General features: G+C 39.8%; 3 protein-coding genes across 10 annotated transcripts; 2 read left to right on the forward strand and 1 right to left on the reverse strand.

Moving 5' to 3' along the window:
* Positions 1 to 10719: 10719 nt before the first annotated feature.
* pde4a (phosphodiesterase 4A, cAMP-specific) lies at positions 10720 to 80538 on the forward strand. The gene is made up of 15 exons (XM_039685972.2): positions 10720 to 11904; positions 55783 to 55968; positions 56343 to 56379; positions 56517 to 56587; positions 56962 to 57011; positions 58817 to 58929; positions 66490 to 66583; positions 66775 to 66938; positions 67033 to 67131; positions 67530 to 67694; positions 67837 to 67936; positions 76300 to 76454; positions 76557 to 76679; positions 76798 to 76980; positions 77075 to 80538. The coding sequence occupies exons 1-15, from the start codon at positions 11609 to 11611 to the stop codon at positions 77555 to 77557; spliced, it is 2319 nt and encodes a 772-aa protein (XP_039541906.2). The 5' UTR covers positions 10720 to 11608; the 3' UTR covers positions 77558 to 80538.
* A 1227-nt stretch (positions 80539 to 81765) lies between these two features.
* On the forward strand, positions 81766 to 97186 carry prkcsh (PRKCSH beta subunit of glucosidase II). 2 transcript variants are annotated; one of them, XM_039685992.2, is made up of 18 exons: positions 81766 to 81855; positions 82271 to 82369; positions 82452 to 82568; positions 83100 to 83195; positions 83293 to 83350; positions 86503 to 86620; positions 86780 to 86909; positions 87084 to 87168; positions 87253 to 87331; positions 89421 to 89504; positions 89987 to 90139; positions 90387 to 90477; positions 90577 to 90646; positions 90923 to 91012; positions 93173 to 93247; positions 95698 to 95797; positions 95878 to 96051; positions 96951 to 97186. In XM_039685992.2, the coding sequence occupies exons 2-17, from the start codon at positions 82276 to 82278 to the stop codon at positions 96022 to 96024; spliced, it is 1587 nt and encodes a 528-aa protein (XP_039541926.2). In that variant the 5' UTR covers positions 81766 to 81855; positions 82271 to 82275; the 3' UTR covers positions 96025 to 96051; positions 96951 to 97186. The 2 variants fall into 2 exon arrangements, with proteins under 2 accessions (XP_039541926.2, XP_039541927.2); XM_039685993.2 differs by having other exon boundaries at positions 81813 to 81855; positions 82218 to 82369.
* A 5376-nt stretch (positions 97187 to 102562) lies between these two features.
* Positions 102563 to 116333, reverse strand: elavl3 (ELAV like RNA binding protein 3). 7 transcript variants are annotated; one of them, XM_039686003.2, is made up of 7 exons: positions 115952 to 116333; positions 110248 to 110464; positions 109755 to 109858; positions 106681 to 106834; positions 104072 to 104297; positions 103622 to 103660; positions 102563 to 102978 (listed from the first exon to the last, which is right to left on the reverse strand). In XM_039686003.2, the coding sequence occupies exons 1-7, from the start codon at positions 115958 to 115960 to the stop codon at positions 102651 to 102653; spliced, it is 1077 nt and encodes a 358-aa protein (XP_039541937.1). In that variant the 5' UTR covers positions 115961 to 116333; the 3' UTR covers positions 102563 to 102650. The 7 variants fall into 7 exon arrangements, with proteins under 7 accessions (XP_039541937.1, XP_039541935.1, XP_039541936.1 ...); XM_039686001.2 differs by having other exon boundaries at positions 102563 to 102999; XM_039686002.2 differs by having other exon boundaries at positions 104072 to 104300; positions 115952 to 116328.
* Positions 116334 to 116734: the final 401 nt, after the last annotated feature.

Below are 116734 nucleotides of genomic sequence, written 5' to 3' on the forward strand. Positions count from 1 at the left end.
TGAATGCCGCCGCAGATGTTAATAGAAAACGCCACTACAACCGATCCTTGTTATTATGTTCTGACGTGCATGCACTCATGCTCTGATTTCCATTTTCTACAAAGGTCTGTAATTCTTCCTGGACGGACAAGCTCTGCTAGTTACCTTCGAGCGCTCTAAAGGGAAGCATAGCGGCGGAGTGGACGACATGTCAGACGCATTTAGAATTCTGCCTTTCATTTTTCCACCCACACAGTCCCCCATGCACTGTTGGTGTTGACTCTGCTGTAGAAACCTGTGATTTCCCAAAATGCTGAACAGAAGAAAGGCGAGGATAATAAAACATGCAGGAGGTGATTTAGCATTAACTCTCACTGCACCAGAATATTCTGGAACATTATCTTGAGGGGGGGGTTAGCAGTGTCTGGTTCATGTATGAGTCATCGTCTTGTGGGGCTTGACATGTCATCGTCTTCTTCCAACAGCTGGAATGGAAATCATATCTTGCGGGTAACGGAAATGCTGCCGATATTGCTGGCATCTTAGATAATGGGCACTAGGAAATGAGAGTGGATGGTGGGTTAGGGTTAATGGTGCTTGGTGAACTACAAGCGTGAGGTCACCGTGGCCGGCTGTCTGCTCTAAATGACACTCAACCCTGTCTCCGGGCCCATCTTGACACTCCCCATCCTCGGCTTTCACAAGTTCTGCAACTCACTTAAAGTGCTATTATGCGGTTGGAGAGTACTTAGTTGATTCTTCCAGAAAACCACATTGTTCTCATGTGTTTGCCTTTTCCAGAAGCTCATCGTTAATGTCTTTGAATTATCTGCTGCTGAGTGCTTTCTCAATCATTGCTTTTTGTCAGTGTTACTTTTACACAGTTGGTAAAAAGTGATCAGTTGACTTAACTTAAAGAAAAAAAGGTAAAAATTATTAAGTAAATAAACGTCATGCTTAAAGCTAGGGTATACGATTTCAAAGATTGTTCATTATTAATATCCTCGTTTAGATGCTGTTTATGGTTATATAGTATAATCCTAACAATATAAATAGAAAAAAGAACGAAAAAAATCCATTCACTCTATTGGCTGTAAAGCCACATAAAAGTTGACCAATGGAAGCTTTGCGAGCGCAAAGCTACATTGGTCAACTGCTCTCATCCAATCACCAGCTACACTTGAAACTCCGCCTGGAGCTCGCGTCTCCACCCCGACCGCGCCCAACCACGCCCCCCTTCTGCGTCATGAGAATCGCGCACGTTAGCAGGTGACCGCACATGGTAGCTAGCTAAGTAGCACATCAGACAGCAATGGATAACAACGAAAAATACATCAGCAAGCGTCCCCTGCTTGCCCCTACAAGAAAGTTAGGACGGAAGAGAAAGTCGTTTGAGGAAAAAGCAGAGACGAAAAGAAAATGTGAAGAACGCCGAAAGTTGAGTAGGATAAATATAGGGTTCACCATTGACCGATGGAGGAAACTTCAGCGGGATCTGGGACTGAAGACCGACGCTGACACGGCTGACTTTTTGTTGAGCACGTAAACATTTATTTGTACTCTTATATGGTGTGACGTGATACATAAATAGCTTTTTATCAGTCTGAAAACTTGCTAATGCTGCCGGTCGGCATTGGAATGTTAGCTGTTTAGCATCACCTGTATCACGGTTCAAAGTAAATATATTTCTTGAAGTGCTTGAATATATTGCAGTATGCCTAGCGGGTTTCTGTTCGAGCCGATCGGAATTTGAAAAAGATGCGCTGTATGCTGCTATAACAATTACTCAAAACCTTAGCAATACTATTGATATCATACTTATGGTGGTGGGTAGTGTAGAACATTTCATGTGTTGCTAATCTTGCGTTGGCGTGATCTCAAACGTGTCATTCCGATGATGACAACTTGATTGAGTGACGTTGTTCAATTCGTTTCCCTGTGGGAGGGATCAGGTAGCAGAGGGGAGGGGGGTGTGTGTGGAGAGGCGGGGTGAGTTTTTCAAAACTTCCCTCCCGTTTCAGGCTCTCTCGACCGATTTTCAACATCGTATACTACAGCTTTAATCAAAAAAATAAAGTAATGGGGATTTTTTTTTTCAATTAAGCATTAAGTTTACATACTTGATAATTTTAAGGCAATGGGTTTACAAAGCAAATATAAGTAAGTGAACTGAACTTAGCAAATGTTGAAATTGACATTAATATTAATAAATGCTGTAGAAGTATTGTTCATTCTTAGTTCATGTTAACTAAGGTAGTTAACTAACGTTAACTAATAAACCTTATTGTAAAGTGTTAAAAATATCTGTTACATTTTGTCAATATTTTGTATTCAACACCATTCAAAAGTTTGGGGTCAGTAATATTTTTGTTTTTCAAAGAAGACTATTATTCAGTAAGGATGCATTAATTAATGTTACGAAAGATTTCTATTTCAAATGCTGTTCTTTCTACAAAAAAATTGCAGAAAGAAGATTGGTTTCACTTTATTTTGATGGTCCCTTTAACACTCTTGACTGTAAATAACCTTGCACCTACAAGTCAACTAACTCTCATTAGAGTGTTAGTAGATTATTAGTAGACTGGTACACTGTTTGACCTTACCAGGTTGTTTTTTTAAAGTAATTAACTGTTAACTGTACAGTTCTTTACTGTAATCTACAGTATGTATGCAACTGTTAAAATGCACTAAATTACAACTAATTTTGAGTTAACTAATTTCACTTGTAAAAACCGAGTGCCTTAAATTGACCAACTGTCATTTAAATGTATTACCTAACATGTATAATGTATTAATAAGTTGAGCAAAATATTACTGTGAACTTATTTCATTTACCAAAAAAAATAAAATATTCTCCTGGACTGAAGCACACAGGCTCTACTCTTCACCCCAATGTTGACCCAAAAAACAAGATTTTACAGTAAACTGGCTCTACTCTTTCACCCCAATGTTGACCCCAAAAAACAAGATTTTACAGTAAACTACTGGCAACAGTGTTGCCAGTATGTTTTATAACTTGCCAGTATATACCTGTTTTTTAATAATGGGTGCGTATTTTTATTTTACACTGTTAACAACCCCACCGGAAAATCTACTCTACAAAGAGTAAAAGGGAAGGAAAGAGGAACACACAACCAGAAAATAGAGAAACAAAATAACTGACTTCCAGCCATTTCACATTATTACACTTATTATTCACCAGTATGACTTTATTTCTGTCATACATCCACAGAAGTTGTTATTGAGATGTTTAATTGAAAATGTTTGGTTTTAAGTTACCATTATAGAGATCAGTATTTGCTTAAGTTCTTAACTTTTTAACATTAGTTTATCTTTAGCTGCTTGAACTGTTTTAGCTTATATCAAAAGTGTCACTTTCTCACTACTGTGAAACTACAGCAATGAGTTACATAGACTACTTGTTTTAACACATCATGCACAACCAAAATAAACAGAACAATTGTGTCTGGTAGAAACAGAGATATCAAAAATTACCGTATGAATCTCAACAATGGTGACAAAAATGCTTTAATTTTTTTATTCATGCAGCAGTGCATGATGGGAGTTTTATACTATCCTGGAACCAAGTATCTATTGCTACATTAATGTTTTTATTGTTGAGATTAATATGATGATTGTTGATGTATGTCTCTCAGTCAAGCAGGAGTTAAAAATGTTTTAATACACAATATGATTTCAATATCCTTTAGAAAAACTGGTTACAGAAATATTGCTGGATTTTATGTTATAGATTAACACAGTGTTTCCCAACCTTGTTCCTGGCGGCACACCAACACTGCACGTATTCTTTGTCTCCCTAATCTAAAACACACCTGATTCAACTCATCAGCTCATTAACCCATCTGATTATGAGCTGATGAGTTGAATCAGGTGTGTTTGATAAGGGAGACAAAGAATACGCGCAGTGTTGGTGTGCCGCCAGGAACAGGGTTGGGAAACACTGGATTAACAGATATATGATAATTTCATATTCAAAGCTTGTACAGAGAATCAGAGAATAAAACATGTCCAGGATGATTATGCTATCATCTCAACAGCCATAAACACTTGATCTTCTTCCTCTTGGCTTTTTCTTGCCATAAAAAATGTGGTTTATAAACTCAAGGCACCCAGAGTAAACTGAATGTTATACAGTCAAGGGTCAACAGCCCAACTAAAGTAAATACTGATCTTCATCATGGTGACTACAAACTTTATTATTTTCAATAAAACATCAACTGCTAAATATCTGTTGACCCTCAACAATGACTGTTGTACATGCATGAAATAAAATAATGTTAAACTGGCTTGTAAACTGTTCTCACACTCAGTGTGGCTGGAAGTCAGTTGTAGTCCTTGTGTTTCTCTTTTTTCTGTTGCTGTTTCTCTGTCCTTCTGTGATTCTGCTTATCAGGTGTTCATCACTGTCTGAATTCACTCACTTCTTTTCATTCACTCTGTCAAGTGGACTATATTAGTGAACTAGTGTCAGAAACAGTGAATGAGGGTAGTGATGCACCGATGTGAAAATTTGTGGCCGATACCGATAACCGATATTAACATTGCTGTTATGGCCGATACCGATATTTACCGATGTCGATATCCCTGTATAGAAAACACATAGCGAGGATTAGGGCTGCACGATATTGGTAAAAAATAACTTTGTGATATTTTATTTTTCTGCGATATATATTGTGATATAAAAACAATTTCACCAGATTACTTGAATTGCTCTATTTGGAAAGAATGAATCATTCTAGAATGACTGGGGTAGTTTTGTCATGGAGTAAATCCGCAGAAACTAATATTAATAGAATGTTAACAAAATTTGTTAACATTCTATTAATCTATTAACCTTACACTTTACAATAAGGTTCCATTTATTAAAGTGTACATTTAATGTACACTTTAATAAATGGAACCTTATTGTAAAGTGTTTCCGATTTATGTCTCTTGAGCTCAGTGTTGGACAGATCAGTTGTTTTAACCATTCATTAAAGTGAATCGGTTCAAAGGAGTCATTAGTTCGTGAATCGGACGTGTCATTAACGGAACCACGGCACACGTTGTGTGATATCCAGGCAGTTTAGAACATCGCACGAGATTTGTCTCGACCTATTTTTACAGTCTATGGTCTCGACAGTCGACACAGAAAACATTTCAACACAATAGATTTTTTTTTTTTTGGTTTATTGAAAGTGTGGTTTCACAATTCACAACCAGTAGTTCAGAAGAAAAAAACTTCGGTCTTCCAACCTTTTACCATCGTGTATTCTCAAAGATATTCAGTCAACTCAATTCATAAACATGCGCTAGGGGAAGAGAGAGCAAGACATTTTAAAGACGGCGGGCGTGACCGGTGCTTTGCTTTCACTCTTGTTCCCTCCGTTAAACAAGCGAAAGACATTTTGAAGACGGCGCGCGGGACCGGTGCTTTCACTCTTGTTCCCTCAGTTAAACAAGCGCAGCAGTCACTCATCTACATCACTTACCGGTTTAAATATGGCTTTGGCGGGACAAAAATACGCATTAGGAAGGCTGGCAGAAAACAGCTCACCAGACAGTCTTCGTGCGCTTGATGTTTAAACGCACTTGCGATTTTAATAGGCGTGCAAAAACAAACATCCCCGCCCCCACGCACGTCAAATACACAGGGAATGATCATCGGCCTGTTCACATCGGCCCTATTTTGACATCGGAACGATACCGATGTGTAAAAAATTGACCAAATCGGCCGATGTTATATCGTGCACCACTAAATGAGGGTATAGGGTGTGATTGGGAAAACAGCCTCTGAGCCTCTTGAGCACTGTTAGTTTACAGTATATTGCAGCCCATTCTCATCCCAAGGCGTCACCTAACTGACGCCTTGGGAAGCATTTTGACCATGATTCAATATCTGACAGGCACCCTTTAACGTCAGTTAGATGACGCCCTAGGATCGCTTGTAACCCTACCCCAGACCTAAACCTACCCGTGTCATCTAACTGACGCTTTTCCTTTAGCGTCAGTTAGATGACGCCATAGGATCGCGTCATGTAACTGACGCTAAAGGGTGCCTAAAGCGTCGAATATTGAAGCAAGGTCAAAAGGTGACACCTTGGGGTGAGAATGCATTGCATATTGTTGTATACTATTTTTGTTTTCTACAGTATATTACTGTTTTAATGAAAAATGGTATGATATTATCAAAATTTGGGCTTTTTTTACCTAAAAGGTTAACAGTGTAGGGTTAGGTTTAGAATAAATTGTAATTGCAAAATTACTTATAGTCAACATAATGTTCAAAAGGGATTATCAAAATAAAGTTTTACCAGAAAATTTCAACATTGATAATTATAAGAAATGTCTCTGGAGTAATAAATCAGGATTAATAAAGCATGATTTCTGAAGGATCATGTGAAACTGACGACTGGAGCAATGATGCTGAAAATTCACCTTTGATGTTAGAAATAACTGACAATTTATTATATTATTATAAACTGTAAAAATATTTCACAATGTTACTATTTTTACTTTATTTTTTAGCAAATAAATGCAGCGTAAGATACTTTTAAAAACTTGGACACTTGTTCATTCACTAATCTCATTCAGAATTTAATCTTATATCAAAAGTGTCACTTTCCCACCACTGTGAAACTACAGCAATGAGTTACATGGACTACTTGTTCTAACACATCATGCCCAACCAAAATAAACAGAACAATTGTGTCTAGTAAAAACAGAGATATCAAAAATTACCATATGAATCTCAACAATGGTGACAAAAATTGCTTTAATTATTAAAATTATTAAAATATTTCACAATGTTACTATTTTTACTGTATTTTTTATCAAATAAATGCAGCATAAGATACTTCAACTTTGTTGATGAGAGTAACATTGTTCTCTGGCCCTCACACCATGCACACGCAGTCGATCTATTAGTGTTTAAGGAAGTGGACAGTACCAGGTAATAGACTAGTAAAAAGGATGAACAAATTGCTCCTTCAAATTGGGCAGAGCTGCAGAAGAGCTGAAAATAGACATGCCTCGTTCTAGACTAATATTCGGATTCTTCAGTAGCCAAGCGACACCACATATCCTAGTGTAGGAGGCGGATACACATCATTTAAACCCGAGTGCTTTTCATATTTTCTGTTCTGTGATACAGGTGCTGGATGCATGACCGCACTTACAGAACTGCACTTACACTGCATTCATTAGTCCATTCCTCAGAGGATCAAATTAATATTTAATGGCCTTCTCCCAAAAGCCACGAGCTTCATATACCCTCATGCTAAGACTATGTTTGTGACATCGGCCAGACAAAAAGCTTCTCTTGGCATTACATTGAGAAATCACCTTTCATGTTTCAGCACTCATCTATACTTGTGTTCTTCTGAGGGGGCTGAGAAGTAGCATGCGAAACTTTTCACTTTTCATGAAGTGAAAAGTGAAAATAGGAGCAGTCAAACTGCTCTCTGAAATGCTCCGTACTTGATGCACTCTGCACACTGGCCTTATTATTTGAACCAAGACACATTTCTGCCCCCGAATCAGAGTGTTAGCCGTGATATTTCAGTCTAACTTATGGGGTGAAAGGGATAAGATGAGTAAGTGAACTGTAAATTTGTCTATTCTGAGCCAGAATATGCAGAATAAATTGAAAGTGCCTGACATTTCCATTAAGGTGCACATTGGGAATGTGAATGCCTGGAGGCTTTTGTTTAAGCTGTCCGGAGTCATTCAGTTTTCAGCAGCATTTGTCATCAGCGGTGAAGTCAGTGTGATGAAAACCAATATTATATAAAAGTCCAACAGACACACACTTGAATATTTCCCCGTCTGGATACGCTAACATATACATACAACTAATGCTGTGCTTCGTTTACCCAGCGGTACAGAGATGCGTGACCTAAAGAAGCCCAACTAAAAGAAACCTCCATTATCACAGCAGTGAGTTAATGTAAACGGGATCAATGCCGACAAAAGCAAAAGGCTTTCGTCACAGCGATACATGAGTGAGTGCAATCTAATTATGAGTGAAGTATTAATATCGCCGCTGTCAAATATACGGCGGAAATGAGAGACAGATGAGACAGGCGCATAAGATATCTTGAAGAGCAACATATATTTAAGGGTATTTGATTATTGTGTGCATACAGTCAAAGGTTGCTCAGTAACTCGAGATAACTTGAGATTAACTCAACCCAACCCTGTTCCTGTTCGTTTTATGTCTGCTACAGACTGTGTAATTTCAGAAATCCTATTAGATCATGATAAATCACACTGTATCTAATAAACTTGGGTACGACATGTTTGCAGACTGCACGATGATGAAACCTATTGGATCAAAGGCTACGACGCAAGTCAGTAAAACGTCATCAGCATACGCTAGTGGTAAACAAGAGCATTTGGCCAATTATGGTTTTTATGTGCGGTGAAAAAAAAAGAGGAAAAGGCGAATGAGGAGATTATGGATGTGGTCATGGCTAAGGAAAAGAGGCCACCTTGGCATGGCAATTTTGCAAATGGAGCTTGAGTTAAGTAGTTTTGAGTTTTAGCGTCATGTCCTGTTGATCAATACGCCATTTCATGATGCAATTTTTTGGGGTAGACAGTAGGTCGTAGCAGCAAAAACACTGAGATTATCGTGCAAAATGTCTGATGCTGTCAGATAATTATCGCGCTGTAAAAATGAAAATGCTTTATCTAAGCAATAAAATTGTGGCAACAGATCACAAGCAATATTATTAATTAAATTTAACAAATTACAATTGAGTAATAATTTATCAAATATATTCCTTAAAAGTTAACCAGTCAAATGATTGTGAAAAAAATGTTACGTTAAAACATAACACCATCAGATAACCTTTCTATTTGTTCATCTGACTGTTATAACTCGTTGATTGATGACATTGATCACCATAATGGTGACTTAAAATGACGGTTTTCTCCTTCAGTGATTCTGCTTGTTAACATCAGGTGTCTATGGCAATATAAAATAAAGAGTTTTTCATTCATCTTTGACGTCTATCTGTTATTCAGATTTTTTGTTTATTTTTTTGGTGTAAATTTTACTCATTTTAAATGGTTAACTTTTAAGGACTTAATTTGTTAAATTTAATTAATAATATTGCTTGTAATCTGTTGTCACAATTTTATTGATTAGATATTCATTTTTACATTGAGCTATCTTTGGTCGCAAGACCGTGAAAATGGCCGTCTTTGAAAGTCTCTCACTGTAAGACGTACGACCATCGTTTAGGAGCCACAATAGTCATTTTTTGTCTACAGTGCAAAATCATATACCAGGGATTAGATGTTTCCCTAAATCTAATTAAACTAATTAATTTACTCACTTATGACGGAATTTTTTGTAGGGTGGCCTCCAGGACTCGGAATGGGAATCACTGGATTAGCTAAATATTAACTAGAGATTCTATCTTTAGGCCAGAAAATGTGACTGATTTGAAACCCAAAGGGTGGGCATGAAAGGGAGGGTTGAATATGTAATCATGAAAAATTGCCCTGCAACAAAAGATTAAAGAGGCCTCTTTAATATTTTTAATTTAAAAAACAACAACTTCCTCCTCCAAAACATTGCAATGCCATTAGCCTGATGTTTTACAACACATTCTCACTCCAAGGCGTCACCTTTTGACCTTGCTTCAATATTTGATGCTTTAGGAGCCCTTTAGCGTCAGTTACATGACGCGATCCTACGGCGTCATTTCACTGACGCTAAAAGAAAGCGTCAGTTAGATGACGCGGGTAGGTTTAGGTCTGGGGTAGGGGTAGGGTTTCACGCGATCCTAGGGCGTCATCTAACTGACGCTAAAGGGCGCCTAAAGCGTCAGATATTGAAGCATGGTCAAATGCTTCCTAAGGCGTCAGTAGGTGAAAACATGAATTCAGTTATTTAATTGTGCTAATGAAGAAGCTGACCATTTGTGTTTTTTAAGCGCTCAAGGTTTAGCTGATTAGCATTTCCATTTAAAAGTAGCCATGTATTCTGATCAAATAAATTTTATATTTTCAAGACATTTCAAAATGTAATTTTATTACACATTTCGCTAGTAATTTTTGGAGGACCCTTATACACAACGTTTTTCCTTGTCTGCAGCTGTAATTAGTCACATCATGGCATTTAGGATCGGATGGTTGGCTCAAAGTAACCTGGCAGCGCAAATGAGAAGAAAATGGTGTATAAAATATTTAATAATCTGCACCAGTTGAGCAACTGTCATTGAGATGAGATTGGGAATGCTGATAGATTTCTACAGGCATGTAATGTAGTCTTCTTATAGGGGTTTTAGCAGACATCCTTTGAGAACAATGTGCTCTGCAGGTTTTGTTGTTGAAAACATCAAGAGAAATATTGCCACACGTAGGTTAAGTGATAAAAATGCAAATATAAATGGTTATCACTTTAGATGAGACTTCAGTTAGGCCTATTGTACCAGTACTCTGTTCAGGTTCTAATCATTAGCCAACCACAGCATTATATATTTATTTCAAGTAAAATGGATGAGCATAATTATGGTGATTTGTCCTTTCCAAATGCTGCATATTGCTGGTAAAATCGATATGTTTACTTAATGGATTAAACGCGAAATCTATTCATAGGGGAAAACTAGTGACGACTGGAGCTGTATGGGTCCATTTCGCTTAATTGAACGAGAAAACTGCATCGAGGCGCGGGCTCTTAAATGGGGGGAGTGTGTGAGAGAGAGAGAGAGAGAGAGAGAGAGAGAGAGAGAGAGCGTAGTGTTTCTCAAATGCCATTCAACATCTGTCGACAACTGAAAGACACGAGCGAGATAAGACGGCAAAACTAACTAAAGTACATCACGAATATCGGTGAACTTTGACTTACAATCATGATTTCGCAGAATTGAACGAATGCTTCAAGAAAGAAGAAAGCGGGGACGCGAAAAAGCCGCGTGCATGGATCTCACATACATCCATCATCCCACGCGCGCTGTTCTCCAGGCAAAATCCAACATGATTCGCGTAATGAAACTGTTCGCGGCGAGGTTTTAATGGAGGTGGAAGGTGAATCTCCTGACAGCGAGCTTGAGTTTTAGTCGCCGTTAGTTACAGATGTACAACATTTCTCCTCATCGCAGAGTTCGCATGGCTCCAGTTGGAGACACCAGAGCTTGGAGAGACATGTGCGGTCTTTAGCAGCAATAATCGCGGGCAGGGAACCAGTCTGAACGGTTGATAAAAGCAATAAATCCACACTGAACATAAGTGACCCGTCGCGCTATGAGAAACTTCAGGGAAAGCGCTTCACCGGCGACCGCGCGGATAATACGACGCCTCGTACTGTTTTAAAGTGGAGCCTTTCTGACAAACAGGAACTTTTGGGGATTTAACCTCGACACAGTCGCGGAGATGACAAGAAAACAGGACGACATTGCGCCATCACCTGTTATCTGAACACTGTGATTAGTTCTCACAAAAGCACTGAATCTTTATTGCCTTTGGACCTGCTTTCTATACATTCCGGCGTTGGACATGGAGACTAGTCAGTTACGGACAGTAGACGGGTTGATTTCTTAATGTGCGAGAATACATAGCCATATCGTTTTTATTCCTCTCAACACATTGCGTTCGGTACATCTGTTAATTTTGCACTATGATGGAACCGCCACCGTGCTCTAAAAAGAGCCTGTCTCTTTCGCTGCCGGTTCCCCGGGAGGGACAGGCGACCCTTAAGCCACCCCAGCATTTGTGGAGACAGCCACGGACCCCCATCAAAATCAAACATCGCGGTTACTCTGACACCGACCGACATCACCACCGACAGATAGAGCGCTCGAATGCCATGGACACGAGTGACCGGCCGGGGCTCAAGAAGTCCCGCATGTCCTGGCCATCGTCGTTCCACGGAACCACCAGCGCGTCCATTAGCAACTGCGCTGGGAGTAAGCGGTAAGAAAGCCGAGTGACTAATTACGTGTGAACAAACGAGCTATTTCTGTGTGATGGACGCCCAAAACTGATAATAATGATGCTGGAAGGGTTAATAGTGCTTTGTGTGGAGACTGGAGAGGCGGGACGCGTGGGCATCCTTGATGATGCGTTGTGCGTAACGGCTCCAGCAGCTCTCAGAGAGCTCGATGCCTCGAACGTGACCCCCAGAAGTAACCTCAAATCAGTTATGAGCAGCTGATGGCATACTTACAGATAATGCTAATGAGCTGGATAAAAAAAGTGGAAGACGCGCATATAATGGGGTTTTGGAGAGCCCTAGCCCTGCTTAAAGTCTAGAGCGACTGATCTGAAAGTATTACAATCATTTAGGATCATGGCATATGCGCTTTCGCTCTTGGCACGTGCAGACACCATATGCGCACGCCAAAAAAATTAGCATGATCTAATCAAGCTCTTCAGTATCATGTTAGTGACATAATTGGGTTTGAAGACAATGCATAACATGTTCATTTGTGTACAGGTTTGTGATACAGTCTCCTCTGGCTTTTATGATAATAATTATTATAAACCTATATTTTTTATTACATAATACAATTCAATACAAATTATAATTTCATCCATTGTTTCTATGAAGAAACTTTAACATCCATCAGACCGTTTCCTTTCCAAGGTTGTTTTATAGAGCATAAAGGATTGAAATGTTCGTCACATCAAGGAAAAAATGGTTCTTTTAAGAACTGTTCAAGGTCCCTCGAGGAAACAAAAGTGGTTCTTCTGTCATCACAGAAGTGGAACCAGCTATAGTGGAAAAAGGTGCTTTAGCCCTGCAAACATTTGGACGTTTAATGACCATTGAAAAGACGATGTCCAGTGATGGTTTAAAAATAATTCCAAAATCAAAGTTGAATGGGCCATCTATTTGTCGTTATTCGATTTCTGCCATCCTACCGTGCTATTTTTGGCCAGGGACGTGTTGTTACTGCAGTCAGACAAATGTTTGCTGGGAGAATATTAAAATGTTCTTCACACTAAGAAAAAAAAAACGGCTTTCAGATCTGTTCACCGAATTCAGAGTTCAACTTTTTATTTACATTTAAATTACACAATAAAAGCAACAGTAGTTGGCAATTGTGCTGTACAACAGTTTAAATATCCCGAAAGACCGCAAAACAAACGACCAGATCAGAAAAATCCAACAAAACAAATCAAGTTGTAAGCCTGTAAAAAGAGATTTAGATTTAAAACAGACTCTGTGGATACAAGTTTTAGGGATAGAGGAAGACTTTTCCACAATTTTGGACCCACAATAGAAAAAGCACGGTCACCTTTCGTCTTAAGTCTAGATCTCGAAGTTGAATATGGTGTTTGGCAGAAAAGCCGACGCATGCACCGAAAGAACAGAAACACTTTAGGAATTTGACTTGCACTGCCACAGCACTGTTGTAAATAATCAACTTGAATCAGTTTTATACAGAGAAACACATTTGTCAGCCTGACATTGATGTCGATTTTGTGGGTTTGCATGATTCGGTGTAGCGTACAATACACTGCTTTTACCCTCAAGGATGTGTGTGGGTGTACGTGGATGCGCATACAGACTGATGTTAGTGCTGGAAGAGGTGAAATGTGACGTCCCTTTGAGTGGCGCCTTACCAAATTGGGTGATTATTACAGTAATAATCTGCTTCTGTGAGGGCTGTGAGCCCCAGGGGAGGCAGAGAACCTTCCTTCCTGTCAACTTTTTTTGCCTAGGCCACAGACGGTCTTCACCGTAGGCTCCTGGGAGACAGGCCAGCTCGGACTGACTGTATAGTAAAGCCTGATTTGTATTCCCTTCCCCAGGACACGCTCACAGGCAGTCCAAGAATTAGTGCAGCAGCGATGGCTTGGACTGTCCTGTTTCTACTGTGGGCGGGCGGCACAGTGCGAGAAATAGAGAGCGAGAGACAGAGAAAGCTGGCTGTGTGTACGTGTGGCTCTGGTGATGTCACAAGACGCAGAGTGAGATGTCCATGCCTATCTGGTCACTTTCTCTTCTCACTCATCAGTGTGTAACATGATCTGCCATGCAAAGGCATAGGTCTTAACAGGCCTTTCAGTATGTGAGTGTTTAACCCTCTGATGGTCTTCCTTTATGAGTCACGTCCTGGGCCTTCCCGGTCAGAAGTGACCGGAGGCCTAAAAATGAACCTTCTTCCATTCCAGTAAAACCAATGCAATTTATTTTTGTTCTATAATATTTATTCTTTTTAATTTAGTATTTTGAGACAATTTGATTGAATTTATTAATATTTATGCAATATTTATTGTCTATTTTTTCAATGGATATATATATATATATATATATATATTTTTTTTTTTTATTAATGCAATATTTTAGTTTAATATAGAGTCTAGGCCTTCAGAAAAAAATATTTTTTTGAAGAAAATTTGCACCATCTGGTTACAGTATAGAGAAAAAGCGTAGAATCATGGTGTAACCACTAGATTGTATGTACAGCTCTCTATGGAGAGCCATGTGAATACCCCAGCTGTTTATGAACACTTTTTTGGGGGGATTTGAATATATAGTTGAAACAATCTCAAAAACGATTTCTTATTAAAAAAAATAAATAAATAAATTGTGAATTTTTGTATTTTTGTCATTTTCCCATTCATTCCTATGGGGGTCATTTTTGACCGAAGACCAAAATCGTGACTAATTTTTTTTACGACCACTTACCATGCTCGGATCATGAACTAAATTTTTTTTGTGTGTTCACATCCCTAAAGCCAGAAATGTCACCAAGTTTTGTAACCAAGAAATGTCACCAAGAATTTTTTTTTTTTTTTTTTTGTAAATTTCCCATTCATTTCCTATGGGTCGGTCATTTCTGACCGAAGACGACGAGTGTGACTATTTTTTTTTACGACCACTTAGCATGCTCATGACCTCTTTTTTTTTTTTTTTTTTTTGTATTCACATACCAAATGCCAAAAAAGTCACCAAGTATCATAACCTCCCGATGAAGCTGTGATTTTTAATAATTCAAAACAGAAAATTATTCGGTCAGAAGTGACCGAGGACCATCAGAGGGTTAAATGGATTATGCTCAATAACTTGACAAAGAACGGTCAACCTATACAGTGTTATTTTATTGGCTAAAGGTTATAGTCAGTGTAAGCTAAACACCAATTTTTGTTTTAATGTAAATACATTCACTGACATTTTGTTGGCTTATTCTTGCCCGCGTTGACATGTCAAAAACCGAATGTCACGTGAATGTGTTTTCTTATGTTGTGTGGTTTTTATAATAAGTCGATTTTGTCTAACGTATATGTGCGGGTGTGTTGGGGCATGTGTTGCTGCAGGCTTTAGAGAGAGACATGGATGATAATTAGCAATTTGTACGGTCACATCACAGAGGTGGTGGTGGTGGAAGTCTTCATCACAGGGACACATTTTTATTTTCATTCTTTTTATTGAGATGTCCCTGGCAGACCTTTAATGGGAGCTCTAAGCCGTCTTGCCTCCAATGCACATTTATTGAGCTTAAGTAATATACTGCCTAGCCCTTGAGGACCCCCCTCCATGTCATCTGTTCCTCTGAGCCTGCGGCTAAACTCAGATCAACCTCGTACTCAGCTGCATGCCCAATGACACACTGATGTCACGGTTTGCCGTGTGATGCTCTTGAGAAAGATGAAGTTCACTTACAGATTGACTGCAATATACTATTTTAAATATGATGTCTGTGTGTCTCTGTGTCGCATAGACTCTCAAGTCAAGAACGCATGATGTTTTCAGCATCTGCCATCTGAACACATGCACTTCGCCCCCAGAGCCGCTCTCGAGTAACTTCACCAGCATTTCAATATTTCATAAAAAAACAACAAAAATATTGTCATATCATATACACAGCTGGACATGAACACCCACTATATTAAAGGAGTAGTTCACTTTTAAAAAAAACTTTTCCAAGATCATCCAAGATATCCATTTCATTCTTTCTTCAGTCGAAAAGAAATTAAGGTTTTTGATGAAAACATTCCAGGATTTTTCTCCATATAACGGACTTCAATGGGAACCAAACGGCTCAAGGTCCAAAAGACAGTTTCAGTGCAAACTTCAATCTGTTCAAAGGGCTTTAAACGATTCCAGACGATGAATAAGGGTCTTATCAAGCGAAACGATCGCTCATTTAAAAAATAAATAACAAAGTTTAAGTTTTATAAGCACAAATGCTCGCCTTGCTCTGTTCTGACTCTCTTATTCAAACTCGTTCATCAAAATGAACAAATCTTTTTCCGAGTCAAATCGTTAATTTCGTTCGTTGAATGAACCAAGTGACACGAAAAAAGATTCGGTTATTTTGATGAACGAGTTCGAACAGGAGAGTCGTGAACGTGCGTCACAGAACAGAGCAAGACGACCATTTGAGCTTATAAAACTTAAACTTTGTTATTTATTTTTTAAATGAGCGATCGTTTCGCTTGATAAGACCCTTATTCATCGTCTGGTGTCGTTTAAAGCCCTTTGAACAGTCTTTTGGACCTTGAACCGTTTGGTTCCCATTGAAGTCCATTATATGGAGAAAAATGCTGGAATGTTTTCACCAAAAATCTTAATTTCTTTTTGACTGAAGAAAGAAAGACATGGACATCTTGGATGACATGGGGGTGAGTAAATTATCAGCAAAAGTTTTTTTTTTAATTGAACTACCCCTTTAATGTAGCGCATATAATAGAGCGCATATAATATAATTTTTTCAATTGTAGTCTTTTAAAAAGGCATCTGAAATAATAAACTAAGAGCAATTTAGTGTTGTCAAAAACACATATTTTTCAACACATATTGATACTGAAATATTTGAAACTCTTCCGCAGGATACACAATACCAGCTGTGCGTTCTCGCTCTCTAATCTCTCCGACAGCAAGTTGACACACAAACTCCTGTCCCTTTTACTCGCCTGTTTCATTTGCTCCAGATGAATATTGTTGGTGTTACAGGGCTTGAATTTTGGCTAGGGATACATGTCTGTGATCGGCTACATGTGCATCACTGCAACCTTTCAAGCCACCTTCTAAATATAATGCTATAATCAACACTTTTCATGATTAGTAAACCTTGAGAGCTGTGAGAGTAAAAACATGTTAAAATTTTTCGAGAGAATTCCACATATCATACTTATCTATTTCATATGCTAATGCAAAGCTGCAGCCAATCACAGCAGTGGGCGTTTACACTGAAGTCTCACAGCAGACACACATCGCCCCTTAAAACAGAGCGTTCAAATCAGAGGCTAAAAAGTGTATTTCATTGGACTGTAATTATGCTAATTTTTCATAGGACTCTAAGTGCTGTCAACTGAGCTCAAATTATATTAAACCTGGAATTTTCCAATAAACACTGTTGGAGCAAATGGTCCAATCCATTTCCTGGTAGATGTTCATAAGGAACAGTCTTATCTTATATGAGTTTCCAGGAGACGTTAAGTAAAATCTGCTCTCTGTTCAATCATCAGAGGCGATGCCGATGTGTCTGAGCACACCAACTAAAGGTATTTCTTAGACCTATATACACTTTTTTACACACTAGTTTTTAGAAGAAGCATGGTGGCTGATTTATTAGAAACTCCAGAACAGAACACATTTGGTGTTGATGATTGATCATTCAGCTTTTCTCACGTTTTCTTTTTAGTCTGTGGCAGTATTTTTGATTTACTATCCTGTGTAATCACATCCTTCTATTTACTCCCTCCCAATCGTAGCTTGTTGTACTTTTTTTATTGCCTTTTAACCATAACTCCCACTGAAATGTTCAACTGTCACCCGTATTCCCAAATTCACCACCTCTGCTTCAGTCATTAAAACTTGATAGGACGCCGTGGAGTACCGTTTCTCAGATGACTAAGGCAGTTTGGCAGCTTTTATTTCTTTCGCATTAAAAATGCATTTGGGAAACTTACAGCAGCCTTACTTGTGGCGTTATTGAACGTGTCTCCTACCCTTGTGCACTTTGGGAAGTTACCACTGAGGAAAGAATAACCGACACTGAACAGAGTATCAGTTTATCCTGCAGTTCTGTTGCCATGGTTACGTTTTGTGCTTGTGTAAAATAGATACATTTTGCCCAAAAAGGCAAAAGGAAGTTTCATTCCCAGATGCACAGTACGTCATTTTAATATTATAGGCAAATATGCTGCTGCTTACTTAGGCCCATCGCTTAGGCCATCGGCAACAGTTCTCCAGTGGGCACAGTCTTGGGCTGTCTTTCTATTTTGGCTGTGTTTATCAAGCAGATTTGATCATTAGCCAATCAGGACGCGGTGCATTTACACCTGTCCACATCAAGTGGCTTCTGTATCTAGATAACAGATCAGATCTCGCATTCCCCCTATAAAAAAAAAAAAACTGCTGAACTGGTGGGTTTTCTTTAAAGGGGTGGTTTACTGCTTTTTTCTTTGCATGATTGTGTTTATGGGGTGCAATATAACATGTATTCGTGGTTTTTCTTTTTTAAAGTCTTATTTTTCATAAATTTCACCTTTATTGTAAGCCGCTTTGATGGACCGCTTGACTTCCTGAGTCTATGAAACCACTCTCTCAGAAACCGGCAGTGGGCTCAGATTGATTGATTGGCTAAACTATAGCGCACGTTGTCCGGAAACTTCACGCCCATTACCTTTACGGGTGAATGTTGCATGTGTGTTCCTGTCAAATGTAAATAATGGTGTCGACACTGCAGTATCAGTATGAGCCAGAGCCAGACCCAGAAAGCGGCGATGAAGAGACGGCTCTTACTAAACGTTTCTGAATGGTAATTTGCCTATATTAATTTAAACTTTATACACGTTTGTTTTACAAAACAGCATCGAACTGACTGGCTACTGAACAAACAGCATTTCCATTGGTTTACATTCTTGTTTAAATCGAAAATAACGTCATACATGAAAAATACATTTACAACATTAGTACATATACAAAATTCAGGTCCAAAATGTTTGTACACATTTGTCGTAGACACAAAATAGCATAACTAAGTGGCTATAAAGCCAGCGCTGGCATTTGATAAAACTAAAACATTACGTCTGAAATTATACATGCAAATACATTTAAAATGATGAAGTCTTAGCCTACTTACAGGTTGTGTCCCAACAACTGCTGCCTCTGGTTTTAAAGTTGGAACTGCTTCAAGTTTTAGTAACAGTTTCTTGTTGAATCCGGTGTTGAATTCGTGGAGATTGTGGAAGCTGTCTTCCGTAAAATGCGCGGCACAGAGAGCTAGATTACGATCGTCATTTTCAGGAACATAATCAAACATAAATTGTATCCATTGTTGACAAAGTACAGCGTCCGTGGGAAGCCTGAACACAGAAGACCTGACAGCTAGTGAACACAACACACTTTCGACGAGGGTTGATGTAAATGTATGGGTTAGTGACGTCTAAAACCCAGCTGTAGTCCCAATCGAGTCGTTTTTGTAGGCATTAAACTTCCTGATTTTTAAAAGACGATATCTCTGCTTACATTGAACTTTCAGCGTTGCAACTTTGTAGATACTATTCATGCACCAACAGCAACATTACACACTATTTAAAATTTAAAAAGTGAAATCGCAATCAACCACCCCTTTAAAAAACAGTTTTCAGTCAGGTACATTTTACAAATCTCGCAAAATGAGGAGGATGAAGAGGCTGCAAGTACTAATAATCTGGATAGATGCTGTAATGGAAACGGTACAGAAAAAAGTATCTGAGAACGTTGCACGCCGTGGTGGGAAAAAATGCGTGTTCCTTACAGAAAATGAATGGTTCTGCAACTTTAGCGTGCGAAAACAAACATTTCAGAATATTTGCGATGTACTTCGCACTCGAATATCCACAAAAACCACACAGCTATGTGTAGAAATTTGTGGAGAGAGGAAAATAATGACAGTGGCAGGTTTTGTGTGTCATCCACCTGTGAATGCAGACACGATGGCAGGATTGCGTTTATATTACACTGATAACATTCTGATCAGAAGCACGTTCACACTTGTATTTTCAATGTGTATGTGGACAACATTCGGATACAGGTTGCATGTTAATGCCAAGTGTAAACGCAACTTTTGAGTCCAGGTGAGTCCAGGTGATACCACTCTCTGTCTTGCCTCCAGTTGTTCTTGGGCCGTCCCCTCTTTCGTCTTCCTTGAGGGTTCCAAGTGAGGGACTGGCGTGTCTGGTTGGTTTATGTAATGTGTGTCCAATCCACCCCCACTTTCCCACCAAACTAGACAGTAGCTTGGTTTTCATCTAAACGTAAAGCGAATATTTTAAACAAACAAAAGGCGAATTAGGTGCATTTCCATCAAGTTCTTCGACCGGATGACGATGATATTGGTAACCTAGTAACCAACAATAAATAAAACACCATTAGCAGAAACAGCCGATTTGACACGTGGGATTGATGTTCGCTATACGTCAGAATTTATTCAAAATATATTTATTTATTTATTTCCATCTCCCATTATTCGCATGGACTCTTTTTCGTCAAAAACCACCTTAAGCGCGCGTCTTTTTTGTGAATTAAGGGATACTTTCTTTTCGAAATTTGCCATTTACATCACTTGTTTATGATGCGATACTTTAAAATGTGCATAACTAAAACTAAGACTTCTGTTTATTTGACAGTCTGTTGTTTGAGAGCTGCCAAGCTTGTTGAATTGCTTATTTAGATACACCTGCAATTAATTATCTTGGTGTTTCAGATGTTACACATTGTGTAAATTTGGACCAGTCCACATATACATACTAAGTGGCATTATTATTGTCTCAAGGCATGTGCTTTTTCTTCCTTGTCGCAAATTGGTTGTTGAAATTCGTCCCTAACCTAGGGTCCATATTTATTTGTCTTTGCTTCCCTTTATTCTCTGAATTTCCATTTACTTCAAAACACTCAACATGCTCCGCATCCTGTGTTTGAGTGTTTTTTTTTCTTTCAAATGTCATCTTTGTTGCCCCGACGATCTCTCACTGATTTATTGAAACCCACCGACAACGTCTCTGATATCGTCTGGTGTCTCTGGCCCCTCCTTCCTCTTTCAACAGATGAGTGTCTCTCACTCATATCTCTGGCACTGAGCATATGTGTGTGATCACCAGCCTGTGTTTCCTCGTTTTTTCAATGTCCTCCTTCCACATCACGCAGTCCGTATGATTCTTTGTGCGTGGTAATTACTGACTTCGAACTCAGCCATTCGCTCGCATACTGCTTTTCTCTTTCTCTCTCTCTCCTCCTTATCATCTTATTTGTCTGGTTTTCGCTCCATATCCCTTGCTTTCTCTTTTCTCCAGTCGACTTTTGTGCTCCCTATTGTGCTTCTCTCTTCTCAGGGCCTCGTATGCCACTTACATTGTCTTTCATGCACTTTGCTCATGCTCACCACTGAGTTAATCACACCACTGGCCTATCTTGAAATCTATAATTTATTCCCACTCCCGTGCATGTCCACAAAGATCATGAACTCATCTGTAGGATAATCTATGTAGTGGAACTACATAACAATATGTTACATGGAGTGATGCACCAATATTAAAATTTTGGCTAATACCGATAACCAATATTAATTTTGCTGTTATGGCCAATACCGATGTTTACCGATGTCGATATCTCTGTATAGAAAACACATAGCGAGGATTAGGGCTGCACGATATTGGTAAAAAATGCCATTGCAATATATTATTTTTCTGCGATATAAAAACCATTTCACCAGATGACTTGAACACCATAAAAATAATCATGTAAAAAACGGTAAACTACTGGCAGCTGTGGTTGCCAGCATCATACCGTAACTATACAGTGTGTTACTGTTTTTGTGTTAGAGCATATAGCTGTTAAATGAAAGGTTTATACTGTAGCTGACAATACGGTATTTAGCTGTTAACTTCAAAAACAGTAACACACCGTATTTTTACGGTATGATGCTGGCAACCACAGCTGCCAGTTTACAGTTTTTTTACAGAATTATTTTTTTTAAAGTGAAGCTATTTTTGGAAAGAATGAATCATTCTAGTAAGATTGTGGTGGTTTTGTCATGGAGTAAATCCGCATCGAAACTAATATTTATACATTGTTAACTAATGTAGTAAACTAGACTTAAATAAATGGAATCTTATTGTAAGGTGTTTCCGATTTATGTCTCTTGAGTACAGTGTTGGACAGATCAGTTTTCTTTCACCATTCATTAAAGTGAATCGGTTCAAAGGAGTCATTAGTTCGCACAAGGTTTGTCTCAACACAGAAAACATTTTATCACTTGATCACTTGATTGATTGAAAGTGTGGTTTATGTGATCTGAATGTGTGGAAAGCTTTTCAGAGAAGATAAGGCAACGTTATTTTAGCACAATTCACAACCAGCGTTAGTTCAGAAAAAAACTTTCGTCTTCTGACCTTTTACCATCGCGTATTCTCAAAGATATTCAGTAAACTCAGTTCATTAATATGCGCAAGGGAGGGAGGGAAAGACAGTTTGAGACAGCAAGACAGTTTGAAGACGGTGAGAGTGTGTGCGCGCAAGCATGCAAGTTCCTGTCTTCTTGCTCTTGATGTTTAAACTGACAGGACTGGCCTTCGTAATATGCGCTCATGCAAAAATGCCCCCAGCAGACACACACACTCACTCACATCTACACACACGTCAAATACACAGGAATGATTATCGGCATGTTCACATCGGCCCTATTTTGACATCGGAAAGATTTGATGTATAAAAATTGACCATATCGGCTGATATTATATCGGCGGCCAATATATCGTGCACCACTAGTTACGTGGTTTAGGCCCTGTGTATTGTTTCTGCCCGGGAGTGGCCATTGTTGGGGTGATAAAGACGAGGCTTCGAAGAGCACTCAACGAGTGAGTGTGTGTGTGTGTGTTTGTACTCACGGAGTAAACTAGATAATACGACATGGTGTCAGAAGTGGGATCCTCTAACAAGCTTAGTCGTTGGTTTAAACGATTTACGTCTGTCAGAGCGAATGCAGTTAGATAAAGATCTAATGTTGGAGAAGGCCATTGACATGGCAAGATAGACTGAGGCAGTGAAGCAGCAGCAGAGTAACTTGCGTGGTGAATGCTTTAATGCCAAAACGTCTGACTCTGTAGATAGTGTCATAAGTAAAAGCAAGTCATTTCAAAGCAGGCAGAGAGTCAAAAGTGCTCATGGAGCAAAAGACAAATTTAAACAGTCAACAATCAAGATGTCAGAAGTGTGGAAAAAGCCCATTTTATCCAAAAGCACACTGCCCTGCAAATACGGTACTCTGTCATGCCTTTGGGAAGAGGGGACATTACCAAAAGGTGTGTGCTTCATCTAGAAAGGTGAATGAGATGCAAGAACAAGACCCTGGCATATTTTTAGACACTGTGGTTGCCGGGGGTGACCCCTGGCTGATCGATATTAAAATAAAGGTCCGTGAAGTACAGTTAAAAATCGACACAGGTGCTGATATCACTGTTATTCCAGACCATGTGTTTCATAAAATATTTAAAGAGGGCAACAAACCAGCAATCCAGAGAGTGACCAAGCCTTTACTTGGACCTGGCTGCTTACCACTTAGTGTGATTGGAGTTTCAAACATGCTGCTTCTGAAAGGAGACAAGCATATATTGGAGGATGTGTATGTTGTTAAGAGTCTTCATTCGCCACTGCTAGGAAGACCCGCCATCACCAAATTGGGTCTTGTCACACGTGTTGATGGTGTAAGCATTCACACACTACAGGAACGCTACCCAAAGCTGTTCAGTGGGCAAGGACTGTTACAGATGCCTTACACCATTGAACTGAGCCCAGGAGCAGTTCCATTTTCCCTCAAAACTCCACGACGCATGGAGCGGATGGGGGTCATGAGCTGGGTGGAAGAACGAACCCACAGAGTGGTGTGTAGGCATTGTCGTGGTGCCCATAAAGTCTGGTGATCCACGCGGTTGTGTTGACTTAACAAAGATCAATGAATCAGTGCGAAGGGTGAAATTCATACTTCCTTCAGTTGAACAGACTCTTGGATTGTCTGCAGGAGCTTGTGTTTTTAGCAAGCTAGATGCAAACATGGGATTTTGGCAAATACATCTAGCAGAAAAGTCCACCAAGCTTTTTTCACACAGTATTTCTTCAATAGTTTTCTCTTCGGTCTCGCATTGGCACCCGAGCACTTCCAAAATCGTATGGTAAGTGAAGTCACAGAAGCCTGGATGGTGTGGTCTGTCACATGGACGACGTTCTGGTGTGGGGGCGTTCTCAAGAAGAGGATGATGTGTGCCTTCACGAAGTGCTCCAAAAGATGGAAAATGCTGGTGTCACCCTTAAAGGTTAGTTCACCCAAAAATGAAAATTCTGTCAGTATTTTCTCACCCTCATGTTGTTCCAACCCCGTAAGACCTTCGTTCATCTTCGGAACACAAATTAAGATATTTAAGATATTAAGATCACTCCTGTATATTAGTCCATAGGCTTCTTGAGGGAATGACTTGCTGGCCTCGAAAAGTCATTAAAGGACATTGTTAAAATAGTCCAAGTGACTACAGGGGCTCAGAAGGGCATCAAGGAGTTGTTAAATGCAGAGCACGTGTACGGCAAAGTGTTAGCCAGCAGTTGAACAAGCTGGTTTTGAAATGCCAGGCTTGCATTAAAGAGCGCACTAATTACAATGAACCGTTGATCACTTCGGATCTTCCTGAGAGGCCCTGGCGAAGAGGGACAGATCTGTTATCTTTTAGTTGTGGATTATTATTCACATTATGTTGAGGTGGCAAATCTTTCACTCACCAGCTCTGGAGATGTCACTACACACCTTAAGTCTATCTTTGCATGCCACGGCATCCCAGAGACATTAGTTGAATGATAATGGACCACAGTTCTCATCCAGCGCTTTCGCCGATTTCGCAGGTTCTTATGGATCCAGTAGCCCAAAGCATCCATGCAGCAACAGAGAAGCTGAGCGGGCTGTACAGACTTCTCAAAAAAGAGCAAGGTCCTTACCTAGCCTTACTAGGTCAACTCCACTTCACAATGGGTACAGCCCAGCCCAGTTGCTCATGGGACACCGTCTTCGTACTTTGGTGCCAACCCTCCCAAGACTACTGGACCCTTTGTTACCTGATGGCACCGTCATAAGTGATCAAGAGAGAGAAAAGAAGTGCAGATATGAGATATTCAACAAACGGCATAGAGTACATGACCTGAACAAGATCTCACCTGGCGATCAGGTGTGGGTTACAGATCTAAAGGTGACTGGAACTGTGGTAGAGAAACATCCAACAACCCATTCTTACCGGGTGGATGTGCCTCAAGGAACTGTTCGTAGGAAGCAACATTTCCTCTCTCCTATTGATGTAAAGGATGGTGGTGGTTCCCAGTTGTCTGAGAACAGTACAGAGACACAAAATGCACTGGCATCCCAAACATACAGTATTCTGTCAGTCCAACGGGAGCAGTAAGCAGAACCAGATCTGGGAGGCCAGTCGTAAAAACTAAAAACTGGATTCATAGTCACTCTTCTATAGCCTTTCACAGTAGTCAGGCTGTTTATCCCCCTCCCTGAAAAAAGAAAAAGAAAAGGGGAAATGTTGCTAAAAATGTGAAATATATATATATACACGTGTTTCTGTCGATAGTGGGTCTCATTCATGAAACATTCATAAATATGAGAGTGATTTGCGCGTAAAGAGAACTTCCCGAAAACTCTTCTCCTGATTCACAAATACGTCAGATGTGATAGTGAAATGTGTGTGTGTTAATGAATTCCAATCAGTTGTAAATGGGATGCACGTGCACGTTCATTCTCAATTACCATAAAACCCCCCCATTATACCCGACTGAAATCTATATGCATATAATAACATGAATGCGAATGAAAAAGAAAGATTTCTCGGATGCAGAAATTGCATTTTAATTATCAGAAGTTCATTCAAAAAAACACATTTTATTTTACTAGTGGCCTATCAGGTCCTAAAAAAGGAAGCAACATTACTGATGCAGTTAATGGAGTTTCATCTGTTAATCGAACAGTCCCAGAAGTGAGAAGAAAATGGTTCGACATTAAGCTTGACAGCAAAAACGAATTAGTTCACTTCGGAAAAATCGTATTCAAACTGGAGAAGGACCGCCATCGATCACCAGATCTGCTATCTCTGGCTCTCATAATAAATGTAAAAAGAAAAAACGTAAGTAACCACTATAAAAAAAAATTTCAAAATGCTGTTTAAATATGTACCCATGCCTTATTAATGAGCAAAACGTTCAGATGTTAAACGCACCATTTACGCATGGCTGGGTGCAGGTGTAGAATTCCTGCGTACCAACTAACATTTGGAAAATACAAATATTTAATGAATCCGGAAATTTACGCCAGAACCACTTTACACACGATTTACACACAAATTCGTTCTGCTCGTGTTTCATGAATGAGACCCAATGTGTTTTCATACCTTAAATGAACAGTTTTCAGGTAATGTTATCTATCATTGTTGAGTTGTTTTTTAAGCAATGCCAAGTAAGGAAAATATGTAATTGTTTTTTTTATTGTTGCTTCTGTTAAAAGAGGAGTTGTAGGATCTATGTAGTGGACCTGTTACATGGTTTAGGCCCTGTGTATTGTTTCTGCCCGGGAGTGGGCGTTGTTGGGGTGTTGAATAAAGACGAGGCTTCGAAGAGCACACAACAAGTGAGTGCGCGTGTTTGTACTCACACACTAAACTAGATAATACGACATCATCTAATTCTCCCTCTCTCTCTCCCATTCCCCCAGTGTCTGAAAGAAATGCCCGCCATTAGACTTTCTGCCGTCACTTATTACTTCTCCCATTGCCTGCGGGTACAACCCTGTAAATGATACTGCTGCCTTTCACAAACCCCTTGATTCTCGTTGCCATCCATCACTTCCCTACAACACTTATACAGTAGAGCACCAGCCTTTTATTTCACACCCAGACATGTCCGCCTGCTCTCAAGATACCAGCGGTTTCCTTCTGCTCCATCTCTGCTCTGTGCAATTAGTGTGGCTGAAATCTGAAACTTGAAATCTACACGATCATTAACAAGTTAAAACCCCTGCAAATGTGTAATGGCATTAATAATGTCAAATGCCCCTGCTCCACTCCAGATGTGGAGAAATGGGGCAAAACTAAGAAGCTAATAGGCTGATAATACCTGGAGGAAACTAGCCATTTGCATTGCTATTTATCTCACATCTGACACTGGTAAAAAAGTCTACTATTATACAGGGGTTGGACAATGAAACTGAAACACTGGCCAATGTTGGACATTTGGCGGCCAATCTTCAGAGTGAAGCACGGGTGGATCAGTGATGGTTTGAGCTCCAATATCATGACAATCCTGATTGTATTTGATGGACACGACACTGCCGAGGACTACCAAACCCTTCTGGAGGATCATGAGCACCTGATGCTCAAACCGTGTATCAGCATGATCATGCACCAACACACACAGCAAGACTTGTGACAGAAGGGTTTGATGAAGATGAAAGTGACGTTAAACATCTCCCATGGTCTGACAGTCACCAGATCTGAATATTATTGAGGTGTTTTGGAGGAGTGAGTCCACCAGCATCATATAGTGACCTGGACACTGTTCTGGAAGAGGAACGGCTCATAATCCCTCTGGTCACTGTGAAGGACTTCTAGCTGTCATTCCCAAGATGAATTGGTGCTGTATTTGGATGCAAAATGAGGCCCTCACCATACTAACAAATTATTGTGTTGTAAAACCAGGTGTTTCAGTTTCATTGTCCAACCTCTGTAGAATATTGCTTGCAATTTTGGAAAATTAGTTTGAATATGCTGCTACTTTTATATCCCTTCATCTGAGAGAAAAAATGCACGTTTGGTAATCTATGTGGAAATCATACTTGAGGGTATGAAGTTGGTGGTTTTCTGTTTACGTAAACAGTGCTTTATAGATTGTCACATCCCTTTATGGTATCCTTGTCTGGACATAATTTGAAAGTTATCTCTGGCTTTACACGATGGGTGGTTATGATTATGGTTATGACTGCATACTGAAGTGTCAAGCTAATGTATAAACTTTTGAAAGGGTGTGACTATTATATAATTTTAATGCTGTAGAATTTCACCATTTGCATTTTGTCAGGGACAATTCAATATTATTTGCTGTGGAAACCAATTTGATGCCATATGCTGTAGGTTTATGCTAATAGTTGAGCGAAAATTCAATTTAATTCACTCACCCTTGTGTGGTTCCAAATCCGTATGAATTCTTTCCATGGAACATACAATTTTGAAATCTCCATTCCACGTTATTTTAAATTATAATCAGCAGAAATGGTTTGGAACGACGGCATGAGGGTGAGTGGCAAGATTTTCATTATGTTGCATTCAGCCTGGAGTGTTCCTTTAAGTCTTTTGTTTCCCATATGAGAGACATGACGTGCTCCCAGCTCATCTAACCTTCACATTAATGTAGCTCTGTCGAGTGCTTCAATGAGCAAATATTAAGCATCCAGCTTCACAGATAATGTTGGCCCTCAGGTTTGGGCACGTGATCTCGTGGTTAGTGACATCTGTTTTTCTTCGTGCATCAACAGGCCAAGCTGCACCATGCTCACCCTTTTTTAACCTGCCCATCTCTCTCCTCCTAAAGCCTAGAGAAGTGAAACCAGGAGCTTTTCCACAGTACACAGCAGAAACTGTAACAGATATGATTAGAGGATTGAATTCAACATTATTGAGGTCTGAAGTTAATGTGCTAGATGCTGATGGGGTGAATTCACACAGCTGCTGAACACCTGCTTTTGCGTTGAGGCGGACTGACTTTATTTACATACATAAGTATACTTATAAGTTTACTACTTATATATATATTTATACATACATTATACTGTACATACATATTTTTTAGAATCAGTGCAAAAAAAGCTGCTTTGAAATTACTGACACTTGGGTAAAAAGCGAAAAATTCTAAATAGTAACGCAAATCGTATCGCAAAACCTTGCCAAAAGATTAACTGCTCTCTCTGATGGAGACAGTGGGCCCTATTTTGATGATGCACTTAGGGCGTGTCCAAATCTTTTGCTGTAACAACGGGGAAAATGGTCTGCGTGCCCAGTGCATGGTCTAAAAGGGTTGTCACTATTCTCTTAATGAGTAAAGGGTGTGTTTTGGGTGTAATGTGCAATAAAGTAATCAGAGTATCATTTCCCATTCCCATTAAAAACCAGATGCGCTCGTGCCATGGCAGATTGCTATTTACATGGCGGAATTTGCAAGGAAATAGATCTGGATCTGGATTTCACCAAATCTGTATGTACACAATATTAAAGGGGGGGGGGGTTGATTGCGATTTCCCTTTATTCATTTTAAATAGTGTGTAATGTTGCTGTTGGTGCATGAATAGTATCTACAAAGTTGCAACGCTGAAAGTTCAATGTAAGCAGAGATATCGTCTTTTAAAAATAAGGAAGTTTAATACCTACAAAAACGACTCGATTGGGACTACAGCTGGGTTTTAGACGTCACTAACCCATACATTTACATCAACCCTCGTCGAAAGTGTGTTGTGTTCACCAGCTGTCAGGTCTTCTGTGTTCAGGCTTCCCATGGACGCTGTACTTTGTCAACAATGGATACAATTTATGTTTGATTATGTTCCTGAAAATGACGATCGTAATCTAGCTCTCTGTGCCGCGCATTTTACGGAAGACAGCTTCCAGAATCTCTACAAATTCAACACCGGATTCAACAAGAAACTGTTACTAAAACATGAAGCAGTTCCAACTTTAAAACCAGAGGCAGCAGTTGTTGGGACACAACCTGTAAGTAGGCTAAGACTTCATCATTTTAAATGTATTTGCATGTATAATTTCAGACGTAATGTTTTAGTTTTATCAAATGCCAGCGCTGGCTTTATAGCCACTTGGTTATGCTATTTTGTGTCTACGACAAACGCGTATGAACATTTTGGACCTGAATTTGTATATATACTAATGTTGTAAATGTATTTTTCCTGTATACATACTTTATGACGTTATATGGTGAGGTTCTGCTTGCCTCTCTTCATCGCCCCTTTCTGGGTCTGATTCTGGCTCATACTGATACTCCAGTATCGACACCATCATTTACATTTAACATTAACACACATGGGCGTGAATTTTCCGGACAACATGCGCTACAGTTTAACCAATCACAACACACCGGCCCAAACTAACTAATCTGAGCCCATTGCCTGCTTCTGAGGGAGTGGTTTCATAGACTCAGGATGCAAAACGGTCGTTCAAATGACAGAGGAGAAAGCGGCTGACAATAAAAGTGAAATTTATGAAAAATAAGACTGTTAAAAAATGAAAAACCATGACTACATGTTATAATGCACCTATAAACACAATCATGCAAAGAAAAAAGCAGTAAACCACCCCTTTAATCTTGTACATTGTAATCCTTTTATTTTTAATATTTGACTAGTTTGTCTGCTGCTGTGCGTGGTGTGTCCCTGTGTGTGTGATAAGCAGTGTGCACCACCCTACAGGCACATGTTACTAAGGCACTTTAAATAGCAAAAAAAAAAAAATATTGCGAGACCAGGTTTCAGTTGGTCAATGGCGCAATCTATTTCAGTTGCCTCAAAATAGCAACGAGCCAACAATGCATCTGAACACCCCTCGATTTTAGACCAGCATGCCCATGGGTTGCACAAATGGACGCAAATGCATTTGCTATTTTGTGCAGGACGTGTTAAAGATTACAAAGATTTTTTGCTGAAACTAGCAAAAAAACAACAACAACTTGCGTCTCGCATGGCACCACATTGCACAGGGTGTATGATAGGGCCCAGTGACGTTATTTTGGGCATTTTTGCTCATTTAAATACTCTTTTCTTTTTATTTATAGTCCGTGCTGAAATAATTTCAGTTCTTCTTTCTAGATTGAGGTTAGTGGTGATCAGTAAAAGTTTATTGTCGTGTAAAAAAATGGATCTCTATTCTTTGACTGTGATAGTTGTGCAAAAACATTTGCATGTGTGTACATTTGTATATCCTATATCTGCATCTGTCAAGCAGCTTCAATGCCAAGTAAAATAGTCAAGTCTAACCATATTATAATTGGCTCAAATACGCCCCCTCCCCCATCCTCACTTTCATATGCTAATATGAACAAAAAAAAACAATGTTTAATTGAGTAATTTGTCATTTAAAGAGCCATTTTTGGTTCCCATGGTCGTCTGCAAAAGGGTCAGTTCGCACATCCCTCTTTGCGTCAAGGACTATTCCGCAAGGAGCGTATCGGATATATGCGGAGGTGTGAGGAGTCCTGAATTTTGCCTGTTATCAGACAGACATTCTGAACAAACCTGCTCCACAGCGGCAGTCTTCATTCCCATTCTCACATTTTGATGATAAGCCCTGTAGTGACATCCGTCAAGGGATCTGGGACCCTCTCTGAGTATGTTAGCATGGACTCTCGTCTCAACGGGTGGCAGTTCTGAGAGAGATGCTTGTGTCACTGAGGTGTCAGCTGCACAGATCCTCGTATATGCGTTTACACAATCTCTCGTTCGCACGCGCGCACACAACTACAGCAGAGACATCAAAAGACAGTTGTCAGAGCAATAGACGGGTGAGATCATGTAGGTTGGGCAGCAAAAAGCACACCGGGGAGAGACTAGTTCAAATCGCGGACGGCAAACAAATCAAAGCCGAGCCGAGTGCATTACCACACCTGGTGTTTGAGAGATATGAAGAGCGTCCAGGCTCAGTTAATATGTATGCGATCCACCTGTTATGTTTGAGGCAGGGTTTCCTGTTGCCCTACCTCATGTGTCACCAGGGATTTGTAACCCATAGATAGTCTGGCTTCAACCCACTGGATAATTATGAGAAAGTGGCAATCCTACTCACTGGGGAAGGACAGATGGCTGCGGTATCAGCAGAATATGGCTTTGACTGTCACGCTGAACCATGATCCAAGGCAATATTGCATTCGCTTGTACTAACCTGTAATGAATTAGCTTGCAAATACATGCTAAACATTAGTCATTTAGACAACATCATTGCCTGGTCCAACAAATCAACTCACAGATAAACACAATTAATGCTTCCTCCTCTGTGAATTTATTATGCAGTGTTTTCATGTTTGCTGGTTTGGTACGTCGTGATTGTGAGGATGCTCTCGGTTTTGCTTAAAACATGAATATCCTTTGAGGGAAAGAAAGGATCGGCCTGCTCGGTCGGAGTCAGCTGTGGTCTGGTCATGTGTGAAATCAACTGGAAACTGCTGTTTCTGAGTCACTCGCATTATGTAACCTGTAGAGAACCAACATTTTGTTCAAAAAAAATTTATATATAGATTCAGGGTGGGACAAGGGGGACTGGCTGTGATTGTTTAAAATATCTCTCAGCTTCAGTCAAAACACTTTTGTGCTGTGGACTGGAGCATCAGCGCTCAGCTGTATTTAACACGCTGTAATTGTTTCTTACGGTAACCGCAGCAGGTAATTCACGGCAAACTTGGAACGGGCTCTTGCATTATTGATGCCAGTCCACTGCAGCTATTGACAAATGTCCCATATGGTTATTACATCCTGCTGAGTTACTGTAATGGATACTGCTTTGGTCCTTTGAGACCACCTTTTGACCTCTGTGAGACTGATTCAGGAAGCCCTGTCTATAAGCGGAACAGTTATGGGATGAAACTCCCGCCTCTCGTGGCATTTAAAGCATTAGTTCACTTTTGAAAAAACTTTTGCTGATAATTTACTCACCCCCATGTCATCCAAGATGTCCATGTCTTTCTTTCCTCAGTCGAAAAGAAATTAAGGTTTTTGATGAAAACATTCCAGGATTTTTCTACATATAATGCACTTTACTGGTAACCAAACGGTTCAAGGTCCAAAAGACAGTTAATAACTGTTTCAGATGCAGCTTCAAATGTCTTTAAACGACACCGGACGATGAATAAGGGTCTTATCATGCAAAACGATCGGTTATTTCAAAACTTATTCCAAAAATGTAACTTTTCTAAGGACAAATGCTAGCCTAGCTCTATTCTGTGAGGCGCGTTTGTAACGTCACGTAGTACGTAATTACGTTCAAAAGGTCACGGGCGACGTAGCCGGAAGTACAGAATCAACATCGTCCGACATCGTTGTTTTACCTTTTAATTCCTTTTTTGTAAACGGCGTTTGAGTTAGTTTTCACGTTCAACCTATGCGTTCAACTTGTAAACACTCTGACTCTGTACTTCTGGCTACGTCGCCCGTGACCTTTTGAACGTAATTACGTATTACATGACGTTGCAAACGCGCCTCACAGAATGGAGAAAGGCTAGCATTTGTCCTTAGAAAAGTTACATTTTTGGAATAAGCATTGAAATAACCGATCGTTTCGCATGATAAGACCCTTATTCATCGTCTGGTGTCGTTTAAAGACATTTGAAGCTGCATCTGAAACTGTTATTAACACTGTCTTTTGGACCTGAACCATCCGGTTCCCATTGAAGTCCATTATATGGAGAAAAATCCTGGAATGTTTTCATCAAAAACCTACATTTCTTTTCGACTGAGGAAAGAAAGACATGGACATCTTGGATGACATGGGGGTGAGTAAATTATCAGCAAACGTTTTTTCAAAAGTGAACTAATCCTTTAAAGACCTGAGGTTCGCCATGTGCCCATGCTGGGCCTGAATCTATTATCCTCAGACCCGAGACCTCGGTGTGTCGATTCTGAATGGGCTCTAGGGGTAGAGATTTCCCCGGCATTGCCACGCTCTGCTGCTCTGTGATTGGCAGCAGGGGTCTGGACATCTGTAAAGGAGCAGGAACTGAAATTTCCTGTGATGCAGGGAGCGGGCCGAGAGCCAGTGATAACTCCAACTAGGGTAATTCATTACCATCAACACTGAGCACAGCAAGACCTTGTTTCTCCCTCTTAAATTCAGATTATCGCAGTTGGCTCTTTCACTTGCCCTATTTTTCAAGCTTCTCCTGTCCCCTCTACACATGTTTACGCGTCTGCCTCTGTTTGTGCGTGATCCGATTGCTAAGTCAGGCCTTATACGGTCTGCAAAGGCTATCGTACACATTTTTTCAGCTGTATTTTCCTGTATCCCATGTTGTTCTCTCACAAAACACGGAACGCCATGCAAACGGTAAACAGCGTAAATGAACGGAAAGCAGTGGAATGTGATGTTGACACACACATCGCTGGCTCACCCCGCCCCCTCTCCTTCTGCTCTTGAGATGCTTATCGCCCGTGACAGATTAGGGCACTCGTCGTCTATGTTTAAATGCGGTCGTCGTGATGGGAGTCGACGCTGAAGTCTGGGCGTTCTGTGGAGAGAGACAGGTGTACGGGGGAAAGAGAGTGAAGTGGAAGGATAGATGAGAGGGATGGCCGCTGTCATAAAGAATTCACGGCAATCTTCCATTTAGCCAAATCAAATTCTAGGCTGGCTCCAGCTGTGATTGGCCCATGTTGTATCACTCATGAGGCCACAGCAGCATGACCTTGTGGGTCGAGCCCGCCTCTTTGGGAGGGCTATAAATAGGACAGGAGGCCTCAGGCTCTCACTTTAATGAGATTAAATCAAATCAGCCTCAACATTGAGTGTGAATTAAGCATAATTTCTGTATCTTGCTTTGGAAAAAAAAAGAGTAGTTTGCATGGTAAGTGCAGTTTGAAAAATGAAAAAGAGTTTGCATGTTTTTACGTTCAATTCATCTGTTTTGTTTTTTTTAAGTTAGATTTGAGATGATTTGAGTGAACGTAAAATGGCAAATTGCTGTTACTTAAGCCTTGTTCACACTACATGATTTTAAAACGTCGGGCTGAACTGCTCTCAGTGAAATCAGGAGTGTTCAAGTTGTTTTGCTGATCACACCACACAACACAACGTGATTGATCCACAACAGGAGGTAACTTACTACACGAGTTGACAACACACTACATAGAGATACAACCACGATCGGATGATAAGAGCATATCATTTGTGACTCAATGAGAGCTGTTTCAGTACTATGTTATGGTCTAAATCCTGAAAATAATCAAATAAATAACGAGTTGACAACAACTCTGTCACCCAACGATTCTATCTTGTCTACAAACCACGTTTTGTCACGAAAAAACACGCAATAGATAAATAAATATTGCGCCAATACTAGGGTTGGGTATCGAGAATTGAGTATCGGTTGGAACCGAGACTAACTTTTCGTTTTTCCCGGAATCGTTCAAAAGTTCAAATTTCGATTCCTAGTTTCGATATTCACAGTCCGCCGAGCTGAAGAAGAAACCGCTGAACAACACCAACGAAGAAGCGTCTACCGGAAGTGTTGGTATAACCGCGCGAGTCGAACATGAGTACCTTACGTCAGCGGTCCAAAGTGTGGCTTCACTTTTCTAAAAATAACGAAATCTCGGCAAAATGCTAAATTTGTGACAAAAGGAGTATTTGTGACAGGAGTATTTCCTTCAGAAAGGATTATTTCCTTCAGAAAGACCATTGGTTAGCATGGTTAGCTAAACTTTTTTGACCCTGCCTCTTAAAAGATTCGGAATCGAGAATCGTTAGGAACCGGAATCGAAACAAGGAATCGGAATCGGAATCAGAATCGTTCAAATTCAAACGATACCCAACCCTAGCCAATACCCAGCGAAGAAGAGAACACAACACGTGAATATGGACGTCAGACAGAAACTAGTGCTGCACACTGTTTGCGCGACGATCTGCTCTGAGAAAAAAAAGAAGAAAAAAAAAGAAAAACAAAGATTTACCTGGTGTCCTCAACCCATGCGTTGCTATGATTGGCTGTACTCATGACATCACTGAGGTTGAGTCGCGCGACGGCTCTGGATATCTAGCAGGCTAGATATTTTTCTGGGCTCGGCGATGCGTATGCGAGCGTTTTCGCTGCGTTGTTGGCTCTTTCATACTAACAGATTGGCAAGCGTTCATCGCCCGCTAATCCCCCACGATTTGCACGCGATAACACCCTGACCTGTCGGCGAGCTCAACGATTTGCAAATCGGGCATAAATCGGGCTTAAAATCCTGTAGTGTGAACTTGGCTTTAAAAGTTGTGCCCATTGTAGCAGTTACCAGTTTAGATAAAGTTCATTTTAACACGATTACCTCCAATTATTCATATGGTTTTAAATTATATCATATTATCTATTAAACTAATCATAAATAAATAAGTACAACTCTTTGGTACATTGTTTTACTTAAAAACGTCACGAAAATTCATTTAATTTCATATCTTTTTGTGCTCGTGATTTTCAATCAAAATGTCAAAACTCAATCTTTTGATGAGAGATGAGAGACTGCTATTTTGCATGACTTCTACAATCATTTCATCTTTATAAACAATCCTTGCAAGTTTGAATTCAGATCTGATCCTATTTTTTAAATAAGTTTTTCAGTAATATTTTCGTTCAGAGAACACAAGCCACGTGCGCTCCACATTACGCATGCCCCCACCATATTGTTTTGTAGTATCGATGTTTATGGATTTGATAAGGTGTTTTACTTGTCCTGAAATCTCACCACACCTCCGCTCAGGGTGTGCCGCTTATTCCTTGTGATCTGTTCGTTATCTGGGCAATGTGCTTTACATCAATTCTTCAGCAACCTGTGTTTAACTCGAATGGCTCCAATCAGCTTGTCAGGCTATGTTTTATGCCAGACGTTGTTGTTTTTTTTTTTAGTACTAAAAGGTCCAACCAAAATTACCCAGGTCTTATGACAATAGCAAGACGAATTCTGGTGCTGCAAGCATGTGTTAGCGTATGTGTTGGTGAGTATGTGCCTGTATGCACGAGTGTCATTGACTATTTGCATGTGTCTGGGGACAGAGTGGGAGACGACCAGTCTGTTTGGCCATACTGCTGGTCGCCAGCCCATACATGCTCTCTGCCATACGCTGTAAGATCCTCCAAGAGCAGACGCTCTTAAAGCACGGCGGCAGCTCACTAGGGGTGCTCGCTGTTTGTGCTCTACTACAGGCTTTTAACCCGTTTACTGCTAAAGGCTAGGCGATATGAACAAAATCTTATAACATGATAAATAGAAAAGGACTATATTTATATCACTGAATGAGTTTTGTCTCATGTATAGGCTTATATGATATGATATAGTTAAGCAACATCACACGAGTGTTGTCTTTATACTGAATAGCACGAGCGCATGTGATATTGATTTTATACAACAGTTCGATAAATAAGAAGTTAATATTGTGATATATTTTACACACAATATTGTCTGTTTTTGCTAAGTTTTTCCAACAAAAATATTACCTATAAAGGCAGAGCACAACTGTTGTTCCTCTCTGAGCAACACTCATCAGTGTTTAGTTTCTGAAAGAATAAGCGTTTTGACAGATTCAATCCGGCAAACCAATGATTCAATGGTCCATTCATAAGGAGATACATAAAGAGAGCCATTAGGTGTGTTCGACTTGAAGCTTCGCTGCGCAAAACCGATTAGTTTACAGCACGATCGATTAAAGCATGATTAATTTGAACAAGTACAGCATGGTCGATTAAAGGGGTGATGAACTGAGAAATCAAATTTTCCTTGAGCTTTTGACATCTAAGAGGTCATCATATTATAAGAATATCCTGTTTTTTTTTTTTTTTCCTACTTCAACACGGCCGGTTTAGGCCCACCCACCGATTCGCGCATTACACGCAATATTGCGTATTAAGCATTACACTGGATATTGTTCAGTGCCTGGTTGTGGAAGAAGACAGTCGCTGCATAAGCTTCCTCTGGATTTCAACAGGACTGCATGGATAAATTTATTTTTAATGACGTTCACTCCAGCTGATTAGGGTAAAACCGTCTGTTCGCTTCATTTCACTGAGGATTGTTTTGTAAAAAAGAATGGATTTACAGACCGATTAAGAGTAAAGAACGGTGCTCTGCCGTCTATATTGGATCTGACAGGAATTGTGCAACACACGGACTCTGGGTCGAACATGTATGGGCGAATCATTCCTGTTGCCATTTTACAACATTGGACATTTTTAAAACAATTTTCCCCACGTACACCGACGAGGTGAGTTGAAAACTCATTGTAATATGCAAAACTGTTATCCACTCACAGCAGTGGGCGTTTACTTCCAAGTCTTCAGTGCGAAACGCCCATAAAAACCGAGCGTTTTTCAGTTAGGCTCAAAACTAGGGTGCAAAATAGTCTATTACTTATTCATGTTGATGTTTTTGAATGCAAAAACCAAGCAAACGTCCAAAGTTCACCTCAGAAAACAATATAATAAAATTTAAAAAGCCAGTTCATGACCCCTTTAAATAGTGTAAAGTGTTTCTTTCATTGCATGTAAAGCTTTTCTACTGGCCTATTTTTCTGCCCTGTCCACTCAATCCACCGCCAATAACGACTCCCAGTGCACAGTCAGTAACCACAATGCTTCCTATATGTCTCGCCTCCAATTACCGTCATAAATATCAGTTGAAACATGATGTCTACGTGCATTAATGTATCGCTTGAGTGAGCACTGATTGAAGTCCATTCATCAGAGGGTGATCAGATGTGGACAGAAAAAAAGAGCGAGAGAGAGAGATTTACTTTCTGTGTACCGAAGAGTGACAGAATAGCTTGTGAAAGATGGAGTGCTAAGAGATACACATGAGAAGAGGCAAGAGAAGCTGAAAGAGAATGATTTTGCTCATGAGAGAGCGAGAGAGAGGACCAGATAAGACAAATGCAGCTGCAGAAACAAAGAAGCTGTCTATGAATAGCCCTTTTTTTTTTTTTTGTGCAAAAGTCTAGATGCACAACCTAAATGGAAATGGATCGTTCAGCATTACCAGCCTTGGACCCAAGTGTCTAAAATAATCCAGGCACTTTTCTTATTGAAGATAAAATGACAAACTCTCACATAAAGCTCTCTCTCACTGTGATGCAGGCCATTGCCTTAAAGTAACCCGACGTCAAGCACAATCAAATCACAGGAACTATAAAAGTGAATGAAAACACTATAAATAAAACCCAGTGAGATTCGATAAAAAAAACATAACGTCTCTGAGCCAGAGTCTGAGCTGTTCTTTCTAGTGAAAGGAAGTCAGTGTCAACCACGGTTGATGCCCGTTTTCTGATATAGGTCAAGGCTGGAAACTTTCAGAGAAAATTGATTTTAGAGGGGCTTCACAGCTGGAGTGACATGGCATATTCACAGATAGACAGACGTCAGATGCCATCGGCATTGTGAAAACAAAATCCGGACACTTCCTCCAGTCTAACCTAATATATTATTTTTCTGTCTCAACTCTCAAATCTTTTACAGACAGTCTCCAAAAACGACACGATGTGAGTACCATGCAGCCTCGGGGTGAATGCGGTTCATGCGGTTTAAACAAAATGCGCCATGGAATAGATTTCTCTTCTCTCCCCCTAATGACTGTTTTTGCCTTTTCTATCAATGAGCATAATTATTATCCTCTCAGGATAACTTAATTAATCCAAAGAAATATAGGTGTAATACCTTTGTTGGAGTGAATGTACCCTCGTAAGCTTCTGTTTGAATCTTTTATTGCTTTCCACTGTTGGTAATTCGATGCCACTCATCTGTCTATCAGGGCTGTTTTGCAAGGTCAACCACTGTAACCTGAAGGTTGATTTTAAAAATGCATCAGTGAATAATCCAACACAATTGCCAAATGAAAACAATACTCGCATTCTTATCCTGTTTCATACAATTCAACCTGTCACTTCATTTCCCCTCATTATATCAGTCAGCATTCATGATATGTTTTTCATACATATCATATCAGTGTGTCTTTATAAATTTTGTGTGACAAATCGATTGTGAAGGTTGCCATATAAGATTAAATCTCATTAATACATTTCCTGGGATTAGCTTGAGATTTACACCTGGGAAAGAACACAAAGCGAAATCAGATGGATGGATGGATGGATGGATGGATGGATGGATGGATGATGGATGGATGGATGGATGGATGGATGGATGGATGGATGGATGGATGGATGGATGGATGGATGGATTACAAAATTATCATACGTAGAGCTAGATTTTTAAATGGAAATATGCAAAAATAAGATTATGAACTAAAGTAAATGCCACATGTGCCCATCCATTATTACTCAGCAGTGGTTACAAATGAGTTGAATTTGGTGTGACTGATTAGGGAGGCATCCAAATTGTGCAGTCATTCCTTATCCTTTCAATTAGTGCCCATGTGTTACATGTGAGAAGCAGAGCTTTTAGGCAAGATAAAAATACAGTGATTGAAAGCCCAGTGTCCAATAAAAAATCGTTTCCCCCCAATGCAAAACAAGGCTTGTGATGCACTCGTAGACACCTACATACGCACAATGTCCTGGGAGGATCCAAAATGACGTGTTTAGAGCCTCTTGTCCAATGAACAGCGATCTTTGCTCCATTAAAATCAATATAACAGGTATCTGCCATTGACTCCCAATGAAGCACGGCTTCAATGGGGTTCTCCGGGCCATCTGTTCATGAAATCCTGTGCAGATAGATAGATAGATAGATAGATAGATAGATAGATAGATAGATAGATAGATAGATAGATAGATAGATAGATAGATAGATAGATAGATAGATAGATAGATAGATAGATAGATAGATAGATAGATAGATAGATAGATAGATAGATAGATAGATAGATAGATAGATAGATAGATAGATAGATAGATAGATAGATAGATAGATAGATAGATAGATAGATATGAATCTGAAATGTAACAGATAGATCGCTGCAGATGGAGAGATGAGGGTGGCGGAGAAGACAACTCTACAGTGACACAAAGGTAGCTCTTGATGACTCACTCCCTCCTTCTTTTTCTGTATCTCTCTTTCTCTCTCTCTAGTCTGGATTAAAATAACAGAACCCCAGCAGCCCCAGCCTGCAGAGGGGGAGTTATGCTTTCCATCTCAGAGACAGGGTGATACGCTAAAAATACCCCTCTGTGTGTGGGCTGCACTAGAAGATCAGGGCGGGGGTGCAGCTCTGGAAGCCGGTTTGTACATTACAGATTTGGTGTATGCAGCATGAGAGTCTATATGCCGTTCAAACGCACAGGTTAAATGCTCTTACTGGATCCGAGTCAGTGAAAATATCCCCGATTGGCTCATTACAAGGATTAGGGTGTTCATTGTATTTCCAGTTCAGTTGCGATGTCTCTGATGGTGTCTCTGAAGGGCCCTTGTTAGACAGACAACTGACCACGGCTCTTTCGATTATGGAATTTTTTCTTCCCTCAGTAACTTCTTTGTTTTGATCATTACACCAGGAAATTATGTTCGATTGGTGCTATTAACAAATCAATATGTCGTCATGCAGTGAAATGGAGCGTCGCAGGGTCTATTTTTGCTGGCATAAGATGTAAACAAAGCCCAGGACAACATATTTTTCTGATCAGCTGTTGTGTCTGAGAATGAAACCGTTTTAACTGGACATTGATGATTGTCCTTCATGTATCTTCCTCCCCAGTCCATTCAAATATTTAGCCTATGATGTGGCATCTTGCACCTGAAACCAGTGAGGTTGGAAGTGCTCAAGTATTGAAAGCAGACGGAAGCAATCCTCATTAAACCAAACACTTGTTCGGGGCTTCCCCCTGATATTTCAGCTCACTAAAGCTTGTTAAAAGATGTGCGTGCTTTTTAATAGTTTCCCATTACTCCACATGGCCCCTAGATTCACATGGACGATTTCCATTTAAAAGGTTATCGAGTTGAGCCGCTCTAGGGAATGAGAGGAGTGAACGTAGCGGGGGGTAGAGAGAGCCTTTGGGGTGCTGATGGCGGTACTCAGTAGGAATTAGTCAGATCTGAGTATTTGAGCAGGGAGCCGGCAGGTTTGGCCAGTGCCAACACCACTGAGTAATGTTGGTCAATGCGGGTTACTGTAGCATGGCAGTGGGATTCACTGGGTGATCTTTTGCTGTTATGAGGTCACAGCTGGGTGACACTGCAGGATGGGATTGAGAGGAGGGTGCTGTTCGCTGTTCACTGTTCACTGTTTACTGTTCACAGCAAGGATTATATTTTAGGCATTATTTTGAAAGATTGAAATATTTAAAGGAAACTTATATGACTTTCTTTTTTTCCCAGAGCACACGTATGACATTGCGGGACTTCAAAAAGATATGCAAAATCACCGTAAAATGAGAAGTTGCATGAGATACAGTTTGAAATTTATATGTTTATTCACTAATAATCTTCAGTAAAGTAAATCTGTTTTTTTTTTAACCAGATCAACCGATTCATTTAAAGACCCCCTGTGTTGAAAATCAAGCTTTTACAGTTGTTTATATGTCTATGTGGTGTTTTTAGTATGCTTTATGACAAACCATGTATGTGCAAATTCATAAGTTAACACTGAGTATATATAGCCATTGCTGAATATTTTCTCCTTAAAGGGATACTCCACCATTTTTTCATATTAAACCATGTCATTCTCTTAACTAAGACGAGTTGATAGATACCTCTCTCGTCTCAGTGCGTACACTCAATCGCTCTGTCTTGCAGAGAAACTTTGCCTACGTGCAATGGTTTATTTTGTGTCACTATTCTTGGTCGAGTTGTGTAACTGTAGCCTTGGGAAAACCCAGACAACTTCCGGCAAATTTAGATTTGCTCTGAAAGTTAGTCTGGCAAAGAGCTCATTCAAGCCCATTTCCAATCCGTCGAAATCGCGGCACCAATCAGAAACGTTGGGGCGGGGTTTACACGATGATGAAAGTGTTGGGATTTTGAAGCATATTTTTTCCTACATTACAAAGATGGACGCCGCCGTCGAACATCACTCGCTCGAATCAGCAATCGCGTCTGTTTTAAGGGATTTGAACGTTTCCTTTTTGTTAAAACCGAGCAAAGAACAACACTCGGAGATGTTTCTCCACCGGCCGCCGCTCTGCATACGTCATCTCATCTCCTTCATCGCTCTGATTGGTTTTAGGTCTACCCCTTTTTATAGTCTATGGTCTATCCGCGACGTCCGTTGGTGACGCCCCTCTGGAAATGATTTGTCTATGACGATTTGCCAGACCATAACTCAGTTACAACTGAGAATGGTCTGGTTTCAACCAGGCTAGTGTAACTGTTTTTAAATAGGGAAAACATGGAGGTGTTCGGCCGCTTCTCTGCTTGGATCCTAATGAATGAACTGGGCTAAGCTAAGTGCTATCAATGTGTCTCGCGCGCCAAAGTGCACGCATTGAGACGAGAGAGGTATGCATCAACTCGTCTTGGTTAAGTGAATAACATAGTTTAATGGGAAAAAACGGTGGAGTATCCCTTTAAAACTTGAATTTGCTGGTGATTCTGACGTCACAAAACTACATTATAACCAATCAGGGGTGCGTTTCCCGAAAGCATCGTTAGCCAACTATGGTCGCAAGCTCCGTCGTTCCCAATAGAGTTCAATGGAAATTGCGACCAACTTGCGACCATAGTTGGCTAACGATGCTTTCGGGAAACGCATCCCAGGTCAACGTGTGGATCTCTGAGGTGGTATGAGTGAGTGGAGGTGGGGCTAATTTGCATATTCATAGAAACCGCATATACTAAATGAGGCAAGGGTGAAGAGTTACATTCAAGCTATTTTGAGGCATGAAGAAATTTGTTTTTTTTTTGGCGATCAAAGATTCGTTTTAATACAATTATTGACTAAAGGGGGACTTTAAATGGTCTGACTTAAACAATTAGTTTATGAAACGCACCAAGGAGAGTTGGAGGGATGTCAGGATTTTCAGTGGACCCAATTAAGCAAATTAAGACTTTTGTTTATCACACAAAACTATATTTGGTATATTACTGTACCTCAAAAGCCTTGGACTACACTGCACAACTGTTATGTGTCCTTATTAAAGCTTCAAAGCTCCAGTCTTTAAGTCTTCTCTTTTTGTTTTCTGTGGAAGAAAGAAAGTGACACATGGATCGACATGAGGGTGTGTAAATGTTGACAGATTTTTCTGGGGTGTATTTATAGCAAAGACGGGGTACTGTTCTTGAAGCTAGGAGTGTGCTGATATCATTTGGCTAATATGAACTGATAGGTATCCCATGAGGATTTGCATGAAAATAGAGAAATCAAGCCAAAGACAAATAAGAGAATGAATAACTGATGCAGTGTTGCTCAGGGAAATCAGAAATAGACACTGAGCGGGATGGTAGTAAAACAAGTTTGCGGCAGCCTATCATGACTCTTCAGGACTCTTGACTTAGCACACCACAGAAGAGTCCCTCCATGTGCAAAGCTCAGGTTAATGTGGAATTTGGAAAGGCATCCAGGCATAATATAGATAGTAAAAGCAATCTTCTCTATGGCTCTCACAGAAATTACTGTACAGTTGAATCAATGGTATCAAGGCTTTAAAGCCTCTTCCTGAGGGCAGATGCCTGGCTTGTCTGTAATGGTTGAGCTCTCACTGTTGGGACACTTTCAATAGGGTGCTTCTGATCCTGTCTGTCAGATAATCTGCTGTAATCCCCTGCTCTCTTATCTGACTGGAGCACGGTGTCCTGCAAGATGACTTCACGCCAGGAAGCGCAACGTGGCCAGCCTGTCTCTTTCAGCCCTGCCTGCGTGTTTGTGCAGGACTGTGACACAGGTCACATCCTCCGGTGCCGATCACAGCCGGCTTTCAGCTTCCATGTTTACCTGCCCTCAGGGAGACGGTCACTCGCCTGTCTCAAGGGAAGAGGTGAAACGTCGCACAGGGGAACATCAGGAGCCTTGTCGGTTTCACCAAGACTCTGGCGGCTGGAGGAGAGTGTTCCACGCGCTCCCTTAAACACCTCTGTGAGACAGAGTGGGGACTGATGAGACACAGTTGGCTGTAATGCACTGCCAAAGGAACAGAGCGCCACAATAAAAGCTCTATCACAAGGCATCAGCTGCTGATTAAAGAGCCAGCGAAGTGAAAGCATCATATACAGTCACCACTGATTTTATGATTGTCCCCCACTCCCCAACATCTCGCCCCTCTTCTGACCCCCTTTCGGCATGCAGCAATCAACCAGGTGCTAAATGCCCAGGAGAGGGGGTGGCAGTCGTCGGGGGTGCACAGGCAACAAGCATCTGTGCTTGGCAGCAGAGAAAGTGGAGGCAGGAAATAACTGTCACTCTCCATTCAGGCTGGGAACGGGCGAGTGGTGGAGGTTGGGGGTCGGGGGAGGCGTTAATCATTAACTGAAAGGGAGAGAATTAAGGGGTTTTTTTTTAAATGGCTCTTCCCACTTAAAAGGACAACTCTGGCGCAAAATGAACCTTTGGTCTAATTACACAGTGGTACATAGTCAACTGTTCTCTGAGATTATTGAATGTAAAGAGTTTTATCTCTAAAAACTGTTTAGCGTATAACGCTAGTATATGGGAGATAGAGTAATGAAAGAAATCGCTAGTTTATACCACTAACAAGGCTCAAAATAGCCCCACACTAACACTGTAGCATAATGAGGGTCCCTACATGCAAAATGAAGCATTGAGAACTTTGTAAGTGTACAGACCGTTTAATAAGAAGATACTTAACAAAGACAGTCCACTTCGCGAAAACAGACAGGAGCCATCTTTGGAAAACAGTCTCGAGCAGGTCGAACCAAGAACGCCGAGCCAAGTGCGCTGGTGAGATGTGAAGGAGCCAGAACTTGGCTCGGCGTTCGTGGTTCGACTGCGTGGTTTCGCAAAGTGGACTGTCTTTATAAAGTATCTTCTTATTAAACGGTCTGTACACTTACAACGTTCTCAATTCTTCGGTTTGCATGTAGGGACCCTGATTATGCTACCATGTTAGGGTTGGCCTATTTTGAGCCTTGTTGGTGGTATTAAAGGGATAGTTCACTTTGAAGTTAATTTTTGATATGTTTTAGCTTATCTCAAGGGCATCCAAGATGTAGGTGTCTTTGTTTCCACAGTATTTTCAATTTTGACATTTTTCAGTCAAACCATTGTTGTCTATCAGTCATAAACTGGAGGCTAAGGGGGTCCACCAAAAAGAGCATGCACAGAGAAGTCCAAATTAAACATGATTTAATGACTCGTAAATGTAAGTACACACTGATGGCCTAAGACACGAAACGAGCGGTTTGTGTGAGAAAACGAACAGTATTTATATCGTTTTAACCTCTTGTAATCGACACGGGCGCTTCGGTCTGTGCATGCGCCGGAAGTGATCGCTTGCGCGCCTACGTCACTCTTTGTTTATGCAGAGATTTCGGAAGTTTTACCTTTCACTAAACATATTTAGATATATGGGAAACCGCAATGGAAGATGATTTCGGTATATCTAAATATGTTTAGTAAAAGGTAAAACTTCCGAAATCTCCGTGTAAATATTGAGTGACGTCACACGCAAGCGATCACTTCCGGCGTAACATTGACCTGATTCAGTTCGGTTCAGTTGGACATTGCACAACTGATTCAAATCACTTGGACGTCACTGTGAATACACGAGGTAAAAACGATATAAATACTGTTCGTTTTCTCACACAAACCGCTCGTTTCGTGTCTTAGGCCATCAATGTGTACTTACATTTATGAGTCATTAAATCGTGTTTAATTTGGACTTCTCTGTGCATGATCTTTGGTGGACCCCCTTAGCCTCCAGTGTATGACTGATAGACAACAACGGTTTGACTGAAAAGTATCAAAACTGAAAATACTGTGGAAACAAAGACACCTACATCTTGGATGCCCTCGAGGTAAGCTAAAACATATCAAAAATTTATTTCAAAGTGAACTATCCCTTTAACTAGCGATTTTTATTTTCATGACTCTATTAGAGATATAACTCTTTACATTCGATAATCATTAAAAAAACAAATCTCAGAGAACGGTTGACTATGTACCAATGTGTAATTTGACCAAAGGTTCATTTTGCGCCGGAGTTCTCCTTTAAAGAATTCACTCTGCTCCACTGATGGACTGTAGCGGTGTGTGCTGGGAGCTTGTAGATCAGAGTTTCCAGGGCCCCAGGTTTAGTGTTTACTGGTAGTAAGGAATCAATAAGAGGGCCATTGGGTGGAGTGAGCCTGTAAATCCTCCATGCTATCACTTACATATTTTACAGAAAGTTTTAATTAATTCAATCAGCTCCTTAACTCAAACTTCAAAGCCTTTTAAAACCCAGAGTATTAATGGAACATAATCGAATTCCTTTATTATTGCGCCGTTAGTGAGAATGTTCGGGATAGCTACCGGAACACTTTGTGTCCGCAAATGGGGAGTAAGTGCCACAGTTTGTACTCGAAACGAGCTCTTCAAACGAAGGGGTTGATGGTTCACATATGAATTTGCGATTAAGTTACGATTATGCCTACTATTGTGATCTTAGGAGGGAAAATGGGGGTAGTTTTGGTGTATGCGTTTATTTTGTAAGTCGTTTTAGTCCTTGTGACTCAAAGCTACGTCTTTTAGAGCATTACACGCTCCATTACTCATAGGCCCAGATTTATATTCAATTAATTTCAAATCTGACACCCCGAAAAGCTGTGAATAGGAAGAATCATGCCTCCACTCATCCTATCCTGGACCGCATAGAGGACGGTACAACATTTATCAAATTACTTTAATTGTGCTGTCACGTTCAGGCAGCCTCTTGGACGTTAGTAAGACATCCTCATTGTGTGAAGCCTTCGGGGGGCACACGTGTGAGCTATTATGCATTTGAATTTTTCCCTCTGGACTTGTACAATAACCTTTTCCTTTATTTTTAGACTTTAGGTCCACATCAGCAGTAATTGTCTCCTGGAATTATTGTCAGGTTGCAGCTTGTTACAGTTAGTCCAATGTCATTTAGTAGATACACAAACAGCCCAACCAATGCGCTAGGTTTGGTTTTCAGAAGCATGTGGATGTGCTGACATTAATGCGTTATCTTTTATAGGAAAGACTCACCCAGCTGGCACAAATCCTTTCCTCTGTGCCCCCTATGATGATCATGTTGTTGTCCAGAGTGCTACTCTTCAGGGGTTCTGTTATCACCTAATGAAAGTGAGAGCTGCCAATGGCATATCCCGCAATCACTGCGCGCAAAGAGAAAAAAAGTGTTGTGTGTGTATTTTGCGAGTGCATTATCTATGATGAAAGCTTAAAGGGTTAGTTCACCCAAACATGAAAATTAAGTCATTAATTACTCGCCCCCATGCTGTACCAACCCCGTAAAACCTTCGTTCGTCTTCGGAACACAAATGAAGATATTTTTGATTAAATTTGAGAGCTGTATAACTACCACATTGGCTCCTAAGGGACTGCCTCTTGACGGCCCAGAAAGCCAATGAAGAAAATGTTTAAATTCCTTGTAGGCCAGAAACGAGACTTCCTTAGATTTCCACGACGCATGCGCGAGAATTGCGATCTCCTTACACTACTTCAGTTCAGTTCTCGCGCATGCGTCGTGGAAATCTAAGGAAGTCTCGTTTCTGGCCTACAAGGAAGAAAAGGAATAGTCGAATAAACTCGTTATTTTTGTTTGTTTTTTCGCACAAAAAGTATTCGCGTCGCTTGATAAACATATAGTTGAGCCACGGTAGTCACTTGGGATATTTAAACATTTTCTTCATTGACTTTCTGGGCCGTCAAGAGGCAGTCCCTTAGGAGCCAATGTGGTAGTTATACAGCTCTCAAATTTAATCAAAAATATCTTCATTTGTGTTCCGAAGACGAACGAAGGTCTTACGGGGTTGGTACAGCATGGGGGTGAGTAATTAATGACTTAATTTTCATTTTTGGGTGAACTAACCCTTTAATACATTTAGACCCTTATAGCTTGTTTTCACGTGACGTCACGCCACTGCGTTGCCATGGCGCGAAATGCAGACGGAGGGCAGGAAGTTATTTTCTGTATTTAGGAAGCACTATAACACACTCAAAATGCCGATGTTTTGCGTCGCTTATGGTTGCTCAAATCGATCAAACCACGAGGAGTTTTTATCGTGTGCCCAAAGTTGTTGTTCATAAGGGTGGAAAATACAAGAAATTGACAGAAAAACACCGGGAAAAATGCCTTGCAAACCTACGTCTGCGGTCGGGAGGAGCCGAATGGGAAAATGCCTGTGTGTGTGTGTGTGCAGTGATCACTTCGTCAATTGTGAGTTAATACATTATTTATGTGGCTTATAATTACATTATTCAGGTGTTTAAATACACTTATGTGTAACGTACCAGTTTCCGAACTTTGTAAAGTCAAAGTATGTCTGTAAAACGAGTTAGTTGCTGATATCCAGAGCCTCGATGGCAGGCAAATCTCTCAATTCAGTTGAAAATCGGTCCTCTTCATAACGTAAGGATCACGTCCAACATATGTTTAGATTTTCTGTTAATATATTTTTGTAAAGTAGTACAGTACGGATTTTCCATCTGCATTCCGCGCGTCAACACAATCACGTGACTGCAAACCACCGATTGATTACTGAAGCAAGATAATTGCGGCTGCTTCATCCACAATTAATGTATAGACATTAATACACTGCATTTGCACATTTTCACACATAATTGTGCAACTCAATGTAAGTGCTATTTATAATCATTTAAAAAAAATCGGGATCCTTCAATTCTTGGAGCTCAGTTTTGACGAGGTGTTTGACACGACAGTTCCACACACACACACACACACAAAAAAACGGCCTTTGATTGTGTGTCTATGAGGGTATGGTGAGTGTGTGCCTTATAAACAAATGAGAACTCCAATATCCCAGCATGCATTCTGCTTGCTTTTTTATTCTGGGCTGAGTCACAGCCATAGACACAAATTACAGAGAAGGAGGCAGTGAAAGGCAGAGATCTTTGAGAGACAGAAGACAGAGACTGGTAAAAAGCCGGAGAAGGAGATAGAATGAGGGTGAAGGGCTCGAATCGCAACACAAGAAAGGGGAGGAGAAGGGGAAAGTGGTTGACAAGGCTTCTCATTTCTTATTGTTCACTCCTTTGTGGATAGTCTCTGAGTAGCACATATGTCACATGACTACAGGAGGCATTAAAGTGAAGCACAGACAGAAAAGCAGGAGCATTCGTGTGCGCCCACACATTCACTCACTCTCTCTCTCTCGCACACACACACAACAACCTTCTACAGGCATGAATACAGTGCAAGAAAAAGCAACACACTCTGAGCGAAAGGCGCCGTGTTAATGCTTAAAAAAAAAGAGCTCGTTCTCCATAAAAATCGGAAATGGGTTTACAGAGAGCTGCGCAGTAAAGCCGGGCTGATGTAGTTATGCAGATAGTGACAGAAGTCTTTAAGGTCAACCGTGTGGAAATGGTGTTGCTGGAAAAATAAAATCGTTTTGGAAGAAGCTGTACATGCACCTAGGGCAAGTAAATATTTAGATAGGCCATGAGTCACCGCCCTCCCTCTTGCTCTTCCTCTTCTCCTTTATGTTTTTGCTCTCCTCGCTCCCTTTTTCAAGTACTCGTGCACTCGCTTGGTTTTCCCATCGCTGCGAGAGGAATTGTGTGAGCTGCGAGATAAGGAGTGTGAGAACGGGAAGCAACTGTAAAAAGGATGGGAGAAAGAGAGAGAGAGAGAGAGATGTAGAGGAAAGATGAGGTGTAGGTCAAGAGCCCGAGGCGGTGTTTGTCTCGAGGGACATGTAGAGAGGACAGGTAGGGATTCACATCCCTCACGATCTCTAGAGAGAGGGGACCGCAGCAGCTCAGGCACGTTTCGAGTGCTGTTGCACTTGACGTCTGTGTGATACAGAAAAGTAAACAGCCGGAACAAAGGACCTAGCCGCAGTCCAGAACAGCAGCACAGAGACGGGAGCCCTTCATAGCCACTGGCTAAAACTACCTTCAGTTCTGCAGTTAGGGGCAGGAGACGAGCTTGGATGCCTTATGCGCTGTGTGTGGGAAGAGGGGTTTTAGTATTTTGTCTGTGAAAAAGCGAGGGAGTGAGGGGGAGGAAGAGTGACTGACAGCGCGAGAGAGAGACTGAAGTCTTGGCAGGCACCGAGTTCTGACGCTTCACTTCTGAAGTGTAGGCTTTGGTTTGAGGTTTCTCTGGTGTGGTGTACCCATAATTCCCGGCATGAGTCAGAGGAGGCTGGAACCTGAGGAATTAGGAACCATGCAAAAGCCTTCCCTTTCTTCTGCTTGGGTCCTATCGCACCATGCCCATGACCCCTGTTGCTTTTTTTTTAGACGTTTGAGGCTCCATCATTGAGTGCAGGAGCACACACTCTTAGAAAAAAGGGTTCATTGGGGTTCTATATATATGAAGCATAGTGTTCTTTACTCAACTCCAAAGGAACTTTTATGCTAAAAAAAGGTTCTATAATGACAAGAAGGAACCCTTTTGGCACAATGGTTGTTTATAGGCTATTATTTATTCATATATTACATAATTCTGCAACATTTTAAGTTATTGTTTATTAAACTGTTTTAGTAAGTTAATGTCACATTTTAATCATGCTGATTTTTTGAGGATAAAACCTGTGATATTGATTGATTAATGACATTTTTAACCCCAATATCTTGAATTTTGAGGGGTTCCAAATACGTAGCGCTTTAGAACCTTTTAAGGTTCTATATAGACCATTTCACAAGATGTAAACAACACTGGTTCAGAAACACGTCCTGTTTCAGTTTGTAACTGTTTTCTTTATTTCACATGTAAAGAAGACATCTTAAAGATGTTTGTTTAACTTTTTGATTCAGTTTTATATGTTCTGTTGGTTGTATTTTATCCCAGCTTTTATGTAGTGTTTAAAAACTGAAACAGGAAGTGTTTCTGGACCAGTGTTGTTTACATCTTGTGAAATGGTCTATAGAACCTTTTCTTCTAAGAATGCGGGGGCCTTATGTATCAACACTGCGTACGTACAAAAACACGGCGTACGTCAGTTTTCACGTTCATGGCCAGATGCACTAACAGTGAAATTAACGTAAAAGAATTAGAGCCCAACCGATAAAGGATTTTGTAGGCCGATACCGATACAAATATTTTTGGGTTTTAAAATCCGATATTCCGATATATCGGCCGATAATTTCATTTATTTTTTTAATTTATTTTTTTAAACTGGACATGATAGTCACAAATTTTGTCATGCTTATTTGAGTTAAGAGAATGGATGGGGATGATCTTTTAATTGTTATTCAAGCAATGTATGTATCGTGAACAATTCAACGAGTGTTGCCAACAGGGACGGTGTAGAGTGCCCTCTGGTGGACAAACTATACAACTCCAACACTCATGGCATGGTTCAAGCGTGTTTCGTCTGTTTTTATGTTATTTTTGACATATTAATTTATCGGCCATTATAACTGCCGATACCGATAGATTGGAAAATGCCTAATATCGCCCGATAATATCGGTCTGCCGATATATCAGTCTGGCTCTAGTAAGAATGTGCGTTCCTCCAAGTAAACTTCATGTCTGGCGTACGTACATTTGCCTTGATGTTTGTCCGTTGGCAACTCGTAGAGGCAATAAAGTTTAGTGGCAAACATTACACTACGAATTGTTCTGTCGCACGACCAGCTGTCAGATATTGCTTAATAATATGTCAAATAACGTATCAATTACAAATTATGTCACGCGAGTCTTCAATATTCTAGGCCTATTATGCAAACCCGTTTGAAATGGCAGCGTTGGCTAAACTAGGAATAAAAAATAAACTTCATTCATTCGGTCAGTAAAGATAAAAAAAAAAAGAAAGTAATATTTTTATTCAGCAAGGACACATCGACACATTTGTTTAAAAGTGCCAGTAAATGCATTTATAATGTTACAAAGATTAAAAGATTTCTATATGTGTTTGATTTAAGTTTTTACTCATTAAATAATCCTGAAAATACTATATCAAGGTTTCCATGGAAATATGAAGCACAGTTGTTTTCAACACTGATAATATTCATAAATGTTTCTCGATCATCAAATCATCCTATTAGAGTGATTTCTGAAGGATCATGTGACACTGAAGACGAGTAATGATGCTGAACATTCAGCTTTGATCACAAGGAATAAATTACACTTTCACATATATTCACAGAAGACATTTTCAGTGAAATTTCGTTTCTTGCAGGTTTCTTTAGCCATGTTCTTGCGGGTTTCTTTTGCCAAATTGGACTAATTACCATATTTAAATTAATTTAATTGAGGGAGGAGAGTGGGTGGGGCTTTGTGCTCGTGCGTGTGCGCTCAATTTTACGTTATTTGGGATGTACAAAGAGAATATGCGTGGGATCATTCATACATCTGTTTTTTTTTTTTTTTTTTTTTTTTTTTTTGTGCGTACGCAATATTTTACAATATTTTAGTATGAATTCAACGCAAGTCTTCGTACATGAGGCCCCTAGTAAACCCAGTCAAATGGCTCCTGGTCTTCAGCTCAAGGATGAGCTGTTCTTGGCATATTCTATTGCAAGTTCCTACTTCCTACTTTGGTGGCATTATATGTCTTGTTTACAACTGGCGAATGACCTGCAATAGGTTCCAGGTTCACTTTCAGCTCTGCAGTCATTAGGCTCTCCAGATGACTAGTTTTCATTCGTTATCACTGAGCCATGATAACTAAACAAATACAGTATATATTATAACCCCAGATGGGGTCAGACACCGTATCCGGTACTTTTCCACTAGTCACGTTTAATGCCAAAAACTGTGCGGATTAGTCCGTCCACAGATGTCGACGTTAAGTGATAAGCTTAAAGGAGTGGTTTGCCCAAAATTAAAATCATAGATTTATTTACTCACCCTCATGTTGTTGTTGTTTTTTTTGTGTGTAACATAAAGGACAAAAAAAAGCAATAAAAGAAGTCCACCATTTTTCATATGAATTAAGTACTGAATTTCTCAATTTTGCATATTTGTACTGCCATATCACAACCAACTTATGCATTATTCAATACCACTTATATATTTTTTTATCATTTCAGTCACTCGCTTGGAATAAAAGCAGTGAGCTTACTGTTTGAGCTACAGGAATGCAATTTTATTTTTGTGTCAGTGACATTAAACCCTTTTGTGAAGGGGAAGATAAGAATTTTTTATATTTGTTCCCAAGTCCTTTGGGCTATTTTATGGTGTTTTTGTCCTTTTTTGGAGCTTGACAGCTTATCTTTCTCCTTGTGTAAAAAAAAAAAGATACCTGAGTAGGGTAAGCAGGTAATAACTAGCCTGACTTCATCATACTCATATTCTAGTCAGAATATGAGTCTGAAACTGCTCCGTAGGGCTTTGATGAGGCGTGTCTTAACCGAACCAGGAAAAAAAACGTCTGCACTCAATTAGATAGTTGGTAGACCTACAACCAATCAAAGCAACGCAGTCAACTACTTTGCATAGCGCAGTTTTCAACAATACAACTTACTTATTTTAGAAGTAAAATAATGAGTGTTGCTTCTTTTACTTACTTCTCCATGAGTGCCACCAAAGGAGAAACCACAACGACCACAGGCTTTTCATTACGTCCCATCTTCTTAACGACCGTCAGAGCCAGCTGATAAGTTACATTTTTCCCGAATCATGTAGGAAGGACGGCAAAAATATCTTTCCGACAAATGCCTTAATTGCAGTTCTCTGTTTGTCTATTAAAATTAATGGGCTTTCGATTTATTTCACAACAGACTTGACAGCGAAATCTATAGACCCCTTTTGCGCCGACGTCTCAGTTACGTCACGGCACTAGCTAGAGGCAAAACAAAGTGAAAACTGGAGGCGGCCAATGCAAAACAGCAGAGATTCGGCTACATAATAAGGAGCTTAAATAATTGTTACTATTATTAAATGTCATCTTGTTGTGTTGTTTGGTGCAAGAATTGATGAAAAATGAATATGCTGTATCTGGAACTTTTATTTCTAGAAAATATTCACATCATTAAAATCGCACTGTAATGTCACTCTTTACATTGTCGTGGTCTCGGCGCTGGCTCGGCAGAACTGCGGATCATACACACAAGTCTTGTACAGGACCATATAGGCATCTAAAGATTTATATGCCTCAGTTTCTCTTTACGATTGGTTTCTCTATAAGGTAGGTGTAGAAGTCCGGCCACTCAACCGAGGTAACGTACGTTAATCCTGTCAGATCGTCCATGCATTGAGTGAGCGTGTAGGCGGCTACGGGTCGGCCAATCTGGTTCTGTCCGTTAAAAATAACTTTAGGAAATAACAATCGCGGTCCTGGACACTGAGTGACCTTACTCATTAAGATAATATCGGATTTTCTCCAGTCATTGTTAAAAAACAAGCTAACAATCCTTGCTAACTAGCGTTAGTGAAGCGGCCAGATGGATCTTTCTTGCCTCCACCTAAGCTCCGCCCACAAAAAAACGTCACCATGTTTACCAACTGTAAAAGGGTCTATACATCTCAATTCTCCAGCTGCAGTCATCTCTGAGGGAAACCAGTTAAGCGCTCTTTGATAACGTGATGATTACGTCCATCATCGTATAAAGCCCGCCCTGGCAATCTGATTGGCCCGTTCATTTTTTGACTGATCATAATTTCTCCTCAATGGATCGAGTCCAGACCGAACTTCCCGACCAAAAAATGTTGGGCTGGCATCCAGGCTAGGTAATAACAGCTTTTTTTTAAAATTTTTGCGTGAACTGTTCCTTTAAACCACAAAGTGCCTAAAGAATATAAATTGTAAAGTGGCGGCTTAAGATTCTCCTCTGATTAGGCTGGTGATTTCCTTTAATGGTTCTTCAGGGTGACGCAGTCTTCATCAGCTCTTTATACATTCAGAGAGCGTTTGCTTTCTCTGGAGTAAGTGGCAATCATGATTGTTTGTGCTCCACATCTCTATCTGTGCTGTGTTGGCCAGAGACTGGAAATCTAATGCGGCCACTTGCAAATCATCGTTCCGTTCGAGCTAAATAACAAGACATTTGCTTTAACTTTCTCCTCCATGTCTTTTTGGTTGATCTGTCTCCACAGCTATGATGGGGAGAATGGGCCCTCTCCTGGCCGCAGCCCTATGGATTCGCAGGCGAGTCCTGGGCTGGTGCTCCATCCCCCCTTCCCTCAGAGCCAGAGAAGGGAATCTTTTCTCTACCGCTCTGACTCTGACTACGACATGTCCCCGAAGACCATGTCACGAAACTCCTCAATCAACAGCGAGGGGTAAGCCGTCTCCCTCAACAAACGGCACACTTTCACTGTTTACTGTCTTCACGTTTCATTTCTAAAAGGCCTCGGAGGAAGTTCCTTTATCCCAGAATCACCATGCAGCATTAAGCACATCAACTAAATCCCTCTTTACCCGTCTCACTATAATGCTGTTACGCCCTCAGAAATGCTCACGCTCTCAGTGGCCACCGTGACTGCCACCTCTGGATGGCATTTTTTGATGTTTGCTTAATCAATTTCCTCACAACTGGGGATGATTCCTTGCATCATCTTAATACTATAAAAGACCATTTGTGTTCATTTACCAAAATGTGTAGTGTTTTTTTTTCCTCCCCATTTACTGGGACTGCTCTTTCCTCTTTCTGTAGTCATGCTGAAGATCTCATAGTCACCCCTTTCGCTCAGGTAAGCCTCTGTTGTGTCTGGCAAATAGTATATAATGAGTGCTAATTGCTTGTCATGACTTGCTGAGTTGGAGTTGAGTGATATCCTGCTGTTCACTTGCTCTCGCGCTTTTTCTCCTCTCTGCCCCTTTAACGCAGGTGTTGGCTAGTCTACGAACTGTCAGAAGCAACTTCACCATTCTCGCCAACGTCACGACTCCCACTAACAAGTCAGTTTTTAGCTTTGATGCAACAATTTCTACATTTCTGCTCTGCCCCCTTATGGCCGTCAGTGTTTCCTTTCCAACACAGAATTTATTTTTATTTTTTATGATGAATAAATAAAAACACTGTACAAAAATAATGCAATTCACACAGCTTAACTCTTAATCTTGACTTAATTTTTTTTATGTGAAAATAAATATTTTAAAATTTGACATTTGTATTAGATAATGTGCAACTATATATAAATAGATAATTTTTGCCATGTAATATTTTACTTTATTTTCTCGATCCATAACAAGTGAGCAAGTCTAATTGAATTTATACCAGTAGAGGGCGACCTCTACCACTATCACTGATGTAATTATCTTTTTGTCCACAGGAGGTCACCAGTGACCAGCCAACCAACGGTTCCCCCAGCAACGCTCTCAGGTATGTTTACTGTACTGTAACTTAGTCACTGGTGAGCTTTCTATCTCCCACACCAGCACTCTCCCACACAGTGTCTCTCACATTACGCATACACTTCCTCTTGTAGACACTGTTGCCAGAAAAATACATTACAGCATCAGAAATAGTGGAGCCATATGGGAAACAGGGGCTGGAATCTAACCAGATGCTTTAACTAGCCAAATAACAGCCCTCAGCCGCTAGTTTAAAAAATAAACTCTGAGGCATATAAGCAGTGAACGTTCTGAACATGTTGAGAAAATCAAATAAAATTGAATTCTATAGAATATAACTTTTATCAGATATTTTAATGTACATTATATGACTAAGTAAGTATGTGGACTGGACAGTTTTCTAAATTGCTAGCTTTTAACTCTTTTTTAGGGACCACAATGGAAATAAGTCTTCGGGCTTTATTGTGTTTATCCCTGACTACTTTTGTATTTGTTTTTAATGTATGCAACAGTTTCTTACTGTTCTTCACATTTTTATATTTAAGTGGTCAAATAAATCTAATCTAATCTAATTTTGCAGGAGCATTCAACAGAAATGGTTTAATTAGTCAATATGTTAGTTAAATGCAATATGTATGCTGTATGCTTTTTTTTTTTTTTTTAAATTTGGGTATCAAGTGGAATTGTAATGGCAATCCAGGCCCCATTACCAAGAGCCAGTCGCATAAACAAAGCCTGTATGCTAAGAATGTGTCTTAAGACCTAGATTGACCAACTAGCATTTAGATAAGAAATCAGTCTTGCTTTTCCGATTCCAATTAGACCAATGCACCTTTTTATGCAACTGACTGTCATCTTTTTTAAAGTCAATTGCATAAAAAGGTAGGTCTAATTTGAATCCAAAAAGAATGATGATGCAGACTCACACATCTATAGGCGAACAACTTCTTAGAAGAGTGTAAGCTGCAAAAGGAGAGGTTAATGCTTTTGAAATGAATGTTCAACAAAAGCATTAATGAGGTCAGACACTGAAGCTTTGCCTTAGCTTTGTGCAGGCCAGTCCAGTCCCTCCATGCCAGACTTCATCAAATAAATATTTGTATTTATAAAGGGGTGTCCACATACTTCTTGCCTTATATTTTGGCTGTTTGAATTAGACCCACACTCTTAGAAGTAAAGGTTCTATATAGAACCTTAAAAGGTTCTATCAGCGCTACGTATTTGGAATCCCTAAAAGGTTCCTCTGGGTTCTATATAGAACCCTGGGGTTCCATACTTGGCCAATAGAACCTTTTACCCAAAAAAAAAATGGTTCTATATAGAACCATTTTGGAGTTCCATATATGAAGCGGGTGATGGAACCATTTCTGGTTCTAAATAGAACCGTTTTGATCTAAGAGTGTATGAGCAATGACTATGCTTATTTTTCTACACACTGAATACATTTGTTGTAGTTGTAGTGTAACAGTTCCTTTTTGTTGATATTTTTATACATTTATAAATTGGTTTATGTTTCATGATTTCCGAAATTTAAACTTATTCCTATTTGTTTTTTTAAAGATTATTAATTCTTACGAGTAAAAAGATGAATTATTTATGAGACATTTGATCTCTCCATACGAAGCTCTTGAAATATTCATGATTGGAAGTTTGTTTTTTTTAATTTTTTTTTTTGTTTTTTTATTGAAGACATCACTCTGACAATTCTTTATGTCCTCCTGTCAGGAAACAACATCCCCACTGTTCACAAACGAAGTTCTCACAGCGAGTGTTCAATGAATGCATCAGTGCTGTTGTGACGTGATGCTGATGGCTATCTTATGTCCTGTGCAGATGAGACATACCAGCAGCTGGCTCGGGAGACTCTGGAGGAACTTGACTGGTGTTTGGACCAGCTGGAGACCATTCAGACCCACCGCTCTGTTAGCGAGATGGCTTCCAACAAGGTGTTTCTTCAATCACTACCTTCTCAAAGACCAATTAGTTTGTGGCCTATCACATTTTTTTCCATTTCAAGTATCCATTCATGGTTTATAATTTCCATCCTGTACATTTTTACGAAACATGTTACATGATTTCCTCAAGGAGAGGTTTCAAGATCTGCCATTCTGTGAATCATCACACATGAAGGACTACATCTATGCGCACTGTATGCGGAGAAAGATTCTTGAGCAGGTTGTGTGTGCCGGATCTGATACGGTCCCTTCTGAGCGATGTTCCTTTCTTTAATGTATTTTTAATCATCATCCGTAAACACGGAAGCAAATAGCTTTTGTGTGCCAGCCTTGTCATACACGCTGCTCTGGGTTGAGAGTTGTAGAAGAGGAGGAGAGAGAGAGAGAGGGAGAAAAACCAGGGTTTGGACATGAGGGAGGAAGGAGGGGGCTGCAGTTTGGTCCTGATGCCAGTGTTTCTGCTGTAACCTTGGTTGCTATCGAGCTGCAACAAGGTCTACCCTGCCAGTTTATCCATTGGCTCTTCACTGTGGCCATGAGGCATGTGATTTAGATGCTGGCCAATGAAAAATCGGTTGCTCTCTTCCATACCTCGCCTGCTTAAAGAGACAGTACGGTGACTTTGAATGTGAAGCTTTTTTGTATGGTTGTTTCCATGCAACATATCACTGATGCTTCAAGTAAGCAGTGTTTGTTTGTGTGTATTACAACATATCTCTCTCACATAATCACACATTCACTCCCATAATTCATATTGGCAGAATCATTCATGCAGAGATGTAGTCTCTTTGTCAGACTTTACATACACACGTTTGCCCAGTTTCTACGCTCTTACATGCCGTCTGCCGCACATGCGCTCTTAGGTTGCGTGTACACGCACACACACACACCCAAGCACGCGCCTCCTGCCACAGCGGCTGATTAGCTTGCGAGATCTGTCTACAGCATCCAGGGAAACAGAGCGAGAGGCAGAGCTGCATCGCCGCGTGTGGATTAAACTGGAGAGAGTTGCGTTGTGACAGGACTGGTATTGTGCTTCATGGACTGTGCGCTCTGAGCAAAACTCGCTGGGAACGCTGGGCCCGGGTCCTGGAGCTCTGCGGTGGGGGAGGGGCGTCGACGCAGGGAGAGAGAAAAAGGATGTTTTTCCAAGCCACCGCTCTCTTGTGTAGTTTGGCTTTTGACTAAAGGCCCCCCGTCTCGTCTTGTGTTTCTGTCCGCTTGTTTCCGTTGTCCTCTGTCTCCTGTCACCTGTGTTGTTGTTGTTGTTGTTGTTGTTTTCCTTCCTCGTCCTGTCATCCCTCAGTCAGCTATTCGCTCCATCTCCTTCCCTCCTGCAATCATCTGTTCTCCTTCCCTCGGCATCCTCGGTGTCCTTCAGACGGTTGCGTCTCTTTGTCCGTTCCACCCCTCGTCACTTTCGGGGTCAGCTCCACTTAGCTGCTGGGATGAGATGTAGTTCCTTCGGCCTGTGGATTCGGGCGGCTCCTGGCGGGCCGTTTGCAGGGGACACTCGCCTGCGGATTGCGGTGGGGCCCACTCAGTGGTTTTCAGGAGGGCCCGGTTGTCACACTGCTTGCTGCATGTAGAGAGACAGCCTTGCCGCTGGACTTTTACCCCTTTGCTCCCCGCCTCTTGGGGGCAGCCGTCACTCTGGAGCACCCTGGCCGGCTAGGCTGCGGCCTCTCTGCCCACGCCCTGAGCGCACCCACATGCCGCTGGAGCACCCGCCGCGCTTCGGCCCCCGTGCACTTCCGCGCCTCTTGCCTCTGTCAGCGGTCCGCGCCGTCCGTCACCCTGAGCATGGGCGTGGTGGAGGCCATTGACCCAACGCCCTCACCTGTGCCCCGAGGCTACCGGCTGGCCCACTCCTCCAGCTACAGCCCCCTGCAGGGGAGAAGAGGGTCAGAGCTGGAGCTTGAGGCAGCTGGGGATGGGGTGCTGGATGGGGGTGGTCAGGCCACCGAGCGTCGGACCCCCTTCATGGATCTGTTCTGTGATACCTGCTCCAAACCCTGGCTGATTGGTTGGTGGGACCAGGTAGGGCCAGCATGAATGGAAAAAGGTGGCTAAATATCTGTTAACAAACTTGATGATAAACAGAAATGTGGGGGTAGAGAAAAGTTGCTTAGGTGATTCTGGGACAGACGACATGTGATGAGACCAATGTGTGTTGCACGCTTGTGTTTTTAAATGTGTACCAGTCTCCAGACCTCGAGTGTGATTTCGAACCTGAGCTCTAACTTAGGCACTTATTCGGTGACACTCTGAGAGCTTGGGAACAAATGGCTGCCGTTGTTTTAGTGTCTAGAGTTGGTTCTCAGGATACCTCAACTTCCCATTTCCTCTATCATTCCCTCACAGGCTGGGAACAGGCTTTATCTGCTCAATATTTGGTAGCTTTCTTCTGCATAGTTCTTTCATCCAAGACTTGTTTACCGTTTGGCACAGATCATGAGGATGTTGAAATGTGGCAGAGTTAGTGTTTGTGTTTTAATTCTATCCAGCAAATCACATCTTAAAGGGATAGTTCACTTTGACATTAGTTTTTGGTATGTTTTAGCTTACCTCAAGGGCATCCAAGATGTAGGTGTCTTTGTTTCCACAGTATTTTCAATTTTGATATTTTTAGGTCAAACCGTTCTTGTCTGTCTATGGTCACCACCTCAAAGAGCATGCACAGAGAAGTCCAAGTTAAGCATGATTTAATGACTCGTAAATGTAAGTACACATTGATGGCCTAAGACACGAAACGAGCGCTTTGTGTGAGGAAACTAACAGTATTTATATCGTTTTTACCTCACAAAGCGCCGTGCCCTCGAATCACTTGGACATGGCTGTGGTTACAAAATACTGTTCGTTTTCTCACACAAACCGCTCGTTTCGTGTCTTAGGCCATCAATGTGTACTTACATTTACGAGTCATTAAATCATGTTTAATTTGGACTTCTCAGTGCATGCTCTTTGAGGTGGTGACCATAGACCTCCATTATATGACTGACAGACACGAACGGTTTGACCTAAAAATAGCAAAATCGTAAATACTGCGGAAACAAAGACACCTACATCTTGGATGCCCTTGAGGTAAGCTAAAACATATCAAAAATTAATTTCAAAGTGAACTTTCCCTTTAAATCAATCACAGGTAAAACTTAAGGTTTGTTCTTGCCAGGTATAATTAAAAACATTTGGACACAATCTGTGCCACATTTCAACAAGGAAAGGGATGCTCTCTGTGGTTTCAGGGAACTGTTTTCTATTGTTGAATGTTTGCTGAATAGACCTGTAGATATTAGCTCATTGAAATGCACAAGCACAGCATTTTAGATTAGCATAATCCAAGACCTACCACACAGTATTCTTTGTTATTAATGCTATTTTTTTATTTTATTAATAATTAACTCAAAACATATACATTTAATATAATTATTATACAATTCCTATATATAAATTGGTACGACTATAATACAATCACAATGTAATTTACCTTTAAAGATTTAAATGAATATGTTGCTGCCACGTTTTTTCCCGTTTCACCCTTTCATCAAACTCAACCATCAAGCTTAGTCTTAATGAAAAATAAAGGCAACAGATAGTATCAGACTCCCCCAGTAACACATATTTATATTAATTTGGTTTGATTTCCTTTCCACATGATCTGGTATCATCTTGGTCCTCTAGAGGATGCATGCATGCTAAAAACAGTTGGCACGCTGTGAATGTTTAAATAATGACTCAGCACAGTACAAACAGATCCTTGGTACAGTATGTAATATGCACTTGCACAGGGAAGAGAGTTTTGTAAATGAAGATTTGTATAAACTCTGTGTGAGATAGACATTGTGTACTGGTCCCTAAGAGAACATTCAGGAAGATTCTGGTTTATAGTGTGGCTGTGAAAGGAAAATGACTCGGACTCCATTAAAAATTAGATTTAACATAGATTTGCGTTGTTGATTAGATATTGTGAATTAATTTAAGGCATTCGGCCAGTCTTCAAACCTGATGTCAGGGACAATGTCATCCAAACACGTTATATTTTGCAAGCTATAGAAGATTTAACAACAACGATAATGATGCATATAAATTATACATTTGCATACGTCTAATACACAGTACACACACGTGACGTCCATATAATCTAGGAAGGGAATTAGATGCACACCATGAAAGAGAATGAATAGAAACACAATCAATGGAAAAAATATGACTGCAGAGAAAAAAAGGATAGAATTATGGAGGACAGAGATGAAAAGAGACAGGAAACAAAAAGGAGGGCTTAAAGACAGAATGGAGAAGAACAGAATAGATGGAGAGTGATACAGAGAGTGTTGACCTTGGAGGAGGTCAGAGACAGACACCTGCCTACTCTCTCAGATTGTCACCCAACCCATCGCCTCACTCCCATCATGCTGCAGGAGGGACTGTGAGGAGACAGTTGCTAAGGAAACCTGCTGGTTTCCATGGAGATTGTAATGTGTGAAGGACCAGTCAGTGGGACAGACCAGGGGTCTCATCGGAGTCGTGCTGTGCGACTGTGTAGTTGTCTTGTGTAATCTGCTGAAGTTGCACAATTTCAGTCATTTGAGACACACGTATTTAGTTTCTTATATTTTGCTACAAAACTGTTATCTTTTTTTGTGTTGGAGCAATGGTTTGTGGAGATGCGAGTTCATTCAACAATGTTCACCTCCCATGGCAATTACTTAATTAGATTTTAATTAAATACAGGCCCTTCCTCTAACCACACTATGTTACAGCTACAACATTAGAAATGCCGTAGGTTTATTTGCATGTAAATTTCTGCACGCTTTAAGCAGAAGCTCTATATAACCGGGCAGTACCACATACACGGCATGTTTAGGTAACATAATTCAGATATTTCCAACATGTATTATGCCTATGCTTTGTTATTATGCATTATTATTAGAGGAGAATATAAGCCGTAATGTATGGAAGCTTGTTTCCGCCACTGAATAAAAAATAAATAAATAAATAATTGCTTTTTATCTCACAATTGCGAGATATGAAGTCAGAATTGTGAGAAATAAAGTCGCAATTGTGAGATATAAAGCAAGAATTGCGAGATGTAAAGTCGCAATTGTGAGATATAAAGTCAGAATTGAGAAATATAAAGTCAGAATTGCGAGATATAAAGTCAAAATTGCGAGATATAGTCACAATTCTGGGAAAAAAAAGAGAAGTGTGACTTTTAATCTCACAATTCTGACTTTATAACATGCAATTGCAACTTTATATAACGCAATTCTGATTTAATATCTCGCAATTCTGACTTTATAACACGCAATTCTGATTTAATATCTCGCAATTCTGACTTTATAACACGCAATTCTGATTTAATATCTCGCAATTCTGACTTTATAACACGCAATTGCGACTTTACAGTATATCTCGCAATTCTGACTTTATATCTCGTAATTCTGACTTTATATCTCGCAATTCTGACTTTTTAACACGCAATTGCGACTTTTTATCACACAATTCTGACTATATCTCGTAATTTTGACTTTATATCACGCAATTCTGACTATATCTCGTAATTCTGACTTTATATCAATCAATTCTGACTTAATATCTCACAATTCTGACTTTATATCTCGCAATTCTGACTTTATAACACGCAATTCTGACTTTATATCTCGCAATTCTGACTTTATATCTCGCAATTCTGACTTTATAACACGCAATTCTGACTTTATATCTCGCAATTCTGACTTTATAACACGCAATTCTGATTTAATATCTCGCAATTCTGATTTAATATCTCGCAATTCTGACTTTATATCTCGCAATTCTGACTTTATATCTCGCAATTCTGACTTTATAACACGCAATTCTGATTTAATATCTCGCAATTCAGACTTTATATCTCGTAATTCTGACTTTATATCTCGCAATTCTGACTTTTTAACACGCAATTGCGACTTTTTATCACACAATTCTGACTATATCTCGTAATTTTGACTTTATATCACGCAATTCTGACTATATCTCGTAATTCTGACTTTATATCAATCAATTCTGACTTAATATCTCACAATTCTGACTTTATATCTCGCAATTCTGACTTTATAACACGCAATTCTGACTTTATATCTCGCAATTCTGACTTTATATCTCGCAATTCTGACTTTATAACACGCAATTCTGACTTTATATCTCGCAATTCTGACTTTATAACACGCAATTCTGATTTAATATCTCGCAATTCTGATTTAATATCTCGCAATTCTGACTTTATATCTCGCAATTCTGACTTTATATCTCGCAATTCTGACTTTATAACACGCAATTCTGATTTAATATCTCGCAATTCTGACTTTATATCTCGTAATTCTGACTTTATATCTCGCAATTCTGACTTTATATCACGCAATTGCGACTTTATATCACACAATTCTGACTTTATATCTCGCAATTCTGACTTTTTAACACTCAATTGCGACTTTTTATCACACAATTCTGACTATATCTCGTAATTTTGACTTTATATCACGCAATTCTGACTATATCTCTTAATTCTGACTTTATATCACGCAATTCTGACTTTATATCACACAATTCTGACTATATCTCGTAATTCTGACTTTATAACACGCAATTCTGACTTAATAGCTCGCAATTCTGATTTAATATCTCGCAATTCTGACTTTATAACACGCAATTCTGATTTAATATCTCGCAATTCTGACTTTATATCTCGCAATTCTGACTTTATATCTCGCAATTCTGACTTTTTAACACTCAATTGCGACTTTTTATCACACAATTCTGACTATATCTCGTAATTTTGACTTTATATCACGCAATTCTGACTTAATATCTCGCAATTCTGATTTAATATCTCGCAATTCTGATTTAATATCTCGCAATTCTGACTTTATAACACGCAATTCTGATTTAATATCTCGCAATTCTGACTTTATATCTCGCAATTCTGACTTTATATCTCGCAATTCTGACTTTATAACACGCAATTACGACTTTATAACACGCAATTGCGACTTTATATCTCGCAATTCTGATTTAACATCTCGCAATTCTGACTTTATATCACACAATTCTGAGAAATAAATTCAGAATTGCGAGATGTAAACTCGCAATTGTGAGAAAAAGTCAGAATTGTGAGATAAAAAGTCGCAATTACCTTTTTTATTTTTCATTCTGTGGCGGAAACAAGCTTCCAGTAATGGGATAGTTCACCCAAATAATATAAATTCTGTCATAATTTACTCAACCACCTGTCGTTCTAAACCTGTATGATTATTTCCTCTATGTTTTTGTCCATACAATTAAAGTAAGTAGGTTTAAAATTTAAAATTTTAATTAAAATTTTAATTCCACTGTGGAATGAACTTTTGACACGTATTTGACATCTTACTACAGTATGTGATAATCTATATAATGTCCATTTATTTTCAAATTGACTAAAACTTTGCATTTTCTGCATTATTACCATATTCTCTATACTTATAACTCCCCTCTCTTCCCTGTCTATCTGTCTTCATCTTTCCCTTTTCCTATCTCTAGTTCAAGAGGATGTTAAACAGGGAACTGTCTCATCTGTCTGAGATGAGCCGCTCTGGGAATCAGGTGTCCGAATACATCTCCACTACGTTCCTAGGTAAGCGAGTCCGCTCACGCTCTGCTTTGTACATCTCAGCCCTTTGCTTCTATTTCCAAAAAATGTGCAAAACCTAAGTTTCAACATTGCAGGTTATAGTAGAGTACACGCTCCGCTCTGAAACACTCAATGCTTAATTATTTGAAATTAGCTGTCGTCTGTTAAAAGTCCATGCATTTGTTGTGTCCCAGACAAGCAGAATGAGGTGGAGATTCCCTCTCCTACGCTTCGGGAGCGAGATAAACCAATGTCTCACATCAGCGGAGTCAAGAAGCTTACACATAGCTCGAGCCTCACTAGTGCAGCCCTGCCCCGCTTCGGGGTCAAAACCGAGCAGGAGGACGCACTGGCTAGGGTACAGACACAATGCATATACCTATTTTACCATTATTAGTATTAAAAAGTCTGTTTGTCGAATGGATTTGTTATAATTGAATTTATCTTTACAGGAGCTGAATGATTTAAACAAGTGGGGCCTTAATATCTTCCATGTGGCAGAGTACTCTAATAACAGACCTCTAAGTTGCATGATGTTTGCTATCTTCCAGGTGTGTGGTCCTTGGTTTTTGCTATGAATGCTTCTGTGCTGTACTTATGAAAAATGTCAGATGCAAAGATGTCGGTGTGGTTTTGCCTGCTCATTATTATTAGGAATGGGTAAAAATATTGATTTTTCCAATTATCTACATTTGAACAATCGATATATTGAGTCCTTACAATACCAAAATCAATCTTTTACTCAATGCCTTTTCTTCAGTGGCTATGTGGAAATATGTTTTCACTTCCCATGAAACTCTGCGCTGTATAAGCATTAGCAGAGAAATAATTTCTCAGCATAATAGACATTACAACTGAAATATACCCATCTAAACTACTAGTTACAATAGCAAACCTCTTTTCATTGACCATTCACTATGTTTTGTCTATGTTCTGCAACGCATTAAAGGAAAGGGATCTATTGAAGACATTTGGGATCCCAGTGGATACGTTTATCACCTATGTAATGACACTGGAAGACCACTACCATGCCAACGTGGCCTATCACAACAGCCTGCATGCCGCCGATGTCACACAGTCAACGCACGTGCTGCTCTCCACACCGGCACTGGACGTGAGTATATGCTAACATGGGAGAGCCAATGCTGCTCATTCAGAAGCAAAAAGTTTCATAATCTGAAATCAAGATTTCAAAGTCAGCACCGACACTATACATATATTGACCATTGTATTGTACTCCTGTATCTTCCCACCAGGCCGTTTTCACTGATCTTGAAATCCTGGCTGCATTGTTCGCTGCTGCCATTCATGATGTAGACCACCCTGGAGTTTCCAACCAGTTCCTCATCAACACCAGTGAGTATACATTATAAAAAATGATGAGGTTGATGAATCATCCTAGCCTGCGTTTCCCAAAAGCAACTATTGACAATAATGGTTTCTACCATCAACTTAGCTCAAGATGGTTTGAGAAACGCAGCCCTGATCATTTGACAAGTATTACATGACAAAAACATGCATGTCAAATGAATGTGATGTTAATTTTGGTGAGTTAGACATCTAAGAACTGGTTTAACTGGGGCTCAATGATGCAAATTAATTTTGCTTTTTCAATGGGCCACGTCATAAAGTAAACATCCATTTTTTATTTTAACAATGTATTTTAATATTTGCTAGAAATTATATTAAATAAAATGTAATAAACTGTGTCCAAGACCATCACAAGTCCTTTGTCAAAATCTAAATTGTGTTAGTCAGCTACAACTCCATTTCCATAAAAGTTGGGACATTTTGTAAAATGCAATACAATCAAGAGTCTATTAACCTTTATTTAACTGACAAAAGTACAAAAAAAATGGTGTCACTAATTGTATTTTGTAAATAAACACACATTTTGGATTTTGATGGATGCAACACACTCCAAAAAAGTTGGGACAGTGTCACATCTCCTTTCCTTTTAATCAGGGAAACAGTTTTTAATGGGAATTGAGGATACCAATTGTTGCATTTTTGCAAGTGGATTTTTTGCCTGCTCTGTGTCTGTGGGCATCGTTGTGGTTCTCCTTTTCATGATGGGTCACACATTTCAATAGGAGATTGGACTGCATACACTGGACTGGTGTCGAATTTTTACGAAACCGCTCTGTAGTAGCACATGCAGAATGAGACTTCCCAAGGAAGATGTCATCTTGATGCCATTCAATATCTCTGTACAATCTCAATGTCAGTGGTACCATCACACACATGAAAGTACTGTTTGCACTGATCCACCCCCAGAGGTTTGCCAACCTGTCGCCATTCAAAGTCTAGATTGTCCCTTTTGACTTTGTCCCGGGACTGAGAACTTTTGTTGCAAAAACAAGCTGAAACATGGACTCGTGACCACAGCACACAAGGGACAACAGTTTTCCCGAGCCAATTTGATTATATTTAACATAGTAAAAGTTTCTCATGCAATGGTCACACACATTTAACAGAGGTTTCTGGCCTTGCCTCACATGGACTGGGATTTCTCTGGATTCCCTGAATCTTTTTACAATATAATGTATGCCCTTAGGAAAATCAAGTGCACTTCAAGTTCATTTTATTAAGTATACTTTAGTGAAGTTCAATTTAGTTTCAGTCAGTTTATTTTAAGTATACTTTATGGAGTAAGTATACTAATATCAATGTAATCGAAGTATACTTGAAGAGTTCAGATGCAAAAACCTCTAAGTGCCATTTGAAATTTTCTTCTAGAATGATCATTTTTATCAAGCGTGTATATTTAAGTTCAGTGATTTCACTTAAATGGCAATGAAGATTACCTATTAATTGTCATTTAAGTGAAATTACTGAACTTAAATATACAAGCTTGATAAAAATCATCATTAAAGAAGAAAATTTCAAATGGCATTTAGAGGCTTTTGCATCTGAACTCTTCACTTGTAAGTGTACTGTTTCAATACTACTTGGGACTAAATTGGCCCACTTTTTAGACTATACAAGTATACTTGTATGTGTACTATAAGTAAAGTAAACAGTACTAGTAAACTTTAAGTACACAACTAATTTAAAACTAAGTTGTTGTTTTGTTTTGTTTTTTGCACTGCAACTATATTACAAGTGAACTTATACAGTAGTTATACTAATAGATACTAGTTAAATATTTGTAGCACATTTTTAGTTTATGAATGTGTGTACTCTCAGTAAACTACTAGTTTTGTAGTTTTATAAGTGAACATAACTATACTTATCGTTTACTATTTTGTTAAAATTATTTTTGCACTTTAAAGCTCCAGTCCGTAACTTTTGGGGGTTAAAAATGATCCAATTTATTTTTTTTATTTTTTTTGAGTACATAACCAGCCAGTGTTCAAAACTATCTGCTTGCCTTAGCTCAATTTAAAAAGGTAAGCTTGTAATAATGTTTTTTATTCCAATGGTACTGGTGGATTTCTTGTCACATCTGTACACATAAAAGAAGGAGTTTCGGCTCTAGTAGGCTATATTGCATGTGAGGATGTTGGAGGTGGAGACTTATAGCCTTTTCTCACAGCACTTGATATAATTAAACTAGGGCTGTTAGTTAAACGCATTATTAACAGCGTTAACGCAAACCCATTTTTACGGCGTCAATTTTTTATCGCGCGATTAACGGTCTTTTTTGGCCTAGCAAACTTTGTAGTTTTCTTTCACATGCTTTTGCAACAGGACGCGGCATGCGCACGCTGCGCTATGAAACTCATTCATTTCAATGGCTTGCGCCGTGTGAGGACGTTTTGTTGCTTCGTCGATCAAAGACCGTAAACAAAACAACAGGCACGCCGTACACACACTCGTTTGGGCTTGCGAGCCGGCCAAATAGTTGGTTAACGTTACGTTTTGAGTGGATGACGAGCGCGAGACGCCGAAATGGATGCCAATAAGATTCTGAATGGAAAGTTTACTTTTATAAAGTTGCCAAATGGTACCATTGACAAGATCAAGTGATCTGTGTGTTTTGTCGTTGTGAACTGAGCTATCATCATCGCAGAACGTCCAGTCTGAAATACCGCTTGATGATGGCCAAGCAAACACACACACACACACACACACACACACAGCTGATTCGAATTGCACAAAGCAAGCCGATCCACGTTTCCATGTTGATAAGAGCATTAAAATGAGAAGAAAATAATGGGACAAAAAGAAATCAAGAGACATTTAGAATAGATAAAAATGTGATTAATTGCGATTAATCACAAGTTAACTATGACATTAATGCTATTAATCGCGATTAAATATTCGAATCGTTTGACAGCACTGAATTAAACGTATTAATTTGATGGCGAATCCAGAAAGGTTTAAACAACAATCACCAGCGACAACAGATCCACCCGCTGTAAAATGCAAAAGACTTAGGACCGAGAGTTTGAAAAAAGAGACTGCAACCGGCCCATGCGAAAACAAGGATAAAGATCTGAAGGGCTTTAAATGTAGTCACACAATGCTGATGTTGTTAACATTAACAATTTGACAACAAAGTATAATTTGCACAGTTTGACGTGATATGATAAGCGATCGTTAGATTTAATCAGCGCGATTTACGGCAATGCTTTTTTCCTCATAGTTGGTCAGAGCCATAGACTGTAAAAAAAAGATGGATGCTTCCATCCCTTCGCTCTCTTCCATTGGTCAGAAATGAAGCTGCCAGTATCCCGATATGGCGCTGACATCTTGGCGTTGATATCAAACAAAGTCTGCGCAGAAACGATTTCGGGACCAGACATGCGCAGTAGTGACCAGGAAGAAAGCCGTGAAATCAAGGCCTTGCCCTCATTCTCGCAGAATAAATTGCAAGCACACGCTCCTGCACAGCAAAAATTAATTATAGAAATTTAGATATTACATTTAAATCTCCAATCTCCTCAGTCCTCCGAAAGATCCCGAAAAAAAGTGCTTCAGTGATTCATTGGATTCTGCGCTGTGCGGTGCCGAGGTACAACTCGCGTAAAGTTGATAATTCCGCGAATTACTGCAATTACAGATTTCGAACAGAGATGGCGACAAAGAGGGCAAACTACAGACTGCAGCTTTAAGTATACTATGTTCCTATTAAGGTATTAATGTTTTTATAATTGAAAAAAAAAACTATACTTTAACTCTTTCCATTTATATTTTATTCTAGCTTCTCTTGAATCTGGGTAAGTTTCATTAAAAAAGCAACATTTTAATCAAAAAGCTGAGAAAATAGTATTTTTGTCAAAGTCTACGTCCGGATTGGATTCAGAATGATGATCAAAACAGAGATGGAGTAGATCGAGTCAATCAACACGTCATTTTTTTCTTCATAGGTTCGACATTTAGTTGGTTTGATTTATATGCTGTTTAAAGTTTGATGATCATGTTCTCTTACATTAGCGCAAGCAATCTTCAACCGCTTGTTTCTGCTTCTTCTTCACCTGTGTTTTGATCTGGAGATTCGGTACTATTTCAGAAGATGCGTAATACTACCGTATTACAGTGAAAACATGGATTGCTGGAAAATTCAGTCAATACATGTAGAAGTAAATTCCTATGTACCAGTGGTGGAATGTAACGAAGTACAAATACTTTGTTACTTTACTTAAGTACATTTTTCACGTATCTTTACTTTACTTAAGTAGAATAAATAGTGAATACTTTTTGCTTTTACTTCGTTACATTTTGCAGCAATTATTCTACTTTCTACTCCACTACATTTCTACAACTTCTGTTACTTTTTCATTACATTTTCTGATCAGTTTTTCCCCTGCCAAAACGTAATTTGACCGTCCGTTCTTGGCACGTTTGTCTCACCAGTGACGTTTGGTTGCCATAGATATATCAACCCGGTCAAACTTGTGCGTCTCGCACGCAGTGTGTTTATCGTGCAATTTATACGCAAAATTTTGTTAGGATTAGCCTATGGCAAGCCAAGAGGTTCAGAATTACACCATAAATTAATCGCGTTTACTGCCAAACATAGTTATTAATATATAGTAAGGATAAGCGCATGATGTGCATATTGCCTAATTGCAAGCTTGTTTCAGAAATGGTGACAACAATCATTATAGGAGTATTAGGTGGAACGAGTTAGAATTAAATGTTTTATTAATCATTAGAAAAAAATAGACATTAAGAGAATAAATTGTTATGCAAGGACTTTTACTTTTAATACTTCAAGTACATTTAAAATCAGGTACTTTTTACTTAAGTATGGTTGTCATTGTGTTACTTCTACTTTTACTAAAGTAAATATTTATCTGTTTATTTGTACTTTTACTTAAGTACTGAGATTCAGTACTTCTTCCACCACTGCTATGTACAATGGAAACATATGGGTAGCAGTATTCATCAATTTGAAATGTAATATGCAAAATGACAATGCATTTTGCTCCCCGATCAGCTTCCCGCCCCCTCCCACGCTGTCAATCACAGCGTGAAGTTGGCCCCCTCCTCGCCAACAGGTAAACATAGGCTATCTGTTAAGTGTTTTGAGGTGTTGGAATGAAACACAGCAGAGCAGATACGAGCGTAAAATTCACTGGCAGATGAAGTGAAGCGTGAACAGAGAAATGGTAGTGTTTCTGAAGACTATTACGCATCTGCAGGTGATAGAACCAGTGCGATGGGATCATTTTCTGCTTTAACAGGCGGCGACACCCGTTTGGTGTGAACAATCTATGCTGCGCTGTTCTTGTCTGATGCTGGACTGTGTTATTGATGGTTTCGTTTTGTATTAAATTTTCTCATTGTCTGATATGCTTATCTTTATTCTTACTACTATTAACTACCCAATAATATTGGAGATTATACAGTTTTTCTTTACAAATGCATTGGCCTATAACTCTGAGATTCACACCGAAAATTGTGACCACTCTTTATTTCTTCAAAACTGACTGTAATGTTCAACAAAGTGACTCATCTTCCATTTCTATGTAATTATTGATCAGATATTGATAAATCTATAGGTAGCCTACAGTAGGGTCACGGAATCTGATGGGTCAAATTCATAGAAGACTATTTTGGGTGAATGTGGAGCAGGTCGGGGGCTGGTGACATCAACACCTGTAATTAAATGTCCAGGCCTAATATCTTAAAAACCGAAGCAGCACAAACAAAACTTTAACCAGCACAAACGAACAAGACTATTTTATTTGGAGCACGTATTTTATTATTTCGACGTTTTGCATCGCAGGGCCAACTTCAATATATCGCAAGTGTCTTAACTGTGAAATGCAATTTAGAAAAATAACATTTAAACATTTAAAGTACACAAACTATATCGATGAGAAGGACATAAAAAGTAGACTTAGGCCCCGTGTACACGAGAACGCTCGCGGGTGAAAACGTAAAAATATTTTAGCGGATGTGCCTTTCGTTTACACGGCGATGGCATTTGAGGCTTAAAAACGCAAAAAAGTGAAACCACCCTCTAGAGTGGAAATCTTAAAAACGCTCCGCCGCCGCGTTCCCGTGTAAACGGTAAAAACGCAAAAGTCTGCTTGACAGTGAAGGTTGTACGCAGGCGCGTGGACTTGGTGTTGTTGTACATTGAATTTCACACACTTTTGCTTCACTATAGAGTGGCGAAGTTACGACGTCACTCTGTAGGTCAAAACGCGGAAGCGAGTTAGCATTTTAGCATTACGGTTCCCTCGCTCTAAAGCCTATAGGATCTGACATAGAACACACAGTTATAACCTGCTTGTGTTTTTTTTTAACTTTATTGTGTCTGTGTTTTTTAAAATCTTTATATAGGCTTCAAAATGTATACATTTTGGATTAACTTGTAAAGATTATCTTGCTAGACAAAACTTGTAAGGGTCACAACCCTTTGTTAAACACAGATCTTATTTTTTGCGATTTTCCAAAAGTCTATGGGGAAAATGCATTGCTTTTCTACCGAGGGAACCCATGCGCCGCTAGCTTCCGGGTTGTCCTACAAAGTGACGTCATAACTTCGGCACTCTATTTGCATGTGGATTTCCCACACAAAACGCTCGTCTAAAAGCAGAATAAAAAGTGATGACGCAACGCCACTTTTGCGTTTTCTCTTCAGAATCGTTTCGTGTAAACATAGCCTGAAAGTGTATTTTTTTTGTTTAAAAGAAGTATACTAATAGCACACTTGAATAAACTTCTTTTTCGTTAGGTTGGTATGGTGAAAGACCTAAGTTCGCTGCAATCTTGCATTGAGAAATGTGATTTTCGAATTGTTTGAAAATTCTCTCATGAAATTTGGCACAAAGTGCTGAACCATGACCCATCTTTGCTTGCAAATGGGCCTTTGGTGGATACTTTTATAACCAATCACAATACCCTCACCAATTACACATTTGTATGCTAATTGTGTGGACTGTCAAAACAGTTTTTTTCACTTTTATTTTGCCTCTTTCTCAACTGTTTTGGAGTGTGTTCCAGCCATCAAAATCAAAGTTTGTTTATATTTACAAAAATACAATTAAGTTAGTCAGTAAAGACTTTGGAAATATTTTCTTTGTACTTTAATCAGTTAAATAAAGGTTCAAGAGAATTAACTATTCAAATCAAATCTTTTGGAAATTATATTGGGTAATTATAGATAATTATATTGATAACTTGGCTAGCCATGGAATGTGGGAAGATACAGAGAAAAATATCCTGTATCTGAGAACAAAATCAGCAACAATACTACTGTATATATTTTCTAAAATGCTTTTTTTTTTAAGTACTGTACCCAATAGAAGACATATGTGCAGTTCATCAACCTTTCAATTAAGGGTCTACTCTGCCACCCCACTTTTCACGTGTCCTTTATTTTAGTCTGAACTAATTAATAAAGCGTGTAAATCAATTCCCTTATTTTCTTAAGTTTCCTTTGAATTAATTTTTATTTTATTTTAACAAAAAAAAAATCAAAGTTTAGATTAAAATAATTGAGCAATAAGAGACGACACCTTGTGTCTAACTAGCGAGAACTGCCGAATACATTTCCAGGGCATAAAAATGTATTTAGAAAATCAATGAATGTAGGCCTATGCTTTTCAGTATTCAGTATTGGCCAAAAACTCCACCATGGGACCTTATTTCGGAAAAATATTGTATGGTAGTCAATGACGAAAGACAACAAATATTTTGATCTCGTTTGAAATGTGCCCTGAATTACACATATGATGTTTGTCAATTTAAAAGATACATTTTAAAGTCAAGAAAGTCGCAGTTTGATGGTTGTAAAACCATTGAGGTATAAGAGGTATAAGACTGAAAATACGTAATTACAAAGACTACAAACCCCAAAGGCGCACATTTTCTCTCAATGAATGAAGCTAAATTTACTAAAGCTAATGCGTGTCATTGTTTCTACAGTCTTACGTTATAATCGTAACGTTACGCCGTCATGCCCGAGTGTTTTGCACCAGACTGCACACACACGAGCAGCGGATCTCACTCGTTGTTTCGCTTCCCGGGAGATGTAGTTCACAGAGCGATTTTCACATACAACTAAATGTTACTCTTCTGTTTTTTGACAAACTGCGACGTTTTGACTTTCAGAATTATTTTTTTAAATTGACAAACATCATATGTATAATTGAGGGCACAGTTCAGACGGAATAAAAAGATAAGTCGTCTCTCGCCATCGAATAAGATCCCATGAGCCGGAAGCGGAGGGGCGGGACTTAGGCTCTCAATGGGCCCAGTGGGCAATCCTTGCTGTTGAGCCATGAAATCCACTAATAGCCTGCTCTGTTTCACAGACTCAGAATTGGCATTAATGTACAACGATGAATCTGTACTGGAGAACCACCACCTGGCTGTAGGCTTCAAGCTTCTACATGAGGAGAACTGTGACATCTTTCAGAACCTCACCAAACGGCAACGGCAGAGTCTGCGCAAGCTGGTCATTGACATGGTTAGATGCTCATTGCACTACACTAAACTTTAGATTATTTTAGAAATTTCTGAGGGTCTACACTTTTATTTGCTGTGTAAATGGTGCCGCTCGCCTTCTTAGGTTCTGGCAACAGACATGTCAAAGCATATGAGCTTGCTGGCAGATCTTAAGACAATGGTGGAGACCAAGAAAGTGACCAGTTCAGGAGTGCTGATGCTGGACCATTATAATGACCGAATACAGGTGATTACCAACAAACGTGTTTCTTTATAATGTAACAAAACACAAAACATCAAAAATGACAAGTGCAGACCAGAAAAGAGAAAAGAGAAACGTCTTAGTCACAAGTGTGTGTGTGTAGGTCCTGAGGAACATGGTGCACTGTGCTGACCTTAGTAACCCAACGAAGCCCCTGGCAGTGTACAGGCAGTGGACTGAGCGCATTATGGAGGAGTTCTTCCGGCAGGGCGATAAAGAGCGAGAGCGTGGGATGGAAATCAGCCCCATGTGTGACAAACACACTGCGTCTGTGGAAAAGAGTCAGGTACACACATAAACACCCACACAAACATGAATTCTCAACCTTCTCTGACATTAGCTGCTCCTAAAGAGTCTGTATGTTGGCTTTCCTGATTTAGGTGGGCTTTATCGATTATATTGTGCATCCCCTGTGGGAGACCTGGGGGGACTTGGTCCACCCTGATGCTCAGGAAATTTTGGACACCCTTGAGGACAACCGGGACTGGTACCAAAGCACCATTCCCCAGAGCCCGTCACCACCGCCTGACGGCCCAGAAAACGAGCTTGAATCCTGCGCGAGCAAATTCCAGTTTCAGCTCACACTGGAGGGAGAAACAGGACAGGTCGGCTCTCCCAGTCACAACCACATAGGCAACCACGGTCAGGAGGCGGACAAAGGAGACGAGGAGGCGGTGGAGGCTGAGGAGGACGAGGCGGAAGAACAAATGGAGGATGGGGAGGAGGTAGCGGTCGAGAGGTCGGGACGGAGGAGACTGCAGGTTCAGTCAGTAGTCGAGGAGGAGGACGAGAGACAGTCCGATGAGAGCCCCGTGGAGGAGACGGAAGAGGAGAAGTCGTCCTCTCCAACCGACGACACGTAATACGTGCGACTCCTTCAGAAACTCTCCCGTTCACATGGGACTCTTCTGTTTCTGATAGCTAGACCATAAACAGATGAAGTCGTGCGCACCGATCCAATAAGACGTTTCATTTTATTTTTCAAAAAGGGAACAAAACGATATTGAAATCAGAGAAGTATTTAACACAGCAACTGTAGATTACGAGCGTGAGCTGGAGTCCATCCAGTGGCGAGGGTGAATTCGGATGGAGAAACAGAATTATGGCGTGGGGTTTGTAAAGGGCCATTACGTCAGTGTAGCACTCTGGAATTTGCACACATACGCGTACACACATTCGCAGACGTACTGTACGTGAATTTCGACCGCAAAACAACGACGCAGGCTGTGTGTCTGTGTATGTGTTCAGGGGGCCTGAAAGAAATCTCTTTGGGGAAAAAGCCATCTCAAGAAGGAGCATCAGTGTCAATAATCAGCTTTGAAAGCATTCCAACAGGGACTTAAATCCTCCGAAATCTGAGCGACTTCTTTTTTTTTTTGTGTCAATTTCTGTCATTGCGAGAACACAGTTGCATCTGCTGTCCAAAATGAGGATGTCGGAAGGATTAGCTGGTCCCACCCTCTCTTACCCTTTACCCAGGAGTGCTACCGGTGCAAGATGGCTGTGTGCCTTTCTGAACCACCAGCTTCACCTCTGGAGCTGTTGTGAAGCAATGCATCATGGGACAGGAGTGTCTGCTTTTGTCGTCATCTTTGATTGTCTCGTTCTCTTTTTAAGCAATCTCCATCGATCGCGGTTTGTGCCGACATCGTCTTTGTGATAATTCCTGCTTTCATCTGTCAACCGAGCATTAGGATTTAGCACCGTCACCGCTCATGGACTGCCCTCACTTTCCATGCGAATAATAAATGATAGTCACTTTCCGAGGATAAGCCATGTGACGCTTTGAAGCATATGTTTTGCCTTCTTTTTGTTTTGTTTTGTTAAATCCGTTCCTGCCAAATTTGTAAAAGTAACAGTCTCCTCAATCGCAGCACAGACTCTCTCACCTTCACCCACTCACGCTGGTAATACATTCTCTGTCTACGCCACAACACACCACATTACGTTTTGCCAAAGGAACGAGTGCTTAGCTGATAAGTTGGAGAAGCAAATGATTAGAGAAAGAGTCACGTGCAGCCATATTGAGTTTTTTTGCCTTAATGTCAACTGCAGGGTTTCTACCTGTCACATTGTTGAATAATAAGATGTTGGCATTATATCCCAGACTACTTGTTTCATGTCTATATGCCTTGCTAAATGTCTGTGAGTGCACAATAGCTCCATCTGGAGGCGTAGGGTAGTTTTTTTTGTTGTTTTTTTCTGCATGGCAAATAAACAATAGCAGACGGTTCATACAGAGGAAGCAGGTCGTATCTTTTCGTGATGTCTGTTTGACTTTTCACCAAGGCAGAAAGAGAGAGACAGAAAGTAAGAGAATGAGAGAGTTCTCAGGTTGATGTTTGATTTTTGCAATATTGCCTCTCTCTCATCTCAGAGCATTTTTAGTTTGGTCGTAGTTCAGTTTAATAAACCAATTGTTGCTATATTGAGGGGCAGCGTTTGTAAGCATTCCTCTTGAAATATGATGACAAGCTAGTTTCTGCTGGTCAGTAGCTTAGCTGTACTCAAGCCTCTGTCTGTCAGAGCAGTGAAACTAGTACATAGATGAAAAGTGTACTTGTCTGTGACGGGATTAGGGGATGTCATGGAATGGATTTTCATTTCGTTACGCGATTGGTTTGTGCAAGCTAACGTCATTCCCATTCCATTTGCCCATGTCTTACCTTACAATGCTTTGTTGTGTGGCTTTCGTTAATGTTGTGAGCACTACGCTAACAAATAATATTTGCCATTTTAACACGACACTGTAGCAATTGTTTCTTATTAAGAAATTATTCAAATTAATTCCTTGCTGCCATTCTTTTTGGATATCAAAAGGAAAAAAAACAAGTGTTTTCTTTGAACAGTTTGTGTACAGTTTTTATTTTTGTATCATTCTGGTTTGATGGTTTAAGAATCCAAACTACTAATATAAATAGTAGACGAAATCACTGCTTGTTTTGTATATACTGTAATGTTGAATTGTAAATTTTGAGATCTCTCGGAATCGATCACTGTCACAATGAGTCACTTTTAGTTGTAATGAAGTGTAGTTGAATTGTGGAATAGGCCTTCCCCTTTCTTTCTCCTGCCATTGATTTGGGGGGATTTTAGTTAACCTCCCATCACCTTTAAATGTGAATATTTGAATTGTATTGGAAAACAGACTAATCATCATCGGTTATTTCTAAAACTTGTCTTTACCAGCACTTTATTTTGTCTGTAGAAAGGTGTTGTGAGATGGCTGACATCAAGGGGAATGGTATGGCATGGCACAGGGGGAGCACTTTAAATGGCTTGGCCCAAATGTCGTCTTTTTGGTCCTCGACGGCATTTCCCGCTGAAGCTGTGAGCGACATCGGCTACTCTGTGTCAATAATCTGCACTGTAAAGGCTTTTAATGGGGGTTTGAAATACTTCTGTGAGGTTAATGACCAAGAGACAGTCAGAAAGATGCTTAATCAGAGAATAGTTTTTCTTTGTACTTTAAAGTCATGCCTCATGAGACTCTCCAATGAAATTATTCTCTGGGCTTTAAATAATATGTTACTTGTTCACAGGTTATGGTAATAATAGAAATGAAAAAGAAAACACAGGAAAATGATTGTAAGATTTGTACATTATATTGCTGTAATGTGTATAATGTGTCCAAGTTATTTTATATTATATTATTTTTATGAAAGGTTTTCCTCTGAGAGAACTGAGTTGTCATTTTGTGAATAAAATGCATTTAATAAGCAAACGGCTATATATAAAAACACAAATATATAAATATATACCAGTATATTTTTTTCTTTAACTGTTCAGTACTGTAAAGTGTGTTGAAAATACAAATAAAGGACGATTTTTCTAATAAATGCAATATCTGTGTTGTTCTGTTTTCTTTTTGTCCATGTCCAGCCTCATATTACAGTAATAACACCATTCAATGAGGCTGATCTGTGTGTATCATCATTATACAACTCATGACAGTGAACACTATTTAAAATATTTAGCAACCATCTGCTTATAGAATGAAATGGTACTCAGCAAAAATGTCAGTTATTATGATGCAGTACAGGCTGTTTTGCTCAACAGTGACACTTTACTGACCCCTACAGACTGACAATATTTAGAGACTAACATTCTTATTAATATGCAGTTATTAAATTACTGGTATATTATTTTAATTCAACATATTATTAGCTTATTATTTTAAACACTCTGAACCTGTATGTCCTGTGACTCTTTTAATTTCAAATGAAACAATTACCATGTATATATATATATATATATATATATATATATATATATATATATATATATATATATATATATATATATATATAATTGTTAAAAAGATAAGAGAGTTTGTTTAAAGTGTGTGTGTGTGTGTGTGTGTGTGTGTGTGTGTGTGTGTGTGTGTGTGTGTGTGTGTGTGTGTGTGTATTTTAATTGAACTTTATTACAATGTGCTCTTGTTACACTTGTTAAATGTTACAACTGGGACTAAACAATGGGACTAAACCTTAACCGTTGTATGCAAGGGGTAAATAGGGTACTGTACATTTAAAATCCAATATTTCCTCTTACCATAGCCTAAATGTCACTCACCTGCATGTAACTGTTCCTGTTCCATCCTAATGGCCTTTTCGTATCCACCTTGTGACATTGCTAATAATCAGACCATATCCAACTAACGATAGCTAAGGTCCTGAAAATGTGGGGGAAACTTTCACAGATATGAATCTCCCAAAATATTACAAACTTGTATCCTTACAAACGTTAATTTTTGTTGAAAAAAAAAAGAACGTTTTTAGACTTTTATTTTTTAAAGTCTATGTTTTAGACTAGCTTTTTTAAAAAGCTCTTTATATTTTATCAGGATAGGCTACTGTTTAAAATTGTGGAATGGCATTTTTTCCTGTCAGTGTTGGATGCATAATTTGTCTGTATTTAAATACGGTGGTGGGACGCTTTTGCCTAAATGTACGTATATTGATTTATTATGAACCTTATTATCGATGTTTTACACACACACACGCACACACGATACATCTTGGAAATCGGCGGTGTGTTTTTCAATGACTGCATTACCCACAATGCTGTACTCCGCCACATGAATCCAGTCCACCAATCATATGAGAACACCGCTCATCCTGGTGACGTAACACACTGGGTGCAGGAGCACTCTACGGAAGTAAGTAAGGAGTTACTGGTGTACAATTATTTATTTTAGATATCTTTGACTCATCCTTCAATCGCATATTTGATGTACGCAATGCTTATTAAAACGTCTTACTTGCTATCATGATACTATATTGTTTATCATTTCAGATAAGTGAGAATTTCAGTAATGATCAGTTGGCCGTGTGTGCGGAAGCCATTTCAAATTGAATTAACTAGGATGCTGCGAATAAGACATTTTAAAGACGTACTTATCTCATAGAAATGTTAATTTGTTTAGTCGTTTTTAAACCATTTGTACGAGAATTATATTTATGATGGGGTTAGATTCCCTGTGTTCAGTTGAACAATACATTGTGTATTCTTTGCTCCAAGGTCACGCGCCTCTAGTGGGAGTTTGCATTTAACGTTATCCCTCATTTCCCAAGGCATCATGGCCTGCATACACCTGCTTTTGACTTTGGTCTTTGCTGTCAGCTTTGGGACACCTGTAGAGATTCAACGGCCACGAGGAGTACCACTGACAAGTAAAGTTATATTGCAGATTCTCTATTAAACGTGCAATGGTTTTGGTTTAACTCATACTTTCTTTTGTTTAAATGCATAAAGAGAAACAGTTTTATGAGGAGAACAAGCCTTTCACCTGTCTCGATGGATCACGGACCATTCCTTTTGACCGAGTGAATGATGACTACTGTGACTGCAAAGATGGTTCAGACGAGCCAGGTATTGACAGATCACATTTTTTTTAAGACACATTGAACTCAAACATAGTTTGCGTGACACTCCTTATTGGACAAACCTTATTGGTTAAAAAAAAAGAGAACAAAGTATGTTCATTTATAGATTAATGAATACATTTACAACATTAGTGTATTTGGATAAAGTGTGCAAAGTGATAAGCTGTAGGTTGCAAAAAATAATGAAAATTCAGACCCTCTCTTTCTTGCACAGAACACAAACTGTATCAAACAGGATACACAAGCTGTTCTTTTTCATACAATAAAAGTAAATGTAGACCATGGCTGCTTCTGGTCCCCATTCACTTTTATGATGTGCGGGGAAAAATCAGTTTGGACATTCTGTTAATTATCTTCTTTCTGTGCAAGAAAAAAAGCCTATGGGGCATGAGGGCAAGTATGTCAGAATTGTCTATCCTTCTTAAGTCTATGCCAGGTAGAAAGTGGTTATAAATTATAGTTTGATGGTGTCGTGGAAATGATGTGCTTGACAGTTGTTCATGTCTGTTATTATCAGGCACTGCTGCTTGTCCGAATGGCAGCTTCCATTGCACCAATGCTGGTTACAGGCCCACCTTTATCCCATCCTCCCGTATTAATGATGGCATCTGTGGTAAGATGACTCCGCATCTGGATAAATATGTCTCCTCAGCAGTCTTTCGCCGAATGGAATTAAATGGCATTGCATTTAACATATGTTCTCCCCGCAGATTGCTGCGATACAACTGATGAGTACAACAGCGGAGCCAAATGTGAAAATACCTGCAAGTGAGTTTTGATCCAAATGTAATTGCTTTCCAAGGAGAATCACATTAGGAGTCGTTCACCCAACTTTTCATAGCAGAAGCTCATTTTCAGTTTTAATCATCTTAAAGGGATACTTCAGGATTTAGCATTAAGCTTTGTATTTGCAGGAAACCTGTAGTATTTTCAGGTTACCATGTTTTCCAACCTCATATGCCCCTGACACGAGAGATTTATGTATTTTTTGTCATCATTTTCGTCATCGGAGGATTTTTTTGGCCAGAGGCTAAAGAATACAGTCAGTAGGAGCTGTCCTCACAGAATGAACACATAGTGTCAGCCATCTTTTCTGGAAGCTAAGCTAGCAGGCTCTTGTTCTGTGGAGAAAGCTGAGTAGTAACTTTAGGGGTTACCGTCCTCTTTTTCCCGCACATTTCCGGCCGTCGAGATCGTACAAAATACCCGGGATTCAGCTTTTGCTTTCTGCGGTCGCCATTCATTGTTTACATGCACTGCTTTTGTTTCAATCTAACTGAATTCATTCTGATTGGTGAATCTGAGACCCTGTTTACACCTGGTATTAAAATGCGATCTGTATCCAGATAAGTTATCCGGATAATAAGTACTGATTCCATTTACACCTGGCCACATAAATGTGTTTTTGCAAAACGGATATAAATCCGATCTTCACCTCCTGCGTTATATGCAGATTTATTGGATTGCACGCCACCAAAAGCAACAGATCTGAGCGGCATTTTATTGATCATCAGCTAATTTCCAAATCAGAGACATCAATAAGAGAGAGTGGCAACAGGCCTGGTAAGATAATTTCGTTTCTTTACTTGAAGATGTGTTAACTGCGTCTGTGACTTACTTTCACTTTTATTTGCGATGTTTGCACGTTGAATAGACGCTCAGCTGCTCATCTGCGGTGATGCGTGTCGCGTGTCGCATCTGACTAGGCTATAACATGACATATAGCCTATATAACACGCTCTCACTCGTTTATTTTTTTAGCATTTTTGGGAGGAGTAAAATATACATATGTGGTTTCAACAACCAGATTGCGTTTACACCTAGTAAAGATCCGGACACAATGCGAGCCAGACTACCTCCAGATGTGGTCAGGCAGATCCGATCACGATCCGATCACAACGCGTTTACACCTTGCATTAACATGCGTTTTTTATTATCCGGATAACTTATCTGGATACAGATCGCATTTTAATACCAGGTGTAAACGGGGTCTGAATGTAGTGTTTACATGAACGCTAAACAAGTGATCGGTTGATGTGCGTTTTAACATTGCTAAGAAAATTCCCGCTCCTCCGTGAGAGATACGAGACCGGTGTGTCTCACAGGTGTCGTTCATCGGTAATCCCGCCACCGGCCTCGCACCGTTCTCCCGCGGCCCTCAGTCGTCCGGCTTTTCACAGTGAACATGATGAATGGCGACTGTAGAACGAAAAAGCCGAATCCCGGACATTTTGGGCAATCTCGAAACACATTTTTGGGCAGACTCATCACGGAGACTCACTAGTAGCCTAGACTTGTTTAACTACTGTGCTCTGTTACCGGTAGGTGTGGCCTCCTAGGGCAGCGAAGCAAGTGCATTCTGGGAGTTGTTGTCTTTCACCCACATAAGCCAAAAATACATTTTCTGGCTTTTCTCAGTCTAGAAAGCTCCAAATTCAAAATTAATTTCACATTTCTTCTACACAAATGGCCCATTTTAAATTCACATTCATCTTTCCTGAGGTGAAGTATCCCTTTAAGTGTATATATTAGCATTAGATGGTAAACACACGCCTTCTAGCTGTTTTAACATGTGTGAACAAGCCCTTATAGTTTCCTCTAAATGGTTAGTTCACTCAAAAATGAATGTATTCCATAATTTACTCACCCTCAAGCCATCCTAAGTGTATATGAGTTTCTTCTTTCAGCCAAACACAATCAGAGTTATATTAAAATGGCAGTGAAAAATGACCCAAAAAAAGCGCCATCATCCTTCCATCATAAGAGTGCTCCATACGGCTCCAGGGGGTAAATAAACGCCTTCTGTAGAGAAGAGATGTGTTTTTGTAAGAGAAATATCCAAATTTATAGTTTCTGGTTCACGGTAACGGCAGTATGTGAGTCGAGTTGAGTGACCTCTGACCTGACACATGACATGACGTATGATTTAGGAGTAATAAGCTTAGGTGAGTGTAGACGCCTCTCGCAGTTCAACAAATAGGACTGGGCAACAAACTCAAGCTCCTCATCTCTTATATTGAAATTTTAGACTTCTAATTTGTGATCTGCGGTTTGTCCGCATTCGTCAGTGCGTTGGGTCAGAGGTCACTCTTCGACCGGAACTCGACTCTCATTGGCCATTACTGGAAGCCAGTTATTAATAGTGTATAAAGCTGTAAATATGGATATGTTTTCTTAGAAAAGGCCTTTATTAACCCTTTGAAGTCATATGGATTATTTTTATGATGAACGGATGTGCTTTTTTTGACTTCAAAATCTAAGCAACCATTCACTCCCATTAAAAGCTTGGAAAAGCCAGGATATTTGCTTAAAGGGATACTCCACTTTTTTTGGGATATAGGCTCGTTTTACAACTCCCCCAGAGTTAAACAGTTGAGTTTTACCGTTTTCGAACCCATTCAGCCGATTTTCTGATATTTAGAAGAATATCAGTAACCAGACATTTTCTGGTCTCATTGACTTCCATAGTATTTATTATTTTTTTTTTCAGAAACTGTCTGGTTACTGATATTCTTCTAAAAATCGGCTGAATGGATTCGAAAACGGTAAAACTCAACTGTTTAACTCTGGGGGAGTTGTAAAACGAGCCTATTTCCAAAAAAAGTGGAGTATCCCTTTGCTTAATATATCTCCCATTGTGTTTGGAAGAAGAAAGAAGAAAGTAATATACACCTAGGATGGCTTTAGGGTGATGATTAATTTTTTTTTTTTTTTTTACTAACCCTTTAAGAAGGGGTTTTGCAAACAATGTTGTTGACCATAGTAATGTTTTGAATAAAAAAATACATGACACAATTAGTTTTTATGAGAACATGGGTTTCATAGCCGTACATTGCATTGCTTTACTTTCCCTTTTTACTTATGATACAGTACAGTGACTATATAAACAAACACATTTAAGTATTTGATTTGTTTGTCAGGGAACTGGGACGTAAAGAGAGGGAAGTTCTGCAGAAGATGGCTGAGGTCACCAAAGAGGGCTTTCTCCTGAAACAGCAGCTCATCGAGGAAGCCAAGAAGGGGCAACAAGAAAAGCGGGTAACATTTGCTTCGTATGAACAAAAATATTAGTGCAGGATTTCAAAATGCTTTGCTCACATATTTGCTTTTATGGCTCTGAATGATTTCTTGTATATACTGCAGTTTTTTAAAAAGCCGTATTGTGTCAGTGAATAAAATGCTGTCTCTCTTCTGTAGGTTAAAGTGACTGAAATGCAGGAAAATAAGAAACAGCTTGAGGAGAAAGTTGAAGCGCTGAGGACGGTGAAAGAGACTGCAGAGCAGCCTGAGAAGGAAGCTAAAGAGCGCCACCTTAAGGCCTGGGAAGGTAAATGCAGATGTTTAATATTCTAATCAAATGCACTACTACAAAAAAAGTTATCATCGTTTTTACATTCATATACACCCTAAGTAATGACTTTATGGTGTATTGCTTGCAAGCTCATTTCATCTGAGATTCTTTATTAATGTAAGTCTAATCTGTGTTTTAACTTGGCTCCAGAGCAAAAGGCAGCTATTCGCTTGGAGAAGGACAAAGCCAAAATGGCAGAAGCATTTTTGGAGCTGGACGACAATGCAGATGGCTTGTAAGTGGCAATGAGTATGGTTATTCTGTCTGATTGTGTGTATAGAGGATGGATATGAAATAACATGTTGTCTCTGCGTGTCAGTGTGTCTGTCTCTGAGCTTCAGTCCCATGCTGAATTGGACCCAGATGCTGATGGCACACTTACTGATACTGAGGCGCAGGTATTTTTGCATTTCTCAGTCAAAATGCACCAGCCGTTACATCACGGTTCCTACGTCGTTTGGAAATGTCCAGATCTGGAGAATTATGGAAAAAGGAAAACTGAGTATGGAAGTACATTTGTGTTTCCAAACTATTGCCCTATTCATTTTTCTTCTGAAATATAACATTATGAATTTCTAAAAATAAAATGTATCATACAAGCAGAGTGCTTTCATGGCAAAAGTTTTGTGATTGTCGAACACAAATTTATTCAAGGCGCACATTTTCATTGCACAAAACTAAGTAAAGTGCATTTTTCAATCAAACTAGCAAAAGATAAAGAAAAAAAGAATTATTTAAATTAGACTGTACTTTGATGTTTTGACCATGCAACATCCAACCACATTTATATTATCAAACTGATGTGCCAGATGTAAATATATGCAGTTTATAGTGCATTTTAATTCCTCAAATAAACACAGGGCCTCTAATAGTGGATCAACGCGGACAAATAAAGGCCGGGGAGAAAATTAGTGTGGATGATCTCCTGAATGCCTTTAATTGAAGAGATGTTACACCTGTCCACTTCATGCGTGTTCTGTGAGAAGACCGTGTATAAATGCCATCCGAAGCGCATTCGAGACATTTTAAATCTGATCGCTCAAACGGGCGGAGGTCTGAGACGAGATTCCAGACGAAACTGCACAAGTGTAAATCAAATGCATCTGATTGTTGAAACCACGTGTCTAAATTTTACTCCTTCCAAAAAGGCTAAAAAAATAAAAGTGTGAGCGTGACATAGGCCATGTAATGTTATAGTAAGATGTGACAACGCTACTGTAACACGCATCACAGCAGCCGTGCGTTTATTCATAACGCCAACGTGCAAACTATTTGCAAATGAAAGTGAAAGTAAGTCGCAGACAATTCTCCTCATCATTGAAAGTAAAGAAACCAAATGATCTTACTGTTGCTTTCGGTGACGTGAACTCCACTTTGCTGATAATTTACTCACCCCCATATCATCCAAGATGTCCACGTCTGTCTTTCTTCAGTCGAAAAGAATTTAAGGTTTTTGATGAAAATATTCCAGGATTTTTTTCCATATAATGGACTTCAATGGGAACCAAACGGTTCAAGGTCCAATAGACAGTTTCAGTGCAAACTGCAAACTGTTGAAAGGGCTTTAAACGATTCCAGGCGATGAATAAGGGTCTTATCAAGGGAAACGATCACTCATTTAATAAATAAATAACAAAGTTTAAGTTTTATAAGCTCAAATGCTCGCTTTGCTCTGTTCTGTGATGAGTGTTTGTGACTCTCCTGTTCGAACTCATTCATCAAAATGAACGAATCTTTTTCCGAGTCAATTCGTTTGTTTCGTTCGTTGAATGAACCAAATGACTCGGAAAAAGATCAAGAAAGTGGCCAGGTGTAAACATCCCCAAATATGCATTCGATTTCATTGTAATGTACAGCCAATAGATGGTAGTAGACAATAGATGCAACACTGATATTATTTAGTGCTGCTAGTCTTTTCAACAGCTTTATTGAAAACAAAATTGTCTTTTGGAGCATGAAACCCAGACGGATGTTTGATTTTGTTTTGTTTTTTTTTAAATAAAGGCATGCCTTTAACAAAAGCCTGCTTCAAATAAAAGCCTGTTACCTTCTGTAGTTTAGGTAAATAAAGGCCCCGGCTTTGATTTGATGAATTACGTTTTATCACTTTGAGAGAACCAATGAAAAAAAAGAGAAAAATAAAAATATTTACAGATTACTTTACTATATTCTTTTTTTTTGATACATAGTAAAGTAATCTGTAAATATTTTTACAGATTGTCGCTTATTATGTAAGCAACTTGCATAATAAATAAATATATATATATATGTGTATAAATATATGGAAAATATATATATTATGTAAGTCGCTTTTAATTTAAGCGTTTGCTAAATGCATAAATGACACGTAAATGTAAATAATCGTCTGAAAAAGGAAATTGGAGTCTGTAAAAATACAGAATTTTTAAAAGTAAATTGTGTAGAAACCCTGTTGAAAGCATTGGGATGTGTTGCCACTAGTTCTGATTTATGCTTTGATTTCTTCAGGGACTGCTGGGAGGAACTGAGCAGGTGGACACATCAACATTTGAGAGTGTTTGGACCAATATTAAAGAAAAGTACCACTCAGAGGTCAGTAGAGAAGAAGCAGGCATGCAATTAACATTGAAAATCCAAAGTAAGCTAGTTATTTACACTACCGTTCAAAAGTTTGTTCTCATAAGATTCAAGATTTAGTATCATCATCAATGTTGAAAAGAGTTGTGCTGCGTAATGTTTGTGTGGAGTCGGTCTTGATCCATGTTTATTTGAAGAAAAGAAAATTCAAAAGAACTGCATTTATTTAAAATAAAAATCCTTTGCAACAATGTTAAAGTCTTGTTTTGATCAATTAAATGTGTCCTTGAACTCTTTCCATACAATATTACCAAATGTTTGAACAGTGGTGTAGTTACTTAGATTCGTTATTTTGTACTTTTGTCTTTCTTTTAATTTGATAAATTGTATTTCTTTTTTTATGTTTAATTAATTGCTTTATAATAAAATAAAAAAAACACTGATCTTGAACATAAGATGACCCATTCACATGCATTTTGAATGTCATTGTCTCTCAGTCCCTGTCTGAAGAACCTGCTCCAGTGGAAACGCCTCCAGATGAAGTGAAGGAGCCAGTTGTAGACAATGAGCCGTACCCGGAAGAAGACGTCTCCGAGGAAGACGAAGAGGATGACGATGAAGAAGACGATTATCATGAAGAGGATGACAAGGTGAGAGGGTATATCACACAGAAAACCTGTGCAAGCATTAACCTCAGTGATGTTTACATCCGCAGTGACATTTTGAGTCTTCTATTAACACTTCGCTGCTTGACATTTAACGTCCTTAACCTTTAACTCGCGTCCTAAGGCACAATGGCAAAGGTCTTGCAACATAGCGTGTCATAACTCATGCTCACCGTACTGTGCAGGTGTAAAAATACATGTCCTTATTTGAGCGTGGCTGTGTGTTGTGCAGGCGCCGCCCACCGTTAGGACTCCAGAAAAAAGTCAAGACGACGAGGAAGCCATGCCGCCCTATGATGCGGACACCCAGGTCCTCATCGATGGTTGGTTCGACGGCTAATTGTTGATGCGTTGCAGAGAAATACGACTGTGCTTGATCCGTTTTAGTCAGTGGTTCTCCGTTTCCTTCTGCTGGTTCACAGCTGCCCAGAAGACCAGGGATGACTTTGAGGAGGCTCAGAAAGCTCTTCGGGAGATGGAAGATCAAATCGGGTATGTTCAATACTACAGTCTTCCAGGAAACGGCTAAAACAAGTCGACTTCAAATCAAGTGGGAGTGTAGCGAACCTTTTTTTTTTTTTAATGCACCTGGAATTCTCATTGGTCATTGTATGCGTTTTCTCAACTTGTGGTGGCATCACTTTTGCACAACCTTGCGTTTGTCTCCTACGTTTCTGTGTCCTTGAGTTTGCAGCGTTCTCTGATGCTGGTGTGCGGTTGGCCCTGCTACTGAGCACTGTGTTGAGTTGTCTTTTTATTGTGTTGCAGAAATATCGAAAAAGAGCTGTCCTTCGATTTCGGCCCTGATGCGGAGTTCACTTACATGTACAGCCAGTGCTACGAACTTCCCACTAGCGAGTAAGTGAAACTAGCTTTTGTAATGATATTTTTGTGTCTGCATGATATTGAAAAATAAATGACAAATTGCGATTTAGGGGTGTAACGATACACAAAACTGACGGTTCAGTTTTCCCACGGTGTTTATAAAGCTAAAATGGCTTCTTTTTTTAACAGTGGTTTAATGAAAAAAAATCTGCTAATGCTGTAAACTATATAGTGAGATATTACCGCACATTACTACAACATTAAAGATTGTAGCCTAGACTTTTAACCTAACTTCAGATGCTATTTATTTTTTAGATATAATAAACAACACACAACAGATTGTATGAAAACATGTAAACTGAACATAAGGCAGTTTTTGCATTCACTTGTGTTTTTACTCTAATTTGTTATTGAAATATAATAATTTACACAGTTTTAAACATACATTAAATAATCAAGATATCATTAACAGGTTAAGTAAAATATAATATGTATGCTATTGCTAACATAGTGCATTTATTTAGTGCAAGAGTTCATTTATAGGAAGTTGTGGACACTGAATCACTTGCCTGATGAGGTAAATATAAGGCTAGTGACAAGCTATGCTGTTTTATTGACGTCCTTCCGCTGCTGGAACACTGATTGAGCGATTACACGAGTTATGATGCATTTCAGTAAGTATAGTGTATCTTTTAACATACCTTCAGGTGTCCATTCTGTAACTGAGGAAGAGATGATCGCGTTTACTCGCGCGACGCGCTGCCGCTTGAAATGAGGAGCTAGTAGGGCAACAGCGATCTGTCACGCTACATCAAAGAGCGCCAAAACGCCATTTATTGTTTGAGTTTTGTGATCAAACAGAATTTGAAAGATTACACCTTGCTTATTATCGAAAGTAATCGAAAAGAGCTTGTTATTTGGTGTTAATGGTGGTTAGGCTACAAAACTGAATTCGTTGTTTACTGTACACACAAGACGTGAGGTCCATTGAGCCGGGCGGGGCGGGGCGTGTTCGCTACGCAATGAGAGTATCGCGATTCGAATCGTGAGTTCTATATCACGTTTTTTTCGGTTCGGTTCGACTATCGGTATACTCCTAGTTATAATATTTAGTTTTTCTGCTATATATTGTTATGAAAGCCGTTTCACCCGATGATTTGATTAGCTCTATTTGGAAGGAATGATTGAGGTGATTTTTTGGGAGTGAATCTGCATAGAAAAAAATAAGCAAATTACAAGCATTAGATAAAAAACAATAGCGCAAAGATACAAATGAAATAAAACGTGCTTTAGCCTATGTTTTTCAACTAAATCTAATGGTGTGTTCACACCAAACGCGAATTTAATTATTTGCGCGCGTAGATTACATACAAAATCAATCCAAAGACGCGAATAGACGCATCATTCGCGCCGGGCGTTACGAATGATGCGAATTGGGCGACCCGTTTGCCGCGAATATCTTCCGCGCAAGTTGAAAATTTGAACTCGAGCGAATGTTCAAGCGTCTAACTAGACGCGTATTTGACGCTCTATTGAATACAGATATTCAATAAATCAAATGTAAAGCAACACTGAGCACTGCTTGGTCGTTATCACTGTGTAAATTAAATATAATTAATCTTTGTTAAAGCCACAAACGTGATATTCTCTTTGTATTTTGTTGTTTGATTAACTTTTGATTGATTGACTCAGACAGCAGCAGGTATGATAGGCTGCTGTCACTTTAAGAGCTTAAACACGGATCCAATTCAATGATACGCATCCATTTTCTTCGTCAATTGTTTACTGTGTTTACGAGGGCACTCTCCAAGATTGGTGTTTTAATATCATTTTGTGTGTATGTGTCCGTTCAAGCACAAATAGAGGTGGTAGTGAACGGAATTCAGCGTTCAGAACAGAAAACAGCGTCTAAGGTCCGAAATCAGTTCTCTTTTGCGTCTTATTGCACTCGTATGGCTTAAAATTGCTTGAATGTTTAAAATGACAGGACCTAAAACAAATGCAAATGATAAACTTTCACTCTATGATGGTTCAACTTAGCAATTCATCCGAAAGTCACATGCATACTGATCAACTACGATCCACTTGACATCGTGGATGTGTACATCGCAATATCAGTGCTAACTTTATTTATCGTGCAGCCCTAGCTATGATTGATTTTTATGTTGATTTATGTGTTTGGTTTGCCTTCAGGTACATCTACAGACTCTGTCCTTTTAATCGGGTTTCACAGAAACCCAAGTATGGAGGCTCAGAGACCAACCTTGGGTAAGCGACATTGAGGAGAAAAAACATTTTAAAAAGATGAGGTAGTTTTAGAAGGTTTTGGTTAGTATAAAAGAATGAAAAATGAATAGTTTAATAGCAAAGATGCATTAAATTGATCAAAAGTAACGGTAAAGATTTTTATGTTACAAAAGATTTCAAATAAATGCTGATCTTTTGAACTTTATGTTCATGAAAGAATCCTTTCAGAATAAAAAAACCTGTTAGTTTCCACAAAAATATTAAGCAGTTTCAATATTGATTGTAATAAAAAAAATGTATCTTGAGCAGCAAATTGGTATATTAAAATGATTTCTGAAAGGTCATGTGACTTTTTTTAAATATATAATAAAATGGAAATTAAATGTCTTAAATTATAATAATATTTCACAATATTACTCTTTCTTTTTTACTGTATTTTTTGGTCAAACCAATGCGTCCTTGGTGAGACCTTTGAGAACATTCTTTCGAGAACATTAAAAAGTCTTACACACCCCAAACACTTGAATGACAGTAAATGTGCCATATCGGTTATTGGTTGATATTAGCAGCGTTTTCTTATTGTTATCGATGGATATTTGATATTCATGCTCTTTTTCTTTACCTTTGCCACTTTCTAACACTCATTTAAAATAAATCTAAATGTTAAATCACAATAATTTATTAACACTGTTAAATGTAATCTGTTAAATCTAGAAAATCCCATTTTTCATACTGTATATTATGCTGTGATGCATCAGTAGGCAGGTAGTTATAGGAAGTCAGTTCTGGGAAGTAGCCACCAGACGACAATATAGAGCTTTAAAACGGATAGTTCACCCAAAAATGAAAATTCTGTCAGTAATTACTCGCCCTCATGTTGTTCCAACCCTGTAAGACCTTCGTTCATCTTTGGAAAATGAATTAAGATATTTGTGATGTTATCTGAGAGCTGGATCACTCCTCCATACTAGTCCATAGGCTTCTTGAGGGATTGAAACTTGCCGGCCTCAAAGTTATTAAAGACATCGTTAAAATAGTCCAAGTAGCTCAATCTTAACTTTATCAAGCGACGAGAAAACTTTTTGTGCGCAAAAACAAACAGAAATAGCGACTTTATTTCAACTATTCATTTCCTTCTCTTTGAGCCTCTAGTCAGTTAAACTAGTGTAATTGCGAGATACGTCACACGTAGGCTCACTATTGGTTGACGCTGGTCATGTGTGTGATGTACAACAACAGATCATACGCTGTTAAACTAGTAACCTGACTCGAGGGCTGATGAATAGTTGAAATAAAGTCGTTATTTTTGTTTGTTTTTGCGCACAAAAAAGTGTTCTCATCGCTTGATAAAGTTAAGATTGAACCACTGTAGTCACTTGGACTATTTTAACAATGTCTTTAATAACTTTTCGAGGCCGGCAAGTTTCAATCCCTCAAGAAGCCTATGGACTAGTATGCAGGAGTGATCCAGCTCTCAGATTTCATCAAAAATATCTTAATTCATGTTCCGAAGATGAACGAAGGTCTTACAGGGTTGGAACTAGAGCCAGACCGATAAAGGATTTTGAAGGCTGATACCGATACAAATATTTGTTGGTTTTAAAATCCGATATTCCCATATATCGGCCGATATTATTATTTCAGAAACGCACAACAAAAAATTTACGGATTTCCCTAACATTAGTTATTTGTAGTCATTTATGAGTTTTAACTAAAATAATATGATAATGCATATTCCAAAGATGAACGAAGGTCTTCATGTTCCGAAGATGAACGAAGGTCTTACAGGGTTGGAACTAGAGCCCGACCGATAAAGGATTTTGAAGGCCGATACTGATACAAATATTTGTTGGTTTTAAAATCCGATATATCGGCCGATATTATTATTATTTCAGAAACGCACAACAAAAAATTTACGGGTTTCCCTAACATTAGTTATTTGTAGTTATTTATGAGTTTTAACTACAATAATATCATAATGCATTTTGTTTCTATTGTCACAACAGAGCAGAGGAACATCAAAATGTATTAAAGTTCTGATAAATAAAATAATAATTAGCCCCTACTTTGCCTTATAGTTATAAGCTGCGTGATTCGTCCGTTTTTATTTTATTTTTGAAATATTCATTTATCGGCCATTATAACTGCCGATACCGATATTTTAGAAAATGCCTAATATCGGCCGATATATCGGTATGGCTCTAGTTGGAACAACATGATGGAGAGTAAATACTGACAGAATTAAATTTTTGGGTGAACTACCCCTTTAATATTGCCCATTTTACTGGTTTAAGCTTTAATTTCAAATGTAACATCTTTACCAACCAGCTAAACACCTGATTGGTAAGGCTTGAAAACCAGCTTAAACACACCTGAGATTATGAGATGACCTTATAACAGTTTTTGCCACGTTATTTGTAGTCTCATGACGTAAGCGTTTTTGACCGTCTTTAATGAGCTCGTGTTTGCAGGTCGTGGGGAAGCTGGTCAGGGCCTGAAAATAATAAGTACTTGGTGATGAAATACGAGCACGGCACTGGGTGCTGGCAAGGTCCAAACAGGTCAACTACAGTAAGTACTAGTCCTTTTATGTCTTCCACCGTGCCATTCATACTAGGAGTTATTCTGCTAAGTGTATCTTTGTGTGGTAGGTGAAGCTGACCTGTGGGAAGGAGACTGTGGTGACCTCGACGTCGGAGCCGAGTCGCTGTGAATATCTGATGGAGTTCACCACTCCTGCAGTGTGCCAGGAGCCGACCAACATTGACCTCTCGCCACATGGCCACGAGGAGCTCTAGACTCTACGCTCTGCTTGTTGAAACATGGTGCGCCTCGTACTTGTGCATACTTTTAGTTCAGCTGTTTAAAACACTATTTGTATTTATTTTGTATTTATTTATTTCTTCGGTCAGTCATTTAGAAATCATGTCATAAATCATGTAACACAAAAAAGAGAGAGAGAAAAAAAATAAAATAAAAATTAAAAATAACACATAAATACTGACCGACTGGCCTGGTTTTTCAAGTTATTTACGTTTACTTTTACTTTTATGCATTTGGCAAACACTTTTATCCAAAGCGACTTAACATTGCATTGCAAGCTACAAATTTACATTCTCATCAGTTCTTGCTTTCCCTGGGAACCGAACTCATAACCTTGGTGTTGCAAGCGAAGCGCCAATGATCTATCTGAGCTACAGGAAAGCCATTATAGGTCATGGGGTCCAAGTTATCATAGGGTCCAAATTGTTTTGATGGATTTTTGAGGTCAGTGAGCTTTAAAAGATTCAGTTAGCCTTTGTTTGGACTGAGTGCAACATCTTGGAGTGAATGTATTACAACAACTTATTTAATTCTGCTGACAATTCTGTATAAATTGAAATATTGCCTTGTCCCACTAAATTTTGCACCAACCCTGTGATCAACAACGTTGTTTAATATGAAAATCTCTAACTATCTGGAACAATTGTGGATGTATTATAACAAGATAATCTTGTTTTGTTCTTAAAAACGTGTGACTTTCTCCAGAATACAATTATCCTAGCTTGCAAATGTCCTGACACCAGCTTTTCCATCGACAAAGTGCATTATCAATAATTTATGAGCACAAAGTGCAGTGAATTGTTTTTTATGTTCTTTTTTTTTAAAAAAAACTTAAATGTTTGTGTGTCATCACAAATCAATATTAACTTTTATCTCTCTCTCTCTCTCTCCTGTTCTGTAGGTCATTGCTCTGTGGGACGTTCTGGGAACTATTGAAGCTTCATTTCCTGTTCAAGCTGTTTAAGAACCTCTTCCATTAGTTTTGGATCAGCTAAAAGAGGCTGGACGTTGGGAGAGCATTAAGTTTGGTAAACTAAACTGTAATGTTTTTTTGTTGTTGTTTGTAATGGATTAATATCTGAACTCTTCACATTCCATAGATAATGTTGAAATAAATTCCACTTCACATCTGAAAAATTGTTGTGACTTGTGACCAAATGACTCACTAAACACTATATTCTATGCAAAATGTACTCTACCGTGTAAGGTACGAAATTTTTTGTAGATTTTGAAGTGCCCATCATTCCACACACACATTTGTCTTTGAATTAGAGGCCCGTTCACACCAAGAGCGATAATTATATAGGCGTTCACTTCAGCAAACAATGTCGTTTTGTTTATTATAAGCGAGCTGTAATTTTGTCGTCTGCCGCTTTAAATACTACTAGGATGGAGTTTGTGATTGGCTGTCATTGTTTTTATCGTACACAACAGCTGGAAAAAATATGTATGAAAAACTATCGTTTCTCTGTGCCGTTATCATTATAGTTTAGGGCTGGGCAACGATTAATCGCATCCAAAATAAAAGTTTGTACATAACACTATAATAATAATAATAATTATACACAGTACACACACATATATTATGTAAACACAAACTTTTATTTCTGATACGATTAATCGCGATTAATCGTTGCCCAGCCCGTTTTCTTTTGTATAACTAAATCTTTATCGTTATAGTTATCATCCTTGGTGTGATTGGGCCTTAAGTGCATCATCCAGGATTTTAATTAAAACATTTCTTGTTGAAATTGTCAGTGTGACTGAACACACCACTCGCGCTACAAAATGGTATCGAATAGTACAAAAGTACTTGTTTTTACTGGAGGAAATGGATAACCAGTTGACTAACTGGGGTTAATGTTTCACACCCTTGACTGTGATGTTTACCATTATCTGTTGCTTTTTGAACTCGTTAAATATCAAGCTGTTTATTAACTTTACAGACAATGTTAAAACTGGATAAAGACATTTCATTTTGTCTCGAATGACTGCAGCAGCTTGTTCAAAACTCCTCCGAAAAAGAAAAAGCACGCACAAAGAAAACAGAGATTCATATCGTTTATTTTTTCTGGCATGTAAAGTACAAATAATTAAACAATTCCATGAAAAAGTCCTCAAGCGTCTTCAGCTGAAATCCCAGTAATAAATATCCTAAACTAAACTGAAAGGTTTATTTTTTTCCCCTTTGTTGTGTGTTTGTTCGTTTGTTCATGTTTTGGAAGTATGAGATTTTTATTCGTGACACACAGACACTGAGATCATTTTGATCGTTTTTTTTATTATTGTTGTTTGTATGTTTTATTCTGTTATTCCTGGAAAATGGTTTCAGAAGAACGTTGCTAAGTAACTCTGTGTCCCTCCTAAATTAACCGACACAAAATACAACTGGTTGAGAAACAGAGTGACCACTGACCCCTTTATCTAGCTCAGCGCCATCGCCCGTCCCATCTCCCCCGCTGCGCCCCCAACCCCCCCCCAAACGACTCAATTTATTTCCTAGAGTGCTCTCTTAGTCGCGGGTCTGTATGGCAGCGGGGTGAGGGGTGTTTGGCGAGGGACGCTGAGCCCAGGGCCTGGCTGCGGGACGAGAGCGTAGACCCGCCCCGGGCCCTGATTCGCTACGGGGTTCTGATAGTGGCTGGAAAAACAAGACTGTGATTAGATTAAATAATCAAAACGTTTTCATATAACAAGACAAACAAAACACAGGCATTAAAGGCATAACATCTAGCACACAGCATGTATGTTTATACACTTCAATTAGTTTAATATAGCAGTGCATTCTTTGCCTATGGAGAACTTTTCCCAAATTGTAATTCTAAAGCAGTTTTTTTTGTTTTGTTTTTTTTTTATTTTGTTTTTTTAATCTATTTGTTCCCTTTAAAGAAAAACAAAAAAGGTGTAACCACATTTTGGCAAAATTAAAAGTATTTAAACTTGCAAATATAATGAAATAAACCATAAATATACACAAAACATACTTTCATACGAGGCAATAATAATAATCATAATAATAATGATAATAAATAGTTTTTAAGTTAACAATAAGTTAAAACTACAAGCTTAAAGTCGCCCAAATAATACAAGTTCATTGGCGCTATATTGATTTTTTTTTTTTTCAGTTTAAATTATTTATGTTGCAACGAAAGCTACCACAGACTTTTACAAACACAATTAAACACATTTTGATTGAAAAGAAATAATTCTAACTAATTCTAAAACCTGCATACACTGTAAGAACGGCAACTAATTATAAATAATGGAAACAAATATAAGAAATCGTACCCAATAAAAGGAAACAAAACGAAATATTCGACCCACGTGTCCTCTATGGCAACATCAACAACACAAATACGCTAAGTTAACGTGTGATTCTGATATGTAAAGGAAATCAATAAATTACAGGAAAAATGATATTCTGAAATCAACATGGGCTAAAACCGATGATATTTTAGACGGTATTCCTTTCACGGTCTTTTAGATTTTGCTCTTTTCGGTACCATAGACGGCTGTTGTTTTAGAGCACTAATAAGGGGGCGGAGGAAGGGATAATGGACATTTTTAGAGACCAGAGCTCTTGGTGCTTGTTTGATTCTTCTAATGAATCTGTTAGTTAACACTTTTTTTCTCATTTTGTTGTTGTTCATTAGTACATTTGATCCTTTCACTATTCTGCAAACCATTTCAGTGTGACGTTTAATTTCTTTTTTAAAAAATATATATATCTTTTGTTCTCAGTCAATATAAAAACGAAGCACATTGCACTTACTGTTCCATAGGAAAGTTTTTTTGTCTTTTTTTTTTAAATGATTATTATTGAAGTTGCTCAAGCGGTGCAGTATGTTTTTTTCCTGCCATTGTCCTTGGCTCTCAGAGGGAATGGGGTAAGTGGTGTAGCTAAAGGGTTCGTTTGGGACACGACGCTAAAGACCCCCCTCTCCCCCCCATTTCGGACGCCAGGCACACTACTGGGTTGCCCTGGTCACTATCTACCCCGTTGCTCGTTTTAGAGGGTGGGTAAATCTTTACATTTCGGATTTTTGTCTCCTCTAGGGCACACCACCAGGATATGAGTTGCGTTAGCGAAAGAAAAATATGTTGTTTATGTGGCGTTGTAAGCTGAGAGGGGTTCAAGGTATATCACAGTTTTTATACAATGTGAATGGAAAGAGTTTAGAGACACTTTGATATGTTATAATATATGTGTGTGCGCGTGTAAGTGTGTGTGTGCGTGTGCGGTCACACTCTTGCTAAATGTTTCGGACTGACTTTGTTTTGTTTTTTTTCCCTTCATCAGTGACAAAGCTAAAATCCCTCGGTTGGTTAGTGCTTGTCCATAGGAGCAAAATCAGGTGTTGTTGATGATATGAAGGTGGAATAGAGAAGATATGTGTTGCAGAAATTAAATAAACAAGAAAAAAATGTAAACAGTAGCCTACAATGATAGACATTTGCCTCGTGTGGTGACATACTGGCGAATATAATTCACTATGGATTATTGTGTGAGATGTGATTACATTGATAAGTGCAGCTACATTGTATTGTCAATTTCTTAACTTTTTTGGCGCACTGTAAATGCTGAAGCGTTTTTGTTTTTTTCGTCTTTTTGCCGATACGAGATGAAATGCTCTGGGTGTTCGTGGTTTTCGATGTTGTGACGCAATTAGAGCTTCACTGCACCGTCATTGAAGCAACATTTTTCACTTTAGAGAAACCATAGCGTCTTTTTTTCCTTACGTAATGCATACATTTGCCTGTCTGCTGAATCTTTTTTATTTTTGAATGTTTCGTATTTCTTTTTTTTTCTTTTTTTTGTATTTTTGAAAATGAAATGGTTTCATTGCATGTAAGTCTTAGTCCCCAACCCTCTGATCCCCTCCCTTTACACCGCAGACTGGCCCTCTGTCCCCAAAGTTGAAAACTCTGAAAATAAAAGCCATGCGGTGTGTCCAAAGATTTCCACGATTTAAGAATCTGTAAAAATGTCGCACAAGGTCTTGTTTTTTTTTTTCCGTAGATATAAAAATATATTAATCTCTAATGTAATCCTTTCAAAGAGATCATTGTCCTCTTTGGCTAACACAGCGTTATTTAGAAAAGCAAAATGTCACTTGATTTGAACACACATTTACATCTTTCAGTTCTTTTCTTCATATGATGTGAAGTTTTGCGATTTTTACAGCAATGTCTCTCCCCATGGAACGGTTTAGTTTGTTTTATCACAGGGCTGTAGACAGCTTGGGCATTGTCGTTGTTGTATCTAGGGAATTTTTCGAGTATTTTGCAAAAAGATTCTCTTTTTGTTTTTAGCTCATGTGGCTGCGACTTGCTTAAAAGGGCCTTGAGGACACAAAATTTAGATTTTATGTTTGATATGTAGCTGTTTTAGATATGCTGGGGCTGCTAAAAAAAACAGTTTTGCGAATAATAATGGGATTGATTTTAGTGAATAGAGCTAAATGTATCTGAGAGGTCATGAAGAGCAAGGGCGACCAATCCCAGTGGCCCCTGACCTCCATAACGGCTCACATGTACGTCTCAAAGAGCTGACGCAGGGCCTTTCCTACTCTCAAGCCATTCAAAGCTGTTTAAAATCATCTAATACAGTTCTGGATTTTGCGGATATGCCATCGCCATGGGAACACTGTCGGAATGCCCCTATAGTTACACAGACAACTGCATGTGGTGGAATAGATTCTAAATTCTAACTATAAAACTCAGAGTGGAAAGATACAAGGAGATTCTAGGTCGCCACCTTTTGTGAAGTTTCGCTATGCCCTCCGGTGGAGGTCCGTGTGCGTGTGTGTGTGTGTTGGTGTGCGAGTGTCTCTGTGATAAGTTGTCTTTCGGCGTGCTGAGGTGATTGTGATGACCCCCGGATGACCTCTCGATTTGTGACTACCATCCACACAGTTTGTTCAGTTGCTGTTGGGTTTGAACCTCGAGTAAGGTGTGTGTTTGGTGCCATAAGGCAAGGTTGCAACCTAATGTAGAGCCAGGAAACCGTATTCAAAGTTCTAGAAAATGCTTACATTTTTGGCTATATAACCACCTTAAATGTTGAATATATAGTTATATCATAATATATATGAGAACACTGTTTTTAATCATTTTTCTCTTTAAAAAAAATCACTGATTCAAAATGCCCAAGTGTAAAAAAAGTGACTACATCCTCTGAAGCCAGACAGGAGAGTTACCGGGGCAATGTTTTGGGTAAATTGCACATATTTGATTTTCTTTTTCTTTGACCAGTTCTTACTTTGCCTGCTGAATTAAATTAAATCTCTGCAGACATTCTCTGTCACATTCATTAGACTGTCCCTCCTCATGGATTTCCCCAGCCTCGCTTCACACCTCTGCTAATTCAATACAGGCAAACATTGGGAAGGACTAGCATGTTGTGTTAAGAGAAAAGAAAAACAACTCTACTTGTGTATTTTTTGTTCGAAACAACTAAACGTGTGTGTGTGTGTGTGTGTGTGTGTGTGTGTGTGTGTGTGTTAGAGAGAGACTCAGTCCAGGCCCATGTAGAGTGAATGTACAGGGAGCTCAGCAGCTCCCCCTACATGTTAAAGAGCAGTAGTGACTAGGCCTTCCTTCAAGCCTTGTGCTGCTTGCTGGTCTTGAAGGAGACCTGCAGGACACGGTCGCCCAAGCGGTAGCCGTTCAGGCTGGCGATAGCCATGGCTGCCTCGTCGTAGTTGGTCATGGTGACAAAGCCAAAGCCCTTACATTTGTTGGTGGTGAAGTCACGGATGACCTTGACGTTTGTGACGGCGCCGAACGGCCCGAAGAGCTGCCACAGGACGCTTTCGTCAGCTTCCGGGGACAGGTTGTAGACGAAGATGCACCAGCCAGCTCCAGTGGGCCCGGTCAGGTTGACGCCGGCTAGACTGGTCATGCTGTCAATGGTTATTGGGGAGAATCTGGGGAGGAAAGAAGGAGAGCTACCATGGGTGTCATTCTGAAGTTCAGCACAGCGTGCTTCTCATTGCCACATGCTCCTGCCATTTTTGTCTCTTTTGAGAAGCGGACGCTCGGTCTCCACAGCCTACGTAAGAAAATGGCCGGCTAACGTATTATCTAGTCAAAACCAAAACTAGTCATGTTCCCTGTTAGAAATAGTACACAGAATTCACAATGTTCAACAAAATCACGATACTAAGCAAAACAGAAACCTAGAGAGGGATGAAGGCAAATCAGAAACAAATCAACAGAAAATTGGAACTAACAGAGGAGACGCAAACGGAACCTTGTATGTCCATGCTGGTGGAAAAAAGGAACATTAAAGCAACCAAAACTGAAAAAAAAAAATAATGTTAGTTCAATACAGAAATACAGTTTGATCAAGGAATCAACCAAAAGAACAAAAAGGTTCAACAAAGCCATGCCAGAATGTCCTGCTGTGATATCAGCTAAGTCAGTCTAGTCTACTTGAAATGGTGTTTTCTCAAATCAATCTCTAACGTTATTCCTTAAGTCAGCAGGTGGTATTCCGGGCACTTTGTTTGAGCTTGTTTAGATGCTTTTGAAAGGACACCTTTTTTTTTTTTTTTTTTTTTAAATTACCTCTTGACTCCGTAGCTGGCGTTTAGTAAATTGTCGAGTCTGCAATGCAAGAGGGAGAGTGACGGAGGTGAAGATATTAGTTGCAGAAGATCCAACAACCAGAGCAAAGCTTTTTTCATGGAGCCACTTCAGCCACCAGGGGGAGCTCTTTACCGGGCACCGCATCCACCAATCGGCAGGCGCGGCTCGCCCATCGCACTGACGCAGTGCTTACAGAGCCCTCAGGCGATGGATCGAGAGTACTGCGCGCATGTTTGTGCTTCTGTGACTGATTCACGCACCCTGTGTTTTATCTCTTATAAGCAAGGCAGTTCTTTTGAAAACGTACACACTACCTCAATTGTGATTTGTCAATCCCCCTGATGGCGTGAACGTGCTGCGGTTTAAAGGAAAACCGTCAGAGGGAGAGTAGGCAGCGGTAGGGGTGTGGGCTGAAGGTGGAGGCAGTACCTGAAGCGTTGAGTCTGGTGGTGCAGAGGGCCGGTGTAGCGGCGAGCAGCTGTCTGGTAAAGCTGGGTGAGCAGGGCCTGTCCCGTCTTCTGACTGGGGTTGTTGGCGAACTTCACGGTGATGGGCTCGGCGGCACCCAGCGGCTTTTGACCGTTCAGGCCTTTGATGGCCTCCTCTGCCTCGTTTCGTTTATCGAACCGAATGAAACCTACTCCGCGCGATATACCTGCTCCGGACAGAAAGCGACGTAATGTAAGTACCGTGAATTTAAAGAAAATGGCAGATAAGTGAGTCATGTGGACCAGACTTATACTATAGTGCTTTATGATCTACTCTATAAAGCAGACAAAGAAAAATGTTAATGGACATTTTTGGTACAGTATATAGTTATGGAGAAAACATTTGGGCTGGACTTCCTTTAGGAATTTGACTTTTGGTTAACACAAAATGTATTCAAACAATCTAGCCATTTAAAAAAATTTGAAACCCTGAAGACGAAATTTGCAGAAAAAACATACGCTAAAATTGTCTTAAATGATACTCAACGCACATACCGGTATTATCCTGTTATCCGGACCCCACCATATACCATTTCGGAACTATAGTCATCCCTGATTGGTCTTAACCCCAGTGACGGGTAGGTTTAGGGGCGGGGTTAGGGGTTTGGCCATCGTCCCTGATTGGTCTTAACCCCAGTGACGGGTAGGTTTAGGGGCGGGGTTAGGGGTTTGGCCATCGTCCCTGATTGGTCTTAACCCCAGTGACGGGTAGGTTTAGGGGCGGGGTTAGGGGTTTGGCCATCGTCCCTGATTGGTCTTAACCCCAGTGACGGGTAGGTTTAGGGGCGGGGTTAGGGGTTTGGCCATCGTCCCTGATTGGTCTTAACCCCAGTGACGGGTAGGTTTAGGGGCGGGGTTAGGGGTTTGGCCATCGTCCCTGATTGGTCTTAACCCCAGTGACGGGTAGGTTTAGGGGCGGGGTTAGGGGTTTGGCCATCGTCCCTGATTGGTCTTAACCCCAGTGACTGGTAGGTTTAGGGGCGGGGTTAGGGGTAGGCCATTGTCCCTGATTGGTCTTAACCCCAGTGACTGGTAGGTTTAGGGGCGGGGTTAGGGGTAGGCCATCGTCACTGATTGGTCTTAACCCCAGTGACGGGTAGGTTTAGGGGCGGGGTTAGGGGTAGGCCATCGTCCCTGATTGGTCTTAACCCCAGTGACGGGTAGGTTTAGGGGCGGGGTTAGGGGTAGGCCATTGTCCCTGATTGGTCTTAACCCCAGTGACGGGTAGGTTTAGGGGCGGGGTTAGGGGTAGGCCATCGTCCCTGATTGGTCTTAACCCCAGTGACGGGTAGGTTTAGGGGCGGGGTTAGGGGTAGGCCATCGTCCCTGATTGGTCTTAACCCCAGTGACGGGTAGGTTTAGTGGCGGGGTTAGGGGTTTGGCCATCGTTCCTGATTGGTCTTAACCCCAGTGACGGGTAGGTTTAGTGGCGGGGTTAGGGGTTTGGCCATCGTTCCTGATTGGTCTTAACCCCAGTGACGGGTAGGTTTAGTGGCGGGGTTAGGGGTTTGGCCATCGTTCCTGATTGGTCTTAACCCCAGTGACGGGTAGGTTTAGGGGCGGGGTTAGGGGTTTGGCCATCGTTCCTGATTGGTCTTAACCCCAGTGACAGGTAGGTTTAAGGGCGGGGTTAGGGGTAGGTCATCATGGGGTCCGGATAACAGGAAAGTACCCACATACCTCTGTTAAAATCTCAGAAAAATTAGTTTAGGGTTTCATGGCCCTTTAAAGAGTAAGAAATATGGGCGGGACTTTCATTGGGAATTTGGCATTTGATAAACATTCATTCAAACTATATATCACTCTAAAAAATCATTTGTTGTCTGAACAACCATTACTTATAAAAGTAAATAGATTAAACGCAAACACTGTAAAAAAACATTGTTAGTTTAACTTAAAAAAAACTGTAACCTGGTTGCCTTAATTTTAAGTTCATTGAAATGGAAAAATTGAGTTAATTCAATGAAGCAGATTAATTTAATCACCAGAAACTCAAAATATTAGGTTATCTGAACTACATAAGTTGATTTGACAAAAGAAAAAATGTTGTGATTACAAATCATGACAATATTTTTTTACAGTGTAACTTTTCCAATATTTGAGTTCACGCAAAATTCTTTACTTACAAATATATGTAATGTGATGCATTTTTAAGTAAAGAATGTTGCGTGAACTCAAATATTTAAGTACATATAACAAAGGTTTTCTTGGTAATTTTAAGTAAAATTATTCCAAAAATGGTAGATTTAACACATCATTTTTAGAGTGTAGCCATTAAAAAAAGAGAAATGACTACAACTTAAAAAAAACGAATTCAAAAACGATTAAAAACTACAATGCTATTTCAATGATACTAAATGAACACTGCCAAGAACGTGCTTTAAAAATGTAAATAAGGTCAGTTTTGAGTTCATGTTGACTGTAAAGCATATAGCCTACCCAATTTTTTTTCTTTTTTTTTTTCGTGTCACATCCAGAGCTTTAATTAGATTTGCAATCCTCCCCCAGGGTGCGTACGCACGCTGTTTGTGGAAGTGAGGTAACGTTTACCTGTGACCTGGTCTACCAGGATGCGTGAAGTGATGATCCTTCCATACTGGGAAAACAACTGCTCCATGTCTTTCTGACTCATGGTTTTGGGCAGACCGCTCACATACAGGTTGGCATCACGTATGGAAGCTGAGCTGGGTCTGGCGTAGGACACCTACACGAAAGAAAATTGGAGCTGCAGTTTAGGATTTGTAATATTATTAAGAAGCATGCATCAAGACAGCTGTGACAGTCCTAAAACTCCCAGCAGTGCAAAACTTTCAAGTGTAGTCGAGGCGGATATGTCACAGCAGTGCCACGCTCAAAGGCGAGACATCCGCCCACTCTCTCTTATCCCTCCTTCCTTCAAATCCACGTCTCTTATATGCGCACTTCACTCGAACCAAACCCGGTTCCCTTATTAAACACTACTTCAGCTTCACAGTGCTCCTGACAGCAGAAACACGAACCCACTCTGACATTCACACTCCCCCACCCCCCAAGACACTTCGACACCCTCTGAGCTGATTTGAGACCAGCTCCCTCAGGGAGTCGTGAGGAAAATTTGATATCATGGGCTGTTTTTCTAGCCGGTGATTTTCCACAAGACAGCAGCATTTGGAACCTGTTCCGCTTTGGGATGTGTCATGTAATATAAAGTCCAATTAGGCATTTGTTTTGACGTTCAAATATTCATCTCATTTTTACATTCCCCTCTATATTTCCTAAAAATCCCCCACTGAGCCGTCTTAGTCGTATTTGAGATGCGAACAGATTTTTCCTCATAAAATATGTATATTTATGAGTTTCTGGTGGAAAGGGGCTGACTTTGATTGATGGTGTCAGTGTGTGTGCATGTGTTTTTTTGAGATAAAGAGATTGGCCCCCTCCTTCTTCTCCATCTCTCCTTTGTCTCCTCTCTCAAGGGGAAACTGCTCCTCTGGCAACCGGCAAACCAAGTAAACAGATTACAAAATGTCCAGCGTCCCTGACAACTCCCGAACACGCCCTCACTAAATACCCATTAAGAAAAAATTAAATCAAATAAAAAGCTCAAAACCAATTCATGCTAATGGAAAAGCACCATCCTCACTTTCCAAAAAAAATCTCGATGTTTTTATTCAACAGTATATTACACATACAATTTATACTTCTCATTTATATGTGGATATGTCACTTTATACAAAAACTGTACTGCCTTTACTCTATTTAAAATATATATATATATATATATATATATATATATTTCTTCCTATTTTTGTATCTTATTTATTTCTACACTGTAAAACAATATTTTCATGATTTGTAATCACAACATTTTTTTCTTTTGTCAAATCAACTTAATTTATATAGTTCAGATAACATAATATTTTGACTTTCTGATGATTAAATCAATCTCCTTCATTGTATTAACTCGATTTTTAGGCAGCCAGGTTACTTAATTTTTTTAAGTTAAACCAACAATATTTTTTAAAGTGTATATTATCATCTCTTTTTACTTATACTTTTTTATTATTTTTCCAAAAATATATGTCGTAGTCTTGTAGTCTTTGTTCCAATGGTCCTTTTGATATAAATACATTTAACGCAACATAATGTAATTTAATATAACATATTTGCGTTCTACTTTTTTAATCTGATTTTCTTTTTACTGCCTCGACCCCCTCCCTCCCCACACACTTATTTACCAATATTTAACTTAATGATTAAATTATAAACAATATAATCTAAATGTAATTTTAAAAAGTTTATTATTTTTTCTTAATATTTATATTACCTTAAAGCTTTATAAAGCGTAACCCTTTATAATCCTGTTTCCAATGCTCTTTTTACCCAGAACAAAGCATTTAATTTCACAGATTTTACCATGTTGACCTTTTATGTGTGCAATTACAGCAAAAAAAAAAAAAAAGAAAGTGAAGCGAGTAAACTTGTTTTTATAATAAATAGGAGTCTATTTTAAACGTGTTCAAGACATTTTCCAACGCCCAGTCAAGTCATTGCATGCTTCGCAATCAGACCTTGGCAGAACGATGTGTTTTTCCAGCATGGCATATGCGTGTTTGAGTCTTGCAGGCCAGTATGACTAAGCAGCGGTATTGTTGAGGCAGGGGTGTAATTGTGCAGTGAGTGGGTGAGTATACAGCAGAGACTGGAGGGGGTCGATCTATTGGAGGGATGGGATGCTGCCCCATAATTAACCCTCTCTCTCTCTCCCACAGTACAGATGGTGCCTGCAGCCCATATGGCTCCTAATCCTGTCATTGGCATTCGGCTCCCTCCTAGCCTTTGCCACTGCGCCCCGTCACCCTCCCTCCCTCCCATCCCCGCTAATATCGTCTCTACCTTTCTAACAATGGCGTATTGACATGGAAAATATGACATTTGCCCAGCTTACGGATTTGAGGGCAGTGGGCGCACGAACGTTGAATGTCAGAGAACGATGCCTGCACTGGATGAATGCACTGAACAAACAAGACAATTAGGACCATAGCAATCGGTTTAAATAACTACGCCAATAATGTTCGCCCATGGCCTTCTGGAATAACAGTGTGTAATTAGACTATGGATTATAAGGAATGAAATTGCTCTGTATGCGTACACTCTGCATCGCAGTGCATCTCCAATATGAATGCATTCAAGCACACGCTAAGTCCGCAGAAGCTGCTTAACTGCGGATTTGTTGCGATCTTTGATGTGTGGTGATCAGGTGGAGAAGCGGACCGACTGTTTTATCTCTCACTTTCAGAAGCCCAAGCAGACCTTTCCCCACCCCAAAACCCAGCTGAATTGGGGACAAAGAAGGCCCTAATTAGCCAAGATTGGAGGCAGATGGGGCTCTCCTTGCTGACCTCCAAGCCTCAGATTGCGTCTCCCTAATTACATTTCCATCACAATCACCTCTGCACACAACCCTTTGCTTTCTGACCTCCACTTTCTCTTTTCTTCTGCTCCTTTTGTCCCCTCCCACTGCCCCTCCCTTTCACCTCCCCTCCTGCTGTCACGTCTGTCTTGGGCTCTGCTTCATTCCCTACTTCCTCCCCATCGAGCGATTCGAGGAGCTTGGGCTCTCGGTTGAGGACGGGTGCACTTACTTTGATTGTTTTGGTCTGCAGTTTGAGACCGTTGAGCGTGTTGATGGCCTTGTCGGCATCGTTGGGATCCACGTAGTTTACGAAGCCGTAACCCAAACTCTGGCCTGCGATAAGACAAACAGGAATGCACTTGAAACCCACCCTTTAAAGGGATACTCCACTTTTTTTTGGGAAATCGGCTCATTTTACCACTCCCTCGGAGTTAAACAGTTGAGTTACCGTTTTCGAATCCATTCAGCCGATTTTCTGACATTTAGAAGAATATAAGTAACCAGACAGGAAAAAATATATACTATGGAAGTCAATGAGACCAGAAACTGTCTGGTTACTGATATTCTTCTAAATATCAAAAAATCGTCTGAATGGATTCGAAAACAGTAAAACCCAATCGTTTAACTCCGGGGGAGTGGTAAAATGAGCCTATTTCCAAAAAAAAGTGGAGTATCCCTTTAATGCAAAACATTAACCGAATCAAGATATGCCGCATTGTTACCTGTGATCTTGTCTCTGACTAGTTTGCAGGACTCGATTTCTCCGATACTGCCGAACAGGCTCTTGAACTCCTCCTGGGTCATGTTCTGAGGCAGGTAGTTGACAATCAGGTTGGTTTTGCTGTCGTCCGCAGCACCGTTAGTGCTAATGACGGGGCCGTTTGGCAGGCTGTTTCCGCTCGGACCATTGGACACCTGAGTTTCCATGGTGCTAATTATCTGCAGGTGGAAAAATGACAAATTAAGACCACGCAGTTTGGCTGAAAACGCATAATTTGAGGGGCGTCCTCGTTGAGAGGTTACAAATCAATGGTCTGAGGGGTAGAACAATATCCCACCTCCCCTCCTCCTATGACCTCCTCCCTCTCTTCATCTCTCCATCAGCCCCTGGCCCTGCAGATGTCACAGTCCTTTCGCTCTTTCCCAGCCCCCCTTTTATGCTATCCAGGGTCAAACAATGTTACGTCACTAAGAGGATGACGGCGTGGGCATGAGGATGGTTGTCATTTCAACTTTGCTAACAGAATTTTTCTTATTTCTTGAAAAAAATGGTAGTCTAGACAAATAAAGATGAGATGGCGGCGTTTGCACCTTGTTTATGTGAAAAGCGTGAGCGTGTGTGTGCGTGTCTGGGTCTTCGGTTCATCTGTGTTGCTGTGGACCACGTGATGTTTAATTTGCCCTATAGGGGATTTTCAACGAACAGATGTGTGCAGGTTGTAGACGCTATACTTGTGTCTTTAACGGTCCCTTTCTGTCACAACTCACGACTGGAATGCTCCTCAACGTACCCCAACACTCTAAAAAATGCTTGGTTTTAACCCAATTTTAGGTCAAATATGGACAAACTCAAACATTGGGTTAAAAATGTCATTTGCAAATGTAACCAAATGGCCATATTTGACCCAAAATTGGGTTAAAACAACACAGGATTCTGTCCTCCTTTCTTTCTTTTGTGACTTTTTATGTTGATTTTTTTAAAAACATTTCCCCCAAGGCTGGTACTCTCTAGTCTAGAATTTACAAATTGGCATGTGTAATATATGTTCATATATTAGTCATCGTAAGTTGACTGAAAGCACTCTTCCCTCGGAACGGCCCCTGGGGTGGAACAGGGTGTCTTAATTAACAATGCATCCGTGAATTTTTTTTTTGGATCCCCACAATCAACAGGCACAATCATATGCCACAAGTGTCCCTCTATGTTTTTACACTCTCAGGGGGTAAAAAAAAGGTTTTATGTAACTTTTAGGTACCAATATGCACCCTTTATGTTCCTTTTGATGGTACCAGCCCAGTGACAGCTTTTTGTCCCCTTTTTTTCTGAGAGTGTACGATGCAAATAATCAATTACAGGAATGTAATTGTAAATAAATGAAATGATAATGATATCCAATTAAGCATAAACGATCAGATGCGCAAACAGGTGAATTCCTAATAGTGTGGGTAGTCTGTTCTTTTGTTCTCCCTTCAGTCTCTTCAGTGGAATGATTTATTCTTGCCTTGAGCCTTACCTCTAACCAGGTTGCCCAGGTAACAGCAGCTTGACGACTGTTGCTATTGGCTGGCTTCTTGACTTTTAGCAAACCTCACACATATGTGTGCATGCCGTATATGTGCACTCGGAGTTCGAGAACTGGTGCTCGGTTAAAATCACTTTTTGTCTCGCATTAATAAAATAAGCTTTCGGGGGCCGCCAGAATTTATATCTCAGGCAAATTGACACTGACAAGGAGAAACCTCAGGGAGGCGAGTTATTAAAGCGCTGCAAACATGAATCTAGGCAAAACTGACAATTTCACTGCCACCCGAGCAGGAATTTCCGAGGAAAGGTTGTTCGTTTGATCAATCAAATAGCGATGCAAATGGCATCTTTTGTGGCAGTAGCCCATAGCCTGTATAGTTCAGAATGTAAACCTCCTCAAACAGGCGCTGTCTAAGCATCGACACAAACAGAGCGAGTCTTGACACAATGTGACAGGATCAGGGCAAATGTGATTCGTGAACTGAAGTAAACCTCCCTATGGCAAGCAGCGACGAATGTAGTGAGTTACACAACGCACAGGCTCTTTGGCCACACAGACTGACACGTACACTGTCTTACAGCCTAGATACTAGCAGAGGTAGAGGTGGATGAGCGCTTCATCCCAAAACACACGACTCGCAGAGACAGGCGAGAGACTCCTTCCACTGTGCTCCTTTAGCATCACACACCTTATCAACTGTGCCTGAGTTTTATGCGTTATTAAAAATAGGCCTTACGAAACAAAACGTGGCTACGGAAGCAGGCTTAGACGTTCCTGTCCCAGCCTGCACTTTTCTATTTCTGGTAGAGTTCTCCCTCAATATTTAATGCACTGCATCAGCATCGCCTACACAAGGACCCAGACTCACACGCAAACAAGCTGCATCTCCTATACGCAAAACCTATTACCTTCCCACCAGCGCACTGATCAGGATAAATGACTGCTGAGATTCCTCTTAGTGAGTCTGTAATTAGAGTCTGCTGAAATGACCGTCAAATCTTGACAGTCAGACATTCATTCGATTTTTTTTCCATGAAAAAATGTCCTGTTGAATGTCACTTGGTTTAACTGCAGCCATATTTGTTAGATGAATTATAAGTTAAAACACATTTCCATTATCTACAGTCATGAACGCATCATTACAAACAGGCCTGAAAGCAGCATGAGATAAAGAGCAATCTGACTGTGAAGACGATCGGCTCACGTCACTTCCTTAATGTCCCTGTGCAGTGAGTGAGGAAGCCATTTTCTTAAAATAAACACAGTCTTCCACAAGATCCGGTGAGGTAAACAAATAAAGCACAGGGCTGATCTAATCTGTAGCTGTATGCATCATGTCAACGTTAATTTATCAGACTGCCAGGGTCAGCCAGCGATTCTCCCAGTCCCAACATTGACTGTTAACGTTAGGCTGTGGAAATTGAATCCGTACCATTCGTGACATTTCGGATGCCTAATGCAGACCTTAATTTTGATTATTTGTATTTCATAAGCGTACGTGTCTGGACGAGCCTCCTGACTGAAATGTGAACGCTGGATTGCCAATAGGCTGTTTCAGTAACAGATTACAGGATTATCTTAAACAAAAGGCATTAGCCACACTCTCACTGCAGCTTAAGGGATCACAGTGGCAGCTGTAAAACAACAGGACACAAGTCAAAACTGAACGGATAAACCATTATCATTTTTTTTTTTTACCTTTGAATTGGGTTAATTTCGCTCGTGAAATTTGCTGCGCAAAAGATCATCGACTTATCGCGCGAATGCACTATTATTTCCCATTTTCCCTAATAGCGTTTTTTTTCTAATTTATTTACTGTTTTAAATTATTAGTAGCTAATTAGAAAACGTTTAACAGAGGGAAAAGCGCTAGCAGTGTTCACGCTACTCTTTGGTCGCTATCCAGAGTGCTGAATTCGGGAGTGGCTCGCCATGCACAACAACCTTCAAAATATCCTTGGTGCCGCGGACTTCATTTTATCAAGTGGACATTAAGCTCTTGATGTCGTCTTTATAAATAAACACCTCTGCGAATCGTTTAAAATCGTTATCCCCTCGTCCTTTGATTGGACAAGTGCGCGTGTGCTCTGTGGGCATTCACAAATCCGAGCTCCTTTTTGCTGAATAAACGTATTGACACAAGCGAACAAAAGAGCCACCCGTTCCTCCTCTACAGAGACCATGGCAGCACTATGAATATTAATGTAAACAGTAGCGCTTTGTGTCGAGGCCAGAGGCTGCGGGACTCTCCGGGAACAATGAACATTGCAACTGCCTTCACTTTAACTTATTCTACAAGACAATTTATTATTATTATTAATAATAATAATAATACAGCAAACATAATAAAATATAGCTCATTTAAACAACAATAATGTCATTAAATGCCTATAAGAGTATTTCATTAATAATAATAATTGTAACTTTAATGGCCTGGTCGTAATATTTAGAAGTTAATATCATTATTTTGCTTATAAAACCAGTGTATACTGTATAATGAGGGTCTCAATTCACAATAGACGAGGCCTGTGATCCTATAACGTGCGTAACGCCCTGACAGTTTAAATACTGTCCAGCATAACGTTTTTTTTTAAACGCCGTCTTTTTCTTTGATTGACAACCCTCTTTATTAACGTTTAGTGAGGAGCTCGTACGTGTAAACCGTTGTGTTGTGTTGTGTATCGTTGTGATGTCCTTGTCCTTGAATTGTGTACGCGCCTGGAGAAGGTTATCTGACTCAACGGTTTTATGTGCTTGGCACTGCGGTAGAGGCTCGTGCTCACGGAGGACTGCGGAACAACAAGCCGAAGGGCCCGTCGTTCATTCATCACACCATCTATTGAGAATTTAAATGAAAACGAAGCGCGTCGTTTCGTATCGCCTTTTGTTCGAGGTCACTATAAAACAAGGCAGGCTGTCCTTCACAGCAGACAATTTGCCAGGAACAGAGGCCTCAAACGCAAAATGACAGGTGGTTTGTGTGGTTTTTAATAGTATTAAATAATAATTACAAATTGAGTCTTCATCATAACGAATCTAGCGGTTAGTCACGTCTTCTGGCAAGACACAAAGACCTGACAATACGCTTCATGTAGAGCAGGCCTGAAGAGTTAAACGTCATAAATTAATCCTAACATTTTAATCGCTCATTCATGGATGCGTTTCAAACACCTGTTCGTATTTACACGAGCTGTTGTTATTGTTTTCCCAGAAAATCTACGTGAAGATGGTGACTCTGAGCTCGTGCCATCGCTGTCTTCTTTTCGAGAAGACACGCCCAAAACGCTTTCCCCAAGGCCTTTGTATTCCCCTCATATTGCTTATTTACATTCTCAGTGTCGTTATATTTGTGTGGAGAAAAGGACGGAAACGCAACTCGAGAAGAAATCGCAAGAAATCGATGACATTTGGCCGTTTCCTCTCTCGCGATCTCATCGCCTCAGGAATTTTGTCCTGCCCGATTCAATCCAAACCAGTGGATGCATAATATCTCCCCTCCCCCTCTGAGTGACTCGACCCTTTTCTTTGCCTTTGCTCTCGATGGGCTCTCAGCCTCCGAGGCATCGTGTTTTGTCTCAGAGATTCAGTCTCGAGCATCCTTTCTGAACGAGCTCAACTGCCCCCTTACGCCCTTCTGCCTCCGCCGCACCTCAGCTATTTCGGAGGAATTCCTCAGCGCTCAATGTTAATAATGGCTAATTATCGCTTGAATGCGTTTAATTAACGGATGTGGAAATAAATGAGGTTCGCGTATTACGCATTACGATTCAAGTCGAACGGTACGTACGGCTGGAGAAAGCAATGTTTTGATTCCCCTCAGAAAACGAAGCGAGCTCGGCTGTAGCGATGCTCGCGCATGCCTGTATCACATTACTTAAATCCTGGGCTAATCGTTAATCTTATTTACGGAATACGCGATTAGATGTGTGCTAGTAGCCTATGTTTGCGTTTTTGACCAAATGCCGTGTATAGCCTATTATTTGATTCGCGTGTAGGCTATTTAAACAGCCTATATTTTAATGTCTAATTAGCCTATATTTTTGCTTTCTCAGTTTGGATGTCTTGCACAGATATTAGTAGCTACATGCTGTGAGGCTGTTCAAGTGGATTTTCTGGTGGTGCTGTTATTGTTTTGCAATGAGACAGACCAAAAAAAAGAGAGAAGGTAGGCTATACGTACAGTAACCATTCTTGATGTACAAAGATGATAGTGATCTAGGTCCTTCGATTTGCAGGTCTTCAGGCCGACTCGCAGAGATATCACGCCGTGGTGTGGCTCGAGAAATGCAGATGTCGGTTTTCCAAACGAAAAGAAAAAAAAAAGAAAAAGGAAAAACGACAGTCTTCGCCCAGGAAATCTCAGCCCGTGCGATTGTAGGTTTCCTCAGTAGTGTGAAAATGAGGAGAAGGGGGTTTTCTTCAGGATGATGATGAGAGAGAGATTTCTCTCCGTGTGGCGTGGGCGATGGTTCAGAAAAAAAAAAGAGAAGCAGTGATCCCCAGTAGGGTGTGTCCAGGGGAGGGTGTTGTGGATCTGCTGTTGTGTGTGTATTTCCCAGCTCCTCGCAGGCTCCTTCTGTGCCTCTGCTGCAATGTTCTTCTTTTATGTGTCCTTCTGGCTGGCAGAGCTTGCTGCTGATTGGCTAATTGCGCAGGGAGGGTACTACATGGCAGCCATTGCAATGCGCTCCTCTCCCATTATCCCCTTCAGGAGAGATCACCGCGAGAGCCCCCCGTCCCTCCACCCCCACCACCATCTCTCTCCACTCTTTCCTCTTGCCCTCCCTTTCTTCCTGCCCCCCAACACGCATGCAGAGCCGAGTGAATAGAGCTCCACCTGCACTCCGAACAGATGGGTGCAGAAAAAGGCAGGAGCCATGCTTTCTCCTTCTCTTAGCCCCTCTCTCTCTCTCTTCCCCTTACTCATGCCTCAGTTTTTTTTTTTCCCTTTCTTGATTTCACA

The sequence above is a fragment of the Pimephales promelas genome, chromosome 3 (genome assembly GCF_988280905.1).
Source record: "Pimephales promelas chromosome 3, fPimPro1.hap1.1, whole genome shotgun sequence".
Lineage (NCBI taxonomy): Eukaryota > Metazoa > Chordata > Actinopteri > Cypriniformes > Leuciscidae > Pimephales > Pimephales promelas.

Coding starts and splice junctions, on each gene's coding strand:
- pde4a (XM_039685972.2), top strand. CDS start 11,609: ATGATGGAACCGCCACCGTGCTCTAAAAAGAGCCTGTCTCTTTCGCTG. Junction 56,588..56,961: donor GTCACGACTCCCACTAACAA/GTCAGTTTTTAG, acceptor TTTTGTCCACAG/GAGGTCACCAGTGACCAGCC. Junction 66,939..67,032: donor AGGAGGACGCACTGGCTAGG/GTACAGACACAA, acceptor TTATCTTTACAG/GAGCTGAATGATTTAAACAA.
- prkcsh (XM_039685992.2), top strand. CDS start 82,276: ATGGCCTGCATACACCTGCTTTTGACTTTGGTCTTTGCTGTCAGCTTT. Junction 90,140..90,386: donor ATCATGAAGAGGATGACAAG/GTGAGAGGGTAT, acceptor TGTGTTGTGCAG/GCGCCGCCCACCGTTAGGAC. Junction 93,248..95,697: donor GGCTCAGAGACCAACCTTGG/GTAAGCGACATT, acceptor TCGTGTTTGCAG/GTCGTGGGGAAGCTGGTCAG.
- elavl3 (XM_039686000.2), bottom strand. Junction 106,835..109,754: donor TGCAGACCAAAACAATCAAA/GTAAGTGCACCC, acceptor TCTTTCGTGTAG/GTGTCCTACGCCAGACCCAG. Junction 103,000..103,621: donor GCCAGCTACGGAGTCAAGAG/GTAATTTAAAAA, acceptor CACCCATGGTAG/CTCTCCTTCTTTCCTCCCCA.